Genomic DNA, 130746 nt, shown 5'->3' on the forward strand with positions numbered 1-130746 from the left:
CATTTTCTTGGATGATTAGCAGACCTTTCTCCATCACTTGCATTGGAACAAGGTGGGTAGCAACACTCCTGGAGTGAGTTGCACTCTCTCTTTCTATCTAGTACAGGAAAACCCAGCTCTCCAGTAGCACTGGGGCAGCTCACTCCTCACAAGGCTCTCTGATTTCTTCAAACATTCCTGACTCACACCACAGCCCAGGAACAGCACCTGCCTTTTATACCTAGCCATGGGCAACTCATGTCCTGGTAATCCACAACAGCAAAGTTACAGTAAAAAACAGTCATGTGACCTTTCAGAGGGTTCTAGCAAGAACGTATACTGTATAAAGTCCAGCAATAATAAAAATGCAAAGTGAGTAAAACAAAAGAGAAATTGAAATTAAATCAATATTTGGTGTGACCACACTTTGCCTTCAAAACTTCATGAGTTCTTCTAGGTACACTTGTCAGTGATTTTGTAGGATTATAGTCAGATGTATGATTAACCAATTATACCAGACAGGTTATAATGATCATCGTTAACTGGAATGCAAAAAGCCGTGTAGGAGGCTTAAAACTGGGTGAGGAATAGCCAAACTCTGCTTAAAAAAGTGAGGTTGTGGAAGACAGTTTCATGTCACAAGTTATGCACAATGGCAACACTGAGCAAAGCAACCATGAAGTCAGAGTCCCATTTTGACGAAGTTGGAGTCGGTAGAAATATACTGACTCCTACTCCGGCTAATAAACAAAAAATATATGTATATTATAAATATGGTATAATTAATTCAATGCAGAATTTGTTGCATATCTGATTCATAGGAATTTAGGAAACTTTTGAAATGTCCTTAAAATGTATTTTCTGTTCATCTAAGCGCCTATTCATCAAAAACATTGATAACTAACTAGGATGTTGAAGCAGCAATAGAAAATCAGTTATTGCCTTTCCTCTCCATTAGACTAAGTATCCTTATGCTGCTTCTTTGAGACCTTTAATTGAGATGAATCCATTTTAATATAGCAAATTTATCACTTAAAAAACATGAGTCATTTATGAAGAAGTGGGAGTTTGGGAAAATTGAGGAGTCGGAGGTACGGTTTACCAACTCCAAAGCCCTGGCGACAAGACACAAGGTAGTTATACTGCATCAGTGTCTCTCCCAGGCAAAGATTTCACAGCAGACTGGGGTTTCAAGATGTGTTGTTGAAGCTCATTCGAAGAAGCACAAAGGAACGGGCAACGATGTGAGCCATAAACTCATTAGTCGGCCAAGGAAACGTAGTGTAGCAAATGAAAAACACATCATGCTTACTTCCTTTCAAAAGATATCCAGCAGTGCCATAAGCTCATAACTGGCAGAAACAAGTGGAACCCAGATACGCCCATGTACTGTTCGGAGATGTCTGGACAGAAGTGATCTGCGTTGAAGATTTGCGGCCAAAAAGCCATATCTTGTACATAGAAACAAAGCCAGGCATCTAAACTATGCTTGAAAACCTAGGAATTGGGGTGCAGTAAAATACAGCAAGGGCTCTGGACTGAAAAGCCAAAAGTGGAAATATTTGACTGTAACAGAAGGCAGTTTGTTCGCTGAAGGGCTGTACAATAATGAGTGTTGGGGATTTGGTCAGGATTAGAGATGAGCGAGCATACTCGCTAAGGACAATTACTCGATCGAGCATTGTCCTTAGCGAGTATCTCCCCGCTCGGAAGAAAAGGTTCGGCTGCCGACGCGGGTGAGAGGTGAGTTGCGGCCATGAGCAGGGGGGAGAGAGGGAGAGAGAGATCTCCCCTCCGTTCCTCCCCGCTCTCCCCCGCCGCTCCCCGCCTGCCGCCGGCAGCCGAATCTTTTCTTTCGAGCGGGCAGGTACTCGCTAAGGGCAATGCTCGATCGAGTAATTGCCCTTAGCAAGTATGCTCGCTCATCTCTAGTCAGGATCAAAGCTGTCCTCAATGCTGAGAACTACAGGTGGATACTTACAGTATCCATCATGCAATACCATCAGGGAGGCGTCTGATTTGCTCCAAACTTATTCTGCAGCAGGACGATAACCCCAAACATACAGCCAATGTCATTAAGAACTATCTTCACCGTAATGAAGAACAAGGAGTCCTGAAAGTGAAGATATGGCCCCACAGATCCCTGATCCCAACATCATGAAGTCTGTCTGGGATGAAGAGACAGAAGCATCTAAGCAGGCCTACATCTGCTGAGTTTCTTCAAAGACTGTGTGCAAGTGTTCCTAGAAGAACTGATACTGTTTTGATGGAAAAGGATGGTGACACCAAATACAAATTTGATTTAGATTTTTCTTTTGTGCATTCACTCTACATTTTGGTAATTGACAAAAATAACCTATTCAAACTTCTGTTTTTGAAAGCATTCTTACTTTGCAACATTTACCACATTTGCCTAAAACCTTTGCACAGTACTGTAAATGCATAGGTATTTAACTCTTTACAGCCCTTAGACCAAAAATGTCCCCACCCCAGTCAATATATAACCATGGTTATAAGTGATAGAACCTAAAACGTGTTGCAAAATCTGCAATGTGAGAATTATAACAGTGTGTGTTCTTATGTGGGAAAGGGACCTTTGGACTACTTCAGGTGCCATGACCTGGATAAGACTACTTCTGCACCTCCTGGTTACTTTTAGTGGCACAACTGGTGCACACAGTAAAATTCTTCCTCTACTAATACACGTCCAATCATATATTTCTTGATTTCTTCCGAATGCGCCTAGAAATTTCAGAATTTTACAAATTGCATTTAAAAATGTTAAGAATATCAATCACAAAACCACAAGTATTATAATAACATTTCAAACAAATATCTGATACGATGACAGTACAGCCTTTCCAGCAACTAGAGGTAACAAAGAAAAAGCTCACCGTACAGCAAATCACAGGGATGCCCCCCCTCACCAGTCTGATGAGGCCGGCCCATTTACTGTAATTCTGGAGCCACTTTAAATAGCACAGAAGGGAACTATTAAAGCTTACATTCTCGGGCTCGATACTCGCCGGCTGGCTTGTGTGTTTAAATAAATGCTCCTTTTATGTGATGTCCAGATGTTAGCTAGACACATTAAAGGGATCCACAATTAGCCTTGCTGTATAAGCGTGCCCCACAGGGCTTTGCAGAGCATAAAGGGTTAAAGGTGCAGCAGTAATTGGGAATCCATGCGCTATCGGCCTCACGTTTATTATGTGGCAAACTTTACTGGAATTAAATCAATATTCAGCACATAAATAAAAGCAAAATGTAACAGCTTCCATACCAAGCTTGCAGCAATACTGCCTTACATGCAGGGAGTATATGGCAATCATTAGAAGATGCATCGGTTAACTTGTTCATTGCCAATACAGGTACCTATTAGCTATTATCCTAATCCACAATAAATATTATGAGTCTTTGATTCTCCCTCAACTGCCAGGTTGTCAAACAATCCTTTCATCTGTTTTAGAAGGCCATTCACAAAACGTTATGGCCCATAAGAGATTGATAGGAGGTGTAAAAGCACGAAGATACCAGGGAAGAGAGAAAAGATCAAGAGGGCAAATTGATAACTATAGGAATCACAACCTTTCCACTCCTCATTTCACTATGAGGTCCCATGCAGGGGTGTAACAAGTAACCATAGGGCCCCATATCTAATGTTGGAATGCAGTCACACTCCACCATGACTGCTTTCTTTAGAAAATAAGTGGACCTGTGCCCCCATGGCTGCTGGACGGAGACCTACAATGCATTGGAAGCTCTTCAGATCCTTTCACTGTATTTACATTATGTTGTGTTGTGGCCTTGTGCAAATTTTAAAAAAGTTTTTCCTATCTTTCTGCACTCCATACTCCATAATGACAAAGGGAAAACAAAATGTTAGAAAGCTTTGTACCTTTTTTAAAAAAATACATTGACATAAGTATTCAGGCTCTTTGGTAAGACACTTGAGTTTTAGCTCTGGGGGCTTCCCGTTTCTCTTGATCATCTTTGAGGTATTTCTATACCTTGATTGGAGTCCAATTGTGGTCAATTCAGTTGATTGGACATCATTTGGAAAGACACACCCCTGTCGTTATAACATCTCACAGCTCACAATGCATATCAGAGCCAAAACCAAGGTATGAGGAGGAGACAGTATTGCATGGAGGCACTGATCTGAAGAAGGCTACAAAAAAATCTGCTACACTGAAAGTTCTCAAGAGCATAGTGGCCTCCATCATTCTTAAATGAAAGAAGTTTGAAACAACCATGACTCTTCGTAGAGCTGACCAACCCACCAAACTAAGTAATCAGGGAAGAAGGGCCTTGGTAAGAGAGGTGATCAAGAACCTAATGGTCACTCTGGCTAAGCTTTAATGATCCTGTGTGCAGATGGGAGAAAATTCCAAGTTAACCCTCACTACACCACTACACCAATATGGGCTTTATGGCAGAGTGGCCAGAAAGAAGCCTCTCTTCAGTAAAAGACACATGGAAGCCTGTCTGGAGTTTGCCTAAAAGCACCTAAAGGACTCTCAGACTAATGAAATCAAGATTGAGCTTTGTGGCCTCAAAGCTAAGCATTATGTCTGGAGGAAACCAGGCATAGATCATCATCTGCCCAATACCATCCCTACAGTGAAGCATGGTGGTGGCAGCATCCTACTGTGGTAGTGTTTTTCAGCAGCTGGGACAGACTGGTCAGGTCTAATGGAAAGCTGAATGAAGCAAAAGCACAGAGATATTCTTAATGAAAATCTGATCCAGAGCACAAGGGACCTCAGACTGGGCAGAAGGTTCACCTTCCAACAAGACAACGAACCTAAGTACACAGCAAAGAAAACACAGGGGGCTTAGGGACAACTCTGTGAATCTCCTTGAGTGGCCCAGCCAGAGCCCTGACTTGAACCCAATCGAACATCTCTGGAGAGACCTGAAAATAGCTGTCCATAGATGGTCCCCAGCCAACTTGATAGAGCTTAATAAGATCTGCAGAGAAGAAAGGCAAAAAATCCCCAAATCTAGGTGTGAAAACCTTGTGGCATCATACTCAAAAAGACTGGAGGCTGCAATTGGTACCAAAGCTGTTTCAACGACGTACTAAACACAGGGTGTTAATACTTACATCAATGCAAAATGTTTGTTAGAAATCATTGTAAATTAAAAAAAAAAAAAAAAAAAAAACTTTCTGTTTTTTCCCTTTGCCATTATGGGGTAATAGGTGCAGAATGATGGGGGAAAACTTGATTTTTTTTTTTAAATTGCACAAGGCCATAACATGTGAAAGTGTCTGAAGACTTTCCAAATGCATTGTACAGCATCCACAATATCTACAACACTATAGCTATGCTAGACGGTTTTAGCTGACAGCAAACTGGGCAAATGCGCATTACCTCTGTTACAGAGAGGGCTTCTAAAAGGGTCAACTTTTGTGTATGACTCTTGACCCACTTGCGGAGCCCCACTCGACAACAGTGCAGCAACTGAGGTGGATAACAGCTGTAAACGTAAAGGGGTTTTCTATGAATTTACCATTGATGACCTATTATTAGTTTGTGCACTCACTGGCTGTATTCCTGGGTATTCTTAATTGAAAGCCTCGGCCACCTTACATGAACGTCTATTACCTATCAGCAGGATGATCACAAGTCTGTCCTAGATTGTTACCGGCATATTCTGTTACCTAAAAAGACATGCAGTAATTCTATTCCATGCCACATAATTCAATATAACACCTTGATTAGTACACAACATGATATCCTCTATAACTCTAAAAAAAGGTTGCAGGTATGGAAAAAATGACTGCACCTATCACTTACTGATGAAATTCTACTCTTACATCAAGTATTCCATGACCACCTGTCTATTGAAATTTCTTGGGCTGAATCCAAGATGGCCGACAAGCACCACCATAGTGCCAAAAAGTTATCCTCCACTCATCTAAGTTTCCTACTTGTATCTTTTTTCATTCAGAACATATTCTGTCTGGCCTTGACTTTTGAATCACCCAATGTACCACAAAACCTTTCGCATAGGGTGAAATTTTCTGCAACAGAGTTGCAGAATATGCACCCCTGCAAAATATTCAGCCCCAAAATCCGCATTCCTAACGTGTGAATTTTGGTGCGGAATTGAATAGAAAAATATAAGAATTCTGCGGGCAGTTCCGCATTAGAATTTGCAGTTAGCAGTATGGAATTCCACTGTTAACACTGTTGCGGAATATTCCGTCCCATGTGAAAGGTTGCTGACGGACTGATCGGGCAGCAGTTAAAAAGAAAAATTATGTATGAAGTATCAGCTTCTTGAACCAAAATGATCATTTTGTTGTTCTGTTTACACAATTTGTTTACTGGTAAATTCAGTGATTTATAATCCTGATGTTTAGTTGTGTCTGTACATGAGAAAGCTGGGTGGGAAACATTATGGAGCACTATATGGCAGCATACTAATGGCTCAGAGCATTTTTGTAGCACACTCTTCTGTCCGTGGTGTCATATTATTATACAGCAAATTTAGGAAAACATTGTAATATTTGTGAATTTACAAATACACAATGTGAATACAGTTATTTATAACATGAATACCAGTGTCTTTGGTTCCCATAAATGGCCAGTGAATAGGATGCTGGGTTGTACTAGACACCTGAGCCCATCATCAAGGGTCACAGAGACACTCCTAAAATCCAAGGTCGTCTCATTGTCAAGGTCAATGATGGAATTTCCTTATTAGACTGATTGCCTGCAGATTTCTCACACTTGGCATGTCAGTAGTTAATGGCTCTCAAGTGACTGCTAATGAACAATAGGGAATATATCATAGACTTGGGATTTCCATCGCAGGGGTGGAAGTCTAAGCTCCCCTTTTCCCAGATCCCATCCTGGAAACCTTATCAGCAGTTTGCATGTTATGACATTCACTTGGTCGTCCATTTATCATCAGAGCTGTGTCTGGGGCAAATTGTCCCTCCGTGCCTTTGCATCCCAGTCTATTGTTTGCCATGACCCAAAGAGGGGAGTGGTCCCAGACAGGGGCATAAGAGGGGGGACAAAGCAGACTGTGGGAAGACACCATTAGACTAGAGAGAGTGACAGGGCAGCCTCTTCCCTCTGGCAGGAGAATAACTGATGACTGAAGAATTCCCAACCCACCCCCCTCTCGTTTGGCCCTAGCCAGTGCTTAGCCACAGCTTCACTCTGTCCACATTGCATGGAGACTTACAAAGCCTATAGGGACTTGAGAGCTTATGGCTAGACATCCTGGAGGGGCACCACCTGCCAGCGTATGACCGGCATAGACCCAGACACTTAATACTGATGTCTGCCCGCAATATAAATAATCAGCGCGGCAGAAATAAAGTGACTTTGGTCAATTACTGAGACATAATAATAAAATGTTACTGGACCTGGAGTCCTGGGATAAACTGCTCCTTCTAATGCAGTATTTTACTGGGCAGCCTGTGGTTACAATGACACTAAGTGGCTCCAAAAACAACAAAAATGTATCATAATACAATGGGCAAAAAGAGATAGCTTCATTTGTTTAGATGCAGATGATTTATTTTAGTACATTCAATTGCATGCGCTGATGTGTTAGCAAACAGCTTCTTATTCAGTCCTCTTAATGCTACCACGCTTGTCTTCTGCATTCATCGCTGGCAGCGCAAGGTGATCGCTCATCTTGCGCTGTAAATGATTGCTTAAAAGTCGCTTGAGCGACATTTTTTGAGTGATTATCGTTGTGTCTAAATGGGCCTTTAGTTACTTCAATGAGGTGGGGTTGCACATACCAAACACAACTTCAAGATAAGAGAGACACATAACTTTTTTTCCTGATTTCATACAAACCCTTTAATTTGGAAAAAGCCCTTTAAAGGGAACCTGTCACTGGGTTCATGCTGCGTGAACCACCACCAGCATGAACCCCGGGTATATGCCTATGGCCCTGTGTATGTATTATTCTGAGAGGTTGCAATTTGGAATAGAGCTCCGAGTCAAAAATGTGTTCTGCGCCGGCCTCTTCCTGCCCGCAACATGAAGAATCATAGAATGGTAGAGTTATAAGCGACCTCCAGGGTCATCGGGTCCAACCCCCTGCTCAATGCAGGATCTTTTGTATATAGGAATAGAGCTGTCAGTCAACATGCTGTGGGCAGAGAGAGGCCAGCGCGGCCCACCACTTTGACTCAGAGCTCAGTTCCGAGTCAAACCTCAAAGTGTGTTTGTTCGGAAACGCCACTGTGTTTCAGAATAATATACACACAGGAGTAATGGCCATCTTGGATTCAGCCCGTGGTTCAGGCAGCATGAATCTGATGACAGGTTTCCTTCTATGCTTTAGTGATTCAAACCACATAATGGTCGAAAAACAGTTTGGTCACCAATGCAAAATCTGTAATGTAATCCTCCGCCTACCATGTGTCATTTATAATACTGGTGTCTTCTTCTGGAGCAGACTGGTCTTTGGACCCCTTCAAAATTTTCCTGATTCCCTGTTTCAAAAATCAAGTGCATTGTGGTTGTCAAAGTTCATGCTGGAGGAATTGTTTGAGATGACTGCTTCCTTCCAATTGATAATAAAAAAAAGTTTGGTATAAGTATGCATGCCTCTTCAGATCCATTTCATTATGCTTTGATGAAGGACTCGGAGTAAGTCTGAAAGTTCTCATTAACATCATGTATTTTTGTTAGCCATTAAAAGGTATCATATCTACAAGATTACTTGGTTTCTCTTGCTGGGAACAATCACATTTTGCTTCCTTCCACAAGCAACATTACTTGAGCTGCCCTACAAACACAGCCCATGGACTAGAGTAGCGCTGTTTCTGAAAAGAAAGCAGCGATATTTTTCTACTCTCCCACAGCCTGTTACACGTCTGATAAGTAAAGCAAAGTGTTTGCAAAAAACGTCCATAGATTTCAGCTGGAAATGTTATAAAAAGGGAATAAAAATTTACACTAGCTCATTTCTCTCCCATCCACAACAAGCTTAGAACCCAGGGGCATACTGAACAAGACCTGGACCCTTTGGTCTTAAATGTTATAGGCCTCCTACCAACCACTACAGACATTATATACATGGTTTGGGTTAGAAAAATATAATTTGAGGAGCATGAATTAATACTTTTTGTCAGCCTCAGGCCATGGGTCCTGGGGAGTTGTCTAAATTGGCCGTTTGCCCAACCTGTAAGTGTGAAATCCCCACTTAGGGTCCTTTTACGCAGAGCAATAAATCATTGGAATGAGCAAATGAGTGAATGAGTCATTTGCTTTCAAACAACGTCCATTTACATATTTCACAGATACCGTAATAGTTTAAATTTTTTTGTCATTTTTTGGTTCAGCTTGTTCAGTCCATTGTTGGTCTATTTTCCAATGATTGAACAATAATCACTTTGTATAAAATGACCCTTAAATAAATTGTGCAGTTGTAAACTAGTGATGGTCTATGTTCAGGATAGGTCATTAATAGTAGATCAGTACGGGTCCACTCTCAGGGATCCCATCTGATCACTAGGCTGGGCTGGTGTGCTCGTCCACTGAGCAGATCTCTGTAGGAAGCAGGTAGCTCCATTCTCACTGTAGTGGGCAGGCTTGGTATTACAAGCAAAGTTCCCATTCACTTCAATGGGAGCTTTGTCCGTAATACTAAGCCTGGCCACTACAGTAAGGGCAGATCTGTCTGCTTCATGCCGAAATCAGCTCAGTACAAACACTGTGGCCCAGAGAATAACTGAACAGTGAGGATCCTGGGCAGCAGACCCCTACTGATCTAGTATTGATGCCCTATCTTGTGGGCCTGCCAATAGTTTACAACTGGAGACCCCCTTTAACCCCTTCCCGCTCCAGGGCGTAAGTTTACATCCTGGCAGCGAGGTACTTCCCGCAACAGGGCCTAAACTTACGTCCTGGGGATAGCGCGAGATCATAAGTGATTTTTTCATTATAAATTGTCAGTCATAGCCGACCCCCCGCTGTTAACCCCTTCCCTGCCGCGATCTATGTAGATCGCGGCATGGGAAGGGTTCACAGAGGGAGCCTAGCTGGTTGCCGTGGCAACATGATGCCAGATACCAGCTTCCTGTATTGCCATAGCCTGTGATCGCTGTATAAGCAATAAGGCATTGCAGGGCAGTAGCCCTGCTATGTCTTATCACAGCGATCATCAGTGCTGTGCTGTAAGTTCCCTACAGGGACACAAATGGTGTAAAAAAAAAAGGTAAGAAAAATGTTTAAAAAAAAAATTCTCATATTAGCATAAAAAAGCTAAAAAAAAACTAAAATCCCACATATTTGGTATTGTCGCGTCCGTAACGACGCATACAAAAATGCAATAACAGTGTTTAAAAAAGCTGTATGTGCCCCAAAATGGTACCAATAAAAACTACAGCTTGTCTCGCAAAAAATAAGTCCTCACAGAGCTCCGTAAATAGAAAAATAAAGTTACAGGACTTTGAATGCAGCGATTTAGAAAAAAAAAGATTTCCAAAAAAAGGATTTTTATTGCAGAAAAAAATATAAGAATTTTGGTATCGTTGTAATCATACCGGCCCGCAGAAAAAATGTGTTGTATCATTTATGCTGCAAAATTAACGCTTTAAAAAAAATCTATGGCAGAATTGATGCGTTTTCTCTCCATTATAAAAAAAAAAAATAGTAAAAGTTTTACAATATAGCCTATGTATCCCAAAATGGCACCAATAAAAACTGCAGTTCGTCACGCAAAAAACAAGCCCTTATTCAGTCGCGTCGACACAAAAGTAAAAAAGTTATGACTTTTGAAAAATGGAGATGAAAATCCGCCAAAAATCGTTGCGTCCTTAAGCCCAAAATAGGCCATGTCCTTAAGGGGTTAAGGCTGCATTCAGACGAACGTATATCGGCTCGGTTTTCACGCTGAGCCAATATACGTTGTCCTCGTGTGCAGGGGGGGGGAGGATGGAAGAGCCAGGAGCAGGAACTGAGCTCCCACCCCCTCTCTGCCTCCTCTCCGCCCCACTGCACTATTTGCAATGGGGAGAGGCAGAACGGGGGCGGGGCTAATTCTCAAAACTTAGCCCCGCCCTGTCCCACCTCCTTTCATTGCAAATAGTGCAGAGGGGCGGAGAGGAGGCAGAGAGGGGGCGGGAGCTCAGTTCCTGTTCCTGGCTCTTCCATCCTCCCCCCCCCCTGCACACGAGGACAACGCATATCGGCTCGGCGTGAAAACCGAGCCGATATACGTTCATCTGAATGCAGCCTTCAGTTGCTCTTGATACTAGGAGAGTTAAAGCGGTTGTCCAGTTGTAAACTATTGATGGTCCATACTCAGGATAGGTCATCAATAGTAGATTGGTGAGAGTCTGCGGCATTGGACCCTTACCAATAAGCTGTTCTCTGGGCTGGTGTGTTTGTAAACTAAGTTGATTTCTGCAAAAAGCAGACAGCTCTGTTCCCTGTAGTGGCCAGGCTTGGTATTGCAGACATTAAAGTGAATGGAAACTTTGCCTTCAATACCAAGGCTGGCCACTGCAGGGACCAGAGCTGTCTGCTTCCTGCAGAAATCATCTAAGTGTATGAGCACATTGGTTCAGAGAACAGCTGATCAGAAGACGTTAAAAGTGGCAGACATCCACTGATCTACCATTGATGGCCTATCGTGAGAATAGTTTACAACTGGACAACCCCTTTAATGATGGGGTTTTTTTTGCTACGAACATATGTATTTTTGTTCCTTCCACAGAACAATGAAATAACTTGGCACTGATAATTAGGGGCGACATTGTAAACTCAATCCCACTCAGGAAACTTGTCACACGCCGTGGCCCCAATATGCTTGGAAATTTGCATTTTTCTAAAAATCTCAGAGTTGTTTAAGGTGGAAAGGAAAAAAACTGAAAACTGCACACGAAAATAAACCTTCCAAAAAGAGGCTGGCGAGCTGGGGAAGGTGAAGGTGACGCTCATTTATCAAATCTAATAGAACAACAAGGCCCAGATGTTACAATCCCTGGAATGTGAAAAATCTTAAGATTTATGCTCCAGCCAGAGGACTGGATGGAAGATCAAAACAGGTATCCTCCGCTCTATGGCCTTATACTGGACTATTTATGAACTGTGTGTACTGACTGGGGGCCTATGCTGGACCCCAGGATAGAAGACTGCACACATCTGCCGCCCCTCCTCCATGAAACCGGACATTATCTAGGGGAAAGACCCTCCTGGCTCATACCAGAGGCCAGCAGAACGGGACAGTGCATTTTCAGGGTTAAATATTTCAGTAGCAGAAAGATTCCTACATATAAACCGAGGCTTTGGCGAGGATTAATTAATGTGGACTGGAGCCTGTCTTTCCAGATCCTGTCACTTCTAACCATACACATTTAACGGGGAACTCCACTACCAACCAGCATTAAACATCTACATAATACAGGGTAACTTTAAAGATACTTTGCTTAAAGAGGTATTCCAGTTAATGCTAATCAAATGTTATTAAAGTTTGCAATGTGGTTCTGCTTTGGATTTTGTGTTTGTAGCTCTAAAAACAATCCCCGTTTCCTGGCGCTTCCGAAGTGTTTATTCCCAGGTTGTAGGAATTCCAGCAGACTGTTTTGAGAGGTAATAAGCTGAATTTTGAAAGCAGCTCTGGTTGTGAATAGAGAATAAAGTCATAATGGAACTGACAATCAGTGGAAAGGTGAAGTCATTCACAAAAGATATGCAAAATGTATTACAAAATACAACCGTTTCTCCAATGTTGATAAATTGGGGGTTGGTGAGTTTCAGGATTGAGTGCCTTGTAGATGTAGCAGAGCTGAGGGGGAGAATGCGCGCAAGACAAGTGCCGAGTTCTATGACTGCCCAATCCGTAAACCATGCATGAGCTGAGCAGGGTTGCACAGTGACTCAGTTTGAGTGCCATGTATAATAATGGACACAGGCACCAATTTAAAGTAAATTAATGTTGGTTGACCAGGAGTCAGACACAGTCTTATTTGAAGTGAACGTGATTGCTTTATTACTTCAAAATTAGATAACTAGATGAAACAAAAACCACCAAGGTTAAAGTATATATAAAACCAGAGGTAGGAGGAGGGACCTGAAATGCCACACTGTGGTACTGTCTGCCAACATGGAGGAGGTCTTGCATACCCATTGAAAGACCCTTGGACCCCCAGTCAAATGAAAAAGAGCCTTCTCAATACCATCTTGAATGCTGGATAGAAAAATTTCCATTCTGATATCTGTAGGTTGGATGCTATCTGGCAAAAGCAAACAGAGGTTCTCACCCTCCAACTTACGTTGTTGTACTACCACTTCCCCGCTATCTTGAACAAACCTGGACGCCCTTGTGTTCAGTAACCAGCGGTACCTCCCGATGGCATTAACATCCCTTGCCACGTGACCTGCAGTATGATCTCCGACCATGCTTAAATGAACTAGGAAAAAAGGAAGGGAACCTCTCCAAGTCCAATTAGATGAGCGAAGTGAGCTCCTGCAAATGAACTTGACACAGATCATCCCATCAATATGGAAAACCAACACATTAGAGACTTGCAGATCCTTGATAATGTCAAGCATTTCGGGCAATGGCTGCAGCCAATGCAGACCCTAGATGTCCCTTCGCATTGCTAATTGCTAAACCCAAGGATACAGCCACCAAGCCAAGCTGATGCCCTCCCCAACACACAAAAGAATGGCCCAGGATCCACACAGCTGGACGAACACTTGGAAGGGGAAAAACAGTTAGTGTAGAATAAAGTCGGGCTTAATATAACCGGCAAAACAGTCAGACAACCAACGACCTATCTGTCGCACCTCGTCATCTGGTAAACCCAGCTCGTTCGCAGTGGTGGCTGCGCCAATCCTAAAGCAATCAGTGTCAAAATTGAAATTGTGTGAGGGGAAAACCATTTTCATGTGATAACAAATGAGCGCCGGTCTTCCAAACGCTTGGAAAAATGGACAATGAATGAACCGGCCAAGCATGCCCAGAAAGAGGGTGCACCAACATCCAACAGCCTCTACCAAAAACAAATGTCTTAGACCACCGGATGCGGAAACGCACACCAGATCGAGATAACACCACATCCTCAAACAGTAAACCGCCTGGGCAAGATGCGCTACTTGGGACTAACTCAGAAATATGTAAAGCACTAAAGAAGGCTAAAACAAAAGCCACATGAAACAACTTTGTACTCCGACTAACAAATATCTGGTAAAACTGATAACCATATTAATGAAACCATGAAAGAAACAGGTCTTCTAGCCCCCCAGTTGAACCACTTTCTTCTTCCAACCTTTCAAAACCAACCCCAGAAAGCAATTTTTTGTAACATCTACCCAGCCCCGAAGTTTGAGGTGAAACAACACGACAACTAAATAACAGTAAGCAACCAGACTAGAAGCTGCAACTGCTGCAAGTAATCAAGTGTTATGAACAACAATAAATAAGCATCATTTGCTAGCTCTTTTGAACCCGGTGACCGTAACTACTCGCCTTTCTGTGAGCCATCCAGGTTGAAGGTGCCAGATAAGAATGGACTAGAGGGAGCAGCTGACGTCCATCATGTTCCTCAGTGAATCGGGACTGAGACTGAATAAGAGAAGAAGAGGTCTGCTTATTGCAAGAACTGCCCCATATTACCGGACTAAAAGACTATTAACCTGTTTGCCATGTAATTCTACCAAAATTCCACAGCAAATACTACAGGGAAAAGTTCTAGCAACATCTAGACTCAAGTCAAGGCCCTGTGCAGCATGCGAGCCCGAAAAACACCCCAAAGCACCTGATGCATCTGTCAAAAGGCTCTATTCAGGACTGCACACCTGCTTCTCCCTCCAACATGTGCACCCACTGTAGTCACGTTACAAGGTCTGCCAAATGCCCAAATCCACTTTCATTACCTTTATAATTTGAACATAATGAATGAGGGCGACAGCACCAGCCATTGCAAAAGATGGACATCTACAAAAAATCCTACCCATAGGCAAAACCCTACAAACAAAAACTAAAAAACATGTAAAGATTGCAATTGTTTCAATTGAACCTACTTGACGAAACGAAAGGAATCAATTAAATCTTACAACTTCTGCAGCTTGTCCTCTGGCGAACGAAAGACCATCTGAGTAGAGTCAATTTCAATACCTAAAAGGATAGCACAGTGGTAAGAACTTCCATTTTGTCTACTGATAATGAAACGTCAAACTTATCTGCAAAGTAACGGAAGGAGTCAAAAAGACAACAACATTGACTAGAACCCGGGGGAACAATAAAGAGAAAATCATCCAAGTAATGCGTTACCATGTTGCAAGATGTTTGCAGCTTCAAAACCCATTCCAAAAATGTGCTAAAACTTCAAAATAAATACAAGAAATAGAACAGCCCATGGGCAAACACATAACTACATAGTATAACCCATCTAACTGGCAAACTAACAAATGATAACAGCATGCACAGGTAGCAGACAAAAGGCTGATTCACCCTGATGCAAACAATTTCCACAGCCCAATCAAACGAAACATAGGCAACTGCAACCAAGTCCTTAGTGATACCACTACTTACAGAAGAGCCATGCGGGTACAAGAGGTGATGGATTGACCAGGAGTTTCCTGCTTCCTTCTTTGGCACTAGACCAAGGGGTGAGATACACAAATTCGGAAATGGTAACTCACTAAAGGGGCCCAGCATCTTACCCATCTCAACTTCCTTGTGAACTTTGGCACAAGCTGCTTCTGGAAAATCTGACACCGACCTTAAATTCTTTGCAAAAGCCGGAAAGCGACAAAAGGTAAACGAGATGGAAAAAATATTTGAAAAACTGTCCTAAGAAGGGCGGCTTTCCCCTTCTTGGGATACTGATTTACTAAGGCAGCATCTCTAAAATGCAAACTTTCATCCTCTGCTCGACTACCACTTTGAAAGTGGGGAGAAGTGATGAGGCAGTGGGAGTAGTAAAGTACCGAATGCACTCCTCCACAAGCGGAGCATTCGTGTCTGAATATATATGTCCCATAGAATCATCAGTGGCCCTTATAGAAGAGTCAACAAGCAACGTTACATCGCTGCACTCTGCTCTTCCCAACACTTGATCCTGAAGACCCTGAGAAGGGCACAACTTCTGGAAATGGCCACTGAAATGTCATAAGACACAACCAGATATCCGTAGCATTTGAGTCCCAACCATTTTTGGGCCTTTGCGACAGTCGCCTTCTGTTCTCCTCATTGTACCGCCACGAGGCTGTACCCCCCCACCCCCGTACGTGTTGAATGCACTAGAGATAGTACCCAGATATATAACTAACTGATAAGCTCTGTAAGGAAACTGCTGAGCAATAACACAACTTAAAAATAAAAACCCCTGGATCTACTTGTTAAAGGTTTTTGCAACCTTCGGATTTTGTTTGAACCCCACTCAAAACAACGCTCCCTGTCGAAGATTGACAAATCCACAGAAACAAGTGACCAAATGTGAAGTCGTACCTCCATATTTTTTCTATCATCTCCGCAGATAAGAGACTACCAACAGAGGCAATCTAGCAGTAATAAGAATCTCTATGGGTAGTGTAGTCCACCAAACAACCGGGGATCCACTGAGGGCCCCAGGCTGCAGACTGGCACAAAGAAACAGTGCTTGAAAAGCTAAAATTAAACTATCGTCTTTAGCCCCAGATTCACCCCACGCCCAGAAGGCATTCCAATTCCACGCACGGATGAAGAAGTAGGCCCAAACTGCGCACCTGCATCTGTCGGGGTGGGAGGCCTGCTAATAGAAGCAAGAGTATGGGGCCTAGCATGGTCTATAGTGGAGGATCGCTGTAACGGGGGACTGGAGGGGCTAACTGTCAATTTATCCTCGTCTGCGCCATCGTGGTGAAAGTATAAATGCAGAGCGAGCACAAGAGAGGGGAATAGACAAGCCAGTGGACGTGCTTGACGCCCTGAACGCTGCTGTGGTAGGTGAGGAACTGGCGCCGGAGGACCGCTGGCCTCATATAAGAGTGCTTGCAGCCAAGCACAGGCGATTGCAGATAGCAAGGAGATTGAATCCGGTATGTTGCATAGAGCAAGTGCCTTCCAATGTGCCAAACGCTGGAAATGGCACACTTTTCACTGCAGCCTCCTGGGTAAGCTAATCCCCCAGCACCACTCCCTTACAATGGGCACAAAACTTGAAGGGAGCCAGGCAAACATAAATTCTAATTAACCCCTGCAGCGCCGCTTAACCCATTCCATTAAACCTTCGGGCAGGCAAAGGCCCAGCAGCTATATACCTGAGGGCCTGACAAATACAACACATAAGGTGTCTTGATCACACAAAGCCCGCAGCTCTTGCTCTCCAGTTTTGTAGAACTGCAAGCCCTGGAATATTTGCCATGGCAAGACATGTAATACACTCTATAATAATAACTGGGCTACGTCTGGTTTCTGCCTCTGTATTTGCATTCTTTAATATTATTTTCTACTAGGTGATATACCCGTGTATTGCACAGACATTTTATGAATAGCAGTCCTGGAATATATAAAGTGGGCCCCAAAAATGAACCCAGCACGGCACTCTTGTGGCTCTTTCACACGGGCGTCGTTTTCACGCAGAATAGGCACGTCTATTAGAACTAGAGGTTTCCTATAGAAATGTTCAGATGAAGAAATTTTAGACGCACGAAAAAACTTGCACCTTAAAAAGATAGGGCATACGGCTGTAATGCACACAGCTAAGGTCCGTGGGGCGAGAAAATATAGGACCTGCTCTCTCTTTGGTGCAAGCTGCGCAGGAGTTTCCATAGACTCTTATGGGAGCTGGATAACACGCACCACGCAGCTCCCGATCGTGTGAACGGGCAATTTCAACACTAATTCCTCACGAGACCTAATAGCTGGAAATCGCCTGTTCATGCTCATGCAAGATTTCACTCAAATTGGACCAGAAGTGTGAATTCGTATACGACACAAACAAACAGATTTTGCCTTTTATATATAATATTAGGTAAATACAGGTCAGTATATGGAGGCAGATACAGATCAAGCAGTGATGACATACAGTGCAAAGTCATCCGTATTACAGATCGCTATTACGGACGTCTTACTATACGCTCGTGTGAAACTGGCCAGAGACAGGATTCTGGGAATGAAGAGATTCACAACAGCCCTGCATGGACTGCCTATATCTGACAGCACAGACATCAGTGTGAAGCGAGCGTCTCCTCTCCGACAGTCACCTGACATCTTGTGGTCTGGAATGCGCGGTCACGTGGCGCTGTAGTTTTATGAAATCAATGCACAGATGGCTACTTTGTGACTGTTCTCTGAACTGGCAGCTGCTGGGGTAAAAATAAAATCAGTCCGGTATTACATGTCAGAACACTTCCTCTTTTTGTTCTGACATTCGCTGGTCTGATGGTCACCTTTACAACCGACCAACTACAAATCCGGAAAAAAATGTCCCAGTAGTCCTTATTTACATAACCAGAGACAGGAAAAGCTGCAGTGAGATACAAGGCACGTCTGATCAATCTGCAGCAATCCTCGAATAACCACAGAATGTACCCTGCTAACATGTATTGTACAGTCTGCCAGGTGGCATCTGGGGGTTTATCAAGCAGCACCCTGTAAAAAGGTTTAGCCAACCTAAGGCATTTGAGTTCTATGTCCTCTTAAATGAATACAGACCTCCTAAATACAAGCTCAGACTAGATCCTCTAAGTGCACAGTGGAGTCACATTATTATGACCACCTCCTACTTTCGACGTCAGCAGCGTGTAGCCCACGGAGGAAGGGGTTAATTGAGCTGGCTGGGTGTGGTATTGTCCACCAGCCAATCCCCAGCCAATCCACCCTAGGCAGATAAATACCAGCAAACTCTTGTGAGAGATTGCTGGTCATTTTAGTGCTTTACTGTTGTACCCTGTGTTGAGCCCACTCAGAGCTGGTGTGCTGCATGCTTTGTCTGTAGTGTCCCTCTCTCCTCCCCAGAGGATGGTCTGGACACCTACTGCCCCCCCCCCCCTCCCCCCTGCGTTCTAGGATGCATGCATTGTGTAGTGTGTGGTACGGTGACCACACAGGTGCAGGCAGCCCGCAGTTTTTTCCCTATCCCTGGGCAGGGGTGGCCACCAGATGTCAGATGTCCTATATGTGTGTCAGATGGGTGATGCCTGACACTGTTCTCTATGTCAGCACGGTGGCTGACTCTCTATTCCCCTGGTGTGAGGACACTTGAACTGGCTATTTACCATCTGTATACATGTGAGCTCTGGGTGGGGTTCCTGTTCTATGTGGTATTAAAAACCTATGTGTGGTGGTGTGAACAGCGACATGTGTGGTATGTCTGTGCAGGTGGCCAGACATGTGCTTTATGTGCTGTCCTGTTCTGTGTTCAGTGTGTGTGTATGAACAGTGTCGTGTTCAACCATGTGTGTTTAGCGCACTTCTCCAGGTTTCTGATTAGGGATAGCCAGGTCCTAGATGAAAACAGTGGAGTCGACCTTAGGCATGGGTTCTCTGATTAGTAAGGGACAGGGGTCCTTCCATCTTGGCCTAGAGAGGTGCAGTTTGTCAGTGTTTGCAGTTTTAAATGGGCACAATCCTGCATCCGTTCAAAGGTCTGACGGTTTGGTGCACCCAACGGACGTAACACTGAGAATAACAAACATGAAAATTGCAGAGCACCATGTGCCATTTATATAACTATGACTGTGCACACAGGCCAACTTATTTATATGCAACAGTGGAGCAGCTCAGCATGAAAATGAACCAGGGGACTATTATACATGTGTATGAGGGATCGAACTTGAGATCTCCTGTGCTCTGGATGGTTTCTCTCCTTGTTGGACACTCTCCAAAGCTGATCATACCATTGTCCTGGCTCCTTATCCAGTTCCTGCCTCTCTCCTGGCCCCACCCTGCTGCTAATTAGCACTTCCTAAACAAGCCTGTACCTTCATCCACTCCCTGCGTGATTATTGTATTCCACAGCCTTGACCTTGATCCTCTTTCTCAAGTACAAGTGACTTGAAGACTTCCTGATAACGACTCCTGGCGTCCCTCCTGACAACACTTCCAGATTCATCCTTCTGTTCTGCATACTAAGACCACCCGTTGCTGACTTCTGGCTTTCCATTGGACTACGTTACCTGCCTCATCCTTCTGTACTGCATACTGAGACCACCAGTTGCTGACTTCTGGCTTTCCATCAGACTATGTTACCTACCTCATCTTTCTGTACTGCATACTGAGACCACCCGTTGCTGACTCCTGGCTCGCCCCTAATTACCTCTCCAGATGTGCAAGGCTACTACACCTGTGGCTCCTACCCAGCACCAGTAAGACGCTACAGTGTGTCTAAAACAGTAGTTCAGCGAACCCTACTGCATGGGGCTCTAAAGCATACAGATGTTCACTACTCCTATACTAACAAAAGTGCATCGGAAGAAATGGCTTCAATTTGCATAGCAGTATCAGAATTGGATGAATGCTGATAAGCACAGGGTTGCCTTTTCCAATGAGTCACGTTTTCTGCTTCATCAAACGGATGGACATTGGTGTGTTAGGTAACAAACATCAGAGAACAAACATCCTGCAACCATTACTGGAAGAACACAAGCTCGTGGCGAGAATGCAATGTTATGGTCTGGAGAATGTTTTTCTGGGCCTTCATCTATGTGGAAGACAATCTGATCTGATTTGGTTGGGATTCCATCCTTTCGGATCACATACACCTATACATGCTGTTTGTCTTCCCTAGAGCAGATGGGATCTTCCAGCACAACAACTCGACATGTCACATGGCTAGAAATGTCTGAGAGTGCTTGAAAGAGCACAGCCAAGACCTCCAAGTACTTTCTTAGTCGCCTAATTTCCCAGACTTGAATCCAATTGAGCATCTGTGGAAACACCTTGATCGTCGTGTTCACTCTATGGATCCTCCCCCCCATGTACACTCCAGCAACTGCAGGATGCACTGCAGTCAGCGCGGCTCCAGATACCTGAGACAACCTACCAGTGTCTTATTGAGTCACTCCCAGTGCATCTAGCTGCTGTCCCTGAGGCACATGGCAGTTACTGTGGATGTTAGTTGGTGGTCATAATAATGTGACTCAACTCTGTATATACAATGTCAGACATGACCTCTAAATATATATAGAACTCAAAAATATTACTGACCCACGGACTGCTCCTCATGCGCCTTCTTCCTTACAGTCTGCTCTCCATTTCTCCTCTTCTCTTTCATAGACTGCTCTCCTTTTCAACCCCATTACCTTCCACCACAGCAGTAGCTTGCAGCAACATCCTTTTCCTTTCCACTTGATTTCCTTCCACAGAGCTGTATAATGGGCGCACCTTTCCCTTTCAGTCTAGTCATGTGACCTAATGGGAGATCTTTTACACACTTCTCCACAGCAGTGTAGGACCTTACTCAGTGCGATGGCCGCTTTTCAGAGTGTCGTGCCAGGCTCTGGCAGTGAAGAAGAGCTCCAGGGTAGAGCCCTGCCGCTCCATAGTTCATTACACCCCTGGTTCTGGGTCATTATCCATCTATACTTTAAAGTGCTGTCCTATCATTTTTGCAGCATTTTACTACTTCTGAGGAGAATTCATTCTGCCACATCTATCCGCAGTCATATCACCAATAAACACCAGTGACCCAGTTTCATTGGCACCACTGCCGTAACTTTAGAGGATGCGCTTGCACCCGGGCCCAGGAGCCTTATGGGGCCCATAAGGCCTCTCCTCTCCATATAGGGAGCCCAGTACTATGAATAAAGCATTATAGTTGGCAGGCCCTGTTACAGATTTGGCATTGGGGCCCAGAAGCTTCAGGTTACGCCTCTGATTGTCACCATACATACTATGTCATAATACTGCCTCCACCATATGACGGTTCATAAGCCATTCCTTTTCTTCTTCAAACTTTTCTCTGTCCATGGCTCTCTGCCCATCATAAGCTAAGTCATGGTGCTCATGGCACTGATCCTGGGGAGTCCGGAGATCTGCTTTGCATACTTACCCTGCTCCCCATTCCCAAGCTGTCACCCAAGGAAGTTGGCATGCGGATAGTGCTAAAGACTTATCTCTGCAGGCTGTGCACGCACCCTCCAATAGAGAGCAAGTATGTGAGCGTGCAATGTGAGCGAGACCAATGCATTGTTCATGTGCCGACTTCCATGGGTGACAGCGTGGGAACAGGGAGCTGGGTAAGTAACTTAATTTATGGTGCGCATAGGTGATGGCAGGTTCACTTTAAGCCCCTTGAATTAAAGAAGGAAGTCTACACATCAATCATATATTGATGGCTTTGTTTCAAATCCATTGTGGTGTATAGAGGCTAAATTATGAACATTGTATCACTGTCCAAGTACTTCTGGACTCAAGTATATATACAAAGTGACTCAAAATGTCATGTAGATTAAATCTAAACCTACAATGATGAGCACACACTTTTAACCCTTTAACTTCTGCTGGTTAGCCTATAATGTAGATACGGAGCATCCATCCAGTATCGCTGGTTTTCCTATAAAAACAAGTGCATTAACCAGCAGCTGGGAGCCCAGGAGCATACGCTAAACAAGCCATAAATACTACACGGTAGCTAAACACATACTGGATCTGCTGTACTCATTATGTGAAAATGAACAGAGTCCAAGGAAGGGTCTGGGGTTTACCACTGATTTATACAAACTTCCACGATAACATATAAATATTGAAAGTACGCTGCAGGATCTTCGCACTGACATAGTGAAGCTTGGACATTTATAATATATGGTTAACAACTTTAATATCTGTTTTCACTTACCAAATGTTTAAAGCGTAGATTAGATCTCTGCAGAGTCAAATGTATATCGGGGGACTGCACGCACAGCAATTTCCAAATATATAACAATCACCCCCTGTATGAGCAAGGGTGAGCTGATAATTGCATACCTCCCAACTTTTGGGCTGCAAAAAGAGTGGCAAATGCAGCAGTATGCGTGGTGCACCACGGAGACATTTTATGGTAGGCCATGCCCCTTTTTATGCTAAGCCACACCATAAAACTGCCCTTCAGTGACCCTCTCACAGTAATAGTGGTCGAATCTGGGATTATCCCACCAAATTTTAGATGGTTGGGAAAAAAAGTTCACATATAAGTTATCTCTGTGTTCATAAAGACCTGCACTATAAAAATACTGTGCCTGTTATACCGCATCGTAAATAGTGTAACACATAAAAAATGCCAGAATCCATTTTATCTGTCTCCCAAAAAACATAATAAAAAGTGATCAAAAAGTTGCATGTTGCCTAAAATGAATGAATACTGCAGTTTGTCCTGTAATAAACAGGAACTAACACAGCTCAGTTGGTGGAAAAATATAAATCTTATGGGTCATTGATTGTAATAAAGCAAATTCATGACCCCAATACTAAGTGTCCCCCTGAGGGCTCTTCCACACCAGCGTGTATTGGCCCGCCGTTTTCACGGTCGGCCGATATGGGCTGTGATCTGATGCATTGGATTCCAATGCATCAGATCACATGGCCGTATTCCTGCGATGTAAAAGCGCCCCGCTGGGCCAATATAGCGCTGGGCGTTTTTACGTCGGGCCTAAAAGATAGTCCTGGAACTATCTTTTGGACCGGAATACACCGGCCGCTGCATGGGCTCCTATGGGAGCCAATGACAGCGACCGGAGAAGGGAGGTGGGAGGGAGTTTAGCAGCGTAACTGCTAAACTCCCTCCCTCTTCTCTCCTCCCCTCCGGCTGATTGCAATGGTAGGGGGAGGGGCAGAGCTAAGCTCCCACCCCCTTCCCGTCCCTTGTCCGTAGCCAGCAATGGGAGAAGGTGGGACAGGGCGGTGCTTAGCTCTGCCCCACACCCTCCCATTGCAATCAGCCGGAGGGGAGGAGAGAGGAGGTGAGCCGGCAAGGGGGAGGGAAGGGGCAATGGCATGGTGGCCTCGGCGTATATGCACCTGGGCCCATGTCGACTGAATGGGCGCCCAAACGTTCGATTTGTGCACCCGTTCATGAGTTTTTACACTTCACATCGTAGCATATATCGGCCGGCCGTGAAAACGGCAACCCATATACGCTCGTGTGAAAGAGCCCGGAGGCCATATTTAAATGGGCAGGAAAAACACGCAAATTCTGTGCAATTGGGAGATGCACAGAACTCATGTGTTTTAATAAACCATTGCTTTCAATGGGTTAATTTTACCTCATTAACGGCCCCAATAGTAATGCTGCCCCCTTTAGTAGCCCCAGTAGTAATAGTGACCTCCATTAGTGGCTCTATTCACATGATCGATGGGACATGGCCGCTGTAGCCAATCACTGGCCTCAGTCGTGCTAACCCTGAGGTTAGGGAATGCAGCAGCACATGATCAGCTACAGGTAAATGAGTGGACATCAGCCGGATCGGGAGGGATGGCGACCAAAGCATAGAAGCAGTATAAAAGGAGATGTTTTTTTTTTCTTCCTATAGGACCTGGGGGTGCGACATGCTTTCTACCACCTGGGTCATCGTCTCAAATCTGGGAATGTCCCACAGATTGTGGGATGGTTGGGAGGCATGTAATTGGTTAATGAACGCCCTTATGACAACTCTGGGAACTGCACTCCACATATCCAGCAGTCTCGTTCTTTATGGGACTGTGTCAAGCACGCAAATGTAAAAAGGTTGGGATTTAGGCATTTGCATTCAAATGGGAGTTTATTAGCACTCGGGGGTGTCCCTAGCAAGAAAGGGGTATTGCTTATAAATGTCCACAGTAATATGTTTAAAGCGGTTGTGCCAAGATGCATAACCTCTTTGACAATACTGGACTCAGGGCGATCAGCTGATTACCTGGAGTTCCATTTTTGGCACCCAATGTAGGCTGCTAATTTTGAGAGGGGAAGCCACATGCAGCCTGACATTTTCCCTGCAGTTGCTGTGTCAGGGGAACTATAGTATTATAGGACAGCAGAAGGTCCACCTGGACAGGAGCCACTCTTGGTGAGCAGCTCTCTTTTCTGAGACATAGATAGGGGTCCCAAGTGGGGGACCCTGCTTCATGACATTTTTATATACTAATAGGACATATGAACAGGGGATGTTATCTTGGCACAAACCCTCGTACCAAGCTCTAAAGTCATCCTCTATGATCGGTAAGGGTTTGACTGCTGGGATGCCAATCAATCCTGACAAGAGAAGTCCCAATAGTCCCCCATGTAAATGGAGTTGTAGTGTGCATGTGCGACCTTTGCTCCATTCATGTTGGGACCATTGGGACCCTCATTCTTGGGATCAGTGGGGTTTCCATTGGTTAGACCATGCTGATTATAAAGTTATTGCCTGTCCTGTGGATAGAGTATAACTTTAGGTCTTGGTAAACCCCTTGAACAGTTTATGCACAGAGCAAATCTATGCATTCAGAGCCTATTTGCAGCACACAGCTCTGAACTACAGAGACATAGGTATGCCGGGCATCATATAGAGGTAGTCTCTCCTAGAAACAATGGTCAGTACTCCCTATGACATTAAATGCAAACAGAAGTGCAATAAAGCCTCGCAGACGCCTATGGGTAGCATATTAATATAACTCGGCATACATGCAGCCATAAAACAGCAGTGTGCTTGAGAAGTAAGTCTATGGCTTACCACAAACAATCTCTCTCCACCCTCATACTCAATTAATAGATGCTACTATAGAGTGTGTGCTCTAGGCCTGGACTATACAGTTACACTTGAGCCCATAAGAATACACTGTGTTTTCCACTATGGGACAATATGGATTATGATGCACGTAACAAAATACAATAGAAGTGAATGATGAGTATTGTACAACCATGGCAGACCCTCAGAGGTCACCCAATATTTCCCGTGGTCTTATTCACAATTAAAGGCACAAGGCTGAATATCCAAATCTGGCCATTTACACTCGAGTCCAGAGTCTGCAGCCTACATTATCTAGCCAAAATTATAAGTAAATGCATCATCGCATCCTTCTATTCGCACAGACATCCTGTGCTGCATCTCAGATCAGTCACTTTAATCTCAGCAGACAGCCTTACACTACCCACTAAATGTCCCTCGGACGATGGCATCCCTAGGGGCACATGAGAGCCAGGGGGCACTAGGGCACCAGCTGCTGTGGCTATAAATAAAAATCCTAACAAGTTTCCTATGAACGCTGAAATAAGGTGGATCTGGATCAGTTCATGGTTCTGCTTCACGCACTGAGTTTAGGACGTCTATTTAAAACAGGGCTTGGTGCAGTATCTTCATTGCAGATAATACCTCCAAATAACAGGTCGTTGAAAAGGAATTCTAATTATCATCATACATAGCTTCATATATTACTTGCATCTTACATTTTCATATACACTGAGGAGTCCAGGCCATTAATGGTGCCTTATTAGGGCTGTCTGATACCAGCGTCGTAGTACTAGAATTACCAGCATGGCTTGACTCAAATCAACCAGAAGCAAGGATTCTTTACTTGCACTTACAAAGCGGCTTTCTATACTCAAGTGGAGAAACAAAGGAAGATAAAGATGTTTTAATATAGGAAGGATTTTGCCCATTTTTCATGGAGGACAAGCACAGGCCAGAAACGCGTGGGGTTTAGTCCAGAGGTTATTCGGTAGTCACAGGCCCCTGAGGAGCACTTGAACGTCATCTGTGTTTATATGAATTAAAGTGCAGCTATTTTAGGTCAGAGTAAATAAGTCATGGACCGTATACCCCGAGCTTTGTACAAGTGCTTTCAGCTTGTTAATAATACATGCAGGTGTCCATTATAGGGTCTCCGTGTGCCTGTGTTTGGAGGGGGAGGCAGTCATGCAGAGAACCTTGTCTTGCCGATATCTACCTATTGTTCCAAAGAAAGGGCACAGGCCGAATGCTGAGAATGACCCGAATACGGGCGTAGGTTTCCCTGTGATCACGCTGTAGGATGCATCATTTATAAGGCATTATTCTGGATATAGAACGGCCTCTGGCATCTTTGAAACAAATAAATATACTGCAGTTGCATCAGTTTTATGTGCAGCATTTTTTGGTACGGCGATTGCTATATAACATGGACAGATATAGCAGAGCTGAATTTTCACTACACCATTGTTGGTGGCTGCTCACTGTCCAGGGTCCCCGTTCTATGAAAGTGTTGGGTGCCCGCGGGGCACTTGCTGTACAAGTTGAGCGCTGTTGATGTTTCTGTAATGCTGTGTCTTTAGATCTCCATGTACTGGTATGTATACATTCATTGCAAAGATGACTTCTAAATATTCCTTTAGTGAAGATGAGCCAACAGGGAGAGTTGTGCCAGAATTCTATTAAGAGACTAGATTGTGAATATTTTTTTACCTTAAGCCCTTAAAGACGCAGCCGTTTTTTGTTTTTCATATGTTTTTTTCCCACTTTCAAAATATCATAACTTTATTTTTCTGTTGGTATAGATGTCTGAGGGCTTATTTCTTTGTGGGACATGTTGTATTTTTCAATGGTACTATTTAATGCACCATATAATGCAGAGTTCCCCAACTCCAGTCCTCAGGGACCGCCAACAGGTCATGTTTTCAGGATTTCCTCAGTATTGCACAGGTGATGTAATTATTGTCAGTGCCTCAGACATTGCCACAGGTGTTCTTACTATAGGATATCCTGAAAACATGACCTGTTGGTGGTCCCTGAGGACTGGAGTTGGGGACCCCTTATATAATGTACTGAAAAACATTTTAATGCACGAGATTAAAGGGATTTTCCAGCCAAGAATACTATTGATGATCTATCCTTAGGATGCGTCATCAGTAGTTAATCGGCCAGGGTCCGCCACTCGGGACCCCGACCGATCAGCTTTGCGAGCGCAAGATGTTAGTGCCACAGTAACAGAGGTCGGAGCGGAAGCCCCTGTGCCGACCTCCCATGTAGTGGCCAGCACTGGTAACTGCAGCCACAGCTCTCATTGAAATCAATGGGAGCTGTGCCTCCAGTTACAAGGGCCGGCCACTACATAGGAGATTGACACTGAGGCTTTCGCTCCGATCTCTGTGTATTTGGAGCAAAAGTCTCCATGCCAACCTTCCATGTAGTGGCCGGCGCTGGTAACTGCAGGCACATCTCTTACTGATTTCAATGAGAGCCGTGCCTGCAGTTACCAGCGCTGGCCACTACATGGGGGTCAAAGCGGAGGCTTCAGTGCTGACCTTCAAATAAGAGTCAAAGAGATATGGCATGCCAAACAGGATGGAAATTGCTGGAAAGTGTGCCGGGCGAGGTGCAAGCTGCCAGTTGTGGAAGGAGTAAGTTGTATAATTTGCGATGTGTCGCAATTTTAGTCAAAACAGTGACCAAAAATGAGTGCACAAACCACCCCCCATTTCGCAAACAGACACTCCTACCGTAGAAGTGCTCTCAAGATATCCCATATCTTCAACTACTGCCACGTTACATTTCCACATCACAACCACCAAGAGTTTGTGCCTCATAAAAGTGAAACTATCAAGCACTGTATGGTAGTGCCAAGCACTGTATTGCCCAAACCTGTGCCTTGTAAAGTGTAACCATGAAGCTAGTGATCACTCTTGAGTAAAGTTCCTGTTTGTGCCAGCCTATGTGTCAATGTGAATTGCTGCAGCAATCTTCTGCAGGATAAGTATCAACAACACCACAATTTTCTATGACTCCTCATTACAGGAGTGCAAAACATCAACACTAAAGTCAATGGCTAATGCTAAAGGGGCTCACCATCATTAGAAAAACAGCTGATTTCTTTCAGAAGCTATTGTAGCTCAGCTCCATTGAAGGAAATGAGGATTAGCTGCAATACCACATGCAACCTGTGTACAGATGTGGTGCTATTTTGAGTAAAAAAGCTTTTAGAATTTTGTATAACTCCTTTAATTATGGTGCTAATAGCACTTTGGTGCTGTAGAACATAAGTACCCCCTTGGTTCCCTATCGAGAATCCTCATCTATTAATCAATACAGAGAACAACGAAAATGCTTTGGTGCTGGTCCGTATTCCAATGTACGAAAAATAGGAAATGATTACAAAATATTTTGTGAGAGTTAAAATAGTACCATTAATATCTAATAATGGAGATTATTTAAGTAGTATGTTGTGGGCTGACAACTCATAATCATCCACTGCACATTTATTCGCAAATCAGGGTAAATAATGTCTTCCTAGCGAGCAGCATATTTTACACATCACCTCGGGGCGTAATAAATAATTGAAATGGAATTCAGACTTGAGGTAGATACCCTGACAAGCCCCTTAAAGACACACACTTAATGCACTACAAATAGGCCTTTTTTCAAGAGCTCTGCAAATCAGGCTGGAATAGGCTGCTCCCCGTCCTGCGCTTATCGCACACACCATGTAATGTCACAGAAACTGGGACAGCGCCATCACCACGGATATTTAAACTGAACCATAACTCTGTTGTTTCCCAGAGTACACGTTCCATAATGTTTAAAACTTTTTTCAGCTAAAGTTTTTATGTTAAGGACCCCTTGTAGGTAACCAATAGTGTGGAAGGGAAGTATACAAGTCCATGTGCTCTCCGATTTATGCAGAGGCAGCCCATTGACATGCACTAGCATCCTCGTCCATGAAACAGATGGGCCATCCGTCTAGGTGAAACAATGTCAATATGCATGTCCTCATAAGCATATAATGGCGCTGTGTGCTGTCCATGGATTAGCACAGACAATACATAGCCCAAAATACACTAAAGGACAGGAAAATAAGACCCAGAAGCGTAACTATAGGGTATGCAGGGGAGGTGATTGCACCTGGGCCCATGAGCATGAGGGGGCCCATAAGGCTTCTCTTTTCCATATAGGGAGCCCAGTACTATGAATAAAGCATTATAGTTGGAGGCCCCATTACAGATTTTGTATTGGGGCCTAGAAGCTTCAAGTTACGCCTCTGATAAGACCTAATACTGGGGTTGCACTAGCTTTGCAAATGTAAACTTTTATTAGTGATGCTTTAAGACAACGCATTTCAGGTTCAAAGCGAGTCCAATACAAACACTAACTGACAGTGATAAAGAAGAGTTTCTGTATCTGACGAAGGGTGCACTCCGAGGCCCAAAATGTGTGTTATCTCGAAGTACAGTTTCCATTTTCATAAAGTTTGCAAAGTTTACATCTCCATAAGAAGTACAACTCTAATGTATCCTTGGAAAGTAGCTCTCAAAGAGGTCCTAATTTCCTATCCTTTAACATACTACACCTACTATTAGAGGCAGCCATTGTTATTAGTGCATCTAACCATGGACAGACATTTCTGTGTAGGCCCAATTGATAGAGGGTCAGTTATTTCCATGCTCAGTTTTCAAACTACCCTGGCAAAATCTTCCCTGCCATTCAGATGAGGTGGAAAGTCTCAGGGGTTATAATTACATCCATAAGAAACCTCTTGGTGCATTTGACCAAGAGGCTTCAGTCATGATAATTTGCATATAGTGCACCAAAAAAAAGTTTGCATCAACATTGCTGAGTGCTCCAAAACTTGCACTAAATTTCGTGCTGTGGAACGGAGTATGCTTGCTGAACACTTGCTGATTGGATGATGCTCTAACATAAAAATGGCAATTTCTTACTGCATAGTGAGGAGAGCTGAGAGCTGAGTCGGCACCAGACAGAGGAACCAGCAAGCTTTTGGCTGTGAGGATGATGTAGCAGGATTGCTACTGCCTGAAGAGTGGGAGAATGGACTGGCACTGGCTAGAGAACAGAGAGAGTTGTGGAGATTAGCACTCCCAACTCCCTAGGCAATGATGTAGGATTGCTGGAGTCAGTGCAAGCTGTAGCTCCTGTGCAATGTACTGTAAGTGAGGCTGGCCTCTGAATTGACTTTAGGTGTTTGCACCGACAGAAACAGGTATAATCTGCGCAGCAGGCTTACTATAACAACTGGAGAAAGAGATTGAAGTGTAAAGGACATTGAGTGATATTAGAACTCCTGGAAGTTAGGGCGAGCAGCGTCAAGGCTTTCAAATTTTGGGACTTAGATATTTTATGGGAGGAGACAGAACGCTATCTAAGAGGTGACAGAGTGCAAATTCCGAAAAAGGAACTGGGTATTGTGCCAAAATCTATTTGTATGAAACCATAGTGGCATTAGTAAAGTGTTGGTGATGTTGCTTAAAAGGTATTATTAAATTATAATTTCTAATACATTGTGTCAAGAATAAAAGCAAAGTTCAGTTGCTTACTTATTATTATTTTACGGGTTACATTTATTCCTCTGTTCTTAAATATTGTACACCTTGGTTACTCCATCTGCTGCATCATATTCCGAATACCTCAACCCATGACAATTAGGAGGCCAAGATCAATTAACTTGGTCCTGTGTAAAAATCAGTGTTCTTACCTGTATTCAGGGTGCTGAATCCAAATACATTAATAACATTGTCTGTCAGCCAAGATAATGAAGTTATAGACATCAAAAGAAAGTAGGATACTCAATATTGTACCATTTTGTTACAGTATATTGACCAATTTAAAAAAAGGCCTCATTTCTCAAACCTGTCTAACAGGAGAGATGCAGGGACTTATGTCCTGAGAGGTTTCACCAGGACATACGTGCAATTGAAAAATGGTATGAAGGAAAGTGGATGCCGGCTGATAACTGCTGGACTATTCCGAGGGAGCTCACTAGAAGGAAGAAGTGACTGATACAAACATTGCATCTAATTTACCATATCTCCATGCCACTTATGGAAGTTGTCATTATACATTTGCCACTTGGTGATCTAATGTCCTCCTTATAACTGTATGTTAACCCATTCAGGATTTACTGTTTATAAAAACATTTATAAAACATATTTAATTACAATTATATCTGCACTTCTTTATTCGGCTGTTAAGGTTATTGTCTGTCAATCTGTTCCTGACAGTCAAAACCTGAGCATAAATGTGAATCAGCACCCAAAACTCATAGAAAACACAAAAATGTTGTCCAGAAAAAAATAAAAACATTTTTTGTAACACAGTGATCCAAAAACATTGTCCTCAACATATAGGAAAGCAGTGCGACTAATATATGCAGATGCTCCCGCATCGTCCTGACACAAATGCCAGAAGAAATCCATAGGTGAATGGCTATCGCTGATGTGCATAATCTAGTCATGTGGAAACTAAATTAATCTCCCAGCTAATTGAAGTTTACAAGCAGTAAAACATGATTCCTGCCCTTCCCCCACCTTATGGGGCATATGCAGAGAACAATATGACATGCTGCCTCTCTGTAGAGTTCCACAGCAGCCCAATGCTAAGACTGCAGATTTTATACTAGAGTTTTTCTACTTGGTATTTTTGAGAATTCTGAATTTAAGTACAGTTTAGTTTGGTTTTTAATAAGTCCTGATGATATTTCCAGTCTTCTACTTGGCCTGGTCATAGGACCACTGTGGTTCAAAATCTCAATCTATATCCTCCTTATTAATAATAGTCAACATGGCTATAGTTCTGGCTATCTGAACAAGCAGTGATGCAATGTAAAGCATGGGGCAGGGATTGAGCTGCAGTGTAAAGCAATGGGGAGAGACGAAATAGCAGCCTGAGCAGACAGTGGATTTCAGACTTCTTTAATGTAGCCAATGAAAACAATGACTGGAAGGAGGACTGTGTCACCTCACTGTTCCATCAGTCATTGATTTCCAAGATGCCTTATTGCTCATACATGTTACTGGGAATGATTTGTCATCTTCTGATATGCTTCAATGATATTTTGTTATCACTTGCCCCATGTACAAGGTTATTTAGGGCACATTTCATCCACGCAAAGTAGAGAAAATCATTCTGTGACCAGATCCAATATTCTTGAATGTAGTATGATAGAAACCAGCTCTCTATGCACGGCCTGCCTGCTGAGCTTATGTTGGGGTAGGGCTCATGCACAGCAGTTGATCTAAACAAGCAGAGCTTCAGTGTAAAACATGGGGGTGAAACACAGCAGCAGCAGTTTTAGCACTGACGAAACAAAGAGTCTACTTCAGACAATATAGGTAATCTGCAGTCAATGATCATAGCTGTTAAATAGCAGCCAACACACACAAAAAAGAACTACAATAGGGACATTGTCGTAAGCGGTACCTAAGAGGGCCCATATCATACCTCAGCCGCATATGAAGAGACTAATATTATAAACAACGCACGCTAGTCAGTGGGCTCTGCAACAGATTTTGCTTTGGGGACCAAGAGCTTTGCCTCTCACATCATGCTTGGCCTTAGGTCCTCCATACAAGCTGGTGGCCAAGCTAAGTGGATATAGACCAGATGATCATCATCTTCCAAGCGGCAGCATCTTGTGAAGCTACATGAATCAATCTCCTCCCAACTCTGTCTTGTCTCTGATGTCCAGAGATACCGCTGTCAGCCCATCAGCGGCACCTCTGTTTAGTTCTGCTATTACATTTATTTAGGAGCTTGGTTCTGGTACAGTATTTATGTACCGAGCTTAGTTCTGGTACAGTTTTTATTCACAGAGCTGAGAGAGAGAGAGGGAGGACGAGAGAGAGAGAGGACGAGGGAGAGAGAGGACGAGCTAGAGAGAGGACGAGCTAGAGAGAGGACGAGCTAGAGAGAGGACGAGCTACAGAGAGGACGAGCTAGAGAGAGGACGAGGGAGAGAGAGGACGAGGGAGAGAGAGGGCGAGAGAGAGGGAGAGAGGGCGAGAGAGAGGGAGAGGGGGCGAGAGAGAGAGAGGGCGAGAGAGAGAGAGAGGGCGAGAGAGAGAGAGAGGGCGAGAGAGAGAGAGAGGGCGAGAGAGAGAGAGAGGGCGAGAGAGAGAGAGAGGGCGAGAGAGAGGGTGGGCGAGAGAGAGAGAGGGCGAGAGAGAGAGAGGGCGAGAGAGAGAGTGAGAGAGAGAGGGCGAGAGAGAGAGGGCGAGAGAGAGAGGGCGAGAGAGAGAGGGCGAGAGAGAGAGGGCGAGAGAGAGAGGGCGAGAGAGAGAGGGCGAGAGAGAGAGTGAGAGAGTGAGATTGATTTTGCATTAGGGACCAGGAGCTTCAAGTTGTGCTTCTGCAGATCCACTTAATAAATAACATGAAAAATCTGATAGTTTATAAATTCTTATTTAGAGCTGCAAACTAAACCAGAATCTCATGAGACCCAAGACAGAAGACTGGGCAGAGTTATCCAATCACAAGACTCCTCTGATGATAGTAGCAGGTTGCGTATTAACAGTTTGCCCTCTTGTTGGGTCTTTATTAGAGATGAGCGAGCATACTCGCTAAAGGCAATTGCTCGAACGAGCATTGCCCTTAGTGAGTACCTGCCCGCTCGAGAGAAAAGGTTCGGGTGCCGGCGGGTGGAGCGGTGAGTTGCGGCAGTCAGCAGGGGGGAGAGGGAGAGAGAGATCTCCCCTCCGTTCCTCCCCGCTCTCCCCCGCAGCTCCCTGCCCGCCGCCGGCACCCGAACCATTTCTCTCGAGTGGGCAGGTACTCGCTAAGGGCAATGCTCGCTCATCACTAGTCTTTATCCTTCCAGAAAAAAATGTATATTTTAATAATACCATCTGCTAATCTAAAGTATGTGTTCCATTCATGCCGGACTAAAGGAATTTTACTGCAATGTACTGGAGTTTACAGAGCACTCCACATAGTCTAATACTTTTGCAATTAATCGAGGCGCATTAAGCAGACTTTGACAAAGTTAATTCTGTACCAATGCACAGTGGCGAGACCCAAGGTATTTAGCATCTAAGTACTCATTACCGCCTATTCTTTTGACATTCACTAGGATGGCAGATCGTCTCACCCAGGTGTGTACTTTACAATTTAGCATTAGTTAATGAACACCCATATTATACTATTACCAAAATACGATTTGCATTTTTTCATTAAAAATGTCACAGGAAGTCCAGTTTCCCAGCGCGGAGGCAATTGAAGGCACCGCCAGCCGGCTATACTTTTGATATTAATTAAAGTGAAGGATGACAGCGACATAAAAAAAATGGAAGAACAATTTTGCTGCTTATAAAAATGACCTTTTCTCGAGTGTTTGTTCTTCTGTAAGAACTGGTCATTACTTGAAATTACTGCGAATTTTCAATAAAGCTTCAACGCCGGAGTCAATTTGTGACTTTAGACAGAGAGATATGTTTTGTAATGAACAATCTACTATTATCAAAGCCCTTACTTTATCACAGCCGGGAGCCCAGATTTCAGAGAGCCAGATTAAAAACAAAGGTAGCAAGAAAAAGCGAGCAGCTTTTATACGGCTCTATACCCGCGTTTGATATTTCCATCTCTTTCATTGTAATCACCCGTGTAGACAGAGATCATCTTAATATTGAAATATTCCAGGAGAGGCTTCAAAAAGGGGCCACGGGTCATATTGCTAATCAGAGGGTCTGGCATTGCGGGCCGGTGTTAACCTGGGCAAAACAAAGGGCCAAATGGGACTTTGTTATGGAGATGGGTTAGAGGTGAATTATTTATAGGGGTATTCTTGTAGGAGACTGGTCTCTTCAGAACGAGGTAACATCTTAGATAGATGGGTGCAATATTCAACCGGTGCTGCTATCTTTCCCCTCCATCATAGCAACATAGTATTTTTAGCTGAAAAAAAGACATAAATGTCCATCCAGCTTAGCCTATTACACCCCCAATGTTGATCCAGGGCAAGGCAAGAAAAAACCCAAAGTGGTAGAAGCCAATTTTCAGGGGAAAAAACTTCTTCCCGACTCCAAATCTGGCAATCAGAATAACCCTCGGATCAATAACCAATTTGAATTAATTGGCAACTATAACATTGACTATAATGTTACACTCAAGAAAGTCGTCCAGACCCCTCTTGAACTTTTTTTACTGAGTTCGCCATCACCACATCCTCAGGAAGAGAGTTCCATAGTCTCACTGCTCTTACAGTAATCGGATCACTGACCCCTCTGAAGTGATCAGGGACTATAACATGTTATATTGTAGCACTCAAGAAAGAGGACCAGGCCCCTCTTGTACCAACACACCATCCTCAGGCAGAGAGTTCCATAGTCTCAGTGCTCTTACAGTAAATAACACAGTCCTATGTCGATTGAGAAACCTTCTTTCCTCTAGACATCCTCCTTGTTACAGTCACACTCCTGGGTATACATAGATGATGGGAGAGATCTCTGTATTGTCCCCTGATATATTTATACATAGTTATTAGGTTGTCCCTCAGCTTTTTTTCTAAACTAAATCCCCCAATCTTGATAACCTCTCTGGGTATTGAAGTCCACCTATTCCGTTTATTACTTTAGTTGTCCGCCTTTGTACCCGCTCAATCACTGATATATCCTTTTTCTATCCTGTGTGGTCTATCCTTACAGTAGTGGCTGTGTGGAGAAAATGTATTAACCCTTTCCAATCCACTGTCTGACGTCTGCAGACATTAAGATTTAACGCTGTACAGCTCTGATGTTGAAAGACGTCCGTCAGGGTTCTTATACTGTATATTGCCAGTCTCTCTGCTGTCGAAACCTATCCAACGTGTCACTTCATGCAGTACTGGCTTTAGCCAACATATAGCGCCGTTGTATAACGGCAGAAAAAGAGTAAGCCCCCTAGGAAAACCAGGATACAAACTGGATTGGAAAGGGTTAAAGGCCAGCATTTTAAATGCCAGTCTTAAAGGGGTTGTCTCGCGAAAGCAAGTGGGGTTAAGTACTTCTCTATGGCCATATTAATGCACTTTGTAATATACATCGTGCATTAAATATGAGCCATACAGAAGTTATTCACTTACCTGCTCCGTTGCTGGCGTCCCCGTCTCCATGGCTCCGTCTAATTTCGGTGTCTTCTTGCTTTTTTTAGACGCGCTTGCGCAGATGGGTCTTCTCCCTTCGGCTCGGCAGCAGCGGCGTTTTGGCTCCGCCCCTTGTACGCGTCATAGCGTAGCTCCGCCCCCGTCACATGTGCCGATTCCAGCCTCCTGATTGGCTGGAATTGGCACATGTGACGGGGGCGGAGCTACGCGATGACGCGTACAAGGGGCGGAGCCAAAACGCCGCTGCTGCCGAGCCGAAGGGAGAAGACCCATCTGCGCAAGCGCGTCTAAAAAAGCAAGAAGACACCGAAATTAGACGGAGCCATGGAGACGGGGACGCCAGCAACGGAGCAGGTAAGTGAATAACTTCTGTATGGCTCATATTTAATGCACGATGTACATTACAAAGTGCATTAATATGGCCATACAGAAGTACTTAACCCCACTTGCTTTCGCGAGACAACCCCTTTGTATGTCGGTGGAAATATTAATGCGCCTAATACATTAATAGGCACACAGCTCCTAATGTATTAGGTGCATCTCGACCGATCCATGCGTCTATGAAGAAATGTTCCCCAGATTCGATGTTCCTTTTTGGTATAATTTGTGTCGGTCCTAGGTGGCCACAGCACCTTTTTTTTAAAAAAAAAAAAAAGTGGAGGACGGCGCTGCAGACTGAAAATCCCACTTGTGCAAAAATACATTTTATGACAAAAACCGGTATAAAAGTTTTAAAATAAAAATTTCCTCCTGCATGAGTGTCTGGGTCACGTTTGTGATTTGTTTTCCACCTTTACAAAACTCTTCTCCTGCCACTGATAAAATGAGAGCGTGTACAGGTCCCTTATCTTACATTCACTCATACATAACAGAGTATTTCCATAAAATAAATTCAGTTTATTTAGGACCAGAAATGTAATTTTTCTCCACCCTCCTCCTCCCATTCCCCCCCCCCCCCCCCCCATCTATACTGACAGTGAAGCGCATGTAGCAGCAGCACCTTGTACCACATTATTCTCTGTACAAGGGATGAAATGGGGACAATGTGACCTTTATTAACCAACTGAACTGTCATCGCCACTGCAGGTATAAAACTAATGACCAAGTAAGTAGAGTTCTGAAAGTATGACAGTAATGTACAGAGACCTTCATTCTGTGCCAGCAAAGAAAACTAAGGATCCACCTTATAATTCAGCAGCTGAGATTACAGAGGCACATTACTACAAATCATGAGTCTACAGACCCAGATCCCAAGCTGCGGACTTTGATTTAAGGTGGGTGACAACTCAAAGTGTTTGCATACAGGGGTTTAACCTGCCCAATGACTCCATAAACTTCTACTATAAAAACAAAGCAAAAAGAACAGACATAACCCTGTGAAACGTGTGAATATGTGTATAAAACGAAAATACCAATAATCTAGTTTTCATACTGCAGCATAAATAATTGACCAAAACATCACTTTTTTTGCAAATCACTTTACAGTTTTGCTGTATATACTGGGACATAGTCACCAGAGTCATCTCAGGTTTCATTATAGGGCAAGGATAGCACATCAGTAGAGGGCAGGGTCAGCAGAGTCATGTCATCAGTAGAGGGCAGGGTCAGCAGAGTCATGTCATCAGTAGAGGGCAAGGTCTACAGGCATCATGCTGCAGGAGCTGGGCAGATTGATAAATAGTTTTGCAGGAAATGTTTCAGTATAACTTGCATTTTACATATCGCTGCTTATTCTGGGCTTAGACGTCCATTGGTCGATCCCATCACCGACTGATAACTATCTGTGTATGACTGTTACACAGAAACAGCAGTCGATCAATCACTGCTAATACCACCCACCGACCTGTAAATCCAGAGTAATGGTGCTTTTGCACGGAACGATTCCCGTTTCAATTCCCGTGATCCAGCAAGAATCTGAACGATTATCGCTTAGTGTAAATGCTGCACCGACTTAATGATGATCGAGAAGTCGTTCACTTCTGGTTCGTCATTCAGTTTCTGTATGCAGAAAACTGGACGACGTATCATTCTGTGTAAACAGGCAGTCATTCGCTTATGAACGACTGCCTGCTTACTGTGAACGGAGGCGGGCGGGAATGATCCCCAACCTGTTCTGCCCCCATTCAGTTAGCGATGCTTGTTCCCATGTAAAAGCACAGCGATCATCGCTGGGATCACCCGTTGGGCATCGGTTGCCGACAAACCGCTCCGTGTAAAAGCACCCTAAGCAAAGATGAAATGGAATAAAACACAAGCTTTACTAAATCTATTCCCACAAAACGAAAAAATAATTTGCTCAACTCCTCCTGCTCTACAGAACATGATGGCCGCAGTTTGGACGCCACGTTCAAGTGGACAGGTTCTCTTTAAATTGAGGACATAAATAATCCACAACTACAGAAATCATTCACGTTTGCTTTATTGATGACTTCAGAGGAAGAGAAAGAAAAAAAAAAAAAAGACAGTTGTCAAAAGTTCTTGCAATGGTGAAAACCAGAGGAGCCAAGAAGCCACCATGTAGAAGCAGCTTACTGCCTGTAGTTTCGGAGGTGTTTACTCTCAGCCCCTCCAACACTGAACTGGTTAAAGCTTTTGTGTGGACCCGTAAACCTCCGAACTACCAGTGACTGAGCGTGCTGTACTAGTCATGTGATTGATGGTTTTAAAATATAGATTTCTATTTACAAGTATATATTAACTTCAACTAAAGGGCCTCTATCTCGTCTTCAACTGAGGAAGCAGTATTTGTCTTAAAACAAACCTCGTTATCAAAGTCGGAGTACAAAATCGTACAAACGGTGTGCAGATTATGTAAAGAGGTTCAAGGACATCAATAAAATAGGCTTTCTTCTTCCAGAAGCACTGCCCCCTTGTCTATGGCCTGCCTCTAGAATTGCAGTCTCATTTACGTAAACGAGGCTGATTTGAAGTACCAAAAGTAGCGCATAAAACGGAAGTGGCGCAGGTTCTGGAAAAAAAAAAAAGCAGCCATTTTTCTCCAGTCTCATACAACCTCTTTAAAAAAAAAATCTAAAATTAGAAAATCCCTAATAAATATAAGTCCCTGTATTCCTAATGATATACCGTAATTATATCCGTTTCTAGGAAAGCTGGGTGTCAACCAATATGGCTGCCATTACACTTCTCACCCAGCTTTTCTGGAATCCTGGGTGGCAAACCCACTTTGTTATGAAGTGGTAGGATTATAAGATTGTTTTAGAATGGTATTACCATGTGGGGCTCTGGAAATGCTGGGTAACAACTCCATAGAAGCTGTATCAGCAACCATTCTGGGTCACCACGAAAAGGGCAATGGGTAGGACTTCTATTTATTGTGAATTTCTTTTTTTTTGGCTTTTCGGGGTAAATTCTCTTTAAGAAGGGTCAATAAGTGCCAACACCGGCAAAATTGGAATTTTTTCAAGAAAACTATGATATATCTATATATTATTTATAACGCTGTTCTTCAAGGAGCATCAATATTTGCTCTGAAGACAAACCGTCAAAATGAGGCAACAACCTGCCCTCGGCACCAGTAGTCAATTCTGCCGTCTTGCTGCTTATCTTGGCTGCCATGGTGATTGTTGCCCATTCCTGCTCTACGCATTTAAAGTCAACATTAAGAAACCAAAAAAAAATCGTAAGCAGCAACATCTTCTCCTGCAGAAACAAGGAGAAAACAGCGATGCAGGCGCACCGTCTCCGAAACCACTGCTCTTCTCCTTTAAAAGTCTAAACCAGTTCACAATTGCACTTTTGCCTCCTGGCTGCCCTGTGCAGGAACCTTATTTGGCATCGCAGCTCACGTCCTCCTCTGCCATGGCGCTTTCACTCCCAGACTTGGTCCCATTGTACAGAGAGTCCTTTCCATTCAGGTAGCCATTTTCAGTTATCTCTGTGATTGTGAGGGTTTCCTGTCTTTTCAGCTCGCTGGCTTCGGCCTCGTCATCATCGAGGTTTCTTAGGACCAGGGGGAGTTTGCTGTCAGAGGCAGTGTTCTCCAGGAAGGCGATGTTGCTCTCCTCATATTTGGGCAGTGGGTCTCCATCCTCCAGGCGCTTGGTGTACTGCTTGCGGTTATCAGAGGCGCTTTTTACGGCTTTCTCCAAAATTTCTTTCTCTACTAGACGCAGCTTGACGGCCATGGCTGCATGTAGCGAGAGGTCACCAGTGTCCAGGAGGTGCTTATCATCCTGCGATTGGGAAGAAATGGGAGAATTCAGAAACACTTAGGTCATCAGTTGTGAGAAATCTCAGAATAAAGATCCAACGCACTAGCGTATTTTCTTTCAAAGTGTTTTTATTGCTTTTTCGTTAACAAGACTTGTAAAATTATAACACATATGCGAGAATTTGATGATACTGTACAACACAAGCCTGTGAAAAACAACCAGCAGCATTTTCAATTTTCTTGTACAAAATCAACCAATAAAACTCTTTGAACTAAATATTCTTCCTATGCGCGTGGTTTCTTATAGTTAACGTTAACAAGGGGAGGTAGGGTACAAACCGACATGGGGAGAAAGACAAGGGTGCGAGGGGGGAGAGGGTGCGAGGGGGCGAGGGTGCAGAGGGGGCGAGGGTGCAGAGGGGGGAGAGGGGGCGAGGGGGGAGAGGGGGCGAGGGGGGAGAGGGGGCGAGGGGGGAGAGGGGGCGAGGGTGCAGAGGGGGCGAGGGTGGCGAGGGGGCGAGGGGGCGAGGGGGGAGAGGGGGCGAGGGGGGAGAGGGGGCGAGGGGGGAGAGGGGGCGAGGGGGGAGAGGGGGCGAGGGGGGAGAGGGGGCGAGGGGGGAGAGGGGGCGAGGGGGGAGAGGGGGCGAGGGGGGAGAGGGGCGAGAGGGGGTGAGGGGGGAGAGGGGGCGAGGGTGCAGAGGGGGCGAGGGTGCAGAGGGGGCGAGGGTGCAGAGGGGGGCGAGGGGGCAGAGGGGGCGAGGGGGCAGAGGGGGCGAGGGGGCAGAGGGGGCGAGGGGGCAGAGGGGGCGAGGGGGCAGAGGGGGCGAGGGGGCAGAGGGGGCGAGGGGGCAGAGGGGGCGAGGGGGCAGAGGGGGCGAGGGGGCAGAGGGGGCGAGGGGGCAGAGGGGGCAGAGGGGGCGAGGGGGCAGAGGGGGCGAGGGGGCAGAGGGGGCGAGGGGGCGAGGGGGCGAGGGGGCAGAGGGGGCAGAGGGGGCGAGGGGGCAGAGGGGGCAGAGGGTGCGAGGGTGCAGAGGGGGAGAGGGGGAGAGGGGGAGAGGGGGCGAGGGGGCGAGGGGGCGAGGGGGCGAGGGGGAGAGGGGGCGAGGGGGCGAGGGGGAGAGGGGGCGAGGGGGAGAGGGGGAGAGGGGGCGAGGGGGAGAGGGGGCGAGGGGGCGAGGGGGCGAGGGGGCGAGGGGGAGAGGGGGCGAGGGGGCGAGGGGGCGAGGGTGCGAGGGGGAGAGGGGGAGAGGGGGCGAGGGGGAGAGGGGGCGAGGGGGAGAGGGTGCGAGGGGGAGAGGGTGCGAGGGGGAGAGGGTGCGAGGGGGAGAGGGTGCGAGGGGGAGAGGGTGCGAGGGGGAGAGGGTGCGAGGGGGAGAGGGTGCGAGGGGGAGAGGGTGCGAGGGGGAGAGGGGGCGAGGGGGAGAGGGGGCGAGGGGGAGAGGGGGCGAGGGGGAGAGGGGGCGAGGGGGAGAGGGGGCGAGGGGGAGAGGGGGCGAGGGGGAGAGGGGGCGAGGGGGAGAGGGGGCGAGGGGGAGAGGGGGCGAGGGGGAGAGGGGGCGAGGGGGAGAGGGGGCGAGGGGGCGAGGGGGAGAGGGGGAGAGGGGGAGAGGGGGAGAGGGGGAGAGGGGGAGAGGGGGAGAGGGGGAGAGGGGGAGAGGGGGCGAGGGGGAGAGGGGGCGAGGGGGAGAGGGGGCGAGGGGGCGAGGGGGCGAGGGGGCGAGGGGGAGAGGGGGCGAGGGGGAGAGGGGGAGAGGGGGAGAGGGGGCGAGGGGGAGAGGGTGCGAGGGGGAGAGGGGGAGAGGGGGAGAGGGGGAGAGGGTGCGAGGGGGAGAGGGGGAGAGGGTGCGAGGGGGAGAGGGTGCGAGGGGGAGAGGGTGCGAGGGGGAGAGGGTGCGAGGGGGAGAGGGTGCGAGGGGGAGAGGGTGCGAGGGGGAGAGGGTGCGAGGGGGAGAGGGTGCGAGGGGGAGAGGGTGCGAGGGGGAGAGGGTGCGAGGGGGAGAGGGTGCGAGGGGGAGAGGGGGAGAGGGGGAGAGGGTGCGAGGGGGAAAGGGTGCGAGGGGGAAAGGGTGCGAGGGGGAAAGGGTGCGAGGGGGAAAGGGTGCGAGGGGGAAAGGGTGCGAGGGGGAAAGGGTGCGAGGGGGAAAGGGTGCGAGGGGGAAAGGGTGCGAGGGGGAAAGGGTGCGAGGGGGAAAGGGTGCGAGGGGGAAAGGGTGCGAGGGGGAAAGGGTGCGAGGGGGGGGGGGGGGACCATCCAAAAACCATCCTTACTTTTACCAATTGTTGTCTGTGTACCACACACTCACTCGCAATTACCTGTGGCTAGCCATCTTGAGAACATGGGTGTATTTCTTATGTCTATCCAAATTGCCCAGCTTCGATAAAACTTGTCATATCCCGTCGGGTCTTCCGCAACTCTTAGCCTCTCCATTCTCTCGCTCATCCATCACTCCTACCCATGCGCACTAGCGTATTTTATATCCATGTGTCGGACGTGCAAAAAATGTTTGATGCACAGACAGCGTACGGAACCATTTTATTTAGCGAGGCAGCACAGACTAACGAGTTTTTTCATGTAGACACTGTCTGTTTGAAAAAAATGTATCGCATGTCCTATTCTTGCCCCTATCACGGGCGAGCAATAAGACATGCAAATGGATAGGACAGCACACAAAGGGGTGTCCATGTGGTGTGTGAGGCAAGCTGCACCCGAACCAACTCGGGCACAAGGGGATCGATCAGACATGTCTTGTTGAGCAAATCAGTAAAATGCTGTGAACCTGTCTGGGCTTCCACATTGGAAGCCCATGTGACAGGTTTACAGGACATTACCAGACCAGAAAACTCAGTGACATAACCTGTCAAGATGCCACAGTGCTGGAACGGTGCTCCGGCGCCATAGTGAGTATACTGCTTTAATACTAGTTTTGGGGCACAAAACTATTAAAAAAAAAAAAAAAAAAAAAAAAGAATTAAATGGACAACCCCTTTAAGTGATTCTCAGCTGGAACACACTGCTATAACTATGTTTTTAAATTGTGGATTTGACTTACTTTCTTTATCTTCTACTTAGGGTCTTGCAAGTTTACGGATTACTGGGCAGAGCCAGTGGATTAAAAAATTACCTTCTTACTAGATATAGGAAAAAGGCAATTTTATCACACAAAAACTTTCAGGCACTTATAAAAAAGTCTTTCATAAAAGTTTCATCCTTATGTCTGTGTTCTATCTTGGCAGCAGGAGCCGTTATATGCTATAAAACACTTCTGGGCCTGCTGCCATGAATGTGGCCGACATGACACTCTGTGTGCTGACCGTACCTCTACTGTGGTTCTGTAAGTCTTGAGCAGGAGGGAAGCTCTTGCCTCTAGGAAGGTCCACAGCTTAATCTCATTGTCCCAGCTCACTGGAAACTCGCTATTCCCCAAGGTGAAGATCTTATCGATCGCATGGTCTCCGATTAAGTGTTCTTTCAGTTCGTCTGTAAAGAAGATGTAAAATGAAAGGTCAGTGATGAGATCACCTGCACGATACACTGCTAAAAAACCCATAAGGGATTATAAGTAGAACGCCCTCATGTTAGTCTTGTACTACAAACCCTAGCATGGCTTTTGTCAATTATACAATAGAAAGATGTAGGTTGATTTCAACAGGGAGACACACACTGATATATCAACATAGATTAGCATGGCTCAGGCTCCAGAGATCCTCAACAAACTGCTAACTTTGCTGGGAAGAAAACTCTGTTATAGAGGACATTTCACAATATTGCACAATTTAAATCTACATATAGTGGGCAAAGTAAGGGGACGCCTGAAGAGCCAACTTCCCCTCTGTCTGAGCAGCAATTACATGACATTTTTTTCCCACTTGCAGAGCATCCAGGTGTAGCACAGTTAAGGTTATCCCTTGTGGTTTATGGCAGTAAAGAGATAATATCGGTTTCCCTGTTGGTCTAGGGCAGTATAGGGGTTAATGTATGCATTCCTGGTGGTCTATAGCGGTAAAGGTGTGTGTCAGTATCCCTGGTGGTCTAGGACACGGAAAGTGTGAATGTCAGCTTTTCTGTAGTAAGTGAGCTAATGTTGATTTTCCTGGTGGTCTAGAGCAGTAATGGTGTTCACGTCAGTGCACTGGGTGGTCTATAATCCAGTGTCAATATCCTCGAGTGTCTAAAGGCCCATTTTGACTGTACGAATGTTGGGCAAACAATGCCCAACACTCGTCCTCGCACATACTCGCTCCCATGCTGCTGCACAGGAGCTAGTATTGCTGGCTCACAGCGGGGCAGCAGGAGGAGATTTCTCTCCTCTCGCTCCCCCGCCCCTCTCCATTCACTTCACATAGCGGCCATTCAGTATTGAGCGGCTGCTATTAACACTGAGCGATCAGCTCCTCGTCTATCATTTATGCAGCATTTATGGCCGCTCTGTGAGCAACAGCACGGGAGCAAGTGTATGAAGAACGAGTGTCAGACATCATTTGCCCGACATTCGTCCCGTCTAAATAGACCTTAAAGGGGTTGTCCCGCGAAAGCAAGTGGGTCTATACACTTCTGTTTGGCCATATTAATGCACTTTGTAATGTACATTGTGCATTAATTATGAGCCATACAGAAGTTATCAGAAATTATTCACTTACCTGTTCCGTTGCTAGCGTCCTCGTCTCCATGGTGCCGTCTAATTTTCAGCGTCTAATCGCCGGATTAGACGCGCTTGCGCAGTCCGGTCTTCTTCTTTTCTCAATGGGGCCGCTTGTGCCGGAGAGCGGCTCCGTGTAGCTCCGCCCCATCACGTGCCGATTCCAGCCAATCAGGAGGCTGGAATCGGCAATGGACCGCACAGAAGCCCTGCGGTCCACCGAGGGAGAAGATCCCGGCGGCCATCTTCAGCAGGTAAGTAAGAAGTCACCGGAGCGCGGGGATTCAGGTAAGCGCTGTGCAGATTTTTTTTTAGGTCCCTGCATCGGGTTTGTCTCGCGCCGAACGGGGGGGCTGTTGAAAAAAAAAAAAAAACCCGTTTCGGCGCGGGACAACCCCTTTAAGGCAGAAAAAAATGACTAATTGTAAGGTCCTTGATAGAGGGTAGTGGAAGGATTGTGCTTGGTTCCCTGAGTGGGAGATGGCTTCTATGCGGATTACAAGTAACAGTATACCACATTTATCTCTGTAGCAGGCATGTTTATACATAATGTCTTACCTTCACTCATGCAGAAGACTCGCAAAAAAGCCAGAAGCTGAGCAGATATTGGTGGCTCAGTAATATGCAATGCAAATACACTGGACCTACGCAGAGAGACATAATAGGGTATTAAAGCCTGAACCTTACATAGCTACTAGAACACATATGTGGTCATTTAATTCGAAGGAGGCTCAGGGACTTGAAACTTTAAAAAATTCCATCATAACTTAAGGGCCACTTTGGTGAAACCACATTTTTCCATCTCTTCACTCCTGACTTGATTGTGTCACCCTCTTGAGGTATCCTATGTATATTGCAGTCACTTCCCTGCTTATCAGGCACCATCTTGATGCTGATATTTCTCCCTGCTCTCTCTTACTACACTGTGCAATCAATGCCATGGCGCATCATATGACCAGCTAGAGACTTTACCATCTCTGCCTGCAGTGAGGTCAGTGCCATTAGAATTTGTATTCTATATTCACCTAAATAAGCTACAGAACATAAATATATAGTCAGGAGGAAGAGTTGTGATCTCCTTCATTTTAACTGTGTGACAATAACCGAGCCTCTAATCATCACCAGTAACTGTGATAGGAGTTTGCATCCTCCTCTAAAGAGCTCCTGTAGTACACTCATGTAATATCATCACACAGAAATTATGTGGATTGAAAAACTGACTAGTTTGAAAGACCATAAAGCCAAGTAAATCTCAGATAGTCAGAATGAGATCACAAGACCACCTGAGGAGAAGCACTCTAGGATTCTCAGCTAAAAAGGAATAACTAAACAAGTTAATACTAGCCGACCTATCTATACTGGGAAGGGGCGGGGGTATTTACATAATGAATGAATACAATTTCACCGGAGGGGCTCTTGAATCAATTAGATAAATGGAATATTCCATGCAATAAGCTTATTACACTGCCTGTAGAAGTCCTAGTATCCGCTCTATACTAATTACATCTGGTACCACCAATACCGCACTGACACACTTCCTGCACTTGATAGAAATCCCAAGGGTGTAGCCACCTCTTAATTGTATTCTTCAGTCCTGAAGAGTGGGAATTCTCCAAACAAGAGTGGTTCTCAATGCAAAGCAAATAAAACCATAATGACCTACAGGATTTATGATTGTTAGCTCTGGTGAGGAAAATAGCAGCTCACTATAGGTTAAAACCTCACACACATATGGATACAAAGTTGATTATTAACAAGAAGTCATTGTACTCATAGCTTATGAACATTTGAAGGAGTCACACTAGAATATACAAAGGGGCACTTTAATGTACATTAAAACGTGGAATCCATTCCCCATTATTTTGCTAGTATGTGAATATACCATCAATTGAAACTGAAGGCCCAAAGCCTGAGGCTGCACAACTGAGCGATTCTGATCACAACATGACCTTTCTGATTTTTGTCCGGTGTGGAGTTCTCATGGATCACTAGAACCCAATAATAGAATGGGTCGCATCTTCCTGGGACACAAGCCCTCTCTGCATGTGGATTGCAGACACTGCATTGTGAGTAGTTTTGTTCATTGCCACTTCTCGCAAGAACATCAGATTTCGTTTCTGGCACTTTTAGATCATGCTTGTGGTCACAGCATTTATTAGGTTCTTCAGAAAACTGAGTGATGAACTAGAGGAACTTTTGTAAGCATCCTTGGAAAAGTAATATCACTTGCCTTGGAATCAAAACCATCATGTGAACATAAGTGACACAGAAAAGCCTGTAGTTCTCGTCACCACAATGCAGGTTTATGCTTGCAGAGCTACATTTATTTCTTTTTGACTTCATTAATGTGTAGATTGCGATAACATTTCAGTTCATTGAACACTAACCGGCTGATAAAAGACGTGTGTGTGGATCTACAATCAATCCACTAGTAAGAGACCATGCATCTGAAGAGAGGTTGTCATGTAACCCGTTAGTAACCACCAACACTTTTTGAGTGGCAGTCACCAGAGGGCTTTGCTCCGATGCATGCGCCTTTTTTTAGCGCCGCATCAGAAGCCTTCATGGGTGTCCCTGATAACAGCTGAGCTCCTGCACCAACAGCTGAGAGGAGAACTAGTTTTAGATGCCGCAGTTAATGCAACCACAGTATCCAGCAGGCTGACAGACAGAGAGGGCTCCCTGTGTCACCCATCACCCCTTTCCGATGGATTCATAGGGTTGCTACTGAACCTGGAGGCCTAACAGTGGCCATCTACGGTGTCCTATTAAGCCCTGCCGGAGGAAGGATCTAATAGGCATCTAGAATAGTAATAGTAAGCTCAGGTCTCAGAATGGGACAAAAATGGAAGGTGTAATAAAAATGGAGAAAAATATAAAAATAAACTCAAACCCCTCCAATATAAAAATTGGTACCTCTGCATTCACAACAACCCTAATAAAAGAGTTAGCATTGTTATTTACTCTGCATGGTGAACAGCATATAAAGACTGTGGCCAAAATTGCCAATTTTGCATATCCTACTCTACAAAAGAACTGAATAAAAAGTGATGAAATAGTCATATGAACCATAAAATGATACTATTAAAAACTACATCTTGCCCTACAAAAAAAAAAAAAAAAATTTAAAAAAGCCCTCAAGCAGCTCTGTTGACAGAAAAATAAAAATGTCGAGTCTTTGAATGCTGTAATCCCCAAAAAAAACAAGTATAGATGCAAAAGGAAAACATTCTGCTGCAGCTGTAGCGGTCACACACCATATGGGATATAATAAATGACAAACCCACCTCTGCTGTATGGGCCAAACTCAGCCCTGCTTCATCAACAGTTGCACATTGTACTTACGTAGGTATGCCAGCTCGTGCCAGGACTTCGGCCTTCATGGCATAAAGCCTGTCACTTTTGCTGACGCCCAGCTTTATCTTCACCCGGTCGTGAGCATTATTCTCAAAGAAGAATCCGTTGTGGATGACAAACTCTGCGTTTGACCGAGTGCCATAAAAAATGTAAATCTGGGTTTGGACAGAGACATGAGTCAGAATTTAACAAGACTGTACCAAAAAGGGTAAAGCCTAGCACTGAAATGTGGAATGGAGGTCTGCCCTTTGGTCTGTTTATCCAACTGTGATAACAAAATAACAAATTATCTATCTCCCACCCAATAAAAGTTATGGTGCGCTGTATGTGTTAGCAGCTGGACGGTTCGCTCCATAGATGGCTGTTCATGTCAGCCTGCGAAATACCGTCAGCCCAGACATATGGACAGGGGAGCCTGCACTGCCCAGTAATCAGCCGGCATGTTCATGGCACCTACCTAGATCGGTCGCCTCACATTACTAAGAAAACACACACATAGTAATCTGTGAAATTAAGTAACCATTTAAAGGGGAAATCCACCAAAAAGTGATATTGGGATATGTCATAACGGATCAGATGGCTCCCCACAGCTAACTGTCATATTAAGCAGCCATGTCCCTGCCACTACTACAATGCTGACAACAATCTGAAGTTGTATTTACATGGGCGAGTTTAACGCACGAGTTCTGTCCGATAGTAACGTGGATGGAACTCGCACATGAAAATAACACATTAATATCAATGTGTTTATTTACATCAGCAATTTCTTTTTCTAGACTCATGGTCCAAGATAGAAAAAACAAACAAAAAAACAAAATCACAGCATGTCTTATTTTGGGGGGATTCTGCTTAGAAATCACCCATTAGTTCCTAAGGAACAACTCGTGTGTGAATGCAAGTTTTATGCAAATGTGATAGGATTATTCTATTTTTACTATTAAAACATGTGATTTTTATGTGTGTAAAAAAAACATGCAGGAAAATTGCATGTATGCTTTTCTCACAAAACAGATCACAATCGCAGACAAATTGCAGTTTTTCCAAGTGTGATACTTGTCGGAGTTTTTTGGACTGATATCACACTCACCCGTGTAAATACGGCCTAAACCTATGTTTCCCAAACTCCAATCCTCACAACCCTCCAACAGGTCATGATTTGAGGGTATCATAAAGAGAGAAGATATATGTGGCAATGTCTGAGGCACCGACAATAATTACCTCACCTGTGCAGTACTGAGGAAATCCTGAAAACATGACCTGTTGGAGGGCCGTGAGGACTGCAGTTTGAAAAACACTGATCTAAACAATCAATAGATCTTAACTTAAAGGGAATCTGTTACCTACTTTAAGCCCTACCAACTAATCTTATGGGCTGAAAGTAGGTGACCTGCTGTGTCCGGGGATGTAAGGGTTATACTTACCTCCCCTGTTGTCAGCGCTGAAAACTGCTGCTCGATGCGTTGAGTAGCACGCCAAGCAGTCCGCCCATTCTAATTTTATAATGGGGGGGACTACTTAGCAGCGATGCCCAATGTACTACAGTGGTGGCTTTTTTAGCGCTCATACTGGGGCAATGACGGAGAAGGTAAGTATGACGCTTACGTCCCCGGACTCCACAGATCACCTACTTTCAGCCCATAAAATTAGCCTCTAGGGATAAAAATAGGTGATGGAGTCTTTAAAATGTTATGTAATATAAACCTCTGAGGTGTGCCAAAGGGATCCAAGGCGCTCCAGAGGACACTGCAGCTCAGAAATCAGTGGCGGATTGTACTCAAGATCCAACGAGTTTGTCTGGCATGTACTAATTGCATGATTATATTACTTTCACTGGAATGATCCTTAAGAGGTTAGAGATCTTGGATCAAAAGTAAGATCCCAGCATGCTTAGCATAACAGGTGCTTCAAATATTCATGTGGCACAGCTTATTACATTCTGGAAAGCCAAGAAGCATTCCCTTTCAGCTAACTGACTGGCCCTGCAAGTTCCACCCCTTTGGTAAGGTGTCAAGGATACAGCCATGTGTTCCAGCTAACCACTATGGCAAAGTGGGATCTTCAGCGCCCAGGATGTACATTCTGTCAGCTCTATCTATTGGAGCACCACTTTAGTATCTAGTAGCTTAGGCCACAATATACCCACTTTATAGCGTGTACAACCTCAACTCCAGACATATATGTTCAGCTACTAGTTAGGGAGACTAGATTTTCTACTTCGCAATGGCTACACAGGTCTAACACATGACAACTACGTATGTAAGGCAAAATGTGTTCCGATTAGCTGTTGTACCCCTCTATATTTCGGAGAAATTATATACAGGCTGGCCCACAGAAAATGAGCCGGGCACCACACTCTTATAAAAGCGATCTAAAAGAAAATCTGTCTGTGTTGCCCATAACAACCAATCACAGCGCAGGTTTCACTTTACCTCGGCAATATAAGAAATAGCAACCAATCACAGTGCAGCTTTCATTTTACCTCAGCAGTATAATAGCAACCAATCACAGTGCAGCTTTCACTTTGCCTCAGAAATATAAGAAATAGCAACCAATCACAGCGTAGCTTTCACTTTACCTCAGCAGTATAAGGAATAGCAACCAATCACAGCGTAGCTTTCACTTTACCTCAGCAGTATAAGAAAGAGTAGCCAATCACAGAGCAGCTTTCATTTTACCTCAGCAGTATAAGAAATAAAACCTGAGCTGTAACTGGTTGCTATGGGCAACAACGATTTTTTTTCAGACATCTTTCATTAGAGTGTGGTGCCAGGCATATTTTTCCATGGCCCACCCTGTATAAAGTGTATTACCCAGCAGGGCATGACAATCGGCACAGAGTAAAGAGGAGATTAAATGTCTTCTCTATCCTGAGAGATGATGGAGGGACATGCCAAATAAGATAAGACACAACGAGCTATGTATATTTTTTTCTTTTAAATTAGCAAAAATTAATATGCAGCGAGGACAGGAAAACCTATTAGAGCCCTGCTAAGCGTCTTTGTCCCTCCTCTGCCCTGACTGCTTCCCTCACAGACCTGTAGGAAAGGTTATCTATAGGTGTAGTAACCAAGGCTAATCATTAATCAGATTGTTCTAAAACTGGCCTTAATGTACGAGGGACGGGTAGCATCACGTACGAGGGACGGGTAGCATCACGTACGAGGGACGGGTAGCATCACGTACGAGAGACGGGTAGCATCACGTACGAGAGACGGGTAGCATCACGTACGAGAGACGGGTAGCATCACGTACGAGAGACGGGTAGCATCACGTACGAGGGACGGGTAGCATCACGTACGAGGGACGGGTAGCATCACGTACGAGGGACGGGTAGCATCACGTACGAGGGACGGGTAGCATCACGTACGAGGGACGGGTAGCATCACGTACGAGGGACGGGTAGCATCACGTACGAGGGACGGGTAGCATCACGCACGAGGGACGGGTAGCATCACGCACGAGGGACGGGTAGCATCACGCACGAGGGACGGGTAGCATCACGCACGAGAGACGTGTAGTATCATGTATGAGAGACGTGTAGTACGGAGCGAGTGCTAAAGAGACGTATGAACAATCACTTCATCTCTTCACATAATGGAGGCCGTTCCAAGGATTCCGGCTCTCAGCAGACATCTTACACTTCCCTTCAGCTACAAACTTGCCATACGGCCCCTTGTGCATAAGTGCTCAGCTCTTACCTGCTCGCCTTCCTTAAAGTCCTGCAACGCCACGCACTCGCATCGGTCATCCTCTAAATTATAACCAGTAGTTATCTAAGCAAGGGGAGAAGTAATGAATAAAGATTTGGACTCATTAGATACTATTTTACCTGCAGCAAGATTGTCTCTTTAGACGGCATAAAACTTTAATGAAAATTATTCAACGTGCGACTCTGTTCCACCTGACGTGACAGGTTTAGCGCTGAATATTTTATGAAACCTACTGGGGATCACAAACACTTTGTATTTAGAGAAGCAAAACTGGATTCTCATTCCACACCTGCTTTTTGGAGACTGGTCTTGGAAAAAAAAAAAAAAAAAATCATCGATCCGCCAAGGGCCCCAAGTGTGGCTAAAGTTATAGCTTGCTACAGTTATAGCTGTGGCATGGAGATATGGGAATATTTACCAGCTAAAGTCATAGAACCCCATTTATCACTGTCTTTGTCCATAGCATCCAATCACAGGGCAGCTTCCATTTTTCCGCAGCAGTTCAAGAGATGCAAGCTGAGTGCTGATTGGTTGCAACAGCCAGTTTTAGGCAGTTTTGATAAATGAGGCTCGGGGTTGTGCAGAGCTTCTACATGAGGGGCAGAAGGGACCCTGAGCTCTAAGGCTCCGTCCACATTACAGCTGGGGTATAGCGGTGCTTTATGGAACATAACAGTATACATTTGTAGATTTCTTTTGGGTATACAGACATGTATGACCACAGCCCATGATGCAATGCGCTCACTTGGAATCCACCAGGGCTTCCATTACTTTGGCTGCAAGAATAAAATTTGCTATTTTTTTGGCCGTCAAAGGTGGCAGAACTGCAGCGGGTCATCTGTGCTGGACTACAAATACTGACGAATCTCAATGATTTGCATGAGGTTTTTGACTGCAAGAATAGTATTGAAGACTACACTATTCTTGTGGCAAGCTGAAATATCAACAAGAGTATAATATATAATCAAAAATATATATATATCTTCTTTAAAGATGCAATTGGGAGTGCAGTATATGCAGCGTGCCACTATAAGCAACAAAAAGCAAAATAAAGTGATCTTAAAAGCCTAATAGGGGTTATTCCTATCTTATAAAGTGATGGTATAGCACTAGGATATGCCAATATTTTACGATCATGGAGGGGGGGGGGGGGGTCTGACCTTCGGGACCTCCACTGATCCTAAGAATGAAGGAGCTTCTGTGGTTTTTTTTGTATTGTCGCACCCCAGGCACCCACTTTGCAGGGGAACTGGCCCCATTCATTTGAACATCAATATGCTGCAGTGCCAGTACTGCGGAGGGCCGGCGCTCTGCTGTGCTGAGTTAGAAAACGGGGATGCAGCGCTAAATCAACACTATGGCCCCACAGATCGTAAAGTGATGGGATATCCTAGTAAACCATCACTTTATAAAATGGGAATACTCCTTTAGTGGGAGTTGTAATGGGGGCCTTATTGGTTGTCACCCAGCTGTTTAGCCTATAAAGGTGCATACCCGGCTACTTATGCAGAGATATAGGAAAGCTGGGTGACAACTTATCATCAGTACAACTCCCAGCTCTTACTGGTTGTCATCCATCTTTCCTAGAAAAACTTATATTTACTTGTAGCATATTAGTGAAGAAATGAAAGAATCAGACAGACAGTATAGGGATAACCTGTGATGCCAGTGCACCAATTTTCTAGAGCATGGTCACTCGGGTATCACTTACCAGGCCATTGGTGTGATTACACATGTCCCATAGTGGAATCAGGGCTAAAGTAACCCGAGATCCATCCTCGGTGGGAATCTGATTCTGTCGTGTCATGACGGATGATACAGCCCACCTGCAGTCAGAAAAGACCCCACAGGAGCTTTTATGAAGTCATGTGCATTTTATGATGAGGCCAGATTAATAGGAGGAAGGACAGCAGATAGTTCTGCTATGAAATGCAGAATTTACAAATTGCTATAGGCAGTTGATAAGACACCAGGGGCGATGTGCTACTTTGTCCATAAATAAAATACACATCACTGATTGATGGAGGAGTCCTCTGGAGGCCAGCGTTTATTGATTTTAATAGAACGTTCCAATAAATTATACAACGTATATAAAATATTGCATGGTCAATTATTGATTGAAAGCCAATTATCTGTTGGGGGTATTACAGTATAATACACTCATTGTCCAAAAAAAAAAAATCAGGCCCCTAGAAGGAGTTGTCGGAATCGAATTAAACTTTCTGTGTGTGATTGTAACGTTCATATAAATAAGTGACTACAATATCAGAGCAAAAGGATCATTTATTGCAGGAAAACAGACCCCTTGAAGAGAGGGTCTGGTACCCTGTTGTCCCACTAACTTAGATACAAGATGTGATACGGGCGGGCATGGAGGCTCTAGTACCGTGTTGTATCCAAACTAGAGGCAGTACAAGATGTGATATGGGCAGGCATGGAGGCTTTAGTACCCTGTTCTACCGCCTCTAGCTTGGATACAAGATGCAATACAGGCAGGCATGGAGGATCTAGTACCCTGCTGTACCGCCTCTAGCCTGGATACAAGATGTCATACAGGTGGGCATGGAGGCTCTAGTACCCTGTTGTACCGCCTCTAGCTTGGATACAAGATGTAATACAGGCGGGCATGGAGGCTTTAGTACCCCGTTGTACAGCCTCTAGCTTGGATACAAGATGTGATATGTGGGGCATGGAGGCATACAGGTTCCATACGGTATCCTGTGGGATATCGGTCCACATTTGCTGAAACGGAGTCTCTCGAAGGCTACCAAAGTTGGTTTCCCAGATGGTCCCATACATGTTGCATTGGTGAAAAATCTGGCAACCGGGCAGCCATGGAAGTGTAGAGGCGTTCCTGTGAACCTGTTGTGTGCTTCCGAGCATTATCCAGCTGGAAAATGCCTCTTGGAAGCCGCCATAAGAGGAACACATGTGGCTGCAGAATGTCCTGAACATATCGCTGAGCTGTCATTGTCCCTTGTACCACTACTAGGGGTGACCAAGTGTTGTATGTGATGGCCCCCCAGACCATCACACCAGCAGAGGGCAGTGTGCCGCTCCACAGCAAAGGCAGGATAGAGGCGCTCACCCCTAGGTCTCCATACACGAACACAGCATTTCTACAGTGTCTAAACTAAACCTGGATTCAAAGCTGAAGACAACTTGGTTTCACTCCCATAGCAGTCCAATTTCATCATTCACGACACCATTGCAAACTGAGTTGTTGTTGGGTGAGTGTCAAAGGCAGTACAGATAACGGGGGCTGTGATACATGGTTCCGACAGACACAGAGACCTGTAACGATGGCGCCACCTGTCTCTGGATGGCTGACAATCAAACAGTTGGAGCTGCTGATGCTTATTGGACGATCAGATGATCCTCTCTACTAGCGATCTGTCGAGGGTGTCCTGAGCCCGGTCAACTGGTGTGTGTGCCCTCACGCATCCACTGGTCCCAACACCTCCTAACAGTCTGGTCAGAACCGCCCAGGTGGCAGCAATTCGTCGATACGACCATCCAGCTTCTCGCATTCCAAAACTGTGCCTCTCTCAAACTCGGTTAACTGGGTGAAATCTCTTCGACTGCGTCATAGAGGCGTCTAGTGGTCAACAAGCTCTACACAAGCGGAAAAAGAGGTCACTACATACAAGGAGCCTCTGAGAGCCTTTTTATAGGCCAAAAGTGGAACCTCTTTTAGAGCCTCACGTGGTAAGACCGTTCATCTAATCATACCACAACTCTAAGGATTTGCGTAACTGTCTGAGATGTAACTGCATGCAGAGTTTAGACGCAAAATGACAACTTCTTCTAGGGGCACGATTATATTTGACAAAGTGTATTTTTTTTGTTTCTACATTTTATTTCTGTTAAGCAACAAACTCAATTTTCTCTTTCAAAATATGTAAAAAGAACAACATATACATAAAATTCACCAAGTAACTTTTGTTTTCCCCACTTAGTACGAAACAAAAGGCACATAAAGCGAATGTAACACTATACGACAACATAAAATAACGTAGTAAATTCCCTCTTTGATGCAGACTTGTATCACCCTGCCTTTACACAAAATGATGTGTTTTACTAGCAGTTAATTAATATATTGCCATTTTCTCTCAAGCACTTTCCTTACCATTGTGCAATGCCTGAAAAATGTACCCCAAGCTAAAGAAATTAGCTCCCTTTGACTTCTTCCACTACATAGCTATTTGCTCTATATGGAGCTGAAGAGTCGTGCGGCTACCGAAATACCTCAACACAACCAGCTCATTATACCATAAATGAGTTTTGCTGTAAACGTATAAAAAAAAAAAAAAAACACAAAAAGGATAGTAAATACCAAAAAAAGTAAACTAAGAATTATAAATAACTGACCTGTAGTCGTCGAATGTAAAAGCGTCCTTTAGAGGCAGCTTGTTCGCATTGGGATGAGTCTAAGGTTACAGAAAAATAAGGCACAAGAGAAGAGAACAGAAAAACGTCAGAAATTGCTAAGCAAAATTTCATAATTTAGCTTCCTAACAGATCCTAACAAGAGCCAAATGAAACAGGAGGTGCCCAGAAATGTTACGCAGGGATCATCGTGCTATTATGTTCTCATATATCAATGTCAACTTAATTTGTTGTGCCCAGCAGGTTCCATTAATCTGCGTCCCCGTATTCTGAGACAGAACTCGCAGGCAACGCAAATTTAACAATATAAGGTGGACGCTATGAACAGGGAAGCGGCCATCATTTATACATGTCAGCGAGGAAGCAAGAATTAATTAGGCATTTCAGCTTACGCTCTCTAAACAAATGTTTCAGGCGATTTTTTTTTCTTCTGTCCTCGGAAAAATTTTATTTCACACTGTAGCAGACAGCAACATGTTAAAGAGATCGGTCCAAATTCAATGGCGGGCATGTGCCAGTAAGAAGAAAATATGACGGAGTAGCAACCAATGAGATTCCAGCTCTCATTTTTCAGAATCCTTTTGGAAAGTGAAAGCAGTTGTCTGATTGGTTGCTATAATCGATGACTGCCCTTTCCGTCAGCACTAGTTTTCATACAGGAGGCCTGTTGTATCGTAGCAACCAACAGCTTTCCTTTTGGAACACAAGAGCTGCAGTCTGATTGGCTGTTATAAAGCAAGTGCGCCATTTTTTGCCTCAATTAGGACCACTACCACAGCACACCCACAAGTTGCGGCATAATGCTCAATTACTTGATGTCTGGACCCCACTGACTAGAACCTACCCACAATTAAAGGAATAATCCAGAAAGTGGTCAGAATTTCCATAACATTTAGGCTGGGTTCACACAGGGCGGATTTGTCACAGAAATTCCGTCCGGGATTTTGCTACGGCAAATCCACCTGCGGCCGCTAATCTCAGTATTAGCCAGCCACGTGGATGAGATTTGTGAAAAATCTCATCCACATGGAGCGGCATAGACGGCAGTAGCTGGCGCCGCACTGTGGATTCCCTGGCCGCAGCATGTCAACTTTTTTTTTCCCTGTTGCGGCCACACTCTCCTCTATGGGAACGCAGGCCACAATGGAAAAGTGTGCGGCCAAGCCGCTCCAAAACCCACAGGTTTTAAAGCAGCACTTTCCCGGCGGAAATCTCGCGTTTTTTTGCTGCAGCCAAACCGCGTGATTTCCGTCGGGATTCTGCCGTGAGAGAACCCAGCCTTAGGCCACTGTCACACAGGCGTTTAACGCTGTGTTTTCAGCGCAACGCTAAACACTATCAAACACTACCATTGATTTCATTGGGGCTTCTCAGACACCCATTAACCCTTTCCAATCCACTTTCTGACCTCTGAAGACATTATGATTTAAGGCTGTACAGCTCTGATGTTGGAAGACGTCCGTCGGGGTTCTCTTACTGTATATTGCCAGCCTCTCTGCTGTCGAAGCATATCCAAGGTGTCAGCTCATGCAGTACTGGCTTTAGCCAGCAGATAGCACCGTTGTATAACGGCAGAAAAGTAGTAAGCCCCCTAGGAAAACCAGGATACCAATTGGATTGGAAAGGGTTAAAATGCAGTGTTTTTAACGCTGCATTTTTCAAGCGCCGTGTTCCATTCTCATGCGGTTTTGCGCTTTAAAACGCAATGCATTGCCCAATTAAACGAATGGGGTGCGTTTTCAGCCCAGCTGAAAATGCGGTAGAATGTAGTTACCACATTTTTGACTGCGTTTTTTCAGCTTGCTTGACTGCGTTTGTAACTGTGCTGCCAAAACGCAGTGTTTTTTCAAGCGCCTGTGTGAGGGAGGCCCTACACTTACCTGCCATAATGTCAAACGTCCATGTGGAACGTTGAAACAATTCTAGTACCTTTTTTTAGGCCAGCGTCCTGCACCTCAATGTGGCAGCCAGTTTCAGATTTTTCCATCTTCAATTAAAATGACCGCCAAGCAGTGCAAAAACTACATTCCCCACAATGCCCTATTGCAATTTCGCGGCTAGTGTTCATTCACGCGCAAGTGAAATCTACAGTTCATTGCAACATTGGAAGGCACCGTGCCTGCCGAGCCAGTGTAAACAGAGGTTGCAACCACTGGATACTAATGCAGAACTACGCCAAAGGTAACGCAATATCTCTTTACCTGTGCAAAAAATAGCACATTGTAAAATTACTTGTAATCGCGTTCTCCATTTTCTAAGTCACTTTGAATCGCTGGAATACCCCTTTAAAGGAATTCTTAGAACTTGCTACTTTTTGATCACAGAGTGATTTTCGCCTTGTACACACGGTCATTATTTTGGCCTAATAGTTCTCTCAAACAGAACTAGAGGATTTATATTAATTTAGTTCAAAAGTATCAATTTCTGGGCATTTTGGGGGTGTTGCTAGGTGAAATTGGGATGGGTGTTAAAACGGTCCTGCAATCTGTTTCTGAAAGGTTGGTAAGTGTGTGTTACATCCACATACCTATTGCCTCAAGTCTTGGGAATGATGGATGCAGGACGCCGGTAGAAAACCAGATCTGCCTCGCTTACCCTTACTTACACAATAATAATCTTTATTTGTATTGCGCCAACTTATTCCGCAGCGCTTTTTATTTATACATATGAGGCAGATGACAATGTAGACTATAGTCAGGCATTCGTGGATGTAGTCCACAAAATAGTTGCTGCCCCCTATACCTCATGAAGGAACCCTACCACTAGATGCTCCGTTAAGGGCCCTCAGGGTCACCATCCCCGATAGATTGCATTGTAACACAAGCTCACGCCTTCCCCATCTCTCTGCTGTTTTTCCCCCCTGTTCGTGTCGCCCAATAAACCGTATTACAGTCTTTGAAGGAGCCGCGGCGTTCTTGTAATGCTGTAGAATGTAATCAAACACTTTTGCCTGGCTCAGAAGATGTGGATGTGCGGGGAGGCCTCCTACCACTGTTAATGAAGCCTGGTGTCGTACCCGGTTTTACTTCTGATGCATTAGCATCTCGAGTGCGAGGTAATTTATCATCCCTCACTGTAATGTACTCGCTGGCACTGTGTGCAGGACAGTAGGGGATGAGGCAAAAGTGGCTCAAACTATAAATCAATTATAAAACAAAAGCCTTAGCTCAGTGAGCAATTTGAGGAAAATTATACACTGCAAGACTGCCAATTGGGTGGGAGAACTCTGTGGCTTCTTCTCCCACCCGCTCCTTGCCACTCTCCTATAACCCTTTCATACCTGCCCGATAGCTACTACGCTATCAGATCATCCTCCCCCGAAGATTTAACCCATTCAGACTCATATTAGATCTTGTGAAACTACAACTCCCGGTGGCTGTCAGGGCATGCTGGAAGTTGTAGTTGCAAAGCAGCCAGAGATAGGTTAAATATACTCAGATTAGAGGCGCGAGGAGAAAAATCAAATTCTGGAGCAAGCCATATAATCGACAGCCCATCTAGGGTCAGGCTGCTGCCATAAGCTTGCACAGTTATGTCGTGTCAAGAATTTGTAGTTCTTATGACAGCAGCAAAAACACAGAATTAAAATGGCAACAGTATGAAAGTCCTATTCTATGGGATAATGCAATAGTAATCAGCTCAATATTTCACTTCCTTTCCCCAACTCCTCGAGAGCTCATTTACAGTGTATTAACCAGCAGAGGGCAACAATGAGCATGGGGGTAAGCTCTTCCCAGGATGTGAAAGCTGCGCTCTGTCCTGAAGCATGGTGGGAGTTTCACACAGAATAGATACAAAGGTATTTTACTAGACCTATGTATTACAATGGCTTTACCACTACATCACTGGTACTGAGGTGAATGTAGATCACTCAGCAGTAGAAAAATGTCCAGATAGGGCACATTACTGCAGCCTGCGACACGGGGGCACAAACTCAACAAGGATTGGAATACGGATGAGCGGTCTGATATAATGACGTGTCTGATATAGCTTCACATACCCACCCGTCACCGATTACCCAGGCATACGAGCTTTTACAAAGAGGTAAGCATTGCTGCAACCAGGGAGTGTATGAGCAGTCTTGAAGGAACAGGTCCAGGTTGTAGTGTACATGTAAATAATTGATACAACAAAGATTCTTCTGCTCGTTCATAGGTAATGAGCTACAACTGGGTGATTTTAAAGGCCTTAGCCAACACACGGAGGCCATGTGTGCTTGGAAAAGGATGGGGAGGGGGATCTGGGGGAAGCGGGTTAAAGGAAGGCTGTTGCTAGATTTTAGGCAACCATCTGAATACACAGGTGGTTGCCCAATCAAATGAAGAGTATAATTATACCTTTTGTATTTGGGCCATGCGCTACATGCAAATGAAGGTAGCATCACCCATGTTCGATGGGTGTTCCTGCTTTGCCTTCAGTCTGATTGTATCTCCGCCCATCACAGGTGAAAACCTGCCCATTCATTACTTTGTGATGTCTCCAGCTCCGCCCGAAACAGCCACAGCGGGAACTCCCTTTGGATCCTGCTACCCACATCTGCATATAGGGCATAGCCCAAAAACCAGGCTACATGGGGTGAGTGAAGTCACACTGGAAAATAAAAAAAGTGCCATTATACTCTTCATATCATTGGGCGGCCACCTGTGCATTCAGTTGGTAGCCCAAAATCTGGTGGCAGACTCCCTTTACAGGGACATTACTGCAAACTGAATCTGTCCATACCCACACAATACACTCCTGTAGTAGAGCTGAATTTGTTCTGTTACAATATATGTGTTAGATACTGTATATTAGAAGATAATACCACTGGGGTCTTTGCAGATACATTAAAGGGAGTCTGTTGGCTCCTGTAAGCCCCATAATCTAAAATTAAGGGTTCATAGGAGCTGCAATGCTAAAGCCCGGTGATGTATTATACCTACCATCCTCGTCATTTCCCGTCGGAGCAGCGGTTAAATGCATCTGGGAGACTACTTAAGCGCATCCATAGAACAGGAGGAGTCCTCTCGCTCTATGCGCATGCCTATGTAGTCCGCCAGATGCACTCAGCAGTGGCTTTGACAGCACACAGTGAGGGAGTGACAAGGAAGGTAGATCTAATACTCACATCCCCATACTTAGCGTTTCAGCCCCAATGTGCCCCAATATTAATGGGGTTCCTAGGTGCTGATGAACCCCTTTAAGAGGCCACAGCTCTCCATAGAGTGCTTGGACCTTTCAGGCAAATTTGGAGAATGGAAATTGCAGAAGCAACTCTTGGAATACCAAACCACTGATTTCAATAAAAACAAGAGTTTGCGATCAGTCTACAGCAGAGGTTTCCAAACTCCAATCTTCACGACCCCCAACAGGTCATGATTTGAGGGCGACCTATACATACAACACCTGTGGCATCGTCTGAGGCGCTGATAATAAATTACATCACCTGTGCAATACTAAAGAAATCCTGAGAACCTGACCTGTTTGTGGGTCGTGAGGACTGGTTGTTGGGAAACATTGGTCTAAAGACTCTGATTCTTGCCAAACCAAAAACATCTACTATTTTATGAGGTTATGCTGGGTTGCCTCAATAAGCTAAACACGGTTTCTAGCTCCATCAATAGCAGGCAGGCGCCATTTAGGACATCTGTATTTTTTCCATTAAAATAAGAGCTGTTGTGATGGCCTCGTTTCTTTTAGGGCAATACTGGGGGCAACTGCATCCTGACTGCCAATTGGCACTGCCCGTCTGTGAACCAGAGCAAAGAACCATTGCAAATCACACACTCAAAATGGGGCGCAGTGGTTGTCCAACATACACCAAAAAAGGTCTATAGCGCTCCATGGAGATAATGGCCAAACCCCAACGATGAATCTACCATTACTGAAATTTGTCGGACAGCTTCTTAAAGCAATGGCTGGATGAAAATAAGGGAAGTTTCCAGACACTTTAATTAATTTCTAACTGCAGGACACAGAGCTGAGAAGTGTACACCGTACAGTCTGCACATGGCTTCTGTCAACAACAAATATTTTCCCTCAATAAATAGACACGTAGCTACGACTCTGAGGCTTTCCCAGAAGATTAGTGACTGGTCACAGGGTGAGAACAGACACACAAATCACAGCCTGGAGGAATATTATATATTAACACCTTAAAGGGGTTGTCTCACGCCGAAACGGGTTTTTTTTTTTTATTCAATAGGCCCCCCGTTTGGCGCGAGACAAACCCAAGGGATGGGTTAAAAAAAATAATTACTTAACCGAATCCCCACGCTGCGGCGACTTCTTTCTTCCTTTACCAAGATGGCCGCCGAGATCTTCACCCACGATGCACCGTGGGCTCTGTGCGGTCCATTGCCGATTCCAGCCTCCTGATTGGCTGGAATCGGCACACGTGACGGGGCGGAGCTACGAGGACCAGCTCTCCGGCACGAGCGGCCCCATTCACCAGGGAGAAGACCAGACTGCGCAAGCGCGTCTAAAAACGCCAGAAGACAGCGAATTTAGACGGATCCATGGCGAAGGGGACGCTAGCAACGGAGCAGGTAAGTGAATAACTTCTGTATGGCTCATAATTAATGCACGATGTATATTACAAAGTGCATTAATATGGCCATACAGAAGTGCTGAACCCCACTTGATTTCACGAGACAACCCCTTTAATCACCGACCACAGTCTTACGTTAATGCTCCTATATAGCAGGAGCGGGTCATCTACCACCCAGGACCAGATGATCATCATGTGGACCCAGATCAGCTCTCCCCGTGACATTAGTGCAACGGGGACTTTTATAAATGCTTCAGCAACAGTGGAAAACGGCAAAAAAATAACATGCCTTTTTCGACCTCTTGTGGCCGGATAACTTAAGTAAAAGGAAAATTATAAAGTCAAATACAAAAAAAAGGGGGGGGGGGGGGGGGGGGGGAAATACCACATGGAAAGCACTAAAAAAAACAAAAACAAAACACCGCAAAACAATCTTGTCGTTAAAGGGAACCTGTCACCTCAAAACCGGCATGTGTGAAATAACCCTTAAAGAGTAACTACACTTTTTAAAACTTTTGAGATGTCTTGTGAACACCTTTGATCAGTGGGGGTCCGGGTGCTGAGATTCCCACTGATCGTTCAGATGAAGGAGCTGCAGTACTCACCAGAGCGCCATGCCCCTTCGGCTGGCTTTGCTGCTTGCTGGCTCCTCGCGGCAGCATTTATTCAGGTCTATAGAAGCCTATATGTCTGGCTTCAGCAATCGAAAGGAGCCGACAAGCAACAAATACAGCCGAAGGGGCATAGCGCTTGGGTGAGCGCTGCAGCTCCTTCATCCAAGTGATCAGTGGGGGTCTTAGCACCCAGATGCCCACTGATCACAAGTTTTGACATGTTGCTCAGACATGTCAAAAGTTTTTTAAAAAGTGCAGTTAGGGAGTGTTCATACAGCGTTATTTACTTCTATGGGAGAGCACGTGCATGGAAATCTGAAAAGAGTAACATTTTGGTGCAGTGCGTGATTCTTAGAGGGTGACAGTGCAGGAATCGGCGAGCGGGCGAGTATAAAAAAAATACTTCACCCAGCTCCCCTAACAGCACCATAACTTTCTGGTACTGCAGGGAGGCGACATGTTCCATTTAAAGGAGTTTTCCAAGAATACCACAAAATGATGCAGTCTGTGGGAACCCGTCCTAAAACAGGACAGTGCATGGGTAGACGGGAGGGGAAAGTGGACAGAGATAGGGAGACTGTTCTGAACAATGTGGAATTAAGCTCCGCCCCCTCCTGTCAACATATGCATTCCCCCATCCTAGAACAGGTTTCCACAGACTGCACGGACCACAGCCATTTTATGGCATCCCTTTAAATGTAAACAATCATCAGGCAAGTTTAATTTTGACTTATGTTTTCATATATTTTATACCGTATAATTCCTTTAATCTCGCATTAAAGGATCCTCAAAGGTGTCCGATTCTAAAACACTCTATATTACAAAATAGTCACAGAAAGGCTGCCTTCGTATGTGCCGCTTTGATTCAGTTACTGATGTCAGGAGTAAATCATAAAAGATTCAGGAAGTATATAGGAAGAACTCAACTTTTTTTCACATTTTTTCCAATCCACTAGTTTTGGCTTCAAAACCTGCATCAAACTGGCATCAAAACAGGCATGTGTGAAATAACCCTTAAAGTGTAACTGCACTTTTTAAAAACCTTTGATGCGTCAGAGTGACATGTCAAAACTTTTGATCAGTAGGGGTCCGGGTGGCAAGACTCCCGCTGATTGCTCAGATGAAGGAGCTGCAGCGCTCACCAGAGCGCTATGCCCTTTCGCTGTCTTCGCTGCTTGTCGGCTCCTCTCAGCAGCTGAATACATGTCTATAGAAGTCTATATGTCTGTCTTCAGCAGTCGAAAGAAGCCGACTAGCAGCAAAGCCAGCCAAAGGGGCATAGTGCTCTGGTGAGCGCTGCAGCTGCTTTATCGTAGTGATCAGTGGGGGTCTTCGTACCCAGATGCCCACTGATCACAAGTTTTGCCAAGGTTGCTCTGACATGTCTAAAGTTTTGAAAAAGTGCAGTTATGGAGTGTTCATACAGCGTTACTTACTACACATCACTGTGTTGGGACCACCGAACAGTACCATTCACTTACATTAGACACTTTGCTGTCTGTTTGACAAGGTTTCCATTCTATTTGGAGTATAGAATAAGGTAGCACCTACATTATTCTAAACTCCAAATATTACAGAAATAAATAGAACTTCTGAAAAACTGGACACCAAATTGGTGTCTGTTTCACTAATACAAGTGAATGGTTCCATATATCTTTCAGTTTCGGGGTTCCGTCACAGTGCTGTATTTGGTGACGGAACCCCCTGACGTACTCCCACAGCACAGTAAATAATGTGTGACTGTTCCCCTACTCTTTAAATAGGTAACATTACTGCTACTAGCAGATATCAAATGGTAAGAAGTATGTAACATGCATGCAACCATCGCCTCAAGTCTTCCGCTTTTGGTCCTATGAGATACCAGATAATCTAAGCTGGAAACAAGTGACAGAGTACCAGATTTACAGGAAATTAAGCTGCATGCAATACATTACTAATGCATCATACCACTACTTTAAATGGGATGTCTTCTGAAGCCCATATACTATATATGGCAGTAAGGACTCCCCTAAAGAGCAGGGAGTTGCTGCAAGGATCCTTTTTACTTTTGGAGCATTAGTCATATCTGTGTACTTCCCAAATGCCCTGGGAACTTAATAGGCAATATGTAATGTTACACCATAGCTGCAAGGGTAATGTGACTGGCCCTCCAGGTAATAACAGCTAATCATGGGGGCTGGAGTACCCCTCAATTAACTAGATATTGGAGCCGAAATCAAAACTAAAAAAGGCTGCTGCTGTCATCAGCAATGTAACAACAAATAGTCATTCCATTTATGTACTGGAGAGTTAGAGGTAGTAGATACCCAACATAACCCTTGCTTCATAGCACTATGAATATTACATACAAATCCTATAAGCAATCAACACCAGAGAAAATACACTGAATCTTACTAGATCGTGTAGTGATGATAAAATATGGACATGGATTCCTACCCAGAAACTATTGTTGAGAACAGTAAGAGAAAGGAGCAAGGGAAATTTAATCTGAAGTCACATTGGTGTCATTCTACCGCCACCTAGTGGCCTAATGTTGTACGTCTCCTTACGAGTGTAGGCAGCGATCTAGAGAGAACAAATAGCCTGCGAGAGGGCAAGGCTCGCTGAGAGTTATAGTTCTACAGTAATGTTGCTTAGCGCCGATGATTAGGGAATACATATATGATACATATGATGTATATCAGTGCAGGGACATTACGTGTGCATGGTAATCATAGTACAGCCATACATTACAGCTCGCAGGGATGGGGATTGGAACACTGTGCCACTCCATCACTGCATCATTAGGGTCCTTTTACATGAGATGATTGCTGGTAGCTTGTGCTTTCACACAGGAGTAATAATCATTTAGTGAATGAAGGTGGAGCGGGCCAGAGATCTCTTCCTGCCGCCCGCCTCCATTCACAGTAAACAGCTAGGCATTGATAGATAAACAACTGCCTGTTTATGAAGGTAGATCGTCATTTGACTTTTATGCCTGGATAAACGGAACGGCGAGTAATAAGTGAACAAATTATCATTATCTGTCAAGTTGCTGGCAGCATTTACACGATTATTGGTCAGTTTTGCACGATCCAGTGATCAACAGAACGATATCATTCTGTGTCGAAGGACCCTTGGACTGGATGCTAGGGATTTAGGGCATAGCAGTTATCTTCATATTCACTATATTATGGAGAAATCTATTAATGGTTGGCGCCATTGGTGAGTGGTCAGGGGGCATGTAGACTCCTACACTCCACCAGAGATAAACACCACAGGGTGTAAGGACCGGGGAACATGGAGGCCAGGGAAGAGGTTCACCATCATCACCCCCGGCACGGCCAATCCATCTTTTTGGTAGTCGCCTATTGAGCTCACTGCTGACTTCACTCCGAAAATGGGAGGGATGCCCCAATCTGTTGGGAGGTGAAACCTGGGATTTCCTGTTCCGGCTGCGGCAGAAGCCATATTTGTAGTGTCCGGGTGCGAAATCCACGGGTTTGTTTCCTGATGGACAAAGAGGGGGCCGCACACCTTCCTACAGGTTACAGTGCAAAATACACTCACCGTGGGAGTCGCTATAGGCTCCACGAGACAAGTGGATCCCCCTCCAGATTCTGGCATTATGTTTGTTGCCCGAAGGACGGAAGGCGACTTCATTACTAAAAACTCCATGAATCCATCGCTTCCCATCACAGTCTGCATGCTCTCACAGACCGCCGCCGCGCTCTATCGTACGGTTTGAGACAGTAACAATTGCAGTTGGTGGGGATAACATTGTAAACATTTGCGCAGAATCTCCCACACAGTCGGCAGCGGGACATCCGTCCTCTGCTCACTCTGCCGGGGGGATTTCTGAGGACTTCGTGTGAGACTTGCACAGACGCGCTCCGCTGTTTCCACGCTTACTGGTGGACGGGCGGTTTTCACTTACAGATGCAACCTTTTCCCTTAATATTGGAGCAGCACATCTGAACATCTTCACCAAACTTTGTTCCAAAATGACGTTACACTCTAATAACAGACTGGTAGACGTGAAAATCAAGGACACAAAATGCTCTCCTGTATTCGCTGACAGCCAATTTGTCTCATATCCCGCTAGCAACGACTATAGCAGAATAAAACTGTCTGTCAGTAAGATGTCCTTGTTACCCCTAGCAACCAATCACAGTGCAGCTTTCATTTTACCTCAGCAGCTTGAGAAATGAAAGCCATGCTGTGATTGGTTGCTACGGACAACAAGAATGTCTTACTGTCACACAGTATTACTAAATGAGAAGGTGTGAGTTTGTTTACATTGATGACAAATTTCTGTATCTGAGTCATTAAATGGGTGTTATGGGGGCTTCACATTGAAAGGATCATGTGTAATAACCTGTATATAGAAGCATCTCTTAATAAAACCGGCACATCTTACTCCAGTGGGCTCTTACTGCTGCCGCATGAAATTATAATACATTTCCTCCTATTTGGGCCTCATCTATCAAAAACGTCTAAGGGTGTGTTCACACATCACTGCAGATTTCACCCCTTCAATTGGAATTAAATCCGCAGCAAAATCTGCATCAATTCTGCTACGTATGAGACCCTAAAATGTTGCCCACGGCAACCGGAGCGCAGATTCCATTTCTTACAATGCCCATGTAAAATTAAAGCTGCGCTCTGATTTGATCTAGTTGCCATGGACAACAGTTTGGATAAACCTGCCCGTTGTATTTGAGGTCCGCACCTCAATCTGCAATTCGCAGAAGACCCAAAGTGTTCCATTGATGCCGGACAAAAGGCGTTTTACTGTAACTCTATGCATTGGCAACTATACAGTTGTTGATTGCCTGCATCCACAGGGTTAATAGGACTTTGATTTATTTTGTGGTTATTACTTTCGCTGTCGCCAGGCGCATTTAACTAATATCTTAAAACCAGGGGTTTGGGTACAGCAGGAAAGGTTTAGGAGATGATAAATCCATTTTTATTAAATGAGAGCACCTCTACAACACTGAAAAGTCATTAAACAAACAGCGAGAGTCTGCCTCATGTAGAGGCCGGCTCCCCCAACTCGTCTTCATCAGACTATTAAATGGACGTGTTTATATACTACCTGAGGGGAGGCCAACTAGATGATATGTGGCCTCCAGGTGTTGCAAAACTACAAATCCCAGCATGCCTGGAAAGCAGCAGTGCTGGTTCTGAGCTCAGGCCCATGTAAGTGAATGAGACTGAGCTGCAATACCAGGCACAACCACTACCAAAGGTATGGAGATGTGCCTGTTGAACGATGAAGGGAAACTGTAGGAGGTGTCAGGAGTTGGCCCCCCACTGATCAGATACAGATCAGCTAGCCTAAGAATAGTAAACCAATGCCCCATTTAAAAGAGTTGTCAAAACAAAAAGAATCTGCTTTTTCTTTCAAGAACAGCGCCACTATTCTCTATAGGCTACATTTGGTATAACAGCTTGGTCTCTTTCACTTCGATTAAATCAATGCAACTTAAAAGATGCCAGATTATCAGGTAGTCACACAACAGTAAACAATATCAGCAGCCTAAAACAAATGTTAGTATAACATCTGCAAGTATAAAGGCACCTTCACTCAACTGCCCAACAGTCGCGCCACAGCCTATCACCCCAGCGATTGTTGTTCTGCAAATCAACGCAGGGCGGGCCACGAATCGCTCAGTCCGCCGACCTCCATTCACAGTAAACAGGCAGTTCATAGTTGAGACTGCCTGTTCACCAGGCTGATAGTCGCTTAGTTTTTGACCTGCTTTTAGAGGGAACGAATAGGATTCAAAAATCTAATCATTGTTGGCTCAGTCACTTTGCGTTTGTTTAACCCCTTAGTGATAGCTTTTTTTCTATTTTCGTTTTTTGCTCCCCCCGGTTAAAAAAATCATAACTCCTTTATTTATCCATCGACGTCGCTGTATGAGGGCTTGTTTTTTGCAGGACGAGTGTTATTTTCAATGGTACTATTTAATGTACATTATAATGTACTGAAAAAACGTTTAAAAAAAATGCTATGGAATGGAGAGAAATGGGAAAAAATGAAATTCTGCCATCTTTTGGTGTGCCTTGTTTCTACGGCGCACAAGGGCTCATTTTTTGTGGGATGTCCTAGAGTTTGCATTGGTACCGCTCTGGAATACATACGAGTTTTTGATAGTTTATTGATTGCATTTTTTCTTGGAAACGGGGTGATTAAAAAAGTGCATTTTTGTCATTATTTATTTCTTTCAGACAAAGCTCACCATGTGGGGTAAATAATGCGTTACTTTTGTAGGTCAGAATTTTACGGCCGCAATAATCACCCTGTGTGAAGGTACCTTAACTTTTTAACAGGCTCACTCTACTAGGCGTTCTGCTGTATAAACAGGATTTCTGGATTATCAGATGCCGAATTAAAAGGATTTGAACGGATATTGTACACATAAATCTGAATGCACACAGTTGAGCTAAATGCAAACATACGACCAATCAGTTGTTGGCATCACCAATGTTTTTTCTACCTGCACAGGGCTGTATATAGAGGGCGATTCAAATGTCAGGACCACCCAGAACCTTCTAACAAAGAGAGATACAAGTAGGAAGCTTTGTAGAACACCATGGTGGTTCTTGGCGTCCATCTTGGATTCAGCCCAAAAAACTTCAATGGACAGGGGGTCATAAGATACATGATTTAAGGGTAGAATTTCATCCAACATTGATAGATGCAGTCATTGTTTCAAAACCTACAACTATGTTTGAGTTATGGATGAGATCGAGGTGATTATTAATAATGTTCTTACATTGAATTATGTGGTATGTGCTTTCACACAGGAGCATAATCATTCAGTGAATGGAGGCGGAGCGCGCTGTAGATCTTTCCAGCCACTCGCCTTCATTCACTGCAAAACCGGTGAATGAAGGCAACAACTTCAATCACAGATGAACAACTGTCTGTTGACACAGCCGATAGTCACTTGGTATTTAGGCGAGCTAAAAACGAGGCGGCTCTGAGATGGGAGTGATTTCTCGCTCCGTGCCCTGTCGGTGGTCGTGTGTACACAGAACGCTTATCACCAAAAATCGCTGTTTCCAGCGATTATTCTGCAATAAGTGCCTCGTGTAAATGTACCTTCAGTGCGCATTACAAATTAGTGAAAATATTTGACTTATCAGATCATCAGGATGATATTAATCCTGTCCTGGATTGTTAACTGCATCTTCTGCTACCTGAAAAGACATGCCATTAGGGATTTCTATACCACATCAATCAACATACCTTCATTAATACTCAACATGACCTAATCCATAACTGGAAAATGGTTGCAGATATTGAAAGAATGACTGCACCAATCAATTTCTGGTGAAATTCTACCCTTAAATCATGTATCTCATGACCCCCTTTCCTTTGATTTTTCTTCGACTGAGTCCACGATGGTACCAAAAAGTTTTTGCTCAACATCTAAATCTTCTAAAAAGTTTCCTATTTGTATCCCTTTTCAGTCAAAATAATTCAGGTGGCCCTGACTTTTGAATTGCCCTGCACAATTCCCTAATATGTTTAAAGAGATTGTCCATGCTTTTTTCAAGCCTAAACAGCGCCACCCCTGTCAATGGGCTTTCTTTGGTACTGCAGCTCATCCCCAATTCACCTGAATGCTGCAATACTAGACACAGCCCATGCACAAGAGAGGCACTGCTTCCAGGGGGGGGAATCATAATGTTTTTTCTAAACTTTTTTTCTTTTTGGCCAATCCCTTTATACTGTTGTTATGATGGAGTTACTCTGTAAGCAGTTGACTTGTGCACCAAATCCATACAAGGAACAGGAAGTTCTACAAGTCTCGCTGACAGAACGCATTAATTACAATGTCTTTCAGCGAGTCTTTGAAACTTCTACACATGTAAGTACTACAGTCACAATCTCCCCTTACAAGCAGCAGAACACAAGGTTGGGGCGAGAAACACTTCAAGAATACCAAGCGCCTTCCTCGGGATGTTAAACTGTCCACCCAAATTACACCTTGATAAGACAAGAGGAATCTTATCAGAAAGTGCTGCAGCCTCTGTAGTATCAGGGATGATGAATGGAGGAGGCCTGGGAAATGTTGATTATGTTATTCCCTTGTTGCGCACACGTGGATGCGGCTGATGCTTGGAGACATGACTAATATTTGGAGGGTGTGAGGGGCGATACGATGATTGAGCACCGGGGTGCATGAATACATAGTTCTGCCTCCATGGATTCTTGTCATTATGCAAAATCTTGTTCCTTGTCTTGGGAACCATGTAAGAAGTTTCAAGGAGTACAGAATAATATAAGAAAGTTTAGTAAACAAGCCTTACAAGTTTTAAAGGGGAAACATACCTCCAAGCAAAACTAATTGTGTCCTCCGCAGGGTTAAGGTTCTGAACTGTGAGGCACAATTCACAGCAAAAGCGGTTAGAAAACTGCTTAAAAGGGCCACTTGGATGAAAACACATTTTTTCACCCCTCACTCAGTTGCATGCCACACTCTGGATTTCTTCTCTGTATATTAAAGTCACTTCCATGCAGTGCAGCCACCTGTCTGATACTTATCAGACACCATCTTTATGCTGATATTTCTCCCTGCTTTCTCTTCCACTATTTTGTGCTATCAATTCCATAATGCATCAGCACATCACCACATGAGCAGCCTCAGCCTGTACCATCTCTGCCTGCTGGGAGGATGCTGCCATTACCTTCTGAATTCTATATTCACCTAAATACTGTAAATCACAGACCATAAGTATACAGTCAGAAGGATCTACTTCATTATAATTGTATGACAGAAGCTGTGTGATCATCTTCAGTAACTTTGATAGTTTATGCCCCCTCCATGAAGAGCTTGTGTGGTTGAGGCCACGTTATACCATCACACAGGAATTATGGTTACGATTAAAGGGGTTGTCCCGCGGCAGCAAGTGGGTCTATACACTTCTGTATGGCCATATTAATGCACTTTGTAATATACATTGTGCATTAATTATGAGCCATACAGAAGTTATAAAAAGTTTTTTACTTACCTGCTCCGTTGCTAGCGTCCTCGTTCCCATGGAGCCGACTAATTTTCGCCCTCCGATGGCCAAATTAGCCGCGCTTGCACAGTCCGGGTCTTCTGCTCTCTTCAATGGAGCCGCTCGTGCAGAATGCCGACTCCGTGTAGCTCCGCCCCGTCACGTGCCGATTCCAGCCAATCAGGAGGCTGGAATCGGCAATGGACCGCACAGAAGAGCTGCGGTCCACGGAGGGAGCAGACCCCGGCGGCCATCTTCAGCAGGTAAGTATGAAGACGCCGGACCGCCGGGATTCAGGTAAGCACTCTCCGTTTGTTTTTTTTAACCCCTGCATCGGGGTTGTCTCGCGCCGAACGGGGGGGGGGGGGGGGGGGGGTTAAAAAAAAAAACCCGTTTCGGCGCGGGACAACCCCTTTAATTTTTTAAGAATGGACACTCTCTATTGTATCTGTTAAAAAAAAAACAGAACCTATAGTTTCTATTTGTATCCACTTGAATTCCATTTTTACATCTGTTCCATTTAATAAAAAAATAAAATAAAAAAAAAGACCCTTTTAAAGTGGAAATGAACACACTGTTGTGAATGAGCCCTTACATGGACCGCGGCATCTAAGAGGTTGTCCAGTTACTGGACAACATGTCTCCAATAGTTTCAACTGTACTAAATTTACAAAAAAAGCTGTACTTGCCTGTACCCTCCCAGCGTTTGTTGTGGAAGATGTCGCCATAGGAAGTCACCTGACCGTGGCAGCATCGTGGGCCGTTTTCCTGGCATCAGCGTTCACATCCTGGGTGACATGATGCCTGGAGTTCATGACGGTGATGGGCTGCAGTAGTCAGCGGACTGTTGTGCAGTAACTGGAACCAGACAACTCTTTTAATCCATCCATTTCCAGGGAACTAAGGCTGTCACTCAGCTTTCTATTGGAGAGGGATGAATCCTGTCTCAGTGCATATGTAGGGCTCCTGTCCAAGGGTGTAGCGATATCCCGCAGCAGATCTCCGCCGCGGGAGCCACCGCTGGGGAACAGGAGAGAGCTGACGGCTCTCCGCGCTGAGCCTATCTGACAGATAGGCTCACTGCAGAGAATCGCGGTAATTCACAGCATACTGCAATTTAAATCCTGCGAACGGAGACTCACTATGATTCTCCGCTCATGGACAGCGGTGCTGCGCTTTCCCATAGTAAGTCTATGGAAAGTGTTCCCTGCGGCCGGATTATCGCGGCAGGGAACGCAGAGTGAAAAGTCGCAGGAGGCCTTAGACAGATGTGTCCATCAGTTGAAGCCATGTTCTACCCCAAGTAGTGGTAACCACACTGGCTGCTCACACAGCTTTTCCTAGAAAAAGCTGAAGCCAAATCTTCACCAAATTGCAGCACTTCCTCCGAGATACACACATGGAGTCAATTTTCATTCCTAACGCGTTTCACACCTGCTTCTTTTCATCACTTAGGGCCACAGGCTGGTTTGGAAGAGCAGCTGCAAGACATAAAATGTGTGTTTTCTTCCCGTCCGTGGAGTTTGCCGGCCAAGCAGGTTTAGTCGCTCTCCCGGCACAGAATCCAGCCATTTATGGGCACGGCAGAGAGAGAAAGCAGAGGCCAGATGAAATGTTTATGGAAAGCTGAGCGGCCTAACCCTGCAGTTCATGGGTCTCTTTCATGGGATTCATTACAACTTAACACTTAACTGCCATGCTACCCAGTGCAGGAAATGCCCAACATCCAGCGATAAAGCCGATCCTTCTATCTGCTCCTCGCTAGTGACCCAATGTCAACTTCACCTTAGAGGCTCCAGCTACAACAGCTGCTAGTCGTCCCTCACTTGTCTTTTCAAAGAGGGTCAATGAGGGGGTAAAGGGATTTACAAGAAGGAAGATTTCTATAGAAACACTGAAAAGACAGAACTTAAGAAAAAAAATGGGAATGGAGGGATTTACTAATGCAAGAAGGCCAGTTCTGAGGTTATCACAGTAGCCGGTAGAGGCTGCCCCTCCTAAAGGTCACACGACAAAAGACGAGTGTTGCATTAATAAAAACTTTTCTAGTGTTCTTTCGGATATACCAGAGCAACATTCTAGATGGATCTAGGATACCCAGTAGAGATTATGTAAGAAAACTATATTTTTCCACAATGCAACCATTGGAAACTCTGCAAATCTTGCTGCAGATTGTATCGTTCCTAACGCAATAAGTGAAATCCTCAGGCAGTGTTCACACGGGCAGATCAAAATTGTATCAAATTTGCAGCTGAAAATCGACACCAACATTTTGATGTAGGTTTTGGTGTGGATTTCAGCTTCTCATTTGAAGAGGTGGAATCTTTAGTGAAACTATGCAGCATAAATGTATATGCTGTGGATTTAAAATCCACGCCGCATACCAATTTCCACACTGATTTAATGCCCATTGGGGTGTAAAAACAGACGTATGCAGCAACCCAACTTGTAATGCTGAGGGAACGAAAATCCTGCTATTCACACGGGTGAGTTTAAATGTCCAACTTCTCTGTGAGTTTGAAACGGATGAAACTCGGACCTATTAAAGTGAATGCAGACTTTCAAACGTGTGATTTTTCTTCATGGACTGATGGTCAGCATTTTAAAAAAATATAGAATGTCCTGTTTTGGTAATTTTTTAAGTAACAAGATTGAACATTAAAATCAATGGGTGCTTGAGAAAAAAAAATGCACGCATGTCATGCCTGTGCGCTCCATTTTTCCCCACACTATTGACTTCAATGGGCATTTTAAATTACATCAATTGGGTCACCTTCTGTTTTTAATGACGTCTGTGAAAAACGGATTTTACTCAGATGACACACGCACATTTGAAACACAGAAATTCAAAAAAATTTGACGTAAAACACATACATTCTCAGAGCGCTTTCACACTGGCGAGAAGAGACGCACAAATCTTGCACGAACATGAATCCCAGTCTTTTAAATGGGTTCATTCACATTTTTATGGCACCGTGTTGCGATGCTATACAGGAAACACATTGCAGCATCTCCTTTCTTTTTTGCGATATTCGCCATTGTTTTCAATGTGGTGATTGGCAGCAATGCCAGCCCCATTGAAAACAATGGGAGAACATCGCAATCCCCTGTAGCAACTGTGACAGCTGCAGCAGGGGGATTCTTTCAGCCCCGCGGGGATGCGAAGCTGTCTCATCCAGGGATTTCCACGTGTTTTCAATGGGGCCAGCCCCATTAAAAAGAGTGGGATAACATCGCAATCTCCTGCTGTGGCTGTGATAGCCACAGTGGAGATGGAGAGAAACCTCGCAGGGATGCGAGGCTGTTTCCATGTGAAAACACCTCACATCCAGGGGTTTTCAGAAGGATTGGGAGGCCGATATCGGGCAGTGAATCACAGCCCAATATCGCCCCCGCCAGTGTGAAGGAACCCTCAACGAGATTGGTCAGTTAATTATTGGGCAAAATCGTGCTTGCCTGTGTGAATAAGGCCTAAGGGAAAGAATATTTTTACAACCATGATTATTGCTCCAATGCAACAAAAATAAAAAATGGACCAACTTTGCATGCAGCATTGATTAACCCCTAAGAACATGCCCTATTTTGGCCCTAAGGATTTCAATGATTTGGGTTTTTTTTTCACTTTTCAAAAACCATAACTTTTTTGTTTTTCTATCACTTATATAAGGGCTTGTTTTTTTGCGTGGCAAACTGTAGTTTTTTATTGGCACCATTTTTTGGGTAAGTATGAAGTATTGTAAAACATATATATTAATATTGGGGGGGGGGGGTATGAAGAAAAAAAACACATCAATTCTGCCATTATTTTTTGTGCATTTCTTTACAGCGTTAATCATACAGAATATATTTTAAAAAATCTGTAGCTTGGTGTTATTACAATGATACCAAAATTATATAGATTTTTTTAGGTTTTTCCACTTTTGTCCAATAAACACTCATTTTTGCCAATTTTTTTTTTTTTTGCATCGCTGCATTCAAAGTCCCATAATTTTTTTTTTTCTAATCAATGGAGCTCTGTGAGGGCTTTTTTTATTGTGTGACAAGGTTCAGTTTTTATTGGCACTATACTGGGGTACATACGGCTTCTTTTGATCACTGTTATTGTTTTTTTTTTTTAAGCAAAATAAGAATTTTGGCTCAATATTTTAGGTCTGTTTTTTTAATAGTTTTTGCTCTGTGCAGAATAAATAGTGTGTTCAATTTATTGTACAGGTCGTTAAATGGTACCAAATATGTGAGTTTTTTCTCCTTTTTATACACAGAGAAAAAAAGTGGGCAGAAAAGGGGTTTCTTTTTGTTACTTTCTCTTTCACATTTTTATGTCCCTGTAGGGGACTTGAACCAGAAAAGCTGTGATCGCTATGATAATACATTGCAGTACTCCTGTATTGCAATGCATTATCGCTTACAGTAGCGATCACAGACAATGGTGTCCCATCGCACTTCCCCCGTGATTACATAGTAGAGGGATCAAAATGTTCCTTCTGTGAACATTTTTTACATACCGTGATCTACCTTGATTACAACATATAAGGGGGTGTTCTCCGATCTCTTACCATCCGCTGCGGGATGGTGCGGGCTAAGCTTCTGAGCCTGTGCCATCCACAGGACGTAGGTTTACGTCTTTTTACATTAAGTACCACTCTGCCAGAATGTATATCCTGTGCCATTAATGGGTTAAAGCTCTTCTACCATTCTGTGTATACATCCTTTTTGCAGACTTATACATCTCAACTGTTAGACTGCAAGCAAATAGAATGTAGCCTGGTCCGCGTAGTCATGTGTACTCCATTCCCTCCTAACCTGCAGACAGTAAGTAAAAGAGAACGCAGATGGAAGGAGCAGCACGACTGTAGGATCAGACAACACAGGGTTTTTTTGTAGTCTGTTACCATGGAGACACATGGAATAAGGCTTTAGAGCAATAAAAAAAAAAAAAAAAGGTTTGGTAGCAAGAGTGCACACACCCTTCATGAAGAATTATAATGCTCATATCCATTAATACAAGGATTTTTAAAGGCAATACTCATGTAATTGGTGCTCATACCTGAATGACTTTGTAGAAGTAAGCATACTGCCGGGCTGTGTTCTTGTACTGGCTAAACACATCATGGATAGCTTGGGTAGACTGGAGATACTGCACTTCCTCCTCCTGGAAATAAAGGGGGGTGTCGTACTCGCTGGGTAGTGTCTTGATGTACGGGAGCCAGAATGAATTGGGATTTGCTCGTTCGCACAATAGGTGGAATGCCAGGGTGATATTTCCCATTGCTTGCAAAATGCGATCTTGTGAGTACAGCGACCCTAAACACACAAAGGACTACTTATTGTAGGAGTATTCACCTAGCAGTAACAGAAGCACATGACATTTCCCGAGATAGTAATTACAAGCTGGAGCAATACATCAGCAGTGCCAAAGGGTACTAGCAGTAACTTTCTTCCCAATCAAAGGGGATTTTTGATTAATCCACAGGATGCCATAAATGTCTGCTAGATGTACGTCCAACCTCTGGTTTGACTTGCAGCAATGCTGCTTTCCAATAGGCGGCGCTGCAGAGGTATTGTTCCTTCTCCTGTATTTGCATATTACCCAGAGGAGCATGAATGGCCTTATAAGTCTCCCTACTCAGTCACCTTCTGAGTGCTTTCCCTAAGGAGAAAAGATAGCTTTTCTGACCAACCTCTGGGACCCGCACCCATGTAAAAAAATATGGGTCCCTTGACCTGTCTGGTGATGTAACTGCCGCATTCAGTCAGGGGATACAGAGCAAGCCCAGTTGTTTCCAGAACTCCCATAGAAGTAAATGAAAACTGCTACACACACATCCAGGCATGTTTTCTGGATTATTCCGTTCAGCTACTTCCACACTGCGTTTGCATATGCCATACATACCCATAGGCCACCATTCATGCAAACAAGGCCAAAAGAATGTGCTTTTGGCTTCCCTCAACCAGTTTACCTTTCATTTTACTGTGTGGGATAGTGCAGAACATAGCGTTATTCCATACAGAGGCATCCAGTAAAAGAAAACTCAAGTATACTGCACGTTTTTTGCAATGGGAGCCTATGGGTGATGAATGGCCCTGTATGGCTATACAGCAGAATCCATCAAAGGTGAAAGTCAGAAAATCTTCCCAACGTGACGGACACTGCAAAAACAGTGTGAAAGTGGCCTTATCTGTTTGGGCTGCTTGGTTTGCACATTGGGATACTTCTGATGAAATGGTTTTGATTATAACCAAGGAGAAATCACATATAAGACAATGGAACATGCCCAAAAGTTGTGCCAATGACAACCTGCACTCTGCTATATCTGTATGGCCTCCTGACTGCAATGATCTTCACTGAGGCTGTCAAAGCAGCAAGCGGTCATAATCTGATATGGTGGTTTTCTTACCCAATACGGAGTTTTTTGCAGATTCCACAGTCATCAGTAACTTTCTTGGTACCCAAAGAAATAACTCTTCTGCCTGTAGGAGAGAAAAAGGTTTAAATCTTCAAAAAGTCCAGGCTCCATTACAAATTATAGACATGACCTCCTGTCATACAGCACTATAACTAAATTATATCCACAGTGGTATTTCTGGTGCCCGGTACGATTTCCCCATAGGACAACTTTATTCAAGCTCCACTCTATTAGTGACTTGATCTTAGCTGCACTGCCTAACAGGACTCTGAGACAATACTACATCCACATCCAGCCTCATCCTTCACTCAGGCTCCTCCTCCTTCCCTTCCTATGCTTTACACTGTAGCACTGCTTTCTCAGACTGGCTGTTGTGCCCTAACATAGGCTAGCCACTGAAATGCACGATAATGGCATCAGATCCATCAAATATGACGATACCCGTGTCGCAGGTGTCAACAGAGCCCAAGGCCTCATGTCCACGGGGACAGATCCACAGCGAGTGTCCTGCACGCGTGATCCGCGCCCTATAGGGATGCATTGGACACCCACAGGTAGTTAAATACCTGCGGATGTCATTTTCCCTTGAGGCGCGGATTGCGTGCGCAGGAAAACACCCACAGCATGCTCCATTTTAGTGCGGGTTTCCCTCGGGGACGGCTCCCACAGGCTTCTATTGAAGCCTATGGAAGCCGTCCGGATCCGCGGCACACCCGCAGCTGAATTCCTGCTCTCCGGAGCAGGAGTTCAAAAAAAAGAGTGCACAGCGCATGCGCGCGGCACACTGCTGGCATGCCGAGCACATCCGCTGGGCCGAAGAAAGAAGATCCAGCCGCGACGGAGGGCAGAACCGCAGTGTCCGGAAGGGTAAGCAATTCTTCTTCTTAGGCCTTATGTCCGCAGGAGAGACCTGCTGCAGGGTTCAGCATGAAGAATTCGTGGCGGGCCTGATTTTCCCCGTGGACATGAGGCCTTATAGAACAGTTCTATGCTGAAAACAGATACTGGGTTGAAAACTTTCTAAATGATCAACTGCTGGACTAATGGAACTTTTGCTGTAGTTGGGGGGATAATGCTTTTCAGTGTTGCAAAGAAATGTTAAAATTGCAATTCTTCATCATAGAGGGGTAGAGGAGCCTAGCTATGGTGTATGAGGCATCAGACATCCCCAAATTTATCAACTGCTGTAAATTAAGTGATAATAGACTGAAAAGCGACGACTTAAATAACAAAAAAAGACCGTTTTCCAAGGACTGAGCAATCAGTGGTTGTATAAATGCCTTTTTGAAAAACTCATGCTGCAAATTCAAATCAGTTTTTAAGAGAGGGAGCAATCCTTTGTGTGATTGTGTTTGCAGATAATACGCATGCTGAAGACTGGGATCTGGCCGGTCATTAATATACACAAGATACCTGCTGACTCCATTTACTGGGGACAGAATACAATCTGGAGTTTTTTAGCGCTGCCTACAAATCATGTGAAAGTGATCTGGGCGCACAGTGGGAAAGCGGCGAGCATTTAAATAACAAAAACAACATGTCCTAACAAGTCAAAATCACTGACGGTGCAAATGTAGACGCGGGAAAGGCGAGTATAGTATTATAAAGGTAAGGCAAAAGGGGTGGTAGATGAACACAATGTGTGCGGTTTCACCGTATGAACATAAACAGGTACAATGAAAAAAAGTGTAACGTGCAACAAAACAATAATGCAGATTGAAAAGACACAATCAGATAAAATATTAATATATCTTTATAGCAAACTGCTTTTTTTTCTGATACAGAGCTCCAAATCCCCTCCATAGACAGAGAATACAATTTTGGTTACCAGCAGTCATCATTAGAGGGAAATTGCCATATACAGTTTTATTGTAGAGTTCACTGCATAAGCTCCCCCTAGTGGCAGCTGCAGGATGCGAGAATCTGTTTTTTTAAGTCTATGGGGGAGATTTACTAAGGCCTGCATTTCCAATGCCAGCCTTAGTATAATTTACCATGATGCAGGCTGCTTCATTTATTAGTTACTAGAGATGAGCGAGCATGCTCGGTTAAGGCAATTACTCGAGCGAGCATCGCTTTTTTTCGAGTAACTGCCTACTCGTCCGAAAAGATTCAGAGTGGGGAAGAGCAAGAGAGAGATCTTTCTCACTCTCCCCCCCCCCCCCCCCCCCCCGAATCTTTTTTGACGAGTAGGCAGTTACTCGAAAAAAGTGATGCTCGCTCATGTAATTGCCTTAACCGAGCATGCTCGCTCATCTCTATTAGTCACATCTTCGTGTGCCTGCACAGAAATGTACACCAAGTGCGACCTGGCGTACATTTCTGTCATAATTTACGTCAGTTTATGGCAGAAATTGTACATAAATCTGTCAGTCTGGGGTGGCCAACCCCCTACTGACAAGCCCCACCTACTTTCTTCAAAAGCGCCAAGGCTGGTACAAGAAGCCTAAAAGTAGCAAATTGTTGTGCAAATCCTCACTTGTGCAAAAGTTTGAGACTTTATTTATGCCGAAAACTGGCATATAAAACTTTATGCAGGGAATTTGGAGCCCTATAGCAGATAAAGGAGCTCCGGTTGTAGAAAAAGACATATGTTATCAGTGCAGAATTGTAAACTCATTTAAAGGGGTTGGCCACTTTATCAGAGAATTATTTTTGAAATGCAGACAAAACTACATCTAGTCTTCAAGCTGCTAACACAAGCCCAGCCCCCTCCGCACGGACGGATTTGCATTGCGTTTCCCACGGTGAAAATTGGTGTGCTATTTCCGCAGTGGCAAGGTTCAATTGAAGCTAATAGCTTTCTGCCTGACAACGCACACATGTGGATTTGTTCTGCGGATTTCCACGAGCGTGAAAGAATCGCGGCATGTTCTATTTTACCGCGGTTTGGCTCAATTGATATCAGTGGAAGCAAAACCACGGAAATCCACAATCACTCGCTGGTGCTTTTTTGTTTTGATTTGCAGTACTCCCGCGGTGTAAATCGCATGGATGTGAAGCCCATAGTCTCCAATGGGTTCCTTCAGGCCACAAAACATCACTCATTTGAAAGAACCCATTGGAAACCATGAGCTTCACATACATGCGTTTTGTAGCGATGACTTTATAGTGTGAAAGAGGCCTTAGTTACACAGTTTGGTTTCCATCTGTTCACACGCGGCTCCTGGACAACAGGACTCAAGTGCGCTGTGCATTCAAACATTCAGAGTAAACGCAGCAAATGCCGAAGAGAAATAATTCACTTTTCATTCATTTTATGCAGGCATAAAAATTATTGTTTGGTTTAAACACAGATTGTTCAGTCCTTCTCATTCACTTATATAATAAATAAGAACGACTGAATGATTTGTCGTTTCACCGAGCGAACAATGTATCAGCCTGGTGTAAATGGACCTTTGTATGATAACTGAAGTGAAAAAAAACATATGTGTAATGCACGGATACAGAGATATAGACCGGCTACAAAGGGCATGTTTAATACCTCTGATGGCCCACACATCCACCAGGAGCAACAGATCAGGTATGGCAAAATCCTTGTCACTTTATGTCCAGCATCAGGGAAGAGTCCTCACCGCAATACACATATAGCATAACAGAGGGGGGTCCAGATCTAACACCTTCACCAAGTTATATGGACTGGTATGTCTGAGCAGGTACCTTTTAGTGAGCCATTACAGAAAAGTCTTACCTTAATTTCTCGTGTGGCTTTCAATCCAAAACCCTCACTGGGAAATTCGGTCAGTTCAAAGCCCTCAGTTGACGCACCGTTCTCTTTTGCCCATTGGATCAACTCAGCAAAATAGTCTTCCCTTTTGTCATTAAAGAGTACAGATAAACCTGCTGTGTTTAAAAGAGTCAATATGGGGGTTTAGTACTTGATTTGACATCATGCTGCTCTATGTACATATACCGGAGATATTAGGAAGAAATAAAACCTTGGCATCTGGCGAGGCTAAGCTGCAGGACATGTATTATGCCATTCCCACGGTACACATGGTTGGGGCAAGTCCTCCAGAGTGACAGCCACATTTTCCAGGGTCTCCTCACTATGGCTAATATAGGTGTCACATTTGGACCTCTCTATAACATTCATGTAACTAAATAGAGGAGGGCTGGCCAAAACCAAGTTGTAAAGTCACTGTGGTAAGTAGAAATTCAGTCCTAGTGCGCTGTAACAATGGGTTTCATGGTAGCTGAAGACCCGATGAAGGCCTCTGGATCTGGTAGGCATGTCAGTCTATCTGACTCTGGCAGGGTCAGATTGCTGAGCTGTCAGAAGTACACTACCCGCATTACATTAGTAGTGCAGTGTAGTATACCAGTTTCAAGTATACCATAGTACTACCATTGTAGTATACCATTTCAAGTCCCCTTGAGGGACAAAAAGTATTTGTAAAAAGAAAGTTTATTGAAAAAAAAACAATAACACTTTTCTCCTCCAAAAAAAACAGTTTATTACAGAAAAAACAATAAACATATTGCTTACCACCATGTTCATGATGACTCATATTATAAAAATATTGTGCTATCCTACTCTATAAATGGTGTATAAAAAGAAAAGAAAAACAAACAAAGCCAAAATTGCTCTTTTCTTTTTCCAAAAATGGCTTTAATGTGCCAAATTAACACTAAAATATATAAATTTAGTATTGCCATAATCCTATGGACGCAAATAATAAGGTTAGCATGTTATTTATACTGCATGCTAAGCGCTGGAAAGAAAATTGCTGTTTTTAGTTAATCAGTCTTAAAAAACTGCAATTAAAAATGATCAAAAAGTCACATTTACCCAAACATTGTACCAATGGAAACTACAACTCATTCTACAAAAACCAATGCCTCATACGGTTTCGTTGGCAGAGAATTCAAAAATGTTATGGGTTTTGGAATGAGGCAATGCAAATACAATTTTTGAAAGGGTTTTTATTGTGTAAAAGAAGTAACACATGAAAAAAAAGTTTATAAATTTGTTATTGCTGTAACAAGGTAACAGTTCGCTTCTACCGTATGGTGAACACCGTAAAAGAAAAACTAAAAATATAATGGAAGAATGAAAGAATTTCAGGGTTTATTTCCCATGCCCTTAAAAATAAACCTAAGCAATACTCTATTAAACAAAAGTTCTGTTTGGGGAGCAGGAAAAGGGAATCCCTATGGCCGAACGATTCGGTCTCAGGGCAGAACCGAACAGCGCCTGGCGGACTCCTTTGACTATAAGGGGGTTGGTTGTTTCGGCACAGCTGGACAACTTTTGGACAGAAGAAAAAGTGCTGAATGTAGCAGTTGTTCTTCCAGTATTTTCAACCGGCTCTGTGACGAAACCTTTGTCTGGTTCCAAAGTAGATGTGAAACCACCAAAAAAGATACAACTCTTACCACCAAAAACAAGGTCAAAAAATTAAAAATGTTATGGCTTTTTAACATAATGACCAGGCGGTTTTTTTTTAATTGAGACTGGTCTCTAAAGAGTTAAAGGAAACCTGTCAAGTACTAGATCCTGCACTCACTGAAAGCAGCATAAAGTAGGGGCAGACATGCTGATCCCAGCGATTTGTCACTTATGGGGCAATGCTGTGTAGTATTCCTACATAGTCAAGCCGCACTGCTCGGTGAGAGACAGATTCAGCCTATTCGTGAGGGGACTGATATTTTTTCAGTACAACAGCCACAAAAAGTCAACTAAGGCAGGTGGGTTGGGGCAAGCAACACATCATGAATATGCTATACCCATCTTAAGGCGGATGTTGCGGAAGCCGGACCTCTGTCATGTATGCAGCTGCTGCTTGACTGTTGATGTGAATGCAGGAAAACTACGCAACATAGTCCCATAAGTCTCTCCCTGTTTTACACTGCCTTCATTGGTGGCAGCATAAAGAACAGGATAGGTTCCCTTTAAAAAAAAGTCTTAAAAGGAAAAGTTGATGTAAACAATAGGTCATTTTCTGATCAGACATGCAGAACACATACAGTCAACCATTAATTATCAGACACACAAGCTTCTGCTAACCTTTCTGCTTCTTGCGAATCCTTTCAACAAGTCCCCGGATCTGCACATATTCTTCCCACTCTCTCCCTGGTGCGGAGTTGGGGTTACTGCACTCTGCCAAAATACAATGACAATCAGTAGAATTAACTGCTTGAATCTATAGGAGTCTTGAACTAACAAATAAGCAATTCTTTACCAGGATAATTAATTATATCTTACGAATGCTCAATTTTACAGTTTATACATAGACATAATCTACACTGAACGCTAACGAGTACCTGCACTTGTTTTTTTCTAATGTGCAGAATAGGCGATTCTAAGCATTTTTGCAGTATGTTTTATTAGCCTATTCTGTACATTTTCTTTACAAAATCCCTTCTCTGCTAGATGAAGACACGACTGAAAAATCCATCTTCAATCAACATAACAGTAGAGGGCATTTCAGATGTGTCTGCACCCGTTCTCTATAGAACTCTGCCGACACAACTGTCCTGTTTCCATATTACAGTTTATTAATAAGTGTCTGTATTATATAGATTTTATTTTTAAGGCCTCATGCCCACGGGCATAATTGAATTGTGGAATCCGCATGGGTCACTCGTGCGGATGATCCGCAGTTCAATATCCCCATAAACAGTCATTGAGCATCCGCAGGTATTTAAATACCTGCGGAGGTCATTTTTTTCCCCGTGTGCAAATTGCACGTGGGAAGAAAAACAAAAAGGCTTCTCCCATCCCATCACAACGCTTGCTTCCTGCCCAACCCAATACACTGACAAGGGCTTGGTGCGTTGGATGCACACTACTATATGTCACACTCAATGCATTGAGCCCGTCAGTGCATCGGGTCCGGTAGGGAGTGAATGCCGTGAGGGGAGAAGCCATCTGCAGAATAGAACAGCTTCTCCTTCAAAGCTCCTGGGGACGGTGGCATACGAGCAGGACAGGAGAAGGAGAGGAGTTCCCTCTACTGTTATACAGCTAAGTGAAAATGGATTTCTCTTCCCTGTCTTTACCTACCTGCATAGCAGAAGAGGGGACTGCTATGCAGGCTGCTAAAACCCATTGCAAAAATGCATAGAATCAGCTATTCTATACATAAAAAAGTGGAAGTACTCTTTAAGTAACCGAGTATGTGCATTACAATACGTATTCTGTACTGATCCAGAGTTACATTGTGTATTATACTCCAGAGCTGTACTCACTATTCTGCTTGTGGGGTCACTATGAATATACATCACACTACATATCCTGTACTGATCCAGAGTTACATCTTGTATTCTACTCCAGAGCTGCATTCACTATTCTGCTGCTGAAGTCACTGTGTACATACATTATTTATGATCCTGATGTACATCCTGTATTATATTCAGGAGCTGCACTCACTATTTTGCTGGGAGAGTCACTGTGTACATCCATTACATTACTTATCTTGTACTGATCACGATTGTGTGGTTGCCATCACAAACAGCCAACAGGTTCATTGACAGACAGCCCCTAGTTGAACCTCTACATAGAAGGTTTATTTTTCGTAAACTGGATTGCAGACCAGAACTTTGCAAAGATTTTGCCTTCTCAGAAGTGTAGTCTATATACAGACACTGAACAAGCAAGAGCGGCTGGAAGACTGCAGTTCCTGTATAGTTGTGAATGCAGTACAATTTCTAAACTTAGGGCAATGAACAAAATGTAATGCTGCTGATTTAGCGCTATGTGCCCTTCACTGGTTTACCCTAAAGCAGCAGCACCTCCAGCATCCACTCTGCAGGGAACAGCAGCAAAGCACCATGTAAGTCAATAGAGCAGGCTGCAGTTTTCTGCATGGCGGGTGGCTGGGCACATCAATGTGCAGGGAAGACTTAGGGGCGAAATTGCTGCAGAATGTCCGCAGCGGACAGCCTGCATCAGATCCGCCGCTGATGCATATTTCAACATTGCTTTTAATGTTGATTCAGCAGTGTAAATGGCGTTACAATTGCTATGCTGTGGATTTAAATTCTGCACTGCATGTCAATTTCCGGGTTTTGTGCTGATTTTTTTCTGCAACATGTGGATGAGAATTTCAAAATCTCATCCACTTAGCTGACAATGTAAATGCTGTGGGTTTTCCATGTGAAGGGTTCGCACAGAAAATCTCAGGCAAATCCGCCCCATGTGAACATGGCCTTAGGGTCCTTTGGTCCATGACCATTTCTTACTTACTTTGCAATAACTCGCTGATCAAGTTCATCATTTCTTTTGGGGAGACGGCTGCTGTGGCCCCGCTACCCGACTTCTGAGTTTTCACTCTACTTTTCTTGCCCATTTTGGATTTTGCCTGCAAAAATACCAGAGTCATTAGTGCAAACATAGATCTTGCAATGTCTCAGTGATTGGACGAGAAAACAGAGAATTCATGGACTCACAAGTAAAAACCCCACAAGGGTAAACAGTAAATTATCACAGATGGGGGAAATTTATCAACAGCGTCATAAAGCATGTTAGCCCCTTCTTCACATCACTTTATGGCTGACAGATTTGTGCCAAAAATGGTGCTTCTCTAACAAATTTTCCACATTTTATAACTTCTCTTAGCTACAATCCTTCCTCTCAACACTTAACACCTTAAGGATGCGGCCCTTTTGTTTTCTCCCCATTTTCATTTTTTCATCCCTACTTTTAACAAATCAAACTTTTGTTTATCCACCAACATAGCTGTTGGAGGACTTGTTCTTAGCGGGTCGAATTGTATTTTCAAAGGTACCGTTTAATGTATCATATATTGTACTGAAAAACCTTTTAAAAATTCTAAGTGGAGCGAAAGGAAAAAAAAAATTCCACCATCTTCGGGCGGCGGGAGGTGTTGTTTCTATGGTGTACGCACTGCAGCAAAAAGGTCATAACTTTATGTGTCAGTACGATTACAAGTATACCAAATTTAGTTGGTAGCCTTGAAATATGGAATATGCAAATTAGGAAAGAATTGTCATCTGGCTGAGAAGAGTCAAGTTAAATCAGAGCTGCTAAGCAAACCTTTCCTTCTTAAGGCCCATTAAGACACAACGATTATCATTAAAAAGACATCTTTTGAGCAATAACCGTTGCATGTAAATGTGCCTATCTTTCGCTTTTCTGCCGAAGGATGGATTTCAGTTCGGCATGAAATCCATCGTTCAGCAGAACAGATGATGAGAAGGACCGCATGCTGTGTTCTGCCAGCGGATGCTGATTACATGGTCTTATCTGTCAGCCTCATGGTAGAACAAAGGGAATGTATTCAGCGAACAGCGGGTGGTCTGTTCCCTGAATACAGCTCCTGGAGTCTCATATGCTACTAATTGGTACTAATAGGCATTAGTACTAAGTAGTTGCTTTATGCAAAAATTATCACTCAAAAGCTATTTTTTAAGTGATCATCTTTGTGTCTAAATGCACCTTTACTCTGGATAGACAGGGTTTCATGACTAATGGGTGATGCAAAGAACTGTCTATCAAAGGAGAGGGAGTTTTGTTAGCTTGGCAGCTCATGAATCAGCATGACTCTTCTCTACCAGATGACTCTTCTCTGCTGATTTGCATATGGCACAGGATGACTTTAGAACCTAATTGCAGAAGTACATGGGCTCATTATGAAAAGAGAGAAGTTATTGATGCTTTATCCCCTGCTGGCAAGTAGAGTCAGTTTTAGGGGCCAGGGGTGGTCATAGGTTTCCTTTAACACTATTTGCAAAGCCATTTCATCTTTGTAGATGCACTGGTGAAAACTAAAATTGGTTGCTAAGGTGAGAATATCCTTTAAAGCTACTTTGAGCTCATGGGCTGATGCAAAGTAGCTGATGCAAGTTTTACGCTTGCCTTCCCCAATGTTCCCCTGTTGTCAGCTCTCAAACTCGCCACTGCAGTGCATTCCATGGACTACAAAGGCGTGCAGCACTCCGTAGTCCACCCAAAGGGTTCAATGACGGGTCTGACAGCTGACACCAAGGGAACAGCAGGAAAGGTAAGTAGAAGACTTACATCCCCGGACTCAGCACGGCAGCTACTTTGAACCCATGAGCTTAGCTTCTAGGGCTCATAGTAGCTGACAGATGCTCTTTAATGGACAAGTTGCAAAAAGATTTCATACCACATTACCTTTATTTTCTATGGAGAGTCTTAAATGAAGTTCAGGAACAACTGCAAAAGAGAAAAACAAAAAGGAAGATATTAGTGTAAAAAGGCAAGAGTGATCATCAAGAAATAAAATATTAAAACCAGACCCGGCCATATGCATGAGATAGCCATCAGCTCCGGCAGCGAGAGGATCAAGGACTGGGGATTTTGCCTATATACAATTTGTATGGCTAGCTATAAACATACACCTTTCATGTCAATCATACCCACATACAACTTGCCCGTCACATACCACCCCCATGCTTTACACTGCAGCCCTTCTTGTTCAAACTGGCTGCAATTGACCTAGCACACGCTCACCCTATTATCATTACTGCGGTAATAGAATCACAAGCAGCCTGAGCAACACTATGAAAAACAGATTATTATGTAACTGCTGCAGATGTACTCAATGAGAGGGAGTCTGGAGAATCTGCGCCTGTTCTGGAAATACAGAAAACATCATTTAGGGTTTTTCTTCACATAAAAGAAAACGGAAAAAATGCGCTTGCATAAGAATCCAGTATCGTTTTAGCCCGGAAAAGCGCAATTATTTTGTCACTGGCACCATGGAAACAGAAGAAAGGGATTATTTACATATCACAAACGATCGCAGCACAAAACCGGGCAGAGTGTGAAGGGGATCAGCCGTCATGTTACTTTCCATTGACGACACTCGGCAGTTGAAGACGTCAGTGCGTCTCACACAGGACTCCCTCTTGCCATCCTACCATTAACACAAAGCGTGACTAAGTGTACTAACCCCATGTACGTAGCACAGACCTGGCTAGAATGCTGGGCTGAGTGGTCATGCTAACTCTGTAGGTATGGAGATATGCAGCTAACAGATTACTCAGGCACCCCTTATCTCCAGGAGAAACCATCACTGGGACACCTGATACCCTGTTTCCCTGAAAATAAGACATACCCCGAAAATAAGACATAGCATGATCTTCCAGAATTTTTGAGGATGCAAAATGATTTTCAGGCTTTTTGAGGATACTTGAAATATAAGCCCTACTCCAAAATTAAGCCCTGCTAACAGTTAATTTAAAAAGTCAATTCAAATAGTGTCCAGGCAGCTATACATGTAAAAAAGTTTAACCTTTTTGAACAAAAATTAATATAAGACACTGTCTTATTTTCGGGGAAACAGGGTACATACATGAACAGCTAGAAGTTATATGGTGCAATTCAGAGTCAGGGCCATCCGGAATATCTTCTGAACAAGAAACTTTGTAGAAGACCTAAATGGGTGGGCGGAAAACTTTTTGGCACCATAGTGGTGCATATTGGCCATTTTGAATTAAGCCCCCATTCGAAAGGGGGTCATGTGATACATGATTGAAGAGTGAAATTTCAGCAGGAATTGATAAATCCAGTAATTTTTTGAATACCTGCCAACATTTTCGAGTTAACGGATGACGTCATGTTGAGTATTAATAAAGTTGTTACGTTGAAATACATAATATGGAAAACACCAATCGCGAGTCTTTTCAGATACCAGAAAATGCCCAAATCCTGCAACTTTTGGTGATTTTGAATTAGAACTGAGCGTGTCTAGAGGAGTAGGGTGCTTGTCAAATATAAGCCACTAAGACTTTCAGTTGCCAATGGCAGGTGCAGCTTCCGAAGTCACTGCAGATGTCTTAGTAATAATAGTGCGTGGTGACTGTGTAGTACGACATTGCGCCATACTGTATTGGCTCACTCCCACCCCCATGAGGTTAACTCTTTCCAATCCACTGTCTGACGTCTGAAGACATTCTGATTGAAGGCTGTACAGCTCTGTCGGAAGACGTCCGGCAGAGTTTTCTTACTGTATATTACTGGCCGCTCTGTTGTCAGGGGACTTCTCCAGCATGTCCTATACTGCAGTACTGGCTCTAGCCAGCAGACGGCGCCATTGTATAATGACAGAAAGAGAAATCCCCCTAGGAAACCCTGAATCCAAAATTGGATTGCAAAGGGTTAATACTGCTTAGGCCAGGCTCACATGAGTGCAGCTTGCAGCACGAAATCAGTACACAAGGACACTGCGTAACATCACTATGTACTAGCTTGGCGTGTATGCTCGTGTAATACGCGCAAAAGGCAGGACATGCTGCTATTTTTCTTGCACCCATATTTTGCTCAAGTCATGTGATCGGCAACATGGCTGTCTATGGCAGATTGGTATAGGGTATTACATGCGCAAGACTCGCGAACGGAATACGCTGTACTGACACAATCCTGGGAGCCAGGTCATAATAAGGGCTCGTTCACATCAGTTTTTTGCAATTCCATTTTGAATTGATTCCTTTTTTATTTATTTTTTTCTATTTAACAAATCCGGTAGATGAATCTGTTAAAAAGGAAAAAAATAAATAAATAAAATTAGCATCAGTTCCCTTCCATTTACATCCGTTTTTACAGATTTTGTTTTGTTTTAAATTCTTCTGTTTTTCTAACTTCCTACTCATTAAATCTGTTAAAAGGACATCAAACACAGAAGCAAACAAACTTTTCCATTCAGCTCCGTTATCCATTAACTGGATTGTAAAAAATTTTTAAAAAGCATCGAACAGAACCGAATTGAACTGCATATAACTGAAGCTCAGAAAATCCCATTAAAATCTTAAAACAGCCATTTTTTTTCATTTTGAGGCATCTCTGACAGAAATCAAAACTGTGAGGAAGAGAAGACCTTCGTCTCTGTCAATTATAGGGTTAACCGTCGCGTTGTGTACGGTAATATAAGCGCGCACATGGCCGCGTTACATAAACCTCTCAGGTTCCAGAACATTTGTGTTCCACTTATCGATGCAAGTAAATATAAAGGGAGATGTAACATGATAGCGGTAAGCAGGACGCAAGGTGTACTAGGCAGGTTTATTCATACACTGTCCGTGCCGCACCCCTTATCCAGTATTACCACGTCTCCATTCTGAACCTTTACTATTATTCAGAGCCATTCCCGCGCCGCTGATTGTTTACCAGATATATTGTGGCACAGCATGGGCAGAACAGTAAAAGAGGAGGACCTAGGTTAGCAGTGCAGAAATGTCTCCTCCATACTTTACACTGCAGCTCTGCACCACTACAAAATAGACAGAATTTGTAGAGCTGATTATCAGGTAACTACAATCTGTTTATACCCAGGACTGTGACTGTAACAAGGGGGCATCCTCTAAGGCTAGAGGAAAGAAGGTTTCTACACCGACATAGAAGGGGGTTCTTTACTGTAAGAGCAGTGAGACTATGGAACTGTGTGCCTGAGGATGTGGTGATGACGAACTCACTAAAAAGAGAATAAGAGGGGCTGGCTGCCTTTCTTGAGCGATATTACATGTTATAGTCGCTGATTACTTCAGAAGGGTCGGTGATCCGGGGATTATTCTGATTGCAAGATTGGAGTCAGGAAGGAATTTTTTGCCTTACATGGGGAAAATTGGTTTCTACTTCATTGGGGTCTTTTCTTGCCTTCCTCTGGATCAACATTGGGGGAAAGAAAATGAACTGGACGGACATGTGTCTTTTTTTGGCCTAACATACTACGTTATCATACATTGTGAAAGCAATGAAACTCCGTGCAGGAGGGAGCCTGCAGATCCAATAGCGAGAGGAGAGGACTAGGTATTAGCTTGTATACACTTATGTGGTATATACTGCCGCCCATAACTTGTAGCATAGAGCTTGGTTTTTGTTGGCAACGGATTGGAGTTGAGACCTGCAGAAACTCTTATAGTCCAATTTCTACATTTCGATGGACTGGTGTGCTCATAGTAAGGGGTCTTCACATAGAGGTCTGGGCTGCCCACAGTTTGGGGTCATACGATGATGTAAGAACTAAGCGCCAATATTGAACTCTGAACTGGACCAGTAGTGTAGCACTTGGACTTAAGGTCCCTATTGAAATCCAGTGGTCCATAACCTGCAGCTCCAACAGTAAGACCACAACTCCCAGCATGCCCAGTCCATCCAAAATGATGGACAATTATTATGTTGTAGTGCTACAGACACCAGAGAGCCAGAAGCTCCATCATGTAATTTACGGGTAAATAACTTTTTCTGGTCTGAGGGCCACTTTGCCATACTGAAGCACTTCAAAAAGGCCGCAGGGGTATTCCCATCCGGGACACTTATGGTATACCCCAAGTATGTGCAATTATAAATTGTAAAGATGTGGGTCACTCCCCCCCCAATCAGCACTGCAGAGAGGAGGAGGCAATGTATATGGTGATCTCCATTGTAGGTGATGGAAGTCCTATAAACTACAATGGAGAGCTGCATACACATACAATGCCTCTAACTCATATACTCATTTTTGGAGAGCCAAACAGGTCAAGAGACTTGATTCTCCTAATACATAGGGGACCCAGATATGACTGCACAGTGCACCCTTAGTACTTGTCCTAATATATAGGGGACCCAGATAGGACTACACAGTGCACCCCTAGTACTTGTCCTAATATATAGGGGACCCAGATATGACTACATAGTGCACCCCTAGTACTTGTCCTAATATATAGGGGGCCCAGACATCACTACACAGTGCACCCCTAGAACTTGTCCTAATATATAGGGGACCCAGATATGACTACATAGTGCACCCCTAGTACTTGTCCTAATATATAGGGGGCCCAGACATCACTACATAGTGCACCCCTAGTACTTGTCCTAATATAGAGGGGGCCCAGACATCACTACTTACTGCACCCCTAGTACTTGTCCTAATATATACTGGACCCAGACATGACTACACAGTGCACCCCTAGTACTTGTCCTAATATATAGGGGACCCAGATATGACTACATAGTGCACCCCTAGTACTTGTCCTAATATATAGGGGGCCCAGACATCACTACATAGTGCACCCCTAGTACTTGTCCTAATATAGAGGGGGCCCAGACATCACTACATACTGCACCCTTAGTACTTGTCCTAATATATACTGGACCCAGACATGACTACACAGTGCAGCCTTAGTACTTGTCCTAATGTATAGGGGACCCAGACATGGCTACACAGTGCACCCTTAGTACTTGTCCTAATATATAGGGGGCCCAGACATCACTACATAGTGCACCCTTAGTACTTGTCCAAATATATAGGGGGCCGAGACATCACTACATAGTGCACCCCTAGTACTTGTCCTAATATACAGGGGACCCAGATATGACTACACAGTGCACCCCTAGTACTTGTCCTAATATATAGGGGGCCCAGACATCACTACATAGTGCACCCCTAGTACTTGTCCTAATATATACTGGACCCAGACATGACTACACAGTGCAGCCTTAGTACTTGTCCTAATGTATAGGAGACCCAGACATGGCTACACAGTGCACCCTTAGTACTTGTCCTAATATATAGGGGGCCCAGACATCACTACATAGTGCACCCTTAGTACTTGTCCTAATATATAGGGGGCCCAGACATCACTACATAGTGCACCCTTAGTACTTGTCCTAATATATAGGGGGCCCAGACATCACTACATAGTGCACCCCTAGTACTTGTCCTAATATATAGGGGGCCCAGACATCACTACATAGTGCACCCCTAGTACTTGTCCTAATATATACTGGACCCAGACATGACTACACAGTGCAGCCTTAGTACTTGTCCTAATGTATAGGGGACCCAGACATGACTACACAGTGCACACTTAGTACTTATCCTAATATGTAGGAAACCCAGACATTGCTACACAGGGCATCCTTAGTACTTGTCCTAATATATAGGGAACCCAGACATGACTACACAGTGCACCCTTAGTACTTGTCCTAATATATAGGGGACCCAGACATGACTACACAGTGCACCCTAAGTACTTGTCCTAATATGCAGGAAACCCAGACATGACTACACAGTGCACCCTTAATACTTGTCCTAATATACAGGAGACCCAGACATGGCTACACAGCGCACCCTTAGTAGTTGTCCTAATATACAGGGCACCCAGATATGGCTACACAGCACACCCTTAATACTTGTCCTAATATATAGTGGACCCAGACATGACTGCACAGCGCACCCTTAGTACTTGTCCTAATATATAGTGGACCCAGATATGGCTACACAGTGCACCCTTAGTACTTGTCCTAATATATAGTGGACCCAGACATGACTGCACAGTGCACCCTTAGTACTTGTCCTAATATATAGGGGACCCAGACATGACTACACAGTGCACCCTTAGTACTTATCCTAATATACAGGGGACCCAGACATGACTGCACAACGCACCCTTAATACTTGTCCTAATATACAGGGGACCCAGACATGACTGCACAACGCACCCTTAATACTTGTCCTAATATACAGGGGACCCAGACATGACTGCACAACGCACCCTTAATACTTGTCCTAATATATAGTGACCCAGACATGACTGCACAGCGCACCCTTAATACTTGTCCTAATATATAGTGACCCAGACATGACTACACAGTGCACCCTTAGTACTTGTCCTAATATATAGGGACCCAGACATGACTACACAGTGCACCCTTAGTACTTGTCCTAATATATAGGGGACCCAGACATGGCTACACAGTGCACCCTTAGTACTTATCCTAATATACAGGGGACCCAGACATGACTGCACAGCGCACCCTTAGTACTTGTCCTAATATATAGTGGACCCAGACATGACTGCACAGCGCACCCTTAGTACTTGTCCTAATATATAGTGGACCCAGACATGACTGCACAGCGCACCCTTAATACTTGTCCTAATATACAGGGGACCCAGACATGACTGCACAGCGCACCCTTAGTACTTGTCCTAATATATAGTGGACCCAGACATGACTGCACAGTGCACCCTTAGTACTTGTCCTAATATATAGTGGACCCAGACATGACTGCACAGTGCACCCTTAGTACTTGTCCTAATATATAGTGGACCCAGACATGACTGCACAGTGCACCCTTAGTACTTGTCCTAATATATAGTGGACCCAGACATGACTGCACAGTGCACCCTTAGTACTTGTCCCTTCTTGTTGGCCTGCTATGTGCCACCCCTCTTCACCACAACATGGAAACTACATGTGAGCAGCCACGTATAGATACTTCTGTGTTCAGATGATTTGGGCTGCCCAGCATGGCATTGTGCGCCTCATATGGCCCCCGGGCTACATCTTGTGCACCCCTGATATAATTAAACACAGCAAGCACTGTGACCATAGTCCTCGAGGTATGACAGGAGACCAGTTACTCCACATAAGGTTATGATCACATGGCGGAATTTGCCATCTGTACTTCGCCCGTAAACCTGCGTCAGAAATCTGCAGCTTTTCTGCCGAGGTTTTTGCTCAGATCTGCACACGTTTAGCCCTGTGAAGTGGCAAAATTCATGTGTGTGGAATCATGACGCATCTGACATCCCTTCTTGATGAAAATGAGTAAATAACACCCAGCGCTCCAGGGAATATGACTAAATATTGCAGAAAATAGAAGTAAGGACAATTAACTTACTTCACAGGATGTGCTTGAGAAAGGAGGTAGTCATCCCCCGAAACGCGCTGTACACTTTCTTTATAAGCAAACATGGACTTCAGGTGTGCCAGACTGCCCCTCGTAGGGTGGCCCAGTCATGCCAGGTAAGTCATCTCTGCTTGTATATTGGGAATTTCTCTACCTTCCTTCCCCAGGAGCGCTGCCCTTATTCATTATCTCCCATCCCTTCTTGATGGGGATCTGAAATGGTGGTGAATGACAGCATGAAGCCATACTCTTCTATCAGCTGTGGCCATAATGTATCCGCGGACCCGTGCCACAAGGTCATTGCCATATAGAATAGTTTAGTGTATAGCACAGGTCCCTGGGGCCATAATCACCCATTCATGACAGCTATAATAAAATGTAATGAGGTATCATCCTTGAAGACATTCATGGCATTCCTGCAAATGGAACCTGCACCTATCACGGATCAAAGAACGGGGTCCCCTACTGCCACAAATACTGCTCCCCAAAGGAGACCATCAATGCAACTGACGGTCTCCATTGTAGATGATGGAGCTTGTGATAACGGCCTAGCATTTTACAACTCCCATAGACTATAGTAGAGAGGTGGCGACTGGACATGTAGGGTTCTCTAACTCAGGGGTCCCCAACTCTAATCCTCAGGGACCACCAACAGGTCATGTTTTCAGGATCTCCTATGGTAAGAACACCTGTGGTTATGTCTGAGACACCGGCAATAATTACATCACCAGTGCAATACTGAGGAAATCCAGAAAACATGACCTGTTGGCGGTCCCTGAGGACTGGAGTTGGGGAACACTGGTCTAACTTATATACTCTTTTCTAGAGCACCAAACAGGAGTCAACAGACTCATTCTCCTGGTATACGGGTAACGCAGAAGTGACTACACAGTGGTGATTAGTACTTGGGGGTCCCCGCTCCTCAGCTGTGCGCCAATCCTCTTCTCTCTGACTACAAGAGGGCAGCCACACAGACAAGCATCTAGGTGTCCAGACAGATTGGCATTGGGTGCTGCATGTGACCCCCGAGCCGCAGGTTGTGCACCCCTGGTCTAGCGCTACCAGCCATCTATGGCATTGTGCCGATACTGGAGGATCTGTCAGCACAAGTCTATACACAGAACGATCACTGTATTAGGACCCGCTGACATCGTCATCAGTAATGTGGTACCACATGATGGCCGCGTCACGATCTGCTCTCAGATAAAGAGACGATCTCTCCTCTGCAGATCAGAAGGCAATACTTGGCAGTCATGGGTAAATGTGGTGACTTGGGTGACTTTGTCCGCGGGCACACTGTTGGTGCTCAGAGGTGTGATGCCAGTATTTCTGAAACAGTCGCACTTGTTGGCTGTTCCAAAACCATGGCATCAAGAATATACCGATACTGGTAGAACCATGGACAGACATCCGATAGAAGATCACACAGCAGCAGGCCACGTGTGGCTGATCCTAGAGGTGGGCATCAGTTGGCACATCTGCTATCTCAGCAACGACATGCCACAGTGGACCAACTGACCCAGCAGTTGGACACATTTCCACAATGACCATGCGGAGTACCGTGCGTTGACTGGGGTTCATTAACCAAAGATGAACAAGGGTGCCCGAACGTCATCACCAATTACACTTTGCATGGACGCAGGACAAACGTTAACCCTTTCCAATCCAATTTTGGATTCAGGGTTTCCTAAAAGGCCAGTGTGTGTGCGCCAGAGAGGCTCCGACAGCAGAGTGGCTGACAACAGACGGTAAGAATACCCTGTCGGACGTCTTCTGACATTGGAGCTGTACAAGCTTCAATCAGAATGTAGGAAGACGTCAGACGGTGGATTGGAAAGGGTTAATGGGCTTTGGGCAGATGGTCATCTGGAGTCACAAGTCCCATACAGATGGCCGAAGCTGTATTTGTCATAAATAGCATGAGGCTATACAGCATGGCGTTCAACAGGCTGGTGGTGGCATGGTCTGTGGAGTGTTCTTCTGGCACGGCCTAGGACCACTGGTCATCATACCACAATCCTTGAACAGGGACCTGTTAGCCGACCATCTTCAAGAAGTCGGATCACTACGGAGAGGTTGGAGGAACACAACAATGAATTCTCCCCAATCTCACCGGACTGTAACCCCATTGGCCATGTTGGGATCTGTCGGAGTGGGCTGTAAGATCTGCTCCCACTTATGCGCAAAACGTGCGCTAACCGCCGGAGGCGTGCAGCGGGTGAGTATGGAGGACGTTCACCACCTTGTGGAACCCATTCCCCGACGGCTGACAACCATGATGGCCCAGAGAGGTGGAGAAACCCGCTATATACGCAGTGAGCACTCGCTGTATATCATCTCATGTCTTGGAGGACACCCAACTTTTGCTCATCAGTGATTGGACGAGCCGCGCCATGTGATCCTTTGGACATTTACTAGAAAGTATATACTGTTATGGGGAACCTAAGATGTTTAATAGAGTAATAAGACCCCCCCACCCCTGGCAGGGTGGCACAGCCCAAGAACTGCCATGCAACCACATCACTGGCACGAAGTTATGCAATGGCCGCACACACTGCTCACCGACATGTTTGCAACGTGACATGTGCAAGAAACTAATGTCAACCAGCAGACTACTACGGGGGAAAGAGCAGGGATGGCTGCGAGTCACCGAGAAGACGCATCATGTGACATAACTTCTAGCACAACTACCCCGGCTGAGACTCTTCAGGGATATTTAACCTGTTGCACCCTGCTGCCCATGTAAACTGCGCTCAGCACTGCAGCCCTGCCCCACGGACACTGCCCTACCAGCAGTACAGACCGCTAGCTCTTGGGGCTATTCCGCAGTGCGCAGGACGTGCAGTGCACTCACGCCCGGGGTGATGGGAGGGCACCGAGCACTTACCTCCCGTTTCCCCCCCGCAACCCTAATACTCCAGCGGCCTCTCTGCACGTCACCTGCTGGGGGAGAACCAAACGTACAGCGCTGGAGAGATGGAGAGAGAGGAACAGCGCAACCTAACCTGCGCCGCCAGCGCCCAGCATCACTCAGCAGCGACTGGACGGCGGAGCGTCTTCGAAGCGTCCCATTGGCTGGTTCACCCGTCCATCACTCGCACCTTAGCCTTTTAGTGAAGCTCAACAGACTACAGTTGTCAGGTTTGGTTTACGGTTCAACATCACTCACCACGCCCATATTGTGACGTTCTCTGCTTTGATTGGGTGATACAGGTCCGTGCCCTTTTTAGAGAGTACAGAAGAGGCGTGTCCACTGGTGATGACGTTACGTCGCACATTCTGTTTCAAGATGTCTGCCGGCGGAGTGATGCGCTAGTAGTTTCTGCCGACTGACTACGGAAGCCGCTTAGTACAAGGAGCCGCGCGCTGCCGGTGAGTCGTTGGTTGTCGCTCTCTTCCAGGTGGTTTAGTGCCGGTAGTTCTTGACACCCGTCCTCTCTGCCTGCCGCACGGTGGGTCCCATTCATCCTGCTACTCTACCCAGGCGTACTTACCTTTCATCCTCTATCACCCTAAAGGGGGCAGTGTACAGAGCTACTGGGGGACTACAAGTGTCAGCACCCCCTGAGTAATGTATGCTGAGACTTGTGCTTCTCCCCCAGACCTGGGGCTCGCTCACACCAGTGTAATGTTACAGCTCTTGTATGTATGGTATGTGGTGAGCGGAGACCGTTGTGTTCCATAGATCTGCTCACTATGGCAGAGGCAGATTTTTTTTGTTTTTTCGTGATGTGACTAAACAGACTGCAGAAAAAACCCGCAGGCCGCCGTGTATTTTGGGAATCTGTGAGCCCCGTGTGACTGCAGCCTAGACTAAGTGCTGCCGCCCCACGGGATCTGGACGCCAGCTTCCACCATGACGTTTCTGTGGCTGATCCCTCTAAAGGGTGTGTCTAACCAGAATCTAAAGTGATGCTTCTGATATGCTGTGACCCACTTGTCCTCGTAGACGTCAGTGGAGACTCCTCGCTCCGCGACCGCCGGTCTTGTGGCTCGGTCTGTGGGCTGATGGGACAGAACTGACGTCGGTGGAAGACTCCTCGCTGCGGGGCCGCCGGTCTTGTGGCTTGGTCTGTGGGCTGATGGGACAGCACTGACGTCGGTGGAAGACTCCTCGCTGCGGGGCCGCCGGTCTTGTGGCTTGGTCTGTGGGCTGATGGGACAGCACTGACATCGGTGGAAGACTCCCCGCTGCAGGGTCGCCGGTCTTGTGGCTCGGTCTGTGGGCTGATGGGACGGCACTGACGTCAGTGGAGACTCCTTGCTCCGCGACCGCCGGTCTTGTGGCTCGGTCTGTGGGCTGATGGGACAGCACTGACGTTGGTTGAAGACTCCTCGCTGCGGGGCCGCCGGTCTTGTGGCTCGGTCTGTGGGCTGATGGGACAGCACTGATGTCGGTGGAAGACTCCTCGCTGCGGGGCCGCCGGTCTTGTGGCTCGGTCTGTGGGCTGATGGGACAGCACTGACGTCGGTGGAAGACTCCTCGCTGCGGGGCCGCCGGTCTTGTGGCTCGGTCTGTGGGCTGATGGGACAGCACTGACGTCGGTGGAAGACTCCTCGCTGCGGGGCCGCCGGTCTTGTGGCTCGGTCTGTAGGCTGATGGGACAGCACTGACGTCGGTGGAAGACTCCTCGCTGCGGGGCCGCCGGTCTTGTGGCTCGGTCTGTGGGCTGATGGGACAGCACTGACGTCGGTGGAAGACTCCTCGCTGCGGGGCCGCCGGTCTTGTGGCTCGGTCTGTGGGCTGATGGGACAGCACTGACGTCGGTGGAAGACTCCTCGCTGCGGGGCCGCCGGTCTTGTGGCTCGGTCTGTGGGCTGATGGGACAGCACTGACGTCGGTGGAAGACTCCTCGCTGCGGGGCCGCCGGTCTTGTGGCTCGGTCTGTGGGCTGATGGGACAGCACTGACGTCGGTGGAAGACTCCTCGCTGCGGGGCCGCCGGTCTTGTGGCTCGGTCTGTGGGCTGATGGGACGGCACTGACGTCAGTGGAGACTCCTTGCTCCGCGACCGCCGGTCTTGTGGCTCGGTCTGTGGGCTGATGGGACAGCACTGACGTCGGTTGAAGACTCCTCGCTGCGGGGCCGCCGGTCTTGTGGCTCGGTCTGTGGGGTGATGAGACAGCACTGACGTTAGTCTGTCCCCTGGGATCCCTGCATCCTTAGAAGATGTTCCCTGCATGAACCAATCTTAGGGGTGTTCCTGGCGGCCAGCTTGCTGAATGTATTACACTGTGGCTGGGAAGGTGTAGGAACATGTTCACTCAGTAGTAGTTTTTTTTTTGGTTTTTTTTCTTTGACTGATTCAGTTTTAGTGACATGAGATCATCTGTAAGCTTTCCGCTTGCATCCATTTCTTTTCAGCACTTAAAGGGGTTGTCCCGCGCCGAAACGGGTTTTTTTTTTTATTCAATAGGCCCCCCCCCCGTTCGGCGCGAGACAAACCCGATGCATGGGTTAAAAAAAAAACAAAACGTTTAGTACTTACCCGAATCCCCGCGCTGCGGCGACTTCTTCCTTACTTAGCAAGATGGCCGCCGGGATCTTCACTCACGATGCACCGCGGGTCTTCTCCCATGGTGCACCGTGGGCTCTGTGCGGTCCATTGCCGATTCCAGCCTCCTGATTGGCTGGAATCGGCACACGTGACGGGGCGGAGCTACGAGGACCAGCTCTCCGGCACGAGCGGCCCCATTCACCAGGGAGAAGACTGGACTGCGCAAGCGCGTCTAAAAACGCCAGAAGACAGCGAATTTAGACGGATCCATGGCGACGGGGACGCTAGCAACGGAGCAGGTAAGTGAATAACTTCTGTATGGCTCATAATTAATGCACGATGTACATTACAAAGTGCATTAATATGGCCATACAGAAGTGTATACCCCCACTTGCTTTCGCGGGAGAACCCCTTTAAGATATGGCGGTGGCCCTTTAGTAAATGTGGTTAGCCCCGTTGCCTTGCAGTCCTGGGGTTCTAGGTTCAAACTTCAAGGGCATCATCAACTTTGAAAAACTCCACACCGCCATCCCTCTTGGTCAGATTTGTACCAAAACTCCCAACACTGCAAGGTAGCAGTTATAACAACTGAGCCACCACACCTTGTAACACTGGACATCTAGGGTCACATCTGACTGAACGACGTCTGCATGGAGGTTGTATGTTCTCACTGGCTTTCCTTTTAAGCATGGTGGCTCAGTCATTAGCACTGCTGCCTTGCAGTGCTGGAATTGTAGGTTTTAATCTGACCAAGGATGACGGCTGTATGGAGTCTTTCAAAGTTGTTGTTGCCCTTGAAATTTGAACCTAGAACCCCAGGACTGAAAAACAGTGCTAACCCCTGAGCCATATCATGAAGAACCACCACACAGAAAGCAGGCAAGTGTCTTCCAGTTCCATCAGCCTCCCATTGACTACAATGTAATAAAGGATCCCACTGGATCTGCGCTCTTGATCTAGTGTTAGAGACTGATGCTGCACTCGCTTGTGTGAATACAGCCTGAGCCATAGCACTAAGATGTTATCTGTGCTGAGAGCGCAGAAGCTCTTACAGGGGGAGTTCTCTTGGCACCAACACCCCTCAATTTGTGACTCTTTAAGGTCAGAAACTGGCAGTCTTCAATAAAACTTGATAAACTAGACCCAACAGCATGTTAAAGGTGTTTGTTTTGGATAAGACTTGTGTACATAACAGTAATAGTGTGACTCCATGACAACTACCTTGTATGTAAACTTCAGCATTTTTTAAAAACTCTTTTTTTTTTTTTTTTTTCTTTCAGGTAGTTTGAATGCTTGGGGAGTATCAGCAATGAAGGAAAACAAGGAAAACTCCAGCCCCTCGGTGGCACCCGGTGCTCTGGACCACTCCAAGCCATGTTGGTATTGGGACAAGAAGGATCTGGCTCACACTCCCTCCCAGCAAGAAGGCCTGGACCCTGCCACCGAGGCCAGATACAGGCGGGAAGGAGCCAGGTTTATTTTTGACGTCGGGACAAGACTGGGACTGTATCCTTTCGTACATCTACGAATAACTATTGGTTATGGCTTTTCAAATTAAGGAAGGTACTCCGTGAGGGCCGCCCCACCCCCATATACAATTATCCAGGGTATGGGGTGAGGCAGCAGTCTCGCTGGCCAAGTCATTGCATTGTACCCCCAGCACATGTAGGGAGAGGTACATTCAGATTTTCACTTGGATGTGTCTCCCACTGGCCACGATCTGAACATGTAAGTGGCTGCTTACTGGCAAACTGCAGGGTCATAAAACTTACACCTTAAGGGCATTATACCAGGATCACAAGTTATCCCCAATCCAGAGGATAGGTGATAAGTCTGATTAGTGGAGGATGCGGGACACAGGACCCCCTTTCTCTGGTGCGGTGGGGGTCTTGGTGGTAAAACCCCCATCAATCAGACTTCTATCACCTACCCTGTGGATCCTTGTGGTTAACTGATATCACAAATGTGTCTGCCGCAGCTTGGCTCCAAGCTACTACCCTTTCTCAAGGCCCATTTACATGTAACGATTATCACTCAAAATTCGTTCAAACGAGCGAAAGTGAGCGATAACGTTCAGTGTGAAGGAAGAAAAGTCACCTACTTGTCATTCATAGATTTCTCAGTCAGCTTAAAAAAACCTCATAAGCTCGCTGGCTTGTTCCGTGTGACTGCTTCACGCTCAGCGCTTCCCATAGGAGGTGAGGCATTGAGCGAGAAGCCTGAGAGCCGCCAGCAGGACTTTCAGTTTGAATGCTCTGCACAAGCGTTGGCGACGTCAGCAGTAACATCAGCGCTCGTGCAGTTGTTTAACCCTTTCCAATCCAATTTGTATCCTGGATTTCCTAGGGGGTTTACTCTTTTTCTACCGTTATGCAACGGTAGTGACTGCATGAGGTGACAGTACTGCATGAGGTGACATGTTGGATAGGCTCCAATAGCAGAGAGGCTGGTAATATACAGTAAGAGAACCCCAATGGATGTCTTCCAACATCGGAGCTGTACAGCCTTAAATCATAATGTCTTCAGAGGTCAGACAGTGGATTGGAAAGGGTTAAAGGACTGGCGGCCTATGTAAAAGGGCCTTCATGTCCGGTATTTCATTATCCCCTCCTAGCTGGTACTCCACCAATAATTACTTCTTTAGCCTGACACTAATGGCATAATTGCAGGCTGGTGGCCTAGTCAAAATACTAACAACAATCTGTCCGTGTGTGAGTGACATATGCTCAGCCCCTGGTCACATGACCATGATGTCATCAAAGGTCCTTCATCCCCAGTGAGGGAGTTACATGCTCTGCTCCTGATCACATGATGGTGACATCATGGGGCCTGTACACATACGGCTGCTGTCCGGCTAGGTTTTTGTTAGTATTCCATAGCAACTGAGACCGAAGGGGGTTTGTAGTCTGCCCGTAAGCTGCACAAGGATGCAGGACCTGTGATTAAATCACGGTCATGTGATCAGGGGCGGAGCACGACGGTGACATCATTACGGGTCCTTCGTCTCCAGTGCTTTGGTGCTTGTGATCCCTGTTGTATGTAGCAGAGCTGTGGGTGTGACGTGCATGTAGCAGAAACACTGGTACTATAATTTCCTAATAATTACTAGTATCAAAATACGAGCAGCCATCTGTCCGTGGGTGATCACATGACGATGACCAGATGACCATCCCATATCACATGGCTGTGATGTCATCACAGGTTCTTCACACCTGTGCAGATTACAGGTGGACTACATCCCCCTACAAACCCCTGTGGCTTCAGTTGCTATGGAATAATGACAACTAGCTGGACAGCAGCTGTGTGCTTACAGGACCTGTGGGGATGTCGCCATCATGTGGTCAGTCACCTGTGTGGGAGGAGTCTGGGTCACATTACTAGGCATGGACCCACAACCACTGTCCTTGTCTACACGCCCAATATGTGTTGTACCATGCCTAGATTTCTGTGCAAAATTTAATGGGCAATTCATCATGAATCTCATATTTGTAACAGGTGATTTTATACAGGGTGCACATAAGGGGCAAGTCTAGCAGACGTGCCTGGCATGTGGTGCATCTGATAGACGCAGGGGGAAAGTTGATGATTTTACCTTTTCACTTAAAAGGGTTGTCCTACTTCTAGGTGTGTTACTGCAGGAAGCAGGCAGCTGTGTGCAATGTCCCATTCACTTCAATAAGACTCGGCCTGCAATACCAACCTGGGCCCACCATATGTTGCACAGAGGGGTCTGATACCTGCAGCAAAATGGCTAGAAGTAGGGCAGCCGCTTTTAAAGTTAGTGAGGCTAGTCGCAAATTGCCAAAAGACTGGAAATCCTTGTTGCCGTTTGCAAACTTTTGGTTACCATCTGGAGCCCTGATGATGGTGTAGCACCTTTTAAAAATATTCTATAAGGTTATTAGTGTTCTGAGTTAGTAGATGGACCCTCATCAATTAGCGATAGTGTAGATCTGCTACAATGAGCTTCTCATTCTGGAGGACCCTGTACATCCATGTATTAGAGATCACCTACTGTTTTGTTACTATAGAATTAACTTCTTGTAGTGGCGCTGCAGGGCAGCTGAACACTTGTTGCCAGGTTCCTCACAGATTACAGCCGATTGCTGGAGGTCCCAACAGTGGCAGACCCTGTTATCAATTTATGACCCTAACACAAAGGGATTGTCCAAAGATGGCAACACTTACAGCCCAAGTATGATCCTACTAAAACTTGACTGTGCTCTTCTATACTGTTAAGGACCATTTACACGGGACGATTATCGCACAAAATTCGTTCAAATGATCTAATTTGCGCAATAATCTCATCCAAATGCGCAGCCATCGTGCCCTATTCGTTTACAGCTCATTTGTCGCTCCCTTTCAACCAGCATGAAAATCATTGCTGACTTCTCGCTGCGTCTAAATGCTCCTCGCTCAGTGCTTCATATAGAATGTGAAGTCAATAGTGATCTGCCTGTCTAAACACTCTACTTCAGAGCCAACAACCTAGCCGTGGCGTCGGCGCTCTCACCTAAATGGGACATTACTCTTTCTTTGCATGAGGTGACTGAAGGCCAGTTGCACATAAGCAATTACCAGATTATTACATGGTTAGGTGGGTTGGCAATTGTTTCATCACAATTACAAATATTCACATGGTCCCTATAGTCTGATCATGTCCGAAAGGATTCTGCATTGTCAGAGTGTAGGGACGTGGCTCATTGACTTCTGTAATGGTAACACCTTTTTGTTAAATTATTTAGAACTTTCCTGGAAGAATGATGGAGGAATGACAGCGCAGAATTCTAAGAAAAGATGCTGCTGAATTATTTTGTGGGGAATAAAAGGATTTACTAAAAGACCTATCAGGAGCGCTGACGGATCCTGCACTGCACATGGGGCTGACGAAAGCTCTTTAAGGCTGGGTTCTCACAGGGCGGATTCCCGGCAGAAATCTCGCGGTTTGGCCGCAGCGAAAAACCGTGAGATTTCCGCCGGGAGAAGCGCTGCTTCAAAACCCGTGGCATTTAGCCGCGGGTTTTGAAGCGGCCTGGCCGCTTGCTCTTCTGCTGTGGCCGTCACTCCCATAGAGAAGAGCGCAGCTGCAGCGGAAGAAGTAAAAAAATCGAACATGCTGTGGCTGCCGAATCCGTGCCGGCTTTGCTGCGGTGGATTTGCCGTCTCGTGTGGACGAGATTTCTGAGAAATCTCGTCCACATGCCTGGCTAATCCCGGGATTAGCAGCCGCGGTGACATTCTGGACAGAATTTCCGCGGCAAATCCGCCCTGTGTGAACCCAGCCTAAGTGTGACTGATTTCTACAGTATGCTACGTTTTTCCTTAACCCTGCCTTCAGACACTATGACACGCTTGCCACCGGCATTATTTATTTCCACAGGTTCTACATGTTCCATTCATTCAAGCAGTTTGCCCGATATGTAAGTTCAGTACTTTCCACGTTGGCCTCTAAATGCCGTGTTATCCTGAGATGACACCATTGTATTTCTTCCAGGTGACGGGCGCCTGCTGTCTCTTCCTAGCTGGCAAGGTGGAAGAAACTCCTAAGAAGTGTAAAGACATCATAAAGACAGCCCGTAGCCTGTTAAATGATGTGCAATTTGGACAGTTTGGGGATGATCCAAAGGTGAGAAATGGGGAATAATGGCCAGACCTGGAAAAATGACACAACAAATGGTTTCACATGGTTTTAACGCCTATATTTGGATTTAAAGCCACTTGATGCCCATCACGGTAATCTCCTAGAATGTGGTCTCCAGCTGTTGTAAAACTACAATTCCCAGCATGATCTGGGAGAACTTTAACATCCCTGTGCTATGGAATGCCAACACTTAAGTGTTGGGTTAAATCTCTTAAACCTCACTAATCCCCAAAGTTGCAGTACCTAAACAGCGACCGAGTGGTCAACTTAACTATAGGTGATTATTACACACCAGTCATGTGATCGCCGTTATCCAATAGATAATGGCAATCATGTAAAAGTAAAGTTGGAGTTTAATCTCCCGTCACCGATGCAATCCGTGAGGGGAGATGAAACTTCTTACCAGAGGCCTATGCATTTGAACTTTGATACGATCATCCTCCACAAAACTTCCCTGGCTTGTGTGCATGCGCCTGCCAGTAAAATGAACACATGCGCAGGAGATGGGTAGGGCCTGGGAAAAGTAAGATCTCCATGTTACCAAAGGTAGCCTGGAGCAGTGATGAGAGGCCTTGTTGAGCGGTCCCTGGTCACGTGATGGCTGTTATCCAATAGTATAAGAAAGTAGCGATCTTCCTTAGGCCGGTCTCACACGACTGGATAGGAATTGCGGATTCCGCAAGTGTTTGGTTCACAGTAATACGCGGATCAATCAAATACATTGGATTACACAATTCTGCTCAAATTAGTGGGTTGGAAATTGTGTGACCCACTCGCCGAAAACAGAACACAACATGTTCTATTTTACCACAGATGTGTGTGATATAGAACCTGTTGTGCTCTATGGTCATCGATATACCCGCAGCCCATATGCAATTACATTGTGTAGGGGCTGCAGGTACCTGCAATGGCGCATGAAATATAAACAAAGGTGTACTGTGTATGACCGCTGTGTGGGTGCGCAGTACATTAGTTGGCTGTTCGCAAGGACTCCGCAAGCGGATTCCACATAGGGCCGTGTGAGCCTGGCGTTATCTGGACCGCTTCCTGTAATGCTGATGTAATTTACAAAAAGCCCCGGAATGATCACCTTCCTGCATTTCCAGCACCTTGTTGAGTGCCTTCTGTGTGAGACCGCCGCACCCCAGCAAGCTTATGAAGCCTCACAGAGCACCACTTATTTGTTACACTAAAAGCTTGTAGAACAAGGATGGACTTTCCCTTTCCTGGATGTAGGTTTCATTGACATGCCCTCTCCCTTGCTGGAATTTGACCATGAACCCCCTACCAGCTGCAGAATCTGTCAGCCTGATTGACAGGTTTTGCAAGAAATTCAGCCCTCATAAATTAAACATATAAAAAAAAACTGTATTAAAGTGAAAACATGCGAGGGGAATTGGTTTCCTATTCTGGTATGTGTGCAACGTCTCTATGCCAAGACCATCCCCACGGACTGCGTACACCGCGGCACAATATGCCTCCTAAAACACCACAAACCTAAAACGTCTTGTTTTTTTATTTCTGTATACAGGAAGAAGTTATGGTTCTAGAGAGGATTCTTCTTCAAACCATTAAATTTGATCTACAAGTGGAGCATCCCTATCAGTTTCTGCTAAAATATGCCAAACAGCTGAAAGGTAATGTGTGATGGAGATCTATATATACTGTAGTTTACAACAGGAATAATCTACAAGACTGCCTAACGGGACCCAGACCTGTACACCCATGATACAGAGACAAGCATTAGTTATACTCATTAGAAAGTTTGCATCAACTTGTCTGTATAGTGCATACTTCACATTCTGATGTCAGAACCTGATGACTTTACGGAGATGAGCGGTGCTACATGGGCGCTGTTTATTTCTTCCCATAAAAGCAGTCTGTCACTGGTCACTCTTGCACAGGGTTTCTTCTCCGTGCCAGCCCTTGGAAGATGTCTTTTTACCTCAGATGTTGCAGAACATCATAAAAACTGGAGAAGAACCTCCGATTAATCTGCTGTAGCCGAGATGCATATTTTAAAGGACAATGTTAATCTTACTAATAAATTTTACAAGAATATCAGTGGTCACCTTGTAATTCCATGACTGGTTTAACCCCTTGAGTGGCGGGTTTCCTACCACCCTGTCGTGCCCACCAGGTCAGGTTTTTTAAAATGGTCTAATCATTGAATTTCAACAAATTTTGCAGTTGCGTCTCAAGAGCCATAACTTTCATTTTTCCATTGACATGGCCATATAAGGGCTTGTTTTTTGCGGGACAAGTTGTGTTTTTTGTTTTTTTTTTAAACGGGGGGGAGGAAAAAAAGAAATGGAGGGGGGGGGGGGGGAGAAAAAAAGGGGCCATGTCATTAAGGGGTTAAATGTATTAACTTCCTTCTCTGGGTCATTATGACGCATGGATACCACATGTGTGATTGTATTTTTGATTTTTTTTCTTTACAAAGTAAAAGGGAGACAAGTGTTTTTTAATTTTTTAAATAATTTTTTACGTTTTAAATATTTACTTTATTTTTTTTGTCCCTTTAGGGGACTTCCACAGGGACCCATCAGGACCCCTGATAACATTCCAGGGGTCCGATGGTGACAGCCCTTTACATGCTGCAGTCACATAGACTGCAGCATGTAAAGGGTTAACACAGCAGAGATCGGAGGTTTTCTCTGATCTCTGCTGTAAGAGCAGGTACCTATCTGTCCTCTCACAGCCAAGCACCAGCTCCCCCTGCCACAGAGACCATCGGCTTGCTTCTGACAAGCCGATGGTCTCTATGGCAACCTGTAAACAAAGCAGGAGATTGCCGGCATATCGGCAATATCTTCTGCTGGTTTTTCAAAGCCCTTGCTTTGTTCTCTGTGGGACTGTGCAGGCAGAGCACACTGTCACAGCTTGTGGCATTGTGCTCTGCAGCTCCCATAGTGATACATAGCCCGGAAATCTTCCGGGCTATGTCGCTATGAGCAGTGGAGCTGGTCCCGGAAAATTTCCGGGCGTGCCACTCAAGGGGTTAAGTGCCCTCGGCCTGCAGCCTTGAGCTTTTATACGGTCCTGGATCTCTTTGGTTACTGCATATTTCCATAGAACTTTCTGTACCCCTCTAATGGCACATCTGGGTCCTGTCCACAATTATATTAAGCACCTAATAAGGAAGAATAGAAAAGATGTGTTTGTTTGGTTTTTGTTTTTGTTTTTTTTGGGAAGGGTAAAATGTAGGAGAATGTAAAGGACCGTGATAAATACGTGTGCTTTCCTAGATTTGTTTTCGTATGTGTAATATGTATTTTATTCATTCGCTTTTTTTTGTTTTGTTCAGGAGACAAGAATAAAATACAGAAGTTGGTGCAGATGGCGTGGACATTTGTTAATGACAGGTACAGGTGATCTAGATCTTAGTTTGTAGTAAAGTATGATCCCTCAGTGACTTTGCTTTTAGGGTACTTTTTTACACAGAATGCTCGTTAACATTCGAACGATCCAGCATTTCTGTTTTATCGACTCATTCAGTGTAAACACGGCCAACGGTCGAACGTTAATTTGTTTGCTTATCGTTCATTTAATGCAAGCCTGAAAATCATCATTGGCTCGTTTGCTAATAATTCAGTTTAACTACTAATCATTCACTGGTACGAAGAATGTGAAAGTCCAAACGACTTATCTGTCTGTATAAACAGGCTGCACTTGTAAAAGCCGCCTTACTCCATAATCTGTGCTCTGTTTCCAGCCTCTGCACCACGCTGTCCTTGCAGTGGGAGCCGGAGATTATCGCCGTAGCTGTCATGTATCTCGCTGGACGTTTGTGCAAGTTTGAAATCCAGGAATGGACATTAAAGCCCATGTACAGAAGGTGGTGGGAGCAGTTTGTTCAGGATGTGCCGGTCGACGTGCTGGAAGGTAAGGAGTAGGTCTAGTGAATGCACAACACTCCTGACATCTAGCTAAAGTTTTCCACAGCTCTGCCCCTGCAGGCTTGTGAAAGCAGATGTCCCTCTATTCCCTTATGGGGCGGAGAGAATCACATCCGCATGCTTTAAATTGTTTTGCGGATACTAATGCATCCCTATGGGCAACTTGATTTGCGCATCTCCAGCGCGGGTACCACAAATCAAATCCACCTGTATATACACATACAGTCCTATATCTCTCACAATATTTTTGCTGCATACATTCTAAATCAACTTCTATGGTTAATGGCTAGACATTTCCTATGAATGTTCTATAACATTAGTCCTGCTACGTTAGCTTCAAGGATGAGTACATACTATAATGTCAATGGCTCCTATCTGAGTATGTCGTCTGTTTATGCTATCTTTAGATTGTATAGCCAAAAAGGTCTGTACAAGACTACACCCTGAAACTACTCTACTTCAATATATATATTTTAAGTCAAATAGCTGCGTATTTACTTTCCTGAAGCTGAAGAATAAGTGTGACATATAATGGTCAGGTCAGTCTTTTATATCTGGTATGTGTGTGTATGGCTGGATTCAGACGACCGTATATCGACCAGGTTTTCATGCCCAGCCGATATACGGTGTCTCTCTCTGCAGGGGGGAGGAGGCTGGAAGAGCCGGAAGCAGTGCTCTGAGCGCCTGCCCCCTCTCTGCCTCCTTTCCACCCCTCTGCACTATTTGCAATGAGGAGAGGCGGGACAGGGGTGGGTCTATTTCTTGGAACTTAGCCTCGCCCTGTCCTGCCTCCTTTTATTGCAAATAGTGCAGAGGGGCGGAGAGGAGGCAGAGAGGGGGCGGGAGCTCAGTTCCTGCTCCTGGCTCTTCCATCCTCCCCTCCCCACCCCCCTGCAGATGAGGACACCGTGTGTGTGTGTGTGTGTGTGTGTGTGTGTGTGTGTGTGTGTGTTTTTTCTTTGTATATTATTATTTTTTACACATTTACAATAATTTCTAGCATAGGTGAAATACTTATTTACCAAGGGTGGTTACAAGCATCATGCCGTCTGGTCATACAGAGCTTCCAACTCAATTGGGGATCCCCAGCTTACTTTATACTCAAGTGCTTCTATTTTAATGCTGACATTGTGTTTTTTACCGAAACCATCACTCCCCAGGATGATGCCGCATGACTTTCAAGTTTAGAAGCCCTTCATGCTTCCCCTTTTAAAATGAGTCCTAATTCAGAATGCAGCATTATACCTCATCAACTATCTGAGCTGGTGACAGAATTTCCCTTTATATTTCAGCTCACGCTGTGTATGATAGTGAAGAGAAAAATTATAAATTATTTATATGTAGCTTTGAGTTAATATAGAATTTTTTTAAGCAGTAAACAAACTGTGTCAACCCTGATGAAAAGACTGACCTGACCGTTATGTCATGTCGCAAAGTTATTCTTCAGCTTCAGAAAAGTAAATATGCAGTTGTTTGACTAACTTGCTGTTGATGAGTACATTTAACCACCAACTGTACGTAGAAGATAACACTAATTTTGGTGGGCTGCCAATGGACTTCTTTAAAGATAGATAGATATATATATATTATAATTCCTAGTGGGTTTTTAAAATTTTTGTAAACAAGACCTATTTAATAGATTGCTGTGAAGTGCCTGTAGGTCTTCAGGAGCAGACAATTCCCCAGAATAGTGAATGTATGTGTAAACCAATTTCACCAGGTCACCTGACAATCATTTTGGGTGAAATGGTCATTTTCATCAACCCTAGTCTGTGCACCTTGTCTCGGGCGCAGCTTGTCTTATACAGAACCAGTTACTCATAAAAGCTCAGGATGTGCAGCGTTTGTGTCTACATACACATCCCCAGAACTGAAGTGACCAAAGATCTCTGCATTTCAGGTGTCAGTAACTACAGGGTGAGGACAAAGGTCCTCGAGTTACAGTCCATATCTGTTGGAGATCATGGACTGTTCTTGTGCTCCCTGTATGTGTCAATAAGTGACTTGATTAGGTGTAAAACTGCTTACTTTTCTACTACAGGGGTGAGAAGATTTCCAATCTCCCATGACAACTGCACAGCACATATTTGATTAGTAATGAGGTTGATAACTGGAAGAAGAGTTCCTAAATATATATTTTGGGGTGACCTATTCTAAAATTGATGTTTTTTTCTTCTTAGACATCTGTCACCAGATCCTAGACTTGTATTCTCAAGGAAAGCAGCAAATGCCTCACCACGGGGCCCAGCAGCAATCCCCACAAGTTCAAGCACAGATTGCTTCAGTGCAGGCTCAACTAATCGCAGACTCTCAGGCAGCGCAACCGAAAGATACCCAGCCGTCAGGAGGCCAGCAAACTAAGAAGCCATCCCCACAGTCCAGTCCTCCAAAGCAAGCCAAGAGACCCCTGGTATGGCTTATCTGAAATTCACTGAGGGCAGATGACCGATCATCTATGTCATAGCAGCATGCCACAAGAATGCATCACAGGGTCTTAAAGGGAGTTGTCCCTCAAATGTCTTCTAGTTACATCCAACCAACAAGTAACTTTTTTTTTTTTGTATTTACACGCCCCCCAGATATTCCGCAACTGTCCACCCCTGTAATTGTGCATCTGCTCAGTCTTGCTTGTCTATATGCTCCACTACAAGATTGAGTAGATGTGTCCAACTTGAAGTTCTTACTGAGGTGGACTGTACCCATGCTCTTCAATGGGAACAGCAGATGGCGCTATTCTAATACTGTATTTTTCTGACTATAAGGCTGGATTCACATGGAAGTATTTGCACTGACCATACACAGAAAAGTGAAACCATTGATTTTAATGGGTTCGATCACGTGCACATATTTGGCGCACGCAATTTGGTTGTGCCAAAAAAAACTGCATGCTCTTTCCTGTGCATTTGCAAAGGGAAAGGTCACACTTTAAACTAGTTGAACTAATTAGCCATTTTAGTGGCTGAAAGTATTAGCGTGCTGGAAGTGTACAGTAAACGCTGCTGCATATGCAACCTTAATACGCATATACTCGTGTGAATGCTGCCTCAGGCGCACCTTTTTATATCCAAAAAATAAAGAAAATCTCTGCATCTTGTGAATAACTATTTTAAAAACTACAATCTGTCATTTTTCAGGGGGGCGGTGAGTTATCTCACTGTCCTGGCAGCGCAGCTGCAGCTTGGACGGACAGCAGTGTGGACACTGGGGGGGGGGGGGGAGAGGAAGGGGATGTATGTTAAGAGGCCCTAAATAAGTGTGCTGGGAACACCCTAGCAATATCATGTAGATACAAGTGCCTTAACAAACGTACAACCACTTCAGAGGGTGTGAAAGTGAACAATACTGTCACCCGTATTGCCACTCTTAGAAAAGAGGTTCAGAAAATGCTCAAAATACACATCCAGTCAGTATCTAGGTTAGACAACAGCTGGTATTATGACTTGCACAAGGACTTGGTATATTGCATGTAGAATACCAGATGCATTAGGCGCTCTAGATAGTGTTTAATGGTCCCGCAGTCACCACTAGGTGCTAAAAGGTAATACGCACTTCAGTGGAAAGAGAAGGACGGAGATCGCTGGGAGGAATAAAAGTGTGCATAGAATGTGTTCCAATGAACCAGCGGTTCTGTGAGATCACACCCAAGTATTCAATTCCAATAGGAGTTTGATAGGATAAGTATAGAAGTTAATGGTACATCAGAGAAAAAGTTCAAAGGTTCTGAAAAGATGGATAAATCAGTTCAGTGAGTTTCCCTGCCCTTTGAGACAGTTTGTACGATGTTTAGAATGAGGGAAGTCCCTAAGAACAAAGTGTAAATGCAAGGGATATCTAGATAGCAGAACTGAACCACTTGGACGCTAAATGTCGGGCAGCTTCTATGAGTGATCCTGTAGATAAGGATATATCTTTTTGGACCCGGTATAGTCTACTTCTCTGTAGGGTATGGCCAACATGGAAGAATAGTCTATCCTGTGGGATCTAAATTACTTGCATAAATCCTGAAGTAGCCTGAGATATAGAGTTGTGTGTGTATATATACTACAGCCACACTCTTGGCTAAGGATTGTAGGATGATCTAGAGTTGTAGTCACGTAGATGTTGTATAATAGTCAATGTTTCAATGAAGATAGAAAACGTTTGGCAGACTCTCCATGCAGGAACTATATTGCCTACAAACCTTGAACAATATATAACAGACTGTCTAGATGTGAAGAAGCTAGTGCTCCCTATAAGATCAGAGATCGGGGTAGGAGTACAATCGCCCTAAGTAGACTTCACACAGAATAGGCTCTGCTCTGTCCTTCTACAATCAGTCCCAATATTTCAACCCAAATGCTGTGCAAAAAATGTTGTTTTTCTTCCAACTAAAACTTAAATGCGTCTCATAGTCCAATGCTGGAATATCTGGGGAGAAACTTTTTTTTTTTTAATAAGTGTAAATAATGCAAAAAATACTTAATTATGGACTGGATTTAACTAGAAATGATTGATTTATTTATTTATTTTTGTGGGAGCACTCCAAGTTTAAGGCCGCATGTCCACTAGCTAAATGGAATCATTGGCCATCCGCGGTCCATTAAATTGATTTTTGCACCCACGGATGGCATTTTAAAAGAATTGCGTTTTTCACGCGCGGGAGAAAAAATGCGGCATGCTCCATTCTGCCGCGGATCGGCAACATTGCTATCACATTGATAGTAATGTGTGCGGATATCTGCATGCAAAAAAATACCATTTAAAGCAAATCCGCGGCAGATTCTGCGCGGATTGTATTTTTCAAGTGGACATGAGGCCTAAAGGGTTTCCAATCACTAGATTATATGGGCTCAGGTGCTGTAAGGGATGTCCCCTTTAGCCTTTGGCCATTGACTTATTCACACGAATCATATTCTCACGAGGCGCACAAAACTCTGATGAATATGAATCCATTGTTTTGAATTACAGAAAGCTGCAATATACTTGGATACAAGAGGGAGGGCAGGTAAAAAAACACCACATCCCTCAACATGCAGACAGCCTGACACCCTGTATCTGCTTTTTTGTGTAAGAATAAGTACTAAGTAGCCATCCCCCCTCAATATAAGGATAGTTTTTTTTTAATCCGGTGCGTAAAATTGCTGTCTGGGAAAGAGGGCTTATTCCGGCCATCCGTTTCTGCGCCAGACGGAAAAGATAGGTCTTGTCCTATCATTTGCCGGAATACACCGGCCGTCCCCTAAGATGCCTGTGAAAACCCTTAGAAAAAGGAATGGGGGAGAGAGTTTAGCAGCTGCTAAATTTCCCCCCCACCCTTGCCGGCAGCTCCCATAGGCTAGGGAGGGAGTTCATCACTACTAGCTCTGCTAAACTCCCACCCCGTTCCACCCCCTCCCCTTGCCAGCAGCCGGCAAAGGGCGCAGAGGGGAAGGAATATAGCAGAGTTGAACTCTTTCCCCGTATACACGCCGCGCCCAGCCTTCTGAATGGGCAAGGAAAACAGGAGATGCAGCCTTGACTTGGTCACAGCTTCCTCTTGTTCATGCGTTTTGGGGGGGTTTTTGTTTGTTTTTGCTGCAATTCTGGAGGCTGAAAATCGCAGCACCCCACCCATGTGAAAGAGCCCTAAGGAAGGAGTGTGAGTGGTTGTCCATCAGTGCCTCACACATGGTGCTATCTGCTCCTCCGTTTGGCAGGCTGTCTGTATGTTGAGGAATGTGGTGGTTTTTACCTGCCCTCTTGTATCTGTAAGTATATGGCCACTCCGTTTGGTCTTTTTTTTTTTTTTTGTCCCTTTTCTGTGACTTCCATTCTTTTGAATGGAATAAGTCACACATTCCATCTTCGGACGTTTCCTCGGAATGCCTCACCCATTATTTTCAAATGTTATCTTAAGACATCGCATGTAATGCAATGCTTCCCGTTGAAGTCAATGGGGAACACTTTTTCGATCTTATCATGCACATGAGGATTGATTTTAAAAAATCACATCTGTGAAATTGCAAATGCTTTGCATCACATGTTGGCAAGAGCGATATCAGGCTAATAGTGAGTGATGTTTGATGCTGTTTAAGGGGCTGTGCCCATCTGTGACGCTTATGGCCTAATGTCATAAATGTCTGATAGGTGGGGGTCCCAGGAGTGGCACTGCAACCTATTGACAGAACTGGGGTCCCCTGGCATCTCTTTTACCAGGTGAGTTATCAGTAGACTGGAGATGTGTTCTGAGTGTTATGATCTAGCAGAGCCCTGGCAGAGCTTGTGGATATGTGTCTGCAGAGTACTTTTGTCTCCGTGTGCTATTAGTTTTATGTACAGATGCATTCTCCCCGCCTCTTATAACATGTGCTCCTCTGTCGTTCTCTATTGGCATGCTTAAGATTGCTGTTAAACTGTTCGCCTTCCACATTTAAAATGATTAATCTTCTTCTTTTCTAGCCGACATCACCCAAAGAAGAGGCGAAAGCACAAGGTAGGCTTCTGCATTGTACTTGGTTTAACGGCTGTTTTTTATTAATGTGATTAGGGCTACATTCATACATAGTGGAAATGCTGCAGGCTTTTTCCTAAAAATTTGCAGCATTTCCGCATCAAAATCCTCCCCATTGGGACCCCTTCACCCCCGCGATCACGATATCTCCGTGAGAAAATCGTGCCAGAATCACCACTTTGTTCAGGCGACTGTTCGTTTTTTTTGTTTTGTTTTTTATTTCCTTTAGAAAATTCCTGCTTCGCGCAAACTTATCACGCAAGTCAAATGCATCATATGAAAATTGCAAGTTCGTGTGTTGCGATAGAAAGGAAAATCCATGGGGAAACATGGGCTAGAAAAAAAATCGCAAATAGCAGAAAGATAGGACATGTGAGATTTGAAAATCTCACAACATCGCCTGAGTGAAAACCTCTAAGTGGGAATGAAACTATTGAAAATAATTGGTCTCATAATTCAGTGTCTTCACTCTCTCACATAAATCGTGGGGGTTTTTTTTGTTTTTCTTTGTTTTTTTTTTTAGCGCTGTTTTTTTTTTTAGCGCTGTAAGTCTATCGCCAGTGTGGAGGTACGAGGATACTCTTACACAAGCGTTAGTTAAAAAAAAAAAATGTAGCGTTTTTACAGTGTGCAGAGCAGCGGTTTTCAGCATTTTTGTGAGATTACCTGCGTTGTTACTGCACAGAAAATGCTGTACAAATGCAGGCAAAGTAAGCTAATTTCGCCACTTTTTTTTTTTTTTTCTCCTCTTCCCAGTGACTTGGTAAGCAGCAAAAAACTGCGTTTAAGAGCATTAATGCATCCCATTAATTTCCATGGGCAATGTACGGCATCAAACTCCCTGCAACACTGTAAGATAGAACATACAGCATTTGACTGAGCGTACGTTAACGCTGCGCTAAAACGATTGTCTGAGGGGCCCCTCTGAAGTGAATGGAGGCCTTGTGCAACCTTTACTTATATATTTATTTTTATTTATTTATTTTTAAGAGGACATTGAAAACTCCTAAACACAGTTTAAAAAAAAAAAAAACTGTGCGAGAGAGGTCTAATTCTTGTTGGATTGAGCTTTACTTGGTCTTGTTTGCTTGGTCACAGAATATATAGAGCATATACAGAGATCGCTATATATTGTTGCCATGCAAACACAAGACCAAGTAAAGCAGCTAACAAAGAGCAGTCCAATGAGAACTATATGGGCCTCCACTTTACTGCGGGAAAACCACACATAATGTCTGCAATAGAAGTGCACATATCCTGTTGGGTGACTATAACCTCAGGAGAAGCTGGGCCTGTGAAGACTGCTCCTCCACAGCTAATGGGCATCCAGAGGTCCTAGTTGTTCGAGAAGCTGAATACCCAAGGACAAGCAGAGGGGCTGCGATTACTCTGAAAGGGCCCTGTAGCTTAGGTTTACAATGGAGCCCTTATATCAGAGCAGCGCCTTAGTGTTCACTCCTCACCTATTTTATTTCTACAGAACCGTTGCCTAAAATGCCTAAAGTTGAGACTCCGCACCCGCCGCTTCCTCCTGTTATCCCTGTAGCAGGTAAGGCCTGTCTGTTCCTCAGATATGTTTTATGTTTGTTCTGGACAAACTAATGCTGTAGTCGGCCACAACTTCATCCTATTATGGGCCTGTAGGCCTCCTTAAATGGTTTTGAATCAAAGAACAAATGAGGTGCACTTTGACTGCCTTTAAATGTATATTAAGGAATTTCTTCCCAAATTTAACAGCGCAAATTGATCTCCTCAATGCTAATTGCCATGGCATTTAATTTTTCACTAATAGAGAGAAAACCTGTGGTTCCACCTCTTGCTCCAGGGGAAGGTGATCCCATCTGTGTCCCTGAGGCTACAGACTTACCCAAGCTCCAAATTCCTCCACCAACTCTTCCATCTACAGTTCATCAGCCGCCACCTCTACCACATCGGCCACCGCCGCCTCCTTCTAGTTACATAACTGGGATGTCAACAACCAACTCTTACATGTCTGGAGAGGGCTACCAAAGTCTCCAAACTATGATGAAGACCGAAGCACCTACTTATGGGAGCATGCCACCCGCCTATGGTCCTCCTTCACATATACCCTACCATCCACATGTCTATCCACCTAATCCTCCACCTACTGTGCCACCACCCCCACCACCTTCTTCGTTCCCTCCTCCTAACATTCCTCCTCCTGCTCCAGTCTATCCCCCTCCTCCACCAACTTATAATCCAAATTTCCCTCCACCAAGACTGCCCCCTACCCATACTGTACCCAATCACCCACCTCCTGGAATTGGTTTACCACCAACTTCCTATCCCCCTCCAACAGTGCCACCTGGAGGACAGCCTCCCGTCCCTCCACCTATTCCACCGCCTGGCATGCCACCTGTTGCAGGACTTGGACGTGCTGCTTGGATGAGATAGCATGGCATAGCGATCTTTTTGAACTTTAAGGGAAGGGATTGATTGACACGACACATACACTCGTGCAGGCTGCAATGACTACATTATGTCACAATCTCTGCCCCTTATTGCCAAATCTGGGTATATAAGGGGTGTTTGAATGTCTTTGTATTGTTACAATGTGCCTGACTGATATCATACAGTATATTGACCTGCTGATTGGGGTATAATTGGCAGCTCCCCACTTCTGTGATTAGCAGATACACTGAACTCCAATCCCGATTTTTGGCTTTATTTTGTGAAGGCCATATTGGCCAAGCTATAAACATCCAAGAAGATTGGCAATTAGTGAAAATTTGTTTTCAAAGCAAAGATCGGTGCATTTGCTTTGTGCTTGTCGGGGGGTTTTTTCCTAATTTTTTTTTTTTTGACAATTTTGAAAGTTTTACAAATGTTTGTAAATATTTTTTAATGTAAAAGTTTAAATAAAATAGCTCTGCAGAGTCTTCGGCTGTAACTGTCATCTAGATAATGTCGAATAAAGTTATAATGGAAGTCTGCATCTGTGTCTGCTCTCTTCTATAGACCGTATGCTCTTAACCTGCTCGGTTTCTAAAAACTGCACCATCCCTCGTGTGGTATTGCAGCTCTGCATTTTAGTTCAGCGCCACAAAAGAGAATAAGACAACCTATGAACCTGTGTGGCTTCATTTTTGGAGTGTGTGAGTGTGTGTCCCATTCTTCAAGCCTAGACAAAGTATGTGTGGTCTACCCCTCACTTTGCAATTACTACCTTTTTGGTTTGAGGGGTACACTACATCAAGTCCTTAGTATTTTACTCCTTACTAAGCACCAGATGAACCTGTGTGATAATATTATAGAGTAAGTTGGACTACAAAGCAAATTTAGAAAGTCGTCAGCCACCAGATGGCGCCTGAGAACCATGCTGGTTACAATAAAGTACAATTTGTAAGATTGCATTTTTTTTAATTTTTTTCCTCCCAAACTTTATATATATATATATATATATATATATATATATATATATATATATATATATATATATATAAATTTTTATTCTAGATGACACGTTGGGTATCTAACATTAACCTGGCCTGTGATTACAGTGAGTGTCTTCTTAATCCCTTCATATCAGCCATAGAACTATATATGTCTTAACTGCAGATGTCCCGTACAGTTAGCGCAGCATGTATGTAGACATGAGCTGAGTAGCGACCTACTGTATTCTTGCCTTCAGCTGCTCCCACTCCTTTGCTCATTGTTTACTGGGCAGATGACATGCTGCTCATCACTATAAGCCAATCATGGCGATCAGAGAAAAATTTGTTTAGAAAACTGGCAGCTCTTATCTGTAATCCTCCCCTCCAATCTGAACTGTCAGAAGGGAATATTTAGAGATTAGCCCTGCAAAAGCCTTTTTTTTTTTTTTTTTTGGCCTTTGCAGCGAGGGATTGTTTATAGACGAGCCAATTGTTTGTTCAAATGAGTGATGTCATCACTAGCTCATTCGCTCTTCAGGGGTTGTTTTCTACAATAAATTAATCCTTTTTGCTCAGATATTGTAATTAAATACAACTTTACAATCGCGCATAAAAAATTTCATTCGACTCGATCAACTCTTCCTAGGTACATTTTCCTTTTTTGGGACAATGAATGTATATAACATATCTTATCTACCCTTTGTTCCACTTACAAATTTTGTTTAGGCAGTTGGAAGAAGAAAAGATCTCAATGACCCCTCACACAGCCCGTGGACGGAAGAGTACAAAAGTTATGGGGTTAAAATATGGTGATAGAATGCAGATGGCGTGCCTGCCCACGGACGCCACGGTATTGCGCGGAGGAGCCGCCACCCGGGAGTAGGAGTCTGCAGACGGATCTCCGCTGTCAGCCTATCGAGGACAGGGGGGCTGCGCTTTCCATAGCAACGCTATGGAAAGTGTGCATTGTGTTCCTTGCGGCCGGATTATCGCCACGGGGAACGCAATTCAAAAACTCCCGTGGACAGACAGCCTTATTTTATTTTTTTTTTGACCTTTAAGTATTACTATGTTAAACTATAAACTCTGTCTCTGCAATGGTACTAAGTCATAGAATAAAAACCTGTCATATTTACTGTACAGGAACACTGAAAATACCCCCCTGCCCTAAAAAAATAAATATAGTTTTCCATTTGAAGACTCATCGCATCCTAAAGACCCTATGGATAACAGGGTGGACGCTCTAATGAAACGGGCCTGGCAGACGGCAGCTTATACCTTTTAGAATCCAATGTTGCTGCTACCTCTGTTGCGAGATCAATGTTCCTCTGGCTGGGTGAGTTGGACGACCAGGTCAAAGCACCCAGGGAAGCAATACAGGAGTGCATACCCCTGCTGAAACTGGCAACGGATTTCCTGGCAGACACCTTTGCGGAATCCATGAGACTGGTAGCCAGGAGCGCCGCGTTATCTAACATGGCTAGATGGGCAATCTGGCTGAAGACCTGGAAGGGCGATGCCGCATCCAAGGGAAGGTTGTGCAACATCCCCTTTCACGGCCAGTACATCTTCGGTGCGGATCTGGAGGAAAATCCTCAAGAAGGCAACCGACAGGACCCGCAGCTTCCCTGACCAGGCAAGGACCGGGCTACCCCCCCCCCCCCCCCCCCCCCCCCCCCCCCAGACGACAACCGTCCTTCAAACCCTATCAGGGAAAAGGGAAGACTGTCCGCTGGTTCTACCCCAAGGGCAGCAAGGGTAAGACAAAACCCCCGTAGAGGATTCCCAGGTGGGGGGTAGACTACTAAGGTTTGCCCGGGAATGGCAGCAGATTACAGGTAACCCGTGGGTCCTCCAGCTGATATGCCAGGGGTATAGGATTGAGTTCCTCATCTGGCTCCCAAACAACTTCAGGGTTACCCCCACTCAATCCCCTGTCCTGCAGGATATTTTCAGGAGGGAAATCGCCAATCTGCTACAAGTGGGGGCGGTAGTCCAGGTCCCCACCATAGAGCAAGGCATGGGATACTACTCTTTTCTTCCTCATTAAAAAAACCAAGCGGCGGCCACCGGATGATCCTCAACATGAAGGGCCTGGACAGATACATTACCTATAAAAGGTTTAAAATGCAAACCGTTAGGTCGGCAGTAACCCTAGTAAAAAAGGGGGACTTTATGAGCACGGTCAATCTGAGAGATGCGTACTATCACGTCCCAATCCGGCCGGAACACCACAGGTACCTGTGATTTGAGATGAAGATAGGAAGTCGCGTGTGCCACTTCCAGTTTCAGTGCCTACCATTCGGTATATCCACGGCACTCAGAGTTTTCTCTAAGATAGTGGCAGAGATGGTGGCGCATCTTCACGCATCGGGCATTAACATCATCCCCTACCTGGACGACTTCCTATTAATAGGATCCTCGCCAAAAGACCTCAGGGAGGATACCGCGCGGGTCGTCTCCCTATTCCAGAGACTCGGGTGGGTGACAAATTTCCATAAGTCCAGTCTCCTCCCCGAGACCTGCAAAACATTCGTGGGGGTCCGGATAAGCTCGGAATCACAGACCTTATCCTTGCCACCACCCAGGCGGGAGAGCCTTAGGCAGGCAGTCCAAAAATACGGTCAGAAGAGGCAAATAACAATTAGAGATGGGATGAGACTCCTGGGTCTTATGACATCATGCATCAACATTATTCAATGGGCCCAGGCACACTCAAGGACGCTCCAGGGGGCCATCCTAGCCAACTGGGAAGGGGCAACGACCTCCCTCGACACCAGGATGCCCATATCACCATCGGTCACACGGTCCCTTCACTGGTGGCGGTCAGCACACAACTTAAACGCAAAACCCCCATGGGTGGTGGAACCCTTCATTTGCGTAGTCACCGACGTGAGCCAGCTCGGCTGGGGAGCACAAGTAGGACACCGCCTGCTGCAGGGAGAATGGGGCCCAGGGTCTAAGAATCAGAACTCAAATTTCAGGGAACTCAGGGCCATCTGGGAGGCACTACGCAGAGCTCGGGACACCCTAAGGAATAAGCACGTTAAGATCTTCTCTGATAATATGACTGCCGTTTCCCTTGTTCGCCACCAGGGAGGCACCAGGAATTTCCACCTACTGAAATTGACAGCCCGGATTTTCCGGTGGGCCGAGGCTACGGCGCAGTCCCTGACAGCAGTCGACCTCAAGGGGTCCCAGAACATAACAGCCGACTTTCTCAGCAGAAGACGCCTAGACCCCGGGGAATGGTCCCTGAATCAGGAAGAATTCCAACACATTATAGACACCTGGGGTAGGCCACAGGTGGACCTTTTTGCGAATGGTCAAAATACAAAATGCCCCATCTATTTTTCCCTCGATCCGAGCGACAGGGCCGAGGGGATAGATGCCTTCTCCCAGAGCTTGGACATCAGTCTGGCCTACGCCTTCCCACCCATCCCCCTGATCCCAAGGGTCTTGCAGAAGGTCCAGCGAAGCAATATGACCATCATACTAATCGCCCTGTACTGGGAGAAATGGACATGGTTCCCCCTGCTTCTAAGACTGGCCATCGCGGATCCGATCCGCCTTCCAGCCAGAGAGGATCTCTTAGCGCAGGGCCCAGTGTTGTGCCCCAATGTACAGAAGCTGAACCTCACAGCGTGGATATTGAGGAACAGACACTGCTGAGACAAGGTCTCAGAACATAGGCTAGCAGAACATAGGCTGATCCGCAGATTCATGAAGGCAGCGGAGAGGATGAGGCCAGTATGCCGCAGTACGGTGTCCCCCTGGGACTTAAATCTAGTTCTCCAAAGCCTCTGTAGACCCCCCTTCGAGCCCATCGACCAGATATCAATCAAATGGCTAACCCTTAAGACCATTTTTCTAGTCGCGATCACGATGGCGAGGCGGGTTAGCAAGATCCAGGCCCTGTCATGCAAAACACCATGTCTGCTAGTCCTGGATGATAGGATCATATTAAAAACGGACCCCTTCTTCCTACCTAAGGTAGCTTTGAGATTCCATAGGCAGCAGGAAATCATCCTTCCATCTTTCTGTCAGGACCCCAAGAGCAATAGGGAAAGAGAATACCACAGCCTGGACGTAAAAAGGGCCCTCCTATGTTATTTGGAGCAGACATCCTCCTTTAGGAAGGCTGACCATCTTTTTATTCAATTTCAGAGGCCGGGCCGAGGAAGAGCAGCTTCTAGGAGGTCCATTAGCCGCTGGATAAAAACAACAATCCAGCAGGCCTACTCCTCCAGCGACAGACCAATCCCGGAAGGACTCAAGGCCCATTCGACCAGAGCAGTATTCTGCTCCTGGACAGAGAGGGCCATGGCTACGCCGGATCAAATATGCAGGGCGGCCACATGGTCCAACCTGCATACATTCCCCAAACATTATAGGCTGAATACGGACCTCTGTTCGGACCTGTCGTTCGGGAGGAAGGTCTTGCAGGCGATAGTCCCCCCCTAGGAAGTAATCTGTTATAACTTCAGGTATGCCGTCATGATGACGCTGGGGAAAAGGAGTGAATTTCTTACCGAAAATTCCTTTTTTCCGAGTTATCATGACGGCACGTAATTCCCTCCCCCCCCCCAAAAAAGAGCACACATATACATCTATAATCATGTGGGTATGGATACGTAAGTCCAGAGACTCCTATATATAATTTACATGCGACAATTTTGCATAATATCTTTGTTAAAGTTCGGGTGAGCTACCCTCCTATTTATGTTTCAATGGGACTAACGATGTTGTTTTGTCTTGGAGCAAATAAAATATTTTTCCTGATGAACCGAGATGTCCATGTAAGTAATTTGGAAGACACTGGAGAATGGGAGGCAGGAGGAACCTTTTCAAGCCTCTTGCTTCCTGTCCCTACAAGGTCAAGGTTCAACCTCCACGTATGCCGTCATGATGACTCGGAAAAAAGGAATTTTCGGTAAGAAATTTACTCCTTTCTTTCCTCTTCTCTAATTCATTTACATTTTCAAATCCAAATTTTGAAATCAAAACATCTCCATGTAAAAAGTTCAATAAAAGTGTAAGTGTGAACTGGGCTTTAAGGCCTAATTCCCATGGCCAGATTCCGCGGTGTTTCACTGCAGCTATTAGGTTCTATTGAACCTAACAGCTCAATGTACATGCTGCAGAATTCCGCAGCATGAAATTACCAGCGGCATGTCCTATTTGCCGCGGGCATACGCGCGGACGGCTTCCGTTGTAGTCAATGGAAGCCGCTCGTCACGCTATACTTCCGCTGTAGCACAGCAGAAGTATAGCGTGGATATGCGCCCTGCCAGCTGCATCATGTTATGCCGCTGACGCGTCATGCGGGACTTCGCGCAGTGGACCCGGAGGCATATATCTATATTGCACTCAAGTTCGGCACTAACAACCAATGAGGTTGAATCAGGGAATCCAAACAACCAATGAGGTTGCTGGATAGTGCCGAACTTGAGTGTAATATAGATATATACAATCCAGAGGTAAGTATGGGGTCTTTGGTGGGGTGCATAAGGCCGAAATGGTCATGTTTTGTATAAGAGTAAAATAAAGAAATGCACTGGTATGGCTACTACATACTTATGTAATCATCAAAAGAAAGTGCATACAGCTTGAGGGCTTATTTAGACAGACATATATTAGTCGGGCTTTCACACCCGGCTGATTATCCACTGTCCCTCTCTGCAAGGGGAGGAGGCGGGCCGGGAGCAGTGCACTGAGCCCCCTCTACGCCCCTCACCACTGCTTGCAATGGGAGGAGCAGGATGGGGGTGGGGCTAAGTCTTGCCCCCTCCCATTGCAAAGAGTGGTGAGGGGTGGAGAGGGAGCTCGGTGCACTGCTCCTGGTCCGCCTACTCACCATGCAGAGACGGATAGTGTATATCGGTCGGACATGAAAACCCGGACGATATACGCTTGTATGAATAAGCCCGTAAAGACTGATAACAGTTGGAAACGTTCTGTCTCTGTTGTGTGCAGAATTGAAGTGGTTGTAGACACGGCAGGTTGGTCTGGCTCTTATGTGTTTGCGAGTGTCCTTGGTTGTGGCGTTTCTAGAAAGCTTAAACTCTGACACTCCGTGGTCATGTGTTTAATTCTGACCAATTAGGCACCAGATGCAGTAAACCTGACAACTGTTAGTATGTCAATGGCATCCAGACATTTCTTACTAATACACAATGGCAACCTCTCCTTGTCTTTTTGCAGTAATAGGGAGAATCTATAAACCTACAAGGGCCAGTAGGTACCAAAAAAATTTCTTTGAGAAATGTTTTGGGTAGTCTTTAGAGATGAGCGAGCATACTCGGAAAAGCACTACTCGCTCGAGTAATTTGCTTTATCCGAGTATCGCTGTGCTCGGGTCTGAAGATTCGGGTGCCGGCACGGAGCGGGGAGCTGCAGGGGAGAGCAGGGAGGAACGGAGGGGAGATCTTTCTCTCCCTCTCCCCCACTCACCTGTCAGCCGCAGCGGCTCCCGAATCTTCAGGGACGAGCACAGCGATACTCGGATAAAGCAAATTACTCGAGCGAGTAGTGCTTATCCGAGTACGCTCGCTCATCTCTAGTAGTCTTCTTTGTAGACCCGGTATCTTCACAGTTTAAGTATTACACAGGATGTGATTTAGCAATATGGACTTTTTTTTCCCCTTTTCACAGCATTATTTTGTGGTTGTATGCCTTTTTCCTTAGTATACAAGCATTGGCTGGAGTTGGGCTCTTAGCTGGCTAGTTAGTCATGTGTAGAGATGACCGAGCATACTCGTCCGAGCTTGATACTCGTTCGAGTATTAGGGTGCTCGAGATGCTCGTTACTCAAGACGAACACCACGCGGTACTCGTCTCGATTAAACGAGCACTGACCATTGAATTCAATGGAGCCGGCAATACAGCCGGCTCCATTGAAAGCAATGGGCCGCCGGCGAGCGCGGGATGATTTGTCGGGAAGGGCTTAAATATGTAAGCCCTTTCCTGCAATTCATCCAGAAATGTGTAAAAAAAAAAAAAAAATATATATATATATATATATATATATATATATACTCACCTGGTCCCGGCAGACGGAGTTCAGCGCGGCCGGCAGCAGTCCTCCTGAACTGCTCTAAACAGCTGTGAGTAGTATTCAGCAGCCGGGGATTTAAAATCCCCGCCTGCTGAATGAGCTGCCTCTGATTGGTCACAGCCTGACCAATCAGAGGCAGATCTCACTCACACACCCATTCATGAATTCATGAATGGGTGAGTGACTGCTGCCTCTCATTGGCTTAGCGCAGGGACCAATCTTTCACATGTGCTGCTGCTTAGCCCAATTCCTCCCATTCTGTTTGTGCTTTCTTCATTTTTCTTCCCCAGATGTAGGACTTTGCATTTGTCCTTGTTAAATACCATTCTGTTAGTCGCTGCCCACTGTTCAAGCTTTTCTAGATCTTTTTGAATACTCTCCCTCTCTAACCTAGTGTTAGCTATCCCTCCTAGCTTTGTGTTGTCAGCAAATTTGATCAGTTTCCCATCAATTCCTTCCTCCAGATCATTTATAAAAATGTTGAACAACACTGGGCCTAGGACAGAGCCTTGTGGTACCCCACTTGATACATTCTTCCACTTGGATGTTCAGCCATTTATGACCACTCTTTGAGTACGATCACTCAGCCAGTTGTGAATCCACCTAACAGTTGCCTTGTCAATCCCATATTTGGTCATTTTTTTTCAATAAATATGGTATGAGATACTTTGTCAAAAGCTTTACTAAAGTCCAGATACACTATATCCACAGCATTTCCCTGATCAACCCAGTCGGTGATATGGTCATAGAAGGAAATTGGATTAGTCTGGCATGACTTTGTTACAAACCCATGCTGGCTCTTGTTAATTACTCCATTCTAGAGATGAGTGAGCATGCTCGGATAAGTCAGTTACGTGAGCGAGCAATGCTCTTCTTGAGTAACTGCATTCTTGTCCGAGCAGGCTCGAGGTGGTGGCGGGGGGTAGCAGGGAAGATAGTGAGAGATCTCTCCTCCCCGCTACCCCCTCAAACCTGCTCAGACAAGAATGCAGTTACTCAAGAGTATTGCTTGCTCAAGTAACTGACTTATCTGAGCGTGCTCGCTCATCTCTACTCCATTCTCATCCAAGTACACACACAACAGCTTATTCTGAAAGGCATCTGAATGTGTGGGTATATTTTAACATAGTTAAAGGTTTTGATCATGTCAACCCCCCTTTTTCTCCAGGCTAGACAAAATACTGGTAAGTTCTTTAAAGTGTACCTGATTTTTCAAAATAAGCTGCCGTGTGTGTACACATAAGGCATAGGAGTAGTTCTGGCCATTTTTCAAGCTTTTTGCACTACTTTTTCCCCAGACTAGCTGTTATGTCTCCATACACTATACATATAGGAGAGCAGGATCTTGTCTTCTGCAACTCTCTTTAGCACACCCTCATAAGTAACAGCATCATGGAGGACATTATGCAGCAGTACTAAACAATGTAAATGTGATTTCAATAGCTGTGAGACCATAAATAGCTTACTATTAGTGGCAGCAGGGTGTCTCTATGCTTCTCTCCCCCTTTCCTTTCCACAGATATCTATTGGCAACATGAGACGATATACATTTCCTGTAATCCTAGAGATGGACATGACAACAGGTAGTAGACAGCAAGTTCGAAGAGAGATCTCTAGTGGTTAGCATTTGTAATTTTCCAGCACCAAAACATATTGGGTAAATAAAGTGATCTGCACTTTATTTTGCTGTAGAAGATTT

The 130746-nt window shown here is 44.9% G+C and overlaps 2 protein-coding genes across 4 annotated transcripts; one reads left to right on the top strand and one right to left on the bottom strand.

Annotated features, from left to right (window-relative positions):
* Positions 1 to 39072: 39072 nt before the first annotated feature.
* SETD3 (SET domain containing 3, actin N3(tau)-histidine methyltransferase) lies at positions 39073 to 100118 on the bottom strand. Of its 2 annotated transcripts, none has more exons than XM_066608053.1 (14): positions 99974 to 100118; positions 89589 to 89630; positions 87678 to 87792; positions 85497 to 85589; positions 83178 to 83329; positions 79478 to 79550; positions 78127 to 78383; positions 56916 to 56974; positions 54256 to 54370; positions 52533 to 52607; positions 48823 to 48989; positions 46036 to 46121; positions 44158 to 44318; positions 39073 to 40862 (listed from the first exon to the last, which is right to left on the bottom strand). In XM_066608053.1, exons 3-14 carry the CDS (start codon positions 87778 to 87780, stop codon positions 40455 to 40457), a joined length of 1749 nt encoding a protein of 582 aa, XP_066464150.1. In that variant the 5' UTR covers positions 87781 to 87792; positions 89589 to 89630; positions 99974 to 100118; the 3' UTR covers positions 39073 to 40454. The 2 variants fall into 2 exon arrangements, with proteins under 2 accessions (XP_066464150.1, XP_066464151.1); XM_066608054.1 differs by having other exon boundaries at positions 100027 to 100055.
* Positions 100119 to 100329: 211 nt separating this feature from the next.
* On the top strand, positions 100330 to 121549 carry CCNK (cyclin K). Of its 2 annotated transcripts, XM_066608055.1 has the most exons (12): positions 100330 to 100458; positions 103864 to 104089; positions 107922 to 108003; positions 108078 to 108209; positions 109756 to 109861; positions 111535 to 111592; positions 111943 to 112112; positions 114307 to 114536; positions 118232 to 118300; positions 118544 to 118577; positions 120076 to 120144; positions 120388 to 121549. In XM_066608055.1, exons 2-12 carry the CDS (start codon positions 103893 to 103895, stop codon positions 121008 to 121010), a joined length of 1770 nt encoding a protein of 589 aa, XP_066464152.1. In that variant the 5' UTR covers positions 100330 to 100458; positions 103864 to 103892; the 3' UTR covers positions 121011 to 121549. The 2 variants fall into 2 exon arrangements, with proteins under 2 accessions (XP_066464152.1, XP_066464153.1); XM_066608056.1 differs by lacking the exon at positions 118232 to 118300.
* Positions 121550 to 130746: the final 9197 nt, after the last annotated feature.

Source organism: Eleutherodactylus coqui, chromosome 6 (genome assembly GCF_035609145.1).
Source record: "Eleutherodactylus coqui strain aEleCoq1 chromosome 6, aEleCoq1.hap1, whole genome shotgun sequence".
Classification (NCBI taxonomy): Eukaryota; Metazoa; Chordata; class Amphibia; order Anura; family Eleutherodactylidae; genus Eleutherodactylus; species Eleutherodactylus coqui.

Bases quoted from the DNA above. Each gene is read 5' to 3' on its own strand.
- SETD3 (XM_066608053.1), bottom strand. From the start codon at position 87,780: ATGGGCAAGAAAAGTAGAGTGAAAACTCAGAAGTCGGGTAGCGGGGCC. The intron at 79,551-83,177 runs GTAAGACTTTTC...TCTCTCCTACAG, and splicing joins AAGCCACACGAGAAATTAAG to GCAGAAGAGTTATTTCTTTG. The intron at 52,608-54,255 runs GTAAGTGATACC...CCCCTTGCTTAG, and splicing joins GTAATCACACCAATGGCCTG to ATAACTACTGGTTATAATTT.
- CCNK (XM_066608055.1), top strand. From the start codon at position 103,893: ATGAAGGAAAACAAGGAAAACTCCAGCCCCTCGGTGGCACCCGGTGCT. The intron at 108,004-108,077 runs GTAAGTTCAGTA...TATTTCTTCCAG, and splicing joins TCAAGCAGTTTGCCCGATAT to GTGACGGGCGCCTGCTGTCT. The intron at 112,113-114,306 runs GTAAGGAGTAGG...TTTTCTTCTTAG, and splicing joins GCCGGTCGACGTGCTGGAAG to ACATCTGTCACCAGATCCTA.